Genomic DNA, 144179 nt, shown 5'->3' with positions numbered 1-144179 from the left:
AACTGACTAGAAGCCCAGAAACATAATGCTGTTGCAAAACTGGAAAATGTCAATCCGAAACATATTTTTTAAAGTGTCGTGCAAAAGACATGGGAGGTAAGTTTTTACTCTCCTGGCAATGAAGAGACTCGGCTGAAATAGTCTATTCAGTTGAGTCATTTCTCCTTGAGAAAGGCAGAGAAATTGCTGAGAACCTTGAGGGAAACTTTAAGACTGACAAGATGTTCCACAAACATGATCTGAGAAGGAAGGTTACAGGAACTGCATTTGTTTAGTAAAAAGAAAAGGAGATTAAGCAGGAGGAATGTCTTAAAAACAGACTTCCAATTTGTAAAACCTGTTATAAAGCAGGCAATAAATAATTTCCCTCCATAGCTGCCAAGAGAGAGAATAAGAAATTAGTCAATTATTTCTCAGTAAGTAGGACTTCAATTTAATACTACAGGAGAAGTTTCTTACTCTAAATATACAGGCAAAGTGAGAGCCCGTGTTGTTGTTTTTGCTAGAAGGGGAAATTGTCAGAAGGAAAAAGAACACATACCAATGCTAATATTGCAAGCTTATGTAGTTAAACACATGAAGAATGGTAGTCCTGGAGTCTCTTTGCAGATTTTCAAATAAAAAAAAGTTTTTCACGAACCTAGTTTTTCCGGGGAAATTGTTTCAGAAGAGTTTCAGTGAGGAATCCGTTGGAATGGAGTCAGCCTGCCTGCAAAAACTCTGACATGAAAAAGAAACGCTTTTTTTCCTGACATAGAAATGGTAACTTTTTGAGAACAAAATACTGCTCTTGTTGCTGTGATGGGAGTGGGGGAAGGTCAACATCAAAGAACAGCAAAGAAAAATACCGCCTCAAAAATCCAGATCTTCAGAGGTCCCTTTCAAACACTATTTATAAAACAAAAACAGCTAACAAAACACAAGTATACAATACACTTGGAAAAAAAGCTGTCAGTCTGCCAAGTGACACATGAGATCCTTTTGGTAACAGGATAAATCAGTGACAAATACAGTTTAATAGTTCAAGAACAACCACATATTTTCTTTTTAAAGGTACAATACAGTGAAATTATATTACATAATGAAATTGCTGGTTTCTGCTTTTGAAAGGAAATCTTAACTGTTCCCGAATAACTGCATGGCCATACCTGTATACCCACCACTACCCATCTTTCCTCCTGAAAAAAAAAAAATAAGGAAGGAAAAATAAATCAAAATTAGGGAGAAGACACATTGTGCAAGTACTTGCTACCAAGCCCATGTTTTATACCACAGAAACAAATAAATACAGAAATAAATGTTTTTTAAAACAGAAATAGTTGCCTTTCCTCTAAATAGGTGATTCAGTATCAGAAATATAATACAAGCATGTGCTGGGGTTTTTTTTTGGTTTTTAAGAACATTTTGGGGGTTTGAGATCACACATGGAAGAGTGGTTCTTGGCATGTGGCTGGAGATAGATGATGAGGGGTAAATGAACATGCTGGGAGAGGGGATGGAGGTACATCTCCTTCAAAGGCACCTGTGCTTACCTAAGACAAGTACGCTGCTCCTGCTGCTGACACCTGTCATCACTGGCACTGATACTGGTGGTGTCCAAAGAAAGAAACTCTTGATTCTCTTTAATAGATTTCATTCTCCCTTTAGATATATTTCCTTGGAGTTAATAATAATTTCCAGTGTGGAAAAAATAATGACAAGTAGGATTTTTCATTTTTAAATTCCTTTTTAAAAAGGGGATTGCATATCCCTGTTCTACCCATCATGCATAGACCTAGAAAAAGCAAGAGGTGAAATTTTTGTCTTGGGAGCATTTAACAGAAAACAACTGGGTTTTCAACTTCAACAAGGATCTCAAGCACAGAGGAAGGCACAGATAAAGGATATTACATGTTCTGATACAATTTGTTTCTCTAGCCTATGGTGGCTACAGCAGTGCCGCTAGCTGAAAATGTACATAATTTCTAAATGAACGGAAAGGCCTTTAAGTCTGCAAAAAGGTGACTAATACATGTTTCTCCTAGAAGCATCAGTGACATTTAAAATACTGAATAAGCATCTAATAGAGACTTTTTTGGTTGTTCTGGGTTGGAAAGGGGGAGGCTGGGATCAAGGCTTGGCTTGTTGTTTGTTATTTTTAATTCCTAGTCCTACAGTCAGTTTAAATAATTATAAGAGAACCAACAATTAGAATCTCTTACAAGATGTGCCTCTCTATTCTATGTTAAAATAGACTTTGAAGACTATTTTAATGATGCCATACATCTGGCAAATTTCAGTGACACTATAAGTACCAGTAAGAAGCTCTCTAAAGCCACCATTTCACCATTTAATAACCAAATAAATGACTGGGTAGCAGGGTTTGATATGGACAGTTGCAGATTATTAATGCTTCAGTTCCAGGCTTGAATGAAAATGAAATATTACAATGGCCTCACTCTGATTTCCCAAATCAATGGACAAATCATTTGAAGCTTCCCTGAGCATAAAGAATTTAGAGAGGTTTTTTGGGGGGTTGGGGTTTTTTGTTTGTTTGTTTGTTTTTTCCAGGGAAAGTTTTTTGTTTTCTTGGGTTTTGCTTGCAGTTTTTCCCTTCAAAAAATGCCCACAAATGAATTTTGTTTTGAATTTTCCAAAAGAATTTGCAGTCTAAACACAGATGGATGTGGTAAATCAAACTGCAATCCAAACAACAGCTCTGTAAAATACCTTCAAGTAATGCAAGTTAAATGAAAACTAATCAGTTTTAATACTCCATACAAATTAATAGGAAAAAACAAAACAAAACAAAACCAACAAAAAAACCCCCAATAAACCAACCAAACAAAACCCCCCGATTTATTAGTGAAAAGATGCCACCATTAATCCGGTTAATCTGATAGTGTCTTTGTAAGCTGTTCATGTAAGACCTCTGGTTAAAAGGCAGCCGATGATGGATGAAACAGGTCTAATTATATGTCTCTTTGTAGGTTTGTCAAATGCATAAATATTATACTAAGAAAATGGCTGTGTGACAAATTATAGCAAATTACTATAATAAAGAAGTTTACTTTTGTTTTAGATAATCAGCAAATTAATTGTATTTGTTGCCAATTTAAAATGTATAATTAGTACCACATCTGTGTCATTTAAATCAGCTAAGCAATTCTCATTGTATCATTACTGGAGGAATTTGAAGTGTACTTAATGTATTAATGATTCAGAATGGGGAAGAATTCTCATTAGTGGAAACTTTTGCACAGTCAATAACCAAGAAAATTAGTAAATAAATGAAAGAGTTCTCCACCAACATATGAAGTCCATGTAGGCAAATAAATACTTGGTATGAGGGTAAACCACTCAACAAAATAAATCAGGTTAACATGACGGGTGGCTGTTTGCGAAAGCCACACACAGTTTTGAGCATTTAATGGAAAAATTGAAAAATGAAATAGACAATGCTTATATCTTCACTATTTTGTACCAGGCAGAATCCAAAGTTTTACTGTCCTTGCTACCAAATCACTCATGTATTCCAATCTGGTTGAATACTATAGAAATTACCAAAATTTCAAGCCATTCAAGCTATTCACAATATTCTGCTTATGAAATAATACAAGAGGAAAGAACGAGAAGTAAAGCACATAAATGCAATATTACAGTGTATTGAGATACCCTTACCAGCAAATCTCAGCAAGCATATGACTGGGACAAGACTGCTCAGTAAGGGATGCAGGTAGCAGCTATAGACTACCTTATATATATTTGGTCAGCACTGCTTTCTTGCTCCTATGTAAAATAGGTAAATTCATGCACGTGGCAATGAGCATGTGTTTTCACCTTCTCTGCAAGGAGAGGTCAGAAGATGGAATGGGTTCAAAGCCTACTTGAGTATGGGCCTAATCATCATCAATATACCTTTAATGAAGAAATGAATCAACTTCTCTAATGTTTTTTAGCTGCTACACTGTTAACCTGGTCCCAATTACCTTTCTGCATTAGTTATTCCAGGTCCTTTTTGGGAGTATAAAGTCCAGGTACAAACTGGAGAAAGTGCAACCAAATGGAGATATTAGTCTCTGCACCCCTGTAAGACAAGATTCACGTTCATTTGGGTTTGCAACTTTTGAACTAAGACCAAGTGTAAGACTAAGATCTCTTAGGAAGATCTAGAATTTTATTAATTCCTCTTCAGGTAGGATACTGTTTATTTCCAAACAACATTCCTGTCAAATTGGAAAATATTTCATAGAATTTCTGGCTTTGAGCAATAACTACCCTGATATTTAAATACACATATCTTCAGCAAGCCAAGAGAATAATTACAATAAAGCTGACTTGTCTAACCAGCCAAAAATCTAGGTGCTTGGCTTATAAAAACTGGAAAAAATAAGTTAAGTTTAATGGTTGGTTGGTTTTGCTTTGGGTTTTTTTTTTGTGTGTTTCTGTTTTTTGTTTGTTTGGGGTTTTTTCCAAAATTTCTGAATCTCCTTAGAAGCTAGCAGAGCTGGAAAGAGACTATATGAGTGAAAACATTAAAAAAAGAAATCCACCCACTGCATTTAACTACTAATCATTTTAATTTACAAAAGGTGAGAAGTGTGATAGTAGTCTGCATAAGCCTTTTTCTCATGAATTATTCTTGGTAAATAGTAAAGATTTTACTTTTCCTCACAAATTAGTTAAGATTCATTCAGGGCACTGAAATCAACACAAAAAATTAAATAATTGTACACACATGAAAAGACAACTTACTCTGTGACTAAAACCACTACAAATTATGACCTTAATTCTCTAATTCACTTCATGAGGAAAGCCAGAGATTGAAGCAAATGTCTGTGGAACCAATTGCATCGTCAGAGCCTAAAAATAGGTTGCAAAAAATAAAAACAGGAGTGGTCTATTCTTTCAGGCTAGAAAGAGAACTGAACTGTTCTTCCACTTCCCTCAAAAACTGAAGGAGGAAATTTCCAGAGAAACTGGATAACCTTTTTCACCTCATGCCCATTTCAATGCCCAAGCACCAAGTTAGCAGGGATGTTCCGAGGTACATCCTTGTTTGATTTGCGGTCAAACTCTTCTCTTACTGCAGAATGATGAAGGTTTCCACTTAGAGCAAGAAGGATCAGGCTCCCAGTTTGAAAGAAGCCAGGACCACCTCTGGAGCCCTCATACGAGTGCTGGTTGGTTGGTTTGTTTGAAACACTGTTTGGCTGTCTATGTATATGCGGTAAGATGATTTCTGTTGGTTAAAAGGAATAAAAGTGAAAACAATTTTGAACTCTCTCTCAGCTCTGCTATATACAAAAAGAAAAAAATCTTTCAAGCCACCACTGAGACATTTAATTGTAAAAATTAACAAAAATGCTAACAATACAAAGTCTGTGTTTTGAAAGAGCCCACTCTTTCCCCCTGGCATACCATGCAATTCCTATTAGAAATCAAGTGTAATGCTTTTCTCAAGGGCCTTTTGAGTGGATTATTTATTGCTGTTTCCTTTTCAAGTTTTTATGGACAGGTCAAGTGCCAGAGTGTTGTTCTGCTCTGTCTGCCAAGAATGATAAAAGCTGGACTACAGTTTGACAACAGGACCAAATCTAAGTATTAAAGCAAGCAGTGTATGGATTGCAGAGGGGTCTTCCCACCAACCCACTCACCATTGATTTTACTAATTTAACAGGTTACATCTTCATGGCAAGGTATATGACAAGAGGGACAGTTATGTTTATTTATATGGTATTCTTTTCAAATATCATTTTTAAAGTTTCCTTTTTCTTTGCTTTTTCAAAAAGTAAATAAATTAAAAAAAATGTATTCTCACTTCTTCCAATTTAAGTACACAGTGCCAACAGGGACTAAAGATCTCTTTCACAGCCATGACTAGTTACAGTCCCCCATGCTGTGCTGTCAGGGACCTCAGAGGTGACCTGAAGTAATGGTTATATTTCTTTTTTTCGTTAAGAGTAACAGCTTCTGTATTCTAGGCATTAGTTCTGCACTTCTAGTACTGAACAGAGACCAATCATTATACCAGTGAGCATTTGTTACATTTCTTTCACAGTCAGATTTTCAACTCAAGTTCATTTGAAAATGTACACAATACATGTACAGCACATGATTTACTTAAAGTGTTAATGGCAGCAGGGGTAAATTTAGTTTCCTTGAGCACTGCCGTAAAGTGGACTGCTTGCTTCCCTTTGTAATCAGTCCCACAATTTGGAGACTTCTGAAGAGGTTCTCTTACTAAATAAGTGCTTTCTGGAAGAACAACAACTATTCCAGGCAACAGCCAGCCAGTCCCAAATTATCTAATGAAAACTGCCATACACATTTACATTTGCAGTGAATAAAAATATATATAAAAAAATAATACAAATAAATAGGAAGCCAGAGAAAAAATTAACAAGACTTGAGTCCGAAAATTTTGTTAATATTGGGTTGGTTTTTTTTTTCACTTCTGGGCTTTTAATCTTTCTATGCTTCTTGAAGAAGTTCAGAAGTAAGCTCAAAATGTATACGGTGTAAAATATGTAATACTTAAAGTAGCATGAAAGCAAGTAGACCTTCTGTGGATGTGCATGTTAATGAAGATGTAATTGGGAGGCAGGTGCACATAAATATGGAGCATATGGAATAGGGCAACAGTAAACACAGTAGGACAGAGCTCAACACTGATTTAAACAACAGAATTTAATCTTTTTTGTACTCATAAGATTTTCTGAAAAAATGTACTCACATATACATTTAAAATTCAGACATAGCTTATATTTGTGCTCCAAACCATGATCTGAGAATAGTGATCAGTACTATATTTTTGTTACAAAATGGTGACACTTACTTACAACTTTCTGGTTATCAAATAGTTGATGTATTAAATGAAATAAAGTAAAAAACAGGCTGCAACAGACTAAAGTTTCATGTATTAACTTCAGTATTTCAGAAACAGTAAAAACCTATCTTTATAAATACTTCACTGGATGTTTTTTGGATATCAGAGGTCAAAAGGTGAGCACTTCATGGTTCTTACATCTAAGAGGTCATATCCCACATTACAGGTAAGAAATAGGGGCAAAAAGGAGAACAGGATAGGAGCTGAGCCTGTTCCGTTGGTGCTCTATGGCATTTTCAATTTAAATTTTGAACAAAAAACTACTACTAATAAGAATGTAAAGTTTCTTACCTCTCTGCAAAGGAATCAGCAAAATTGAAGTAAGCCTGCAATGAATATTAAATAAATCAGATCTTTGCATTTAAATTGAAAGCCAAACAGTGCTGAGTTACTGCTCAGCAATAACAATAATAACTATAATTATGGTAGGCCTTTTCCTCAGGACAGCACATTTCTAAAACCCTTCCCTGGAGAACAGGTACTTTATGTATTGCAGAAATAAGTGGATATCTTTTTCCAGAATGAAGTAGCAGTCTTTTACAAATATTTTTGTGCTTTACTTCTTTAATATCTGCTCTATCAATAGTGTTAACTTTGTGCTTTGACCAGTAGGCAGACATATGCTGACTTCACCCTTTTTACACATTCCAAACAACAAACTAGAATGAACTGTTTTCCACCTAATAGCATAAAAGGACTAAAAAGCCCCACAAACGATGACAAAAAAATACCAACTCTCCAACCTTGCTCATTGTTTTTTGACAAAGTAGATATAATACATATAATAGGACTCAAGAAGAGAGAAAAGTTTGACAGGCAAGATTAGAGTCTGGCAAAATTGAAACGGATACCCTTCCTCCTCACTAGTGTGGTAGGTGCTGCAGAAATGTATATGGTAACAGTTAAAACGGAAAATGTTTTTATTTGGAGTATTATAAGAGATCAAGATCTTCCACTGGTGAAGCTTGGGTGATAGGTTTATAGTTAGACAAAAGGCTAGGTACTCTAGCATAGCTAAAGGCAGCTATTCAGAAAAATGAATGCAAGGAGGACTCGAGTATCAGTACCCAGTTTGATACAGTACCAGTAACCATCATCATTGCCTTCCTCAGAACCAGCTGGGGCTGGGGCTAGGGCTAGGCAGGAAGAAGTGCCATTGGACAAAGCTGTCAGAAAGTCTGCCACTTATGAGAAAGACAAGTTAAAGTTAGGCCAATGACAGAAAACGGCTACCAGAAGCAGCAAGGGAGTGATGGGACTGTCTTCAGGGAGGCCGTTGCAGGAACACATCTTGCTTAAGTCAAACAGAATAAAAGCTGGCAGAATCTCAGCACACTTTGTATTCCTACACTGGAAGGGAGAGACACACAAGAACTGAAAAGGGACCAGGTTAAAACCACCAAAGATCTCTCAGATAAAACGCTTTATAAATCCCAAGTAATCCAAATGCCACTTCACTGTCTACAAATAACGTGTGGAAGACAACTTCCTTCTGCAAGTAATAGAGGAGCCGACAAGGAGAAGTGCCATGCTTGACCTCGTGCTCACCAACAGGGAAGGGCTCATTGGAAATGTAATGCTACAGGGCAGCCTTGGATGCAGAGACCACGAGATGGTTGAGTTCAAGATCCTCAGGACAGTGAGAAGAGCGCGCAGCAAGCTCACTGCCCTGGACTTCAAGAGAGCAGACTTTGGCCTCTTCAGGAACCTGCTTAGCAAGGTTCCATGGGATACAGCCCTAGAGGGCAGGGGGGCCCAAGACTGTTGGTTGATATTCAAGGGTCATCTACTACAAGCTCAGGAGTGTTGCATCCCGACTAGAAGGAAATGCAGCAGGAGGGCCAGGAGACCTCCTGAATGGATAAGGATGGATGAATAAGGAGGTGCTGGGGAAAGTTAGAGGGAAAAACAATGCTTATAAAAGGTGGAAGCAAGGACAGGCGGCCTGGGAAGAATAAAAGGATGGTGTCTGGGAAGCTAGGGACCAGGTTAGGAAAGCTACGGCCCAGTTAGATTTAAACTTGGCTAGGGATGTGAAAGGTAACAGGAAGGGCTCCTATAGGTACATTGAAAATAAAAAACAGAATAGGGACAACGTGGGCCCTCTCCTGAAGCTATCAGGAGAAATGGCTACCCTGGATTTGGAGAAGGCTGAGGTTCTTAATGACTTCTTTGCCTCAGTCTTCACTGGAAAATGCTCTGACCGCACCACCCACGCCTTGGAAGGCAAACGCAGGGACTGTAAGAATGAAGACCTTAGGCCCACTGTAGGAGAGGATCTGGTTCAAGACCATCTTAAGAACCTGAACCTGCACAAGTCCATGGGACCTGATGAAATCCATCTGCGGGTCCTGAAGGAGCTGGCGAATGAAGTTGCTAAGCCACTGGCCATCATATTTGAAAACTCAAGGCAGTCAGGTGAAGTTCCTGATGACTGGAAAAAGGGAAACATAACCCCCATTTTCAAGAAGGGGAAAATGGAAGATCCAGGGAATTACAGACCAGTCAGTCTCACCTCTGTGCCTGGCAAAATCTTGGAGCAGATTCTCCTGGAAGGCACACTAAGGCACATGAAAAACAAGGAGGTGGTTGGTTACAGCCAGCATGGCCTCACTAAGGAGAAATCCTGCCTAACCAATTTGGTGGCCTTCTACGATGGGGCTATGGAACTGATGGAGAGGAGTAGAGCAGTTCATGTCACCTACCTGCACTTGTGCAAAGTGTTCAACACTGTCCCACTTAACATCCTCATCTCTAAATTGGAGAGACATCAATTTGATGGGTGGACCACTCGGTGGATAAAGAACTGGTTGGATGGCCACATGCAAAGAGTTGTGCTCAATGGTTCAATGTCCAGCTGGAGACCGGCAACGAGTGGTGTCCCTCAGGGATCGGTGTTGGGACCGGTCTTGTTCAACATCTTTGTCGGTGACATGGACAGTGGGATTGAGTGCACCCTCAGCAAGTTTGCTGATGACACCAAGCTGTGTGGTTCGGTTGATACGCTGGAGGGAAGGGATGCCATCCAGAGGGACCTTGACATGCTTGTGAGGTGGGCTGATGCCAACCTGATGAAGTTTAACCATGACAAGTGCAAGGTCCTACACCCATGTCAGAGCAATCCCAGGCACGGCTACAGGTTGGGCAGAGAAGAGATTCAGAGCAGCCCTGCAGAGAAGGACTTGGGGGTGTTGGTCGATGAGAAAATGAACATGAGCCAGCTTCAGTGTGCGCTCGCAGCCCAGAAAGCCAACCGTATCCTGGGCTGCATCAAGAGGAGTGTGACCAGCAGGTCAAAGGAGGTGATCCTGCCCCTCTACTCTGCTCTCGTGAGACCTCACTTGGAGTATTGTGTGCAGTTCTGGTGTCCTCAACATAAAAAGGACATGGAACTGTTGGAACAAGTCCAGAGGAGGGCCACGAGGATGATCAGGGGACTGGAGCACCTCCTGTATGAAGAGAGGCTGAGAGAGTTGGGGCTGTTCAGCCTGGAGAAGAGAAGGCTGTGTGGAGACCTCATAGCAGCCTTCCAGTATCTGAAGGGGGTCTATAAGTATTCTGGGGATTGACTCTTCATTAGGGACTGTAGTGATAGGACAAGGGGTAACGGCTTTGTCCTGGGTTCAGCAGTAGCAGTCAGTTTTTCTCCTTCTTAGTAGCCATTGCAGCACTGTGTTTCTGACTTTTAGCCTGGGAACAGCTGATAACACTGATGTTTAGACTGACCAAGGACTTTGTGAGTCTCATGCTCTGCCAAGGAGGAGGAGGGGCCGGGAGGAAGCAGGGACAGGACACCTGACCCAAACTAGCCAAAGAGGTATTCCATACCACAGCACGTAATGCCCAGGGATGTAACTGGGAGCTACCAGGAAGGGCACGTCCTCTTTTCGGTCGGGCTCTTTTCCGGCGAGTGGTATCATATTTTCTTCCTTTGTTATTTCTCTTATCATTATTATTATTGGTGGCAGCAGTAGTGATTTGTGTTATACCTGAGTTACTGGACTGTTTTTATCTCAACCCATGGGAGTTACATTCTTTCGATTCTCCACCCCATCCCTCTGGGGAGTGTGGGGGAGAAGTAGACTGCGTGGTTCTAATTTACAGCCGGGGCTTAAACCACGACAGGCTTCAAACTTAAACAGGGGAAGCTTAGATTGGATATAAGGAAGAAATTCTTTACTGTAAGAGTGGTGAGGCACTGGATTGGGCTGCCCAATGAAGTTGTGAATCATAGAATAGTTAGGGTTGGAAAGGACCTTAAAATCATCTAGTTCCAACCCCCTGCCATGGGCAGGGACACCCCACACTAAACCATGTCACCCAAGGCCATATCCAACCTGGCCTTGAACACCGCCAAGGATGGAGCATTCACAACCTCCCTGGGCAACCCATTCCAGTGCCTCACCACCCTCTCAGTAAAGAATTTCTTCCTTGTATCCAATCTAAACTTCCCCTGTTGAAGTTTGAACCCGTTACCCCTTGTCCTATCACTACAGTCCCTAATGAAGAGTCCCTCTCCAGCATCCATTTAGGCCCCCTTCAGATACTGGAAGGCTGCTATGAGGTCTCCACGCAGCCTTCTCTTCTCCAGGCTGAACAGCCCCAACTTTCTCAGCCTATCTTCATACAGGAGGTGCTCCAGCCCCCTGATCATCCTCATGGCCCTCCTCTGGACTGCTTCATCCCTGGTGGTGCTCAAGGCCAGGTTGGACAGAGCCTTGGGTGACACAGTTTAGTGTGAGGTGTCCCTGCCCATGGCAGGGGGGTTGGAACTAGAAGATCTTAAGGTCCTTTCCAACTCTAACTATTCTATGATTCTAATAACCCTTCTCTTAAAAATGCATTGAAGTGAAAAATAAAGTAAGCTCATCATGTGCCTCTACTAAAGAATTACCTTTTTAATGGTTGATTAGTGAAGATGAGCCTGAGTTTCAAGCACCCACGCAGTTCTCAGTTCAGAAGAAGGTGCTTGATCCTACTGGGTTGAACACAGAATCAACTAGGTTGGAAAAGACCTTTAAGATCAACATCCCATGACTGCCAAATCCATCACTAAACCATATCATTACAGATCTTGTCTACACGGACACTGCCAGAGACAGTGATTCCACCACTGCCCTGGGCAGCCTGTTGCAATGCCTGACTACCCTTTCAGTGAAGAAATTTTTTTCCTAATATCCAGTCTAAACCTCCCCTGGCACAGCTTGAGGCAGTTTCCTCTTGTTCTATCACTTATTATTTGGGAGAATCAGCCATCTCCTCACTCCATCCTCCTTTCAGGTAGTTGTAAGGAGCCTTCCTTTCTCCAGACTGAACAACCCCAGTTCCTTCAGCCATTCCTCGTAAGACTCATGCTCTAGGCCATTCACCAGCTTAATTGCCCATGAGTTTGATAAAATACTACCCTTCTTTACCCAATAATTGTATTTCATGCCCAGTGTATCAACGGACTTCTCTCAGGATTTCTGTGCAAATAAGAATGTATTCATTGCCTAGTTAGGTAGACTTCTTAAATGATAAGAATCACTATGAGGAAAGAGACCCCATTTTTGGTAAGAAAACCTAACCTCCTAAAATGCAAGGTGACCTTGTCATTTGTAAACTATCTTTGCCTTATATAATACATTATGGAGCACATAATGTGACACAGTATTGCTTTATTTCATTTGCAGCCATCTTGGTCCAGAACCACTTGATTTCATATTATCCTTTTTTCCAATAAAAAGATGAAATATCTATGTGGATGTAAAATAATTCCTAAAACAAGAGAGACAAAGCATGATATTTAATTTTATTTTGTCACAATAAGTAGATCAAAAAAGGCCAACTGACCTACCTCATATGTCCCACTGAACTTTTTGATTCATTCCCTATAAGCATCCAAAGTGTTTTTTCCAGACTAGCTATTTATGTCACTGACAATATGAACTTGTACCACTTCCCCTTGGAAAGCATGCCACGGTCTGATAAAACCTTTATTGTCAAGATAATTTAGAACAGACATCAGGAAAAGCAGATTTTGTTTCATTTTCTTATTGCACCTCAACCTCAGTTATTTATCGGCCTCCACAATGTTTTACATATTCAGAAATGGTGAACATCATCTCCTCCTCTTAGGTAACCGAGTTGCATTTTGGGGCCTGAATGTTACAAGCATTTTGTAGTTGGCTCGTACTTCAAGTAGAGTAAACCATTTTGTAGCTAGTCTAAAAGGCAGTAAAAAACCAGGCTGCTACAGCTCTTTTTGAACAGAGATGCTGAAGTACCTCTGAATACTATGATGACATGAGTGTGCCAGGAGTTGATGCCCACTGAAAACCTGGTTGCACGAGTTGGGTCATACACACATCCAGAGAAGACCACCATACATTTGCTGCAAAAGAGCTTTGTGTGTACATACATGTAAATTGCTGATGTGCCACTAATGGGTGTGCCAGTAAGAATACGGAGCACGAACACCACAGTTTTGTAATGGCAAGAAGGCATGCAGTACACCACAGATAAATTCCTGTGCAGCATGTGTGCACAAGCACTTGTGGGGGTATATTTGAGATCTTAGTGCAAGGCAAGCCTGAAAATAGAAACGCATACTCCAATGTCAGCTACCAGTGGACTATGCAAAATTAAGTAAACTATTCTGTAATCTGCCTGCGTATATGCATGAACAAACCCACAGTGTTAGGTGAGAGCACGAGCACACATGTACTTTGGGGTTCTGCATTACAGAGTCTGTCACAAAATCTACCCTGGTCAAATATGTTGCAGAGTCTAAAAGATGATTCAATTTTTAAAAATATATAATGTGTTCCTTAGCTCTTTTCAGTCCTCAACACAGCTTAGGTAGCCATGATTCCCCCAAGCAGCTCAGTGCATTGTGTTGTTATGTTTATTTGCATGGTTATGCTGCAAAACTGATCAAATAACTGGCATGGCTGAAAACAATGTATTTTTTTCCCCCCTGCTTCCACAGGGTGGCTTTTTCAGCCAGATCTGTTCTTTTACTTAAGCCAAGACACAGCAGCTACAATGACAAAGCAGAAATGAGTGGCCAAAGCAAAGGCTGCTTAAGTATTGCTGCTGTGTAGGTGAAGCACAGTCTTAGATAAAAGTACATGCATTCTTATGTATATATTTATGTCTGTGTATGTGTGTGATATGCATACATATATACATACATATACATGTATGTATACACTTGCATACACACACTTGGTATAAAGAATGAAAACAATTCTAAACCAATTTCCCAGGCCCTCTAGTCCTAACATTTGCACTTTAACAGACCTTTACCTCAATAGCAGTGTTAATTCTTCAGGGTCATATCTTTCCCACTGTTTTTCCTCTATTCCCAACCTTCACATTTTCTCAAGAGACTGGACACGTTTGTCATCAAACTTTACAAAGTTGCTGATGCAATCCAGGGGAAACAAAAATAATTATACAATGCTTTATCTTCATATTAAAAATTACAACAAACAAAACCCACCCAAACGTTTTGTCTGTGAGAATAAGGAGTGTTGGAAGGTTCTTACTCAGGTCAACACGTTTACAAAATATCTGATAATGTCATCCTGACCTCTACTGGAAGCCCTAAGTATTTGCAGGATGAAACCGTGGAACATCACTAAACCCAGAGCAACACATAATTTAGTGAAATATAACGAGTATTTCCCCAGCATCTTTTCAATATTAATTACAGCTACTACAGGAAATAGTAGTTGAGAGTTGCAATGCTATCAGCAACTAAAGAGGATATAGAAAAAAATATTTTGCAGTGTTACAATATGCTTACTTCTCTAGCTATATATAGGGTCATGTCTTCCATGACTATATATAGCGTCCAGTAGATGCACTCACTTCTAATCTGATATTTTATCCGCACTAGTTTTTACATGCCCATTAAAGTAATGGAACTATTAGGGATTAGGAGTTAAATTCACAATAGGTACATTTACATCATATCGTGAGCTCCTAAAGCCCTTAGTATTTAGCAGATTAATCTGAAATGCAGAAAAAGGCAAGAAAATTATCTTATGCTGAAATAATCGGGTACTTATAAAGGAATATAACTTATATAACCCTTCCAGGTTCATACCAGAAACCACAAATGCTGCACAATTCAGCTATGACAAATCCTGGTTAGAAAACTTGCAGTCTGTAAACTGCACTTGAAATTTGCAGTTCTGCATTTCAAAACAATTATATCATTTACTAACACATTAAAAGTGACATCAAAACTCCTGGAGAGCTTGTATTTAGGCTCACTACTTTTCTCAGTACGTAAAAGTTATATAATAAGCCTGTGAGAGGCCTATGTTTTGAGCAATTCTGGTGTTTGCTAGTGCAATTGCTAAAGATGAGTCAAATTTAGAATTGTTCTACTCTGCTTGTATCAGATATCTGGAAAGCCAGAGCTCTCCATCCCAGCCAGGACTTCTCTTGCAAAATCAGTATATGCTAGGCAAGATCTCAGCTGGTGCAAACCACCGTAACTCCAGGGACATGTATGAGAAGACATACACTCTTTATGTCTAGCTATTACAGTTTTGCTTTAAGCAACCATCTTTGTCTCTTCTGAATTCACATAGCTTTTTTGGATAAGATGATAAGGAACTTTATTTAGTAAGTATTGCTTAAGATATTACTCTTATCGGGACTCCTTACAGTGGCCTCCTAGACAATACCCTCCTTTAAATCTTTGCCCTGAACACAGACAAAATCAAGATAGACAAACGTGAAGAACAGCAAAGGGAAGATTCAGCAGGACTGAAACACATACTGAGCAGCTGAAACCAGTGTCCCAGACTACACAGAGAAGTCTGCATTCCACATACTATTAATCATAGATAACTGAAGCCATCTTGACTATGCAACAAAACAAAGTCTTCCTATAGTGAAGCACATAGGGTTGTCAAAAAACCTAGAATTTGGCCTGCTGCAGTGTAACTGAAGAAACTGAAGCTTCGGCAGAGAGCAAGAACTTTTCTGACCAGGGGCATTTGGCAAGAATACCATTCAAAACAGCATTATTTTAATAGAAAGGAATGACTGGATGTAACAAAATATTGAAATGGCACGTGTTTGGAAGAGCTCATCTCAGAGCATACTGAAATGCTGCATATTTGTCCAAAGGCAAATCTAGCTCTATGAAGTCTGAACCAGGAGTGGGGGGGATAGCCATCCTGCCATTACAAGTTACGGAGCATCTCACATGGCCAATTCCTTCTTATATACCATAAGGTGATAAACCTGCTTGACATAAATCAGTTGTGGAAGAACACAAGCTTACTAAACGCATCTTTAAATCAAGAGCAGAATTCTCTCTCAGTACTAGATCAAAAGCTCAAGTTATATTTAAGCTCTAATGAGAAGCAGCCTTATTTATTGGTGGTTGGGGCATAGGGCCAAGAAAGCTTCTGGGTTCCAACTCTAGCATGCCAAACACTTCACAGTTTTGGACAAGTCTGTGACTCCAGTTCTCCATCACATAACCAGGGATTATAGTATTTGGTTACCTCATAATGGCCTTAGGAGAATATATATAGCCCTTCTGTGTTGTATTTAATAAACTCATACCCTACAGGATCTGTAATCTAAAAGGTGTCAGATCTAATTGAAAAGAAATCATGGGAAAAGATGTGAAATAGAAAAATAAAGCTGTAATTATTACATTAGAATAATATAATGCCAGATCTGACAGGTTATTATAAAAAACATCAGTAGGGAGGGTCAAAGAGAACCCTGTTTCTCTAACATGTTGTTTAGCAGTGAGATAAAACTAAACAACCCCCTCAAATGATAAGCAACCAGAAAATATTAGTCACCCTTGATTCTTTCTGTATCTGTCAGTTTCATCCACAGCAGCTATTTCTTACAAGCAAGTTATACCTTCAGCAACCCATATACAGCCTAATGCCACTGAGGATATGGCTTGGTCAGCATGCCTCTCCTCCTCATCCTGAAAAGTGAGCAATTTCTGTAGGAACCCCTGGGAAACAACAACAAAGCCAAGTATTTGCCTGTGAGGGAAGCAGCAGGGGTACTGTGGCACAGTTCTCCGTAGAGCCACAAGCCACTCCAGAGGCTCAATGAACAGTAAGAGCCACTTCAAAGGGCACAATGAACAGGTGTTACTGCCAAGATGAGGAGAATACATCTGGGAGTAGCTCTGCATAGTGCAGCACAGGCTCAAGTGTCAGACCCCTGATGTACAGCTCATATACATCCACAGACCACCAGCCGGACCCCCTGAGGTGTATATGTACACACACTGCCTCTGCCCTCAAAAGCTATAAAGCCTCGAGGGAAAACCACAAGCTCAATCTCACGCTTCTCTCAACCCTCTGCCGATCCAGGTGAGCAGAAGCTTTTCACCCTATGGTAAATACAAGGTGACCAGGAGCAAAGCGTGACTTTCTCCAAGGACTCGCATGGTGATGTGCTAAGGAGGCATGTGGCAGCTGGAGAGGCGGCAGATCAGGGAGGCATGTACAGTGTGAGCTGACCACACAAGTTATGCTCAGGCACAAGATTTTTAATGGAGTATAAGCATGTGTTAAATCCTTATGCTTTTAATAATGAGCATGTTTACAGTGATGCCTTTCGCACTTTATTACTTGAAACCTATCCAAGCACCCCCATGACTGACATCCCAGTATCATCATAGAGGGACCACCTCTTACGGCAAAGTCCTCGAGTACCTCTGCAGGCATTATGAGTTGAAGAATCTCAAGAATCTACCCACAGTAAAATTTTACTCTTTCTTAACAGACAGCCGCTAGATACGAAGGAAATTATGTAAGGCATATAAGAAATCAGAATGTTTTGACAGTGGAAACTTATAAATTGTTTCAGTCTCAGTACAAAAGATGAATAATTCCTAACTGGTTGCAGCATATATGCTAGAGACAAAAGTGTTCTCTATGCATTTAACTGTATTTTTGAGGGGAACAAAGGCTTTCTAAATATGGCTATATGTTCTTTCAGAAGAATCATGAATTAACAATGAATATTCTATTACTTGGCATTTGGGACTTGATGACAAAAGGCTACATGTCAATGACTATGTTGTTGACCCTAGAAAAAAAAAACAGTCCCCGAGTTTGCACAGTATTACTTGGCCAAAGGATCTACATGAGCAAACACAGATCTCCAGTCTGGTAACACAGCCTGAAATGCTGTGAGGCTTTCAAAACCATTGGCTTTGCAAGCTTTTGTAGCTCTAATTTAAACACTCAAGGTCAATAAGTTCAATCATGAAATCAGTGTGAACTTCAGTATAGATCACAGGACAGAGCATATAATTAGCTCTAAGGACATTCAAGGTGAGAACAAGATGGTTCTAAGAGCAAATCTGTGGACAACTTAGGGCTGGCAATACTTACAGTCTGAAGTGGACAGACTTGCCATATATTTTCTATATAATGTTATTATACACATAATAGCCATGCTTTCCTGATGTAGTAGATTTACATGTGTGCTATTTTACTTAGAACATCTGTTTCCTCCTCAGGAGATGTTCTAATTGTAGAACTTGATTAAAGAAAAATCATCCAACCTTTCTAAACTTTCCATAAAAATAATATTAATTAAAAAATAATTTTAAAATATTATTATTCCATTAAAATAATAATAATTAAAAAAATTTAAAAACCCTGTCTGAATCAGTCATACCTTACCCCAAATTATGCAACTATAACCCTCCCGTCAAAACAAAACCCCAAACCAAAACAGAAAACAAACCAACATCATCAGGTCAATATTACTAGGTGGGTTTTTTTTCCTGTTTTGAGTTTGGCTTGGTTTGTTTTCCTTAAAGCTGTATCTCCTTCTCAGAACTTCCCACATGAATCTCATAAAAGCAGTGGATTCATTTTTGCTTCATTGTCATCATTCTTCCTTTTGCTCTCCTACAGTAGCTTTAATCAAGGAAATATCAATCAAGATACCACCTTTCAAAATATATTTCCATGTCTGAATTTGCATGTCCTGTAATATTCAAGAAGCAGAGATCTGCCAAAAATGAATCCTTAATATGTACACATAATTTCAAGCAGTGAAACTATCGTCAAATCTGAAATTGCAAGCAAGCTCTAGAAGAAAGCAATCTTTCCCAGGTTTTTTTGAACACTCAGATGCATCAATTCACTGACCATTCTCATCATCTTCTAGAAGTTCAGCATACTTCAACTCACAAGTGTTATCAAGTAGGACCTTAAGGCATTTTCAATGGGGTTGAAAGTACACGGGAAGCAAACAGATCAGAGAGCAGTGTACAGAGAATGTTAAGAGGGTGAATTGCATTCCTGTCACAAAGCATTTTCACATTTTCAAAGAATCTAAGCTGTAGGCATTTGCTGTCACTAAAATACCAGACTTTTTCCTGAACTTCGAATTTGAAGAACACAATGTTATAAAAGCACATTAAAAACAGTATCAGCAGCGACTACAATTTTTTTTTCAAATCTGAAGGAAAGGAGTAAGAGTATATATTACTGATCACATACAGTATATGAAAAAAACCCATATCACCAGATGGAGAGTTCATTCAATAAAATACACATGTACATGCTCAGATAAGTCTTATTTAAATTGTGTGGAGCTGCAGAAGCAAGGCTAGGTTTGATAAATTAAAGTTGGATCTCACCGCTCTGCAGCTTGTGCTAGTCCCTCCTTTCTCACTTGCCCCTTCAAGTCCCTGGACAACAGAATTAACTCATCTTATTTAAAGTATAAATTGTCCTCCTACTGAGAAGGACAACATTGCACCTTTCAGCAGAGCAAGTTGAATACATTATTTATAGTCCAATTTTAATTATTTAATTCTTCATAACCCACTGAGAAAAAAATTAAGCAACTTAATTGTCCCAATTTTTCCTTCTGCACACTCAGGAGGGAAATTCCCTGGGGTTTACAGTCTCAGGAACAGAAATCTAATGCTATCCCGAAACACAAGAGCATGTGTGGAGGCTATCTTGAGAGTATGATATATACTATATTCCTACAGTACACAGGCTGCTTCTCAATCCTATCTGAATTGTTAATGAAAAAATAAAACTCGTTTCACCCAGGTAGCTCTGAAATACACGCACATACTTTTTAAACAGAGGATAATTTGTTGTTACAGAGGCAGAGTTATGAAATCAGCTCTCCTGTGGAGAGCCACCTTCTACATAACTCAATCAAACCCTCAGTCAGTTGTCCACAAAAAGAAACTAAGATCTCTTTTCAAATTTCTAGAAGTAGCATTTTCATTTTCTTTGTTTGGTCTTGGGGTTTTTGGGGGTTTGTTTGGTTTTTGTCTTTTGTTTTCTTTTTGCAATAGGCTACAGTGTCTTTTTCTGTGGAAAAAAAAAAGAGTAATACTAACCTTGTTTTACTTGTAATACAAAACAAACCTATTGAAGCTTGCACCAAAATTCTTGTCTTTGTAAAATAGTAATTTAAAATAGTAAGATCCAAATCCTGCTGAACAACACTTCAGGGAGCAAGGAAATGGCAGGGAATCTTCCAGAAAGTGATGCAAGAATCAAACAATTAACCAGTTTGTCTAAACTTAAATAGGAATAACCTTCCCTTTCTTATATGTCTCTGCCTCAGTTATAGCCCTAGTTTTAAAACCAGATTTTAAAAGGAGGATTTTAAACGACACTAAAACACACCTGATTTATGAAACATTGTTTAAACTACATCATCTTGAACAGGCCAGCATTTAAAGATCTAATGGCGACTGGTTCATGTCATTTACATTTTCCCCTCTGAGGGGAACAAAGATTTACAGGCCTTCATTTGAGTATGAACTTTGAATACAGAAACAAAGTGGTGTAAAAGTATGTTACTCTGAATGGATGAAAACTGAAATCCTTTCAACACAAAAGTGCTAGTCACAAAGGCTTGCAGTATATACAACATTTACAATTGCTAATGAGTAATTACCTACTAATTAAACATAAGTGGTATTGCACCCTAACTAATGACTGTATTGGGATAGCACAACATTTCTTTATTCTAAATGGTAATTACTGCAAAGCACAACATCAAGCTAGATCTACAAACACCACATGAAATTCAGATCTGTTTGTGAGGAAACAAGACTTTCTCACCAGAGTGAGGCACTTTAGTATGATACAAACCAATCACTTTACAATGGAGGCAAATTGAAATATTGGCATGTAATTATTTAGAGCTAGGTAATAGGAAATGCTGAGAAAGAAAAAGAAAACCAACTCTCCAGTCTTATGCCTCTCCTGGATATTGGACATATTAATCAGAATTGCGTCTGTATGCACTGGGGATCCTTTGGCTTAAGACTTTCTGGCTAATTGGTCCTTGAGATAACTAGTCTCTAATCACATGCTTTTTACCTTCTAATGAGTTTTTAAATGTTCATAAAAGTTTCACTCACGACAAGTAACACCAGAGAGGGGGTTGTGTTTCACAGTAAAGAGAAAAGTGGTTTTGAAAATGCAAGGGAAGTTGTTAGAAGCTTTGGCACATGTTTACTGTGAAATTTGAAATATCTCCCAAAATATTTTGGTTTATTATTTATCAGGTATAAACTGAGCTCTTCATAGGCACGCTATGTTTCTCTTTCCTAAAAACAGCACACTGAAGGCAGACATTTAGGAAAAGGGCTCAGACACCTCTGCAGCCTTCCTACATCACAACCCAGCACAGGAATACTGTGATCACAGAGGTATGGGATGGGTGGAGACCCCATCCAAGCAGGAAGCTTGGACACAAGAGCCAAAACAAAAAATAACTAAGAATGGTAAATAAGCTTGTTGGAGCTTGTATAAAAGTTGAAGGATTTAATTAGAGACTGCCAAGTGAAATAACTATTTTAATAATTGTCTTCCTGTGTGGTTCCTATAGTAGTGAACAAAAAAAGCAAAAAAATCTTCTGATTTCAAAGAAAAAACATTTTATTTCCATGGCATGAAATCCTGAGCTTTGATCTACTGTTCTCATAACTGGAGAATTACTCTCAGAAGAGGAGAGTTCTGTCCAAAGTATTAGCTGGAGCTATTCAGCTTTCTTACCTCTTCCCTTATCTAGTCTTCCTCATATGAACTGTGAAAAGATCTCTTGCCCATATTAAAAACTTCATGCTTTGATGGAGTTTGGAAGCAATTTCTTATTTCTTCTAGGTAAGGGCAAATCACTTTAAAATAAGTATTCTTTGGCCCAATTACATTAAAGCACAACATAGTCAACTGTTTCTCACCTACATGATGGAAATATCTACAAGAAAAGGCAGGAGAGAATGAAATGAGATAAAAGAAAGGTGTGAAGAGCCCTTAAAGAAGGCAAAGCTATAGTTTCCTAGGGGCACAAGAAAAGTAAGTGTGTGTGTGTAAATAGCAGAAACTATACAGGGAAAAGGGAATGCAAGAAAGAGAAAGGAGTAGGCTTGTTTCGCTTCTAAAATACACATTGACTGTTTTCTTCCTGGAATGATACTCTGGGCTCACCACTAACTCTGATAGGTTTACATGCTGCTTTTTTTTATTTCAGAATGCAAAACTGTTAAAATGCCAGAGTAGTCTCAATTTAGTCTGATATGCCAAAACCTTGCCAGTAGTCAGTACAGAGAATTTCTCTGTAGCATATAAAAATAAATATTTATGTCTTTTTGTACAAGATCTGGTTTATGTCATGCTGTACTTTAACTATTGGCATGACTCAGAGGATTAATGCAAAAGCAAGTTTCCAAACTTACAAAATATCCTGTATTTTACACTGGGGTTACACAAAACCCCTCTTCTAAAACAGATACTGACAGAGACTAATGGTAGAAGCTGTAACTTAATCTCAGAACCCCAATTATGTCAAACCTCCTGAGCATCGTATACAGTTTATGGTGCAGTATTATCACAATCCTTCAATGGAATTCGAGTTTTGTAACTAATCTCTCTCTATCTGTTACACTACACAGAAAATGTGAAGCCCAAATACAAAGAGACCATAGGTGTGAATGATTGCACTTGAGTCTTTTCTGCCAACCGTATTTCTAAGCCTGAGAGTGATAAACGGTCCACCAGTTATAAATGGGCAATAGGGTCAGTGCAACTAAAAGCTGAGAGTTCAGAGAAAAGTCACAATTCTTAGGAGTTCAGGAAAAGGCCAGAGACTGATGTTGCAACTCTTACTGATAAATGGCCAGGGTTGTTATACCCCAATTAGAAAGATAGGTGATTGGCAAATAACCATGGCAATGTGAATGCTACAGCCTCAGACCATCCAAATCACCTACTAGTCTGTAAGTGCTGTAGTTTTCCCATACCAACCTAAAATTTTTCCTTGACAGAAATGGAAGAGCCATAAGTACAATATCCACAGGAAGTTATTTCAATAAGGAAATTAATCACATGAATAAAAAATAAATCAGTCAGATCTATGCTAGTCCACATGATGACACCAAAGTCTGACAGGAGAAGGACTTTGTCATTATGTCTCTGAACATGATTTATCATAGCAGACTGAAGGCCAAATCTACTGAAAATTTAGGTACCTAAAGTGGGAAAAAAATAAATTACTAGAATTTAGGCACACAAGTTCAAAGGCTGATGCAGGAACAAATCCACTGAATCTCAACCTGTGCAACTTGGAGAAGTGGAAGCTGACAGCGCTTTCTTCTGTGAAATGGATATAATGGTTAGACCATTTTCTCAGGCATTGAAAGAAATTGGGCTCTAGACCTGCCTGCTATTCTCACAAGCCAGGTGAACAGCCTGCACATCAGGAGCACTTTCTATCCTGCACTAGAGTACAATCAGGAGATGAAAACTGGTGGATCTGGAAGGAGCATCAGCAGGAGGGAGCTTAAGGACCCGGACTTTTGCCAGAAAAAGATAAGATGATTCCTCATTTCATCTTCAATATTACTTCTACTTTCTAGACAACAGACTAATGTAAAAACAGCCATCATGGTGAGGCCTGGAATGAATCTCCTTCCTGCTAGACAAGAACCAGATTCTAGTTAAGCTAAGTTAGAAAAATCTCCAGACAAATTTCCAGAAAAAATTTCCCAAACAGACTTCCCAAGGCTGTTTTTCCATGGTTTGTTCAGAGCTGAAGGCACCAGATTCCCAGAATCTTATGTCATGATCTTCTATGGCTGAATTTGCAGGAGCAGGGTCTAAAACTGGATTTCAAAAGTGATCATGTTCTGTAAAATACAGGAAGATTTGCCTCAGCGATTCAATTACCTGTATTTTCTAAATCCTCCTCCCCAAAATAAATCTTTGCTTATTGCTTTTTATTGCATCTCTGCAATAACAACAAAAACCAATTTTATGTCGAATATTTTTAAATAAATGTTTGAACAGTAATGAACTAAAAATAGGTATATATTTGCCAGAAGATTCTTAGAGACAGAACATAAGGAAATTTTACAGGGAACAGCTGCTCACACTACCTGAAAATATTCTCCAGAGATGTATGTCAGTGCCTACAACGAAATTACATAAAATGGAAATAATTGGCCATCCTCACTTTCATATTATAGACTTACATGATGGATTAAATGTCCTAGTAATGCTAAAATAATTCACATATAAAATGAACGACAAAGCCACAACATTTAAAAGAACTTGCTTGCCTTTAAAGACTAGAGTTGCAATGGGAATAAAAAACTCTTTTCACAACATTTAGAATGTTGCTTAATGTTATTTTAAATCACAGAATCACAGAATGGTTTGGGTTGGAAGAGACCTTAAAGATCATTTAGTTGATTTCCCCTGTCAAATCACTTCTTACCATGGGGCTTTCCCCTTATTTTCAGAACATAACTAAAAAATAGTATAAACATTCTTAAGTGAAACATTCATAAGGCAGGAAATGGGGAAATTATTTCCCCATCTCACTCATATTTACAAACTGAACACAGAGTCTTTATGTGCTCATGTAACATTTGCTAAATGAGCGTTCACTCCCTCATTACAAATACTAAATGGGTAACTATTCGGTTTTTCACTGCAAAGAAACTACCCTTAGTTCATAAAGTTCCTGAACTACAAATTGCTGGAGGTTAGGAAAATATTCTTGGGAAGTATCACTGCATGCTGATACATTACACGTCCGTCTTTAAGGATCCACTACTGGCATCTGTAAGAGACGTAATACTAGGCTATATGGAGTTGTGTTACAACCCCACAGGGCCACACTAATAATACTGGGACTGGTTACAGTCTTGGTGTCACAAACACTACACATGCAGCTGACACTGCTTCCTTTTATTCTCATATGTCAGAGAATTGTATTCACTGTGTCAGGTTTTTTCCCAATGTTCTTTGGAAGACACGCTCATCTGAGCATATATTTTGACATCTCACACTATTTAGAGGTAACTCTTCCAAATGAGCCTATCAAGCCTAGCAAGCAAGCAAGCAAGCCTGACTAGTGTAAAATCTGTGTAATTTAAAATGCAATTATTTCATTTAATTTTGTTCCAGTCACTGGCTCATCTTCTGAAGCATGACTGAAAAATCACCTGGGCACCGTATGGGGAAATCTTGTTTAGTCTGATTCCCCACTGTGTCACAGCTAGCAGCATGGGCAGGATGGACAACAAGGCATGGAGCAGGTGTCAGATAAGAGGCCTGTGGTGGACAGCAAGGGAATAAAGCAGGGAGGCAGCAATGACGACAGACAAGAACAAGGCTGAAGTTACAAGATACAAGAATGTCTCCAAACAAAATGATCTAGAACAGGACAGTGGTTCCTATTCATTATGGGAATGAAAACCACTGAAATAAGAATTAGTTCACAGAAATCCACTATTTGGCAGTTATCTTCTCCTCAGCTAACCATTTTGTAGCTCATTTAGTGTGGACTATACTCATTTTGTAGAGGAATGTATTTTTAATTCACTGTACATGGGTATCATTTAACTTGTCTGCAATTCATTGTCTTCTTTCGCACTTGCCTCCTTTTCCAGTTCCCTCATTATCTACATACCTTCCACAGCAAAGCAAAGATCTCACGGAGAGCCTAACTTACTACACAAGCCTGATTCACTCCTCACAGGTGATCTGAGCAAAGTACGGCATTTAGCAAGTAATCTGCAAGTGACAGAAGGTAACAGAGGTTGGTACTGTTATATGCCCATTTGATGCTGTCAATAATACCCACATGGTATTATTACAGACTGCCCTACAAGCTGACAGAAAAATCCCATGGAAGATCAAGATTTGAATAACAACAAAAGTCATATCAAGACAGAAAATGAGAGCTTTCAAAGTCTGCCATTCATTCACAGTTATGGACCCAGATTCACTTCAGAATATCCTGGCTCTCAGGGCACATCTCCTAGCCATCCGAGACAAAGACTCACGCATCTGATTTGCTTGAAGTGGGATTTTATGTGACAAAGAAACCTTTGTGTCCAAGTTGTTCCAAAATTGAATTCTTGGTGAAACAGAAAAAGCATTTGAACATTGGTCCCCAAGATCCCAAAGCTGTAACTTGATCATCAGCTATTTTGGAGAAAGGCTCTCCAGCTCTGCTAGAGCTATTCCACTTTGTATAAATAGTGTGAGGAGATCCTGCCTGGACAGCTGGTGGCTGGGGGACACCCTCTAGTCATGCGGGAGAGACAGCAATCTAGCCTGAACCTCAGCTTCCTGGTAGGAGCTTTTATGACACTGTAACTTGCTATTTGATGGCATAACCCTTCATCTTCTCTTCCACTCACCTATAGGGTGGTCAGGAATATTTCTTATGAATCAGAATTAGATCAGATTTCATTAACTGGAAAATTTCCAATCAGTTCCACTCATACAAGGCAGACATGGGGCAAATGAAAAGCTGTGCAGGCATCCTGACAATTCCCACCTAGAAGCAGTCTGTTGAAACGAAAACCAGAATTCTGCTTTAGGAAAGTGTAGTTTCAACCTGACAAATTCAATTTCTGAGACAAAATGAGCAATTTTGAGAGCAAAGATCAAACTCACTTCAGAGCTTAGACAGCAGAAGCTGGCAATTGTTGCAAGGCAAGCACTGAACTTTGCAGTCCTTCACTTTCATTTAGAATAGCAAAAGTCCTTATCACTCACACTTAAAACACAGCGACTTTCTCCAAAGTGCAGATTGCATTGAAGCTCTCTTGCAAAAGACTCGGAGCTTTCTCTTCCATTTTGAGAATAGTGCTTGAAAAAAAACCACAATTTGCCACTTCAAAAGAGACATTTGACTTGTCCTTGTCTCAAATGATTGCCCCTTATAGCCCTAGAGCAACTGCAGTTTTGAGAGCATTTCAAAGAGAAATGCGCTGTGTTCATTTAGTATCAGAGAAAGCAGTTAGTCTGAACTACTGTAATTCCCATCACCATCTTCTTTGCAAGTGTACTACTGCTTGGCAAGACACACAGCTTAATTTTCTGTCTTGCTTTTAAGCTTTGGTACCTAACATGGCTGATGGTCAAGATGCAGAAAAAGCGTTTCAATACATTTCATCAAATCTGAAGAAAGTAATAGCTGCAGCCATTTGGGGTCATAAAAGCTGAAAAACATCACTAAGTTCTTAAAGCTTGTGTTAAATCTGATCTAATTTAATTTCAATGAAATATAATGTCTGTTTACGCACATACATATGTATGTGAAAGTACACAGACACAGATTTGGGTTTTTTTTAATTGAAGTGACAGCATGTGGAAACAAACACACTTTGGTGTATATAGACTAAGGCTTTAAAATCGTTTGCCATATTTGAAAGAAAAAAATAAAAATTAAAAAGAAAACAAAACAAAAAAAACCCACCAAACCAAAAACCTGAAACTCAGAATTACCAATATTTTTTCTGTATTTCATTTGCAACACTTGATTATACATACTGCTTTCTATTAGGTTCTCAAATACTCTCTATCTGATTTAAAACCTTATAGCACAGTTACCAAGAGGAACAGAATCAGGTCAGCACATTAAACTAGATTTTTCTTTTGCATCGGCTCCCAGGCAAGTCCTCAGACTCTCCGTGTTATTTACAAGGCCATTAAGAAGGTCTTGTGCTTTCTACCTCAGTGATATATTCTTCCCATACGCAGATGTGGTAATTCTTTGGAAGTTGGTAAATTATATGTTCTAGCAATAACAGTAGGATCCTAACAGAATAACTTTGACTTACCAACCTTACAAAAAGTCTGCCCTTACCTTTCAGAATCTGATTTTACCATGGGAAGTGTTAAATTAGAGTAATAATTCTTAAAATAAGTTAGCTTAAAAAGTCAGTGTCTAACACCCCAAGATACTGCTGCAAATACAGTAAATGCCTTTATATAAGTATTTGACAATTTTTTTAAGAATATTTACAAAAAAAATTCATATCAGAAGTATCAAAATTTAAGCTATTATTAGCAGTGACTTAGTGATAAGAGATGCTCTTACACACCTACTAGTTTTGTCAAATACAATTTGCGTAGCTGCACTATACACTCACACAAAGTTTTGTTAAGAGATGAAGGAAAACAAGATCTTTATTCAGTTTGGCTAGATTTATTTTTTCTTCAACTAGTATGCATTTTGCATTCAAAATACAAATATATTTTTTTTCTAAACAATGCTAAACTTAGCCTCAACTATGAGGATTCAGTATTAGGGTGCAAATGGCAAATTTTGGAGGTACTTCTATTCAGAAGTTTTACACTTGGACTGCATGGGCTCTACTGATAACCTTGATTTGACTCAAACCACAGAACATCTGGAACCACATGTGTTTTGCTGACTTGTTTTATGCTGTATTTAAGTATTTTAGGGGTCACTGGTCACCTCGGCTGTTCACTGTCAGAGTCGCAGCCTGGTGGTCAAAGCTCTGTCAAGTTCTTTCTCCTGATCAGAAAATAGCGGAGCATCTTCTGCCCTACCTTTCCCTTTGCAGAAGCTTGCACAAAGTTACCCATTTGTTCTGACTTAGAAGACTGCGTGTAGATCACACAATTCACAGACTAAGGCATCAAGCCAACAAACACACCTGTGCTTAACACACTGCACAAGGGTAGCCACAAGGAGTTCAGTCACATCATAAATGCAGATAACAGGACCAGTACACAGCATGGGATAACACATTTTTACCACTAGAAAAATGATCAGAAACCATCTCCTGCATCCTGCCTGCCCGTTCCAGTATTCTTCCCCACATCCTCTGCTGCAAAAGATTTTGGTTCACTCAGACTATGAAATGTTTGATGCAATGTTATTGGTGTGAACGAGATGATTTCCCTCTTGCAGAAAGCTGTAGGTTGTTTGTAAGAAAGTTTTCAATAATTATTCTTTTGTGCGTGTATATCAAAAATAACTGATAGATCTGCAGTATTACCAAGACTTAACCAGTTTATTGCTAGAGGCAATCATGATACAGCTTTAGGTAGCAAATTCTGCTTACAAAAGGTTTTAGAAGTATCCCTGTAGAAAGGATCTGAGTAATACCAGGTTTACATGAGATGAAGGGCAAGTGGCAAATACACCCGTGTTATCTGAAAGGTATCTAGGTAAAACCAGAGGCATCTTCATCACACGGCTGTTTCCTCAGAGTGTGCTATTTCTGCATGCACATATTCAATTAGGCCAAATGAAAATTCAAAACCTTGTCTAAACTGTAACAGCATATACAATTAACAATATGTTCTATAGCAAAGATGCTAATGTTAGTTTGCTTAAATGCCAATTAGAAAGTTATATATTTTCACATTAGGAAATGTCACACCTGTACTCAGTCATACATATAGTCAGTTGTCATGTATCAGCTTTATCATCATAATGGTTATAAACAGAGTGTGAGTAAGAGGGTCCTACAAAATAATGACAACAAATAAATCCCGTCAGTCTTGCTACTACCCAAACATATTCAGCAGCGTGCATGACTGGACACTAACCATAGGACCAAACTGGAACACATTCTTCCCCAGGCTGCTTTTGATCACATTTAGGGAAAAAAGCTCTCTTTACTTATTTGAAGTTACATAGCTCAACAAAAAATATTTAATATTCTCCCTATAGAACCTGATAGCACATTTATATCAAAGATACTGTTAGCGTGGCTGGAAAATCCCTCAGGAAAAGTCTTACCTTATGTGGAGGAGACAAATGAAACCCAAGTTTGCAGCTTGAGACTTTTTTTTTATTCTAAGGATGAATTTATCTCTTTTCAGTTCAGTACCTCTGTGCTCTCTTCTGACCTAATTTTATCTGTGATAAATGCCAGAGTTTCAGTGGAGTCACTTGAGCTCCTGTAAGAAAAGAACTGAAGTAAAAAATGAACACACTCAACATTCCTGCTCTGACAGATTGCTTGTCAGAACACTAAAAGCCTTGCAAGGCTATAGGTGAGGTAAAGCCCCAGAACTGCCATTCTTTAGGAAAATTGCATTTTGGTTTTCTACTAATTATTATTAATGAAGTCAAACCTCATTCAGACTAAGCAGATCTACCATTTGTACAGGCCTCATACAGGCTGTTTCATAGGATTCATTCCCAGGAGTACTGCATGGCTAGAGGACATTCAAATTTAATTTCAGCCTTGGTTTAGACAGAAGAAAGACAACAAACGCCTTCTACTGAGAAGCACTGCAAAGCACAGCTGGCCAAGGAAGTTTCTCAATTTAACTACTTCCTATCCTTTACCTACCCAAGCACCTTACTGGGAATGTTTTTCACTTGATGATAGAGCATCAGCAAATAGCATGAAAGACTGAAAACAGCTGCATCTGCTCTTGCAGAAATGGGCAGAAAATGACCACAGAAGGTGTCTGATCCCAACCCTCCCAGGTGGATCCCGAGGTGCAGCAGGGGACCCACCGCGAAAGCTCGCCTTGCAGGGTGAAGCAGGCAGGAAACCTCAGATGTGTCAGGTAACAAGAACATAAAAAGGGCTGTACTGGCCAGGGTCAAAAGCTCTTCCAGCACTGCATCCTGCCCCTAATGTTATCCCGTGATGAGTCCTAGGGAAAACACTGCGGCAAGCACATGTGATCTCTCCTCCAATATAATACTGAGGTCTCAGTTTGCTAAACAGATAAATGTGTTATTAGTTAGGAGCAAGAAATGAATGCCAGTTCCATCTCTTATTAGCAAAAAAACCCCATCAGATATCTTACCTGAAGCCATAAGAACAAACGTTGGCTGTTTATGTTGTTAACAAACACTCATTTCATACGAGATAAGCAAGAAAATATCTCCATCAAAAGTGCAAGTTATTCTCCATTAGAATAGTTCCATTATTCCTAGTGTTCCCTCAATCCTCTGAAGATATAAAAATAAATAAAAAGATAAGTTTTTTAATGAATAGGATTATTAGATTTTTTTAACTACTAGTAAAACGCAATATTGTTGATGCATTAAGAGTGCGGTGTTACCCAAGCCTATATGATAAAATTCCTCAATGACTTAAAAGATTGACAAGAGGCTATGAAAAGTCAATATCTAATAATACATTTCAAGTCTGGTTTTCAGTTGCCCAAGTGAACAGTTTGGGGTTTTCTTTAATCAGTACTTAAAACAGTACAGCTACAGCTCCTCTTCATTATTGCTAGAAAGACAGGTAAATTCACATGACTACCGCAAAGTGGCACACGCACATTGCTTAAGTATTACCAAAGCTTGCTTTCACAAATGTATTTCTCTTACACAGGACTGTATTTATAGTTCACATTCTTGGTTTTGAAGGAAGAGTAGACAGAGTTCATATATCCTATTGCTTAAACACTTCTTCATGTGCTAGAAAGTATCTGGACTTTCAAAGGTTTAAGTAAATTAAGTGTTGTCCCCCAGTGTTAATGACACTAAGGCGTTTACCGTAAGTAGTGTCTCTTAAAAGCTCACCATAAATTAAAAAGAAAATATATAGGTTAATACATAAATGTATTAATCATTAGTATGCTCCCCTTCACCATCTTTCCCCATTTTTTTCACAGTACTTAAATACCTAAGCCAAAAAAAAGGCACCCTGATCGTGTGGAACTTCATAAGAGACAATCAGCTAACAGCAATGAGATTTAAAAACCTCAGTGCTTTATTCACTTCTGACATCAGAATAGTACCTATTTTCTAGTGCTGTTTTCTTAAAATAAATTATACTATTACACTTACAACCTACAACCGGTATCTGAATACCAGTTAGGAAGACACAGCAGCAATATATTCAAAGCTTCATATTGCTGCTGTTACATGTCTGGACACTCCTCTTATAAACACTTTCAAACTTGTACTTGGATTATTCTGGCCCTTAAAACTTGTCCTCAAAATGCTGAAAAGGATATTAGAAAAAGCAGTTGGGATTGACGTAGAGAAAGGAAAAGAAACATTTTATGTATGTGTCTAATGTTGCTCTCTACCTTCCATGATTATAGAGATAAAAAGATTTCCAAAACTGGGATTCAAAATTGCGTGTTTCCTCCACTTTGAAATCAAGAAGGGCATTTACCTCTAAGGACTCTGAGTAAATTCAGCACTGTTTTGTAAAGCAAAATAATAACAACTTCTCTGTCCATATAATTTCAAAAAGAGCACCAGAAGCACTTGGCATCAGAAACTAACAGGGCTAAAGATATCTAAGCCTCCACTTCCTTAGGCGGCAGTCCCACAGCAGGAGTCCTGGTAAGGCAACGGGCTTAGGGTGCTACTTAGCAATTCCATAGCCCACTGCCAAAAATTTTTGCAGGGAAGCATCAGCTGTAAGAACTCCTGTGCTCCGGTCTGCTTTCTGCGGCACCATCAGCACGGCAGCACTGACTCTAGATTCTGTTCTCTCTCTCTTAAACCTTTTAGATATCACAGAGAAGGAGGAGTTGTCTCAGCATATATTCCACCTACTCCCAGGAAGAGTTTGCACAGAGGTTTGATTGACTATGACACAGAGGACTGGAAAGCAGCTAATTTTGACACGAGTGATGACAGCAAAGCTTTGCTTTTTCTCCCGTCTCCTTCAGGAGGACAGAAGTACAACTAAATAAGGAATAAAAGCAGGATACTAGAACCACTTGCCACTAAATGGTCATTTCAACAAGGCTGTTTTGCATTAGTATCCAAGTTGCTGCTGCTGTTTATGCAAACAGTGATCCATGGTAGCAATGCAAAAAGCCATGCACAAAACACTTTCGGAATCTTACAGTTCACTTGGGGCACAAAGGATTTAATGGAGGGAAAAAAGGTACAAACTAGAAGCTGTAAATGACAGTTTAAGTCCACTTTTATCTTCAGTATATTTTTTTTTTTAAAAAAAAAGCTTGATTGAAATCCCATTTAGCACAGAAACAGCTAATAGCTGAATAATTCCCTGTGGTGCGCATGCTCCAACACTTTCAATATTGGCATAATAAAACTGAATTTTAATTGACTTCAACATTATAGTTATTCTAAAATGGGTGTTATTCTGCTTTCAACTATATCGTAAATAACATTTTCTTCCATATTACCTATAAAATGACAATGGTATTCAAGAGAAGAAACACAAATTTGACCTGGAGCATAAATATATAAGACACCAAAGGCTAACGTTCTGAAAAGTGTGTTCCAGGTACCATTCTACAACCTGTATATTTGTATTTGACCTATTATCTCTATAGATCTTTCACCATTTCTTTTATACTTTTCATATGTTTCATTACTTTCAAAAGTGATTTTTAAAGTAACTAAATTTTGAAAAATAAGCCCAAAATAAAATCTTTAAATCATTTTTAGGGTTGCATATCTGCAGGGGTCTGAGTAGCTTCCAACAAAAATACTGATTATCAGCTTTCAAGATGGAGCCACAGAGGTCTTGCATAGGAATCTGCTTGCATGGAAACCCTACAGCCATCCACGAACATGTTAAAATGATAGTCTAAAGGTTTCTGTCTTTTTCTGAACATACACTATATTCCATTTTCTCCACTGTGGAGAAAGAATCAGAATACACACACAAACACACACACACTCACTTGTGCCAATCCCAGACTATAGCCAGCAACTGTTCTGTCTGATCTGTAGGAGGAACAGATGAAGACTGGCTTGACAGCACACAATCAAAACTTGTTTTTAACATATTTTAGGCTTTCTTGAGTGGGAAAGGGGAATCATTCAACCAGCTTCTCTGGAAGCTCATGGTTCTAGAAGTGAGATTCAGTATTCCAACCAGAAATACAGGCCACAAGCATGCAGCCTAACCTTATTTTTCATTTATTTCTGCTCAGCTTCCTTTCCATACACTGGGAAGGACATACCTTTCTCCACTCTGTCTCTTAAAATTAGATGTTCAAGACAGGTATTTACTCTTACTGCTCACTATTTTAGTACACTAACAGCAGAGTTTTTCTCTCACCTGAGGTTTCAGCAGTATACTTAAACACAAACCAGATTGTGATGATGAGACTACACATTTCCAAGTTTTGCATTCCTCCCTGCCTCAAGTGAAGTGTCAGGTCTTGTTTCTGAAGCACTGTATTTGCTCAGGGATACCTGCTTATAAACCACAACAGACAATACCTGGCTTTCCAAAATTGAAAGCACGTTTCCAAGCAGTGTACAATCAATCATTCAAAGGAGGAATAGTGCAGGAACCTTTGTTCCATACTTTTATAACCCCTCATTACAACATATCACATTAAGATTTTTCCAAGTCTGCTTCATTTCAGACTGTGCAGCTTACAACTACATATTCCCACTGCACACTTCCATTACAGCATAAACTTTGCTGAATGAACCACGCAGAGGACTTACAAGCCTTGATACATGAGGAGTGGAGAGTGCTGGACTATGTCAGTTTGAACATGCTGGATAGTGAATCAGTTCAGAAACCTCCCAATAGATTTTAGAAAGAGCTTAACAGTAAGAACAAAGTCTATAATGACAAAACCCCCTCTAATTTATTGCACTTTCATTCCACAAGAAGGCACATGTATAGCTGGTAATAATGTGAGGGCAGGTAAAGTACTGTTTGTTTGGAGGTTGGCTTTTTTTTCTTCTAAATTGCTGTTTTTATTTTACTTCTAACACTGTAGCTACTCCATTAAGAGAAACTCTGTGTCTCAGTCTGGCATTTCATACCTACAGGTTGCTCACTCCAAGCTGAACCCAGCAAATTAACATATAGAGAACAAAGATCTGTGTGATAAAAGAACTGAGTGTTACTCTACATACACTAACTCCATCCTTGACTTCTGGCAAACCTTCTCTTTGAATATTTTGTAATGAGTATGATTAAAAAGGAAAGCAACTGAAGAAAGTTACTGGCTACTATTCAGCAAAGCATTTGGAAATGGACCTGCAGAAAAAGCTCAGCATCAGAAACATATTTCTTTCTATACAGGACTTTGATAGAACAGGCTGGCAGCTGAGGACTGCTGTCAGCCCTTGAGCTTTCCATTTGCAAAGTGACACAAGCCCATCATCACCAAACTGACAGCCGTATGATGTGCTACCAGCAGTCCACCATGTGACACTGCTGGGACAGTAAGGCTGAGCTCCATGTAGCAGGTAGACAGTCATCTTTGGTCAAGAAAGCAGGAAGGAAAGCAGCAGAGCAACTGCCGCATTAATAAAATCCATCAGACAGAGCTCTTAAGTATAGCCACCACAAATGGCCTAGTGCCGTCCTCTGTTCCTCAGTTCCTGCAGCATGCTATATCTTACAAGCAATGGAACAGTATTTATGAAGGCAAGAAAGAAAAATGCAATGGGTCTTGAGAGTTGGGGGATTTAAACTTCTTACTGATATATGAAAACTGAGTATCAGAGGTTACGTGCTGTAAATTTGGATTCTACTTAAAAGGGCAAGCTTGAGTAAATAAACGTGTATCTTCTTTCATACCCATGTGACTTCATGTACTGTTAGGTTGTTAAAGGGAGAGAGAAAATGTCCAAAAAAGCACATTGGGTACTTTTTGGGAAAAGTCCAAAAGCACATTGGGTGAGGAGAAATAATTGCAGAGAAGCTCTTGCAGATATACTATAGCAGACCCAAATTCCACCCATCTTTATGGTTTTGATCATATCTATCTCACGTTACCTCTGACATTTTCATATAGTGTTATTTTGGCCTTACACACTCAGGACTGAGTAACACAGAGAAGCAAACATTAAGCACTACTTAATCCATCAAAAATGAAAAAAGTTATCAACAATTCTGGTCCAAAAATTGTAAAGGAGAAATCATACCATCCAATATGTCCAGCAAATAGCATTATGTTGCTCTGTAGCTTTTGTCCCCACCACAATTTTGGCCAGTCATTTTAGGCACTGTGTAACGTGCATCTTGTGGGTTTGTGTAGGAGGAACTCCTTACTGTCTGTGGGATGAAGAAATGCAATATGTGCCATATAAAAAGCAAAACCAAAGGCAAGACAATGTCAACGGACAGAAAAAACTCTTTTTGATAAGAGTTTTCTCTCTTTGTTCAGCATCCTGGTACAATCCCAGCTAGCTTTGTGAGTGGTCAGTGATGCAGAAGGCAGAAAGCTAGGTGGGCACGTACCCAGCCAAGTGTTACACACTGAGAAGCTGCACGTTTGCACTCACTGCCAGAGCACCACCTTCCCCTCCTGCACGCTGGCCACAGCAGAGCAGGGCCCCAGACATTTCCCGGCCCTCCCTTCACCAAAGAGCAACCCTTGCCTGCCCTCCACTTGTCAGCCTTGCAAGTGGAACCAATAGTTTTCTGCAAATTAGCTCAGCACATACTGACATACCACTCTGAAGAGCCTATTTAAAAGGTTAATAACATTTTAAATCCAATTAGAGAGCCTAATTAGCTAAAGTAATCTCTGCTCTGCCTACTAAATCTCAAAATAGGTGAATGCAATAAAGATTATTCTCCTCTTAATTTTTTTTTGCCGGCACTGAAAAGGACGTTGCAGGCCCCAGTCACTCAGCTGTCAGGTGGGCACCGTGATCATCCCTTCCTCAGAGCAAGTTTAAATACAGCCATTTCACCGACCCGCTCCCCCGGCTCCCCCTGCCTCGCCTCACGGACGGACGGTGACCGGCAGGTGTCGCCCTAGCCCCGCAGATGGCGGCCCCAGACCTGGGAGAGGGGTTTGGGCTTCTCCGCCCCGGAAAACGCGAGTGCCGCCGGCGGGAGCTGCCGCCAGCCACAGGGTTGAGGCGGCCTGCGCCTTCCCCCGGCATCGTGACCTGCCCCGGGCGGTGGGAATTCGGCCTCAGTTAAAGAACCTCAAGAAGTTCAACAAGGCCAAGTGCAAGGTCCCACACCCGGGGCAATCCCAAGCACAAACAGGCTGGGAAGAGACTGGACTGAGAGCAGCCCTGAGAAGATGGACTCGGGGTGTTGTTTGATGAGAAACTTAACATGACCCAGCAGTGTGCACCTGCAGCCATAAGGCCAACTGTACTCTGGGCTGCATCAAAAGGAGTGTGATCAGCAGGCTGAAGGAGGCAATTCTCCCCCTCTACTCTGCTCTCATGAGACCCCAACTGTATTACTGCATTCAGCCACGGGGCACACAGCTCAAGAAGAACTTGGACCTGCTTGACCGAGTGCAGAGGAGGCCACAAAGATGATTCAAGGGCTGGAGCACCCCTTTTGTGAAGACAGGCTGAGAGAGTTCAGCTTATTCAGACTGGAGAAGAGAAGGCTCAGAGGAGACCTTAGAGCAGCTTCCAGTGCCTGAAGGGGACCTACAAGAAACCTGTAGAGGGATTTTTTACAAGAGCATGTAGTGATACAAGAGGGAATGGCTTTGAAGTAAAAGAGGGCAGATTTAGATTAGACATTAGGAAGAAATTCTATGAATGTGACACTGGAACACATTGCCCAAAGAAGTTGTGGCTGCCCCATCCCTGGCGGTGTTCAAGGCCAGGCTGGACGGGGCTTTGAGCAACCTGCTCTAGTGGAAGGTGTCCCTGCCCATGGCAAAGGGTTGGAACCGGATGAGCTTTAAGGTCCCTTCCAACTCAAACCAATCTATGATTCTATGAACCCAGCCTCAGGGTGCAGGAAAGGAGATCCCCGCCCACCTCCAGCTGGAAACCTGCTGCTACAGGCCGACAGCATCCCTGGGCCTTCCAGAAGTACTCCCCAGTGCAGGCAGGGTCCTCCCATTGTCGTTGTGCAGTTCCTCATCACCCATCGCCAGACTTTGATACTTTCAATAAACCTATATAGACAGATTTCAAACGTTTCAGAACCCTTTTCCTCTGAAGATTAAACCCCCACATCACTGTCCCCATCGCTGAGGGAAGCCTTCATGCTTTAACGGTGCACAGCAGTGATACACTTCAGGCCATAGCCGACCGTGTTCCCCAAGATAGTCATATCAGAGTCTCTGAAGTGATCACTTACACTATGCAGCTCTCCAGAAAACAGAAAAAGCATCACAGGCATAACAACAAACCAAACCTGGTCCAGGCAAAGCCCACAGAGACTGTAAAATCTGTAATACAAAAGCATTGTCAAGAATACATGCGGGGTTTTTTTTATATGCTTAGAGAAGAAAGGCTGTCCAAATTTATGCATTCATTTTAAATTATTTCCTATGTAGGTCAACTGATAAGATCAACAGAAAAATAAACCAAAAATAAATAAAGTGTAATGAAGCACTCCAGTGAAAAGTTCCGTATTTCCAGTTTTGGGAGATGGACCATTTAAGATAAGAAATAAAAACTCTTAAACTATTGTTTTACAGTATGTAACAGCTTGGTCAGAATTGAACAGAAAACTTCAAGTACATTTGCTGTATTCCTCACTATTAGGCTGCCACCTCATCGGATTTTTCAGAAAGCAAAGGTTTACCTTTCAGCATACCTGTGTTCATCTGCAGTCTGCCTGATGTCTTTTCAACCCGAGTATCTATCTTTCCCTGGTATAGATGGCCTACTGCTAATGCTGAAGTTTGTAACTCGGGGACTTAACATCTAGAAGTAGCTTCCCACATGCATCCTGATAATCTCCTATACAACCCTGATGTACAACCTCTCGGGATATTTGCTGTTATGCTGGCGAACCATGATGCTGGTGTAACAGCAAGTCTAGTGCCAAATCTAACTGTACGAAGTGGTACAGGGAGCTCCAGCGTTGCCTGCGGGGAGAGCCCACAGACCCCTGGACGAGGTATCCCATCACAGAAGGTAATTAACTCCATCAATTTTGCATTTCAGTTAAATAATTTCACAGAGCACAAAGCACTACACAATCTCTTCATAAGTCCAGATAACACAGAGATGTCATTTCCACTGTATTCAGTGAAAACAAATGGCAGCAAACAAAATCTGTACTGCTTTACTTGCCCAGCGCAAGGCATTTGAATAGCAGAATTAAACTGGACCATTAAAAAGGGTAATGGGAGTCATTTGTTAAAGTACACCAGTATAAATCTTCATATGTAAAGTATTGAGGAATCCATCTGATGGATGGATACAGAAGTGAGAAACCACCTGTTCAAGTACCTTGCAACAACCACGTAACTAAAATCACCATCAGCTGACAGTGGAACAAGTGCCTGTGCTAAATACAATGACAGGTCTTAATCTCATCATCAAAGAAATTGGAGATAAATTTCCTTCAGAAATCCAAACTTAAATTGTACATATTCCAAAATTGAATATACTTGTTTAAAATAATGTGAGCATGGAAGGGAGGAGATAAGAAGTCTTTTGAGCATCCAAACTCAATTGGACTTCTCAGAACAGTATTATCTCCCTCAAGGAGTGGGGGTTCTGTTATTTGATTTTGTGGGGAGGGGTATTTTGGCTGTTGGGTTTGTTTGTTTGTTTTTTAAATTTGCTTTATGAGAGGCAAACTTAAAGAATCTTTCCAAACAAACGACCTTCATAAGATTATAGGAATGTATTACCTTGAGCTATTAAAAGTTACAAGATTTTCAGTGCCACAGATCAAGATTTGTGTCAAAAGCCTAACACTCCAACCTCTTCCCTAAGAAGGCATAAAGTTTTCTTCAAATTGCATTACCTCACACTGACTTCTTTTGCATAGCATGAGAAAATGTTTGGGTTTTTTTCTAATCCATGTAAAAGTCTACTATGTTTACTTTACAGGAACTATTGCTCTCTCCCTGTTGCGGGCATGTCCACGAAAAACAAATGGGGTCATAGAACTTTCACACAGACAATGAAGAAGATACAGTCCTGCAAAGTAATAGGAAATACCTAGGCACAGAACGCAGATATGGGTATAGACTGCTTAGATACTAACTTAAACCAGCACAGCAAGATTTTTGCCAAAATTTACATCTGGCTGCAATTTTAATATGCAAAACAAAGCATGAGGATCAGGGTATACTGAAGATTATTCAACATCAGGAACAACCTCTACAGCCTTCATAAACTTGGATAGATAGTGCCAAGATACAATACGTAAGACACCCCTCATGCTTCCAAAGTGCCTGGTTCAGAGAGTGCGCTGTTGAATTAGTCTCCAACAAATTACTTATTTCTTTTTTGATGTGCCAAGAGACTGAACAGAAAAAGTCAGCAGCCTGAACTAGCCATAACTTTCCTATTTCAGGCTCTCAATGCTGAATTGCCAGACAGCATATGTGGACGGTGTCATCTGACCCACAGATCCCGCACAGGCATACACACCAGAGCAGTGCCAAGAAAAGCACTCAGGAGCCTGCAGAGGTGAAAACTGAAGCCTACACTAATCAGATGGAAGCAGAAGAATCCTGGTTCTGTATCACCACCGTGCCTTTCCTACCAGTTTAGAACAGCTGGTGGTGAAGCAAAAACTAAATAAACTATTAAGCCTGGAAAGCAGATACTTAAGTGACTTCAATGGGGAACAACAGGGCAGGAGGGAAATGAAAAATAAAAAGGGTGAAATAACAAATCATAGAGCCCAAGCCTTTATTTGAGCTCCTTCAGTTAAGATATCAAAGGAGAGATGAAGGATGACTGTGTCCTTAACATTCATGATGAATCCATCCAGTGAACACATTCTGAAAAGAAGCCTTTCTCACTATACATTTCCCAGCCTGTGAGAAGAGATTTGGGTTGATCCTAACAGGAAAAAAAGGAAAACAAACAAACAAACAAACAAGTTAAGTTGCTCTTTCAAATTGCTGCCTCACGGAGCTGTCTGTGAGAAGCATGGATCTCTTCTTGCTACTTACAGTGAAGAGCTGAAATTCCTTATAACGAAAAGTTTGTAGCCAAGTCAATGAAGTTACAGCACATATGTATGCAGTGGCGATGGCTGGAGCTACAAGAAAAGGAGGTGTCTGCAAAAGTTCTGTGGCTTTGCTCCCTTAAGGATCAAAACTGAAACAGAAGTCCTGAGCCAAGCAGGAGGATTCTGCTGAGGGAAACCCAACTAGGGGAATACCGATACCATTACCTACAAAGAAAGATGCTCCTTAAGAGTGCTTTCAGTTAATAGTTTATCCACCAAGCCCAGGATTTCAAAAGATCTTCTATAGGACACAATATGTAAAGAAAAACTGGGTATTAATCATCTGAAAAAGAATCTGTTCCACATGAAAGACTCATTCCTCTGTTGAATTTGACCTACCTCATTTTGCTAAAAGACCTCTCTGGCTAAGAGATTTTTTATTATATCTGTACTAATATTCTCTCCAGAAGCAGGTAACACAACCTTTCCATTACTTTCTCACCATTTGTCTTGCATCCTTCTAGACACAAATCCAGAATATATTTTTTAAAAAATTAATGTTATGTATTTATGTTGGAAAATGCTACATAGATGAGGTTGTATCAACATTCTTGTGTTTATGTAAGGCCTCCCACAGACATTTGGACTCACTGGACTTTGAGAAACAGCACAAAATGAAGAATATAAACAACCACCATTCTCTTTTAGCTTTTAGGACTTTTATGTATTTTGGGCAGTATCAGACTGCTTCTTGTATGCTACTGTTTATGTTTGGTACCTTTTTGAAGCTGCAGTCTTTACAGCACCTGGAGTAACCTAAAATAATCTGAAAGATACTGGATACAGACATTATCAGATTTTGTTGGGTTTTAATACTTGAACCCAAAGCACATCTTTTGACTAAGCTCATGCTTAGGTTTTCTAGAGCAAATCTCTTCACTGCATCAGCTATTCACTGCAGCTAAAGTACAGATTGTCCACAAAGCAATAGTGACTCAGTAACACAAGTCTAGTCTACCCCCTTGTGCCTGGTATGATCTCAAATATCACATCAAAGAAGTACGAGTTAACTCCATCAATCCACTTCATTTGTGCTGATTAATTCTGCTCATGGTCTTCTGCTAGGCTGGAACTAATAGACCTGCTATGGCAGCTTTAACTGGAATCACAGAATCACAGGATGGCTGGGGTTGGAAGGGACCTCTGGAGTTCATCTAGACCACCCTCCTGCTAAAGCAGGTTCTCCTAGAGCAGGTCACATAGGATTGTGCCCAGGCAGGTTTTGAATATCTTCAGAGGAGGACACTCCACAGCCTCCCTAGGCAGCAAACAACAGGTATTTAATATTACCAAAGTATCAGTTAAAGTGCAGGAATATTACAGGTCAGCTAAAAAGAAGATACTTGGTGGGGGGGTACACATAACTGTAAGACTGCAGTGCCTTCAGGGTTCCCCCATGGTATGAAGACACACCTGGAAAAAACAACCAACCCTCACAATTACTAGATGCTGCAGGTGACTTGGTCAATGAATTGCAGGTGACTTGGTAGATGAATTGCAAGTGACTTGGTAAATGAATTTGGGTTAAGTTCCCTTTTTGTGCTCTGTAAACTGAAAAAGCAGCCTGATAAAAATCTTGTAATTCCCATACTGAAGAAAAATATCTACTTATGTAATTTAGTCACAGATTATTAAGCCAAATGGACTGTATGCTTTACTACCTTACAGTTACTTGTGTAGGTTTTGTGCTAGGCATTGTGAATCCAAGCTATCAGCTATCTTATTGCAGTGAAAAAAGCAAGGTTTTTAAAACAAAACAGTACCTTAAGAATTTAGTGAGGATTTAAACTCATACAAGATACTTAAAAGACAATAAAATAGTAAAATACATATTTATTTCTGCTCTACCAGACAGACCTTTTCAACTCAAAAATTCAAGTCATTGCAAATAAATATGTATTTATCTTCAGTACTATGAACTATGATGGATTACTGTCACACTTTAAAAAGATGAAAAAACCTGAAACAAAAAGAAGAAAACATCTCATCCTTGCTTGCTTCCTTTTGATTTGAATATTTTAGATATTCTTCCCAAATGAGATACTTTCTTCCTCTTTTTACCTTAGAAAGAGTGCCTTCTCCCCTGTGTTTGTCACGGATGAGGGTAACTGGCTCCTGTGGGGCTAGAGGGGAGCTTTCCTTAAAAGTTTTCACAAACATTTGTATTCAAAACCTGTTAGTAATAAAGAAATAAAATTGCTCTTTCACTTTTGTTTTTACCATTACTGAAAAAGGCAAATGAGAAAGCCTTAAAAGCACACAGTGCTAAGTAGGCATATTCTTGAGTTTCAAATTAAAGTGCAACAGATATAAAATGTGAAATCTTTTAAAATGTATCTTCACTCATTTCACAATATGCACATCTTTTTCCTTTAAAACTAGTATTTCACCCATCAATAGTTTCAGATCTAAAAAAGGCTCCTGAGTAGTATTGCACTTGTAAAGAGTTCAATATTCTTTTTTAAACAAAATTTTGATAAATGAATACTCTGACAAAGTATGAAGCACTCCAATACTGAAAACAGGAGAGGGAAACGTTCCTACAAAGGTTTTGAATTGAAGGCCACATTCTATTCACTGTATATTGCAATCCAGTATCTCTCAAAAGTAACTTTGAAGACCAACACGTACTAAGATTGAGCTCTGCCTCTTCTTGCATAAGAGATGCCTACGTTTCTGCTCACTGTATTTCTAGGTGGTCTGAACTTGACCACTCCTTCCCCTCTGTGTTCTTTTATTAGTAGGTAAGTTGAATAAATGCCACTTGAAAGCCTGTAATGAAAAGTTAAGTGCCGCTCCAATGAAAACATACAAACAAACATTTACATATTTTACTGTTCTAACACAAAATGTTCTCTATAAAGAGTAGAAATCAAAATAGTGTCAAGTAACAGGATTACCTAAGAATGCATTAAATTTCTTTTTCCACAAAATAATTAGGTTTCTTCATTAAAACCAGAGGTATTTCAGTTCAACCAAACAAGCCCTATGGATCTTTTCTTCCAGTTCCAACAGAAATTTAATTAGGACAAATAAAAGATTTGTGAGATATTTTGTTGCAACAGTAGCAACCCATTCAAGTAAGGAATTAATGTAAAGTTTTATTTCTGGTCACTTACATGACTAAAATACCAATTGAAAAATTGATTAATTCTTAAGCTTCACAAATTCCACTTTTTTAAAATCTTTATTTCCTCTACTTAAATCAATGTCTAAAAATGTTTCTCAAAGGATGTAATACATTTCCACTGAAAATAGTTTTAATTCTTTTTCCAAACTTTTTTATAAGAATTGAAGGAAGGTTGCATCTTCCTTCAATGTCCTATTGTTTTGCTTAAGAAGCCAGTCCCTACTATCAGAAAGGACCTGGCATGGCCATATACACACACGTGCTCAGGTGCAGTATCATACAGATCAGTAAATAATATACAAAAAAAAACCCCATAGTGTATAATACTGTGACAGTTTTTCAGTATATTCACAGACAGTAATCTCTGATTACCTGTAACTAAACTGGCCATAAATCCTGAAGGACCTTGTCTATAAAATTGAGTAACCCATCAATATACTCTATTTCTTCTAAAAATACCCATATTTTACACTAATATACACGGCATCTGCTTGCAAACACAGACGTAGCCATAAATAAAACTTTATTCTTTCATTTCATTTACAAGCTACCAAGTACCATGTATTTACACAGCACTGGACACTTAAAGTAGTTGCAGTCACAAAATGATCCAGACAGCTGTTGATAAAGTAAAGGATCTTAAGATAAAAGCAAAGTAATACTGTAACAGATAAGTGGCAAAAAAAAAGCAGTTTTGCCATAATGATCAGACTTGCATGTTGCATCAATTCTGGTTGAAACAACTGAGCGCCATGCAATTCTCAGCTTTAACTGTTTGCAGTCTGGCTAAAGTTTGCACAGTCATTTCTCCTTTGCAGTTATTAAAATAAAAAAGTTAAAAACTATAGCAGCAACAAGCAAACCCTGTGACAGGAAGGCAAGGTTTAAGAACTAAAAAAGTTTATACAATGTGCTTAGGAAGGTTGCAGAATTTATCTTCCATCGGCTGGAGTTCGACTGAGTGACAACATGATTCGGGCGTATCTTTCACACAGTTCGTGTGTGGAGTAGGAGGGTAACTTTGGCGGATCATTGAAACCTTTAATCTCTGTAGAGCAATCTAGCAGTTTTGGCAGGAAATCTGTCAGCTTTTCTTGCAAGTTGGCTGCAAATAAAACAATAAAACCGAGCATAAGCATGTATTTCTGTTGGATGTGGAATTTTCCTTTTTCTGCCCAATTTTTATTTAATGTTGGGTGGGAGCAGGTGGACTTTCACTTGGAATAATCCACTTCCTTTAAGTCTGCCAGTGATAACTAGGACATACCATTCCTAGGAAGATGTTAATATAAATGCCCCTAAGAAGGTCTTAAGAAAAACAAATCTTTTTCCATTCAAAAAGCATGTTTCCTTTAAGGCCTAATAACCCAGTGCAATATATGGAAAAATTGGATTACTCAAAAGTCAAGGTACCTCAAAATACATTACCAACGCAGAGAAGATACAGGTTCAGTTCAAAACACTGAAAATATCACATTTATAAAAAAGGGCCTTTTACCTGAATGAATAAATGACTTACGTTCCATTTCTTGTCCAAGATAGGAACACCAACGGTTTCTCATATCTTCCACAGCAACAATATCTTTTTCTTCCATTTCATCCACCAGTAGTAATGGCAAACATGGGACAATAAGCTCATTCATAATGATCAGGCCGTTATTTACTTCCTGATCATCTCCTGATTCAAACAGTGCTGCAGCATGTTCATTTAGTTTCTTCATAAGCCACCACAAAAAAGGAAAGCCTTTAAGTATACAGCATTTCACGTTCTACCACGCATCAGTTTCTGTTTAAAGCACAGTCTTCCTACAAAGCTACCTAGCAATTTGTATTAACCACAGTTACACTTTATTGTTTACAGTGAAGATCATATACTCTATTAAACCACTTGATCTTGTGCTATTCCTCAAACCACTTCATTTGATACCTGCCAACTCAACCTGTGCAGCTGAAGACCAAGATCCTGTCACCTGCTTTGATTTCCTCACTTTTGCTAAAAGTGACATAATCAAGGAAAAACAACATCCTTGTTTCCTGCTGATACCTTTCCCAGTATTCATCTCCCCATCAGACTGTGGCAACAGGGTCAGTCGGTGAGTCTGCTCACCAACACTGTGAACTGTTGTTCCTACCTAACCCTTCAGAAGCTTTTCTTTCAGATCGTACTGAGCATACTATTTACATTCATAAAGAACATGACTGATTATTCCCCCCCAAATGGCAATAATTTCTTTATTACTTCTACTATTTTTTCCTATACAAATTTAAGTATTAACTTGTAAATGAAATGAAAATGCAACACTTTTCTACTAATTAATTTTGTTAAAGCTATGCAGCACATTCAACTCTGAAACATACTTCACCCTTCACTTACTAGCAAACATTCTCGTCTGTAGTGAGATATCAGCTCTTCATCATGCCCTCTGTATGGGCCTTTCGACAAGAGTTCTTTGTTATTCTGGTAAGCATAGATAAGGTAGAGCAAGGCTTCCATGTAGCTGAAGTAAAGAAATAAAAACATTAGCTGCAACATCTAGGTACCATCTGTTTCAAGGTAACTACTACACTTTTTAAAGGATAGGTAACTTCACTTGCTTGTTTGACTGTAAGTCCACCCCTCCCCAACAATCTCTTCATAATGTTTTTTCTACCACACAATTTCATCTTTTATGTGCATTTAAACAATTTATTTTATTATCAGGTTACATCACTTGCACATAAAGTCTGACCCAGAGCTCTCTGAAAACAATGGATATCATTTTACTCACTTAAAAAATAGCTATGGTTTAGCCTTGAGTATACATGAAAACTTTTTTTTTTCTGCGTGCATTCATGTCATATTAGGTTTGATCTTCTGTTGCCATCTATACCTTGATAGCATTCTACACCTTAGAAAATAAAATTGAAAGCTGTCACCTTATTTCTAAAACGTAAATTGGGAATTTTTAGCCTCACTAACTGGAAGCACATTCAAACTGTTTAAGTCTAAATTGATGGAAGAATCCACATCATTTCAAAACCAGAAGTGCTGCTAAACCATTGATTTTTCTGTCTTTAGTCTAAATGCAGAACATAAATACAAGCCTAATTGGTAATGGATGAGTAACAGAGAACCAAGGAACCTAGTTAATAATCAGAGATCCCTTTACACAACAGGTTCACAATCTTCCCTCACCTTGCTGTATACCATTTCCAGAAAACACCTTAAACTGTTAATTCTCTGACTTACAGAAACCCATGCCTATGAAGCCTAAGCCAAAATCACTAAAACTGCTCACAGAATTATGGAGTTCATTGGGCCAAGGCTTGGAAAAGATGCAGAAAGCACAGGATGACTAAATTTTAGACTACTCTGAAAAAGGCCAAACCCAGGATCGCCTTTCAGTCAAAACTGAAACACTGCATTGGCTTTCCAAGAAACTTTAAAAGGCAACTGCTGAAATCTATGGTTTGTTCACTTTTCATTTACTACCACAAGAGTGAGCTGCAGGTAAAACTCCTGCTGAGGTTTGTTAGCTGGCTTCATTTATGTCACGCATTATGGGTTCCACACTACAGTACAGTCAGAGGACATATGACTGAAAGACCCTTTAATTCGCCACCTGCAGTGGAAAGAGGGCCTTGTCAACCACCGTTAAGAGATCATAAGTGAATACTGAAAGTAGGCAAGAAAAAGATATGCCAAACTACTTTAATGTTCATTTTGTGTTTGCTCATCACAGTACAATTATTTAAGGAATTCAGAGCCCACCTGGATAAAGGCAGATTTTTGGCTCCAGGAACAGACTGAGTGTTGCTAGGTATCAGCTACTGTTATTATATCTAAGAGAAATTGCTCAGCTGAAGGGGATGGGTTTCTGAAGCAAAGCCTCAAAACAGTCCTGCTAATGAAGATTGTATTTTAGTTATGAAAGTCTGTGTTTTCATAAATACTTTTAAAGTTACATTTTTATTATGTCAGTGTTAATAAGGCAAGTAAAAAGTTCATCAATTTAGTCTTGCTTTCAGAAAAAGGACTGCCCTCTACAATGTACAACATAAGAACGTCAGTAAATATCTCCTTTGGGAACCTGTAGCTGAAACACTGGTTCATAATTGCAATAGATGTCTTTAGATCAGTTCAGTGGATACCCACATCCTCACCCATCATCTAAGCATGCTCCAGAAACTCATAACTCTAGTCTTATTGTCTTTCTATTGAATACCTCTTGAAGCATTTATGAAATTGCATTTCTTGCCAGAGTCTGATAATTTTTTCTGGTAACTTCATTTCTGACAAATATCAGAGTCTTAAGACTGGTCATTATGGGCTTGTTTTGTAAGTTATAAAGATGTTTGGTAACAAATGCCTCACCATAATTCTGCAAATTGATGTAAATAATGTAAAACTACAACAAAAACACTGTTCAGCACAGAGGAGAAACGTGTGCTTCCCTCCCTCCCTTGGCATAATCAGGATATATTATGGCAAGAAACAGATTGCTGAAAACACTGCTATTTACAGCTGAAGGTGCCATGCTGGAGTCCCAGTGCCAAGCAACTTGAAGGTCTTACTGTTCCTGCCTGCGTGCTCTGAGTGTGCATGAAGTCCGGGGGTAACAAGGAGGTTTCCTACATACCATATCGATGCCAGAGACATTTTCTACTGCTAAGGGATCAGGCAAGGGCAGTGTTTATTTTTAAAATAAGCCAGGCAATCTTCTGACTTTGTACATAATATTCTGTTTAAGACTGACAAAATAGCCTATTGCAATTTAGATTATTAATGAATGTTCTAATAATGACATACTAGCAAGGAGAAGACAAACCAAAACTATGGGTTCATTGTGTTAGTCACTATACAAAGACATAGCTTGTCACAAAGACAAGGCAGTGTCTTTTGTAATTGATTTTCCCATTTTGTTTGGGGCCTTTCTTTTTGGGAAGCACCTAACACAAGAAAGAGAAATACGAAGCAATTTATTACACAACATATAGACAAAAAATTAAATTTTGTTCCTGCTACAGTTTCCCTATCTACTGTGTTATATACAAGAAATCAGCTAAAAATTGACTACAGAATTGTTTTCACAATCAAATATCTGTATCATGCAATAGCTTGCAATTTTCATACCACAGATGTCAGCCACTGGATATTCTGCAGCTCATCATTTCATTCCTTTGGCTGGGCATGGAAGAAAGACGCAATTCTGTTTTAAAGACTCTTCTGCAGAATATTTTGAGGCTTTTATACTGTAATTACCATCCTCTTTGCATTTGTAGATCAGAGAATAAATTTTAGGTTTAGTACATTAAGTACATAAATGTCACCAATTTTATATAGCCATAATTTCTGTCTCGGTTCAAAAAGAGCAGGGAATAAATCACCATTGCCTCATGGAGCTAAGAAGAATCAGCTACAACTATGACAGTTATGGATGATAGTTTTCCTCATATGTGTTCTTTCTTCCTGACCTTCAAAACCCTTCATGGGTGGAATTTTGGCTCAGATAAATGCAGAAGGAAAAACTTGGCTTCTGTGGGAAGACCCATTAAAAAAAAACAAACCCAAAAGGGAGGTCTGGTTTAACTTGTCTAATTGTGACTGCTGATGAAAACAGATGAATGTATGTGCACATGTGGTTCCAGAGAGGAAAGATTCTTATGGCTGAGGGATACCCAGAGCACTTAGGGATACCCAGAGCACTTAAAAGTAGGAGAGAAAGAGGAATATGGGTGCATGTGGAGGGTGCTCTGAAAAGAGTCCATGGCTTGTAAGAGATTGGAAATGGAGATGAAGAATAGGAAGTTGCGAGAAATTTTGAGGAAGATGCAAGACTGAAGACATTAATGGACCAAATAAATACTTAATTAAAATGAAGAACATGTTAAACAATTCTTAATTTAAAAAAGAGCTTTACTTATCAGTGTTACATTTTGCCTTCAAATCGCTCTACTACATTTGGGTTCTATACTAACACTTACCTCTTTTTTTGGAAAAACTCCAATCCTACCATGAGAAACATGGTTGTTTCCCTGAAGTTTCTATAGTCTTGATGCCATCTCTGCATATAAGAAAGGGTATATAGAACTTCATTCATAAACATGAAATATTTTTTTCTTTTCTTTTACACACACACGCGCACTTTACTTAGTGCTGAATACTCACAGTAAGTGCTAAGGACCCCATAGGAGGCCTGCACGTGTAAAGCCTGCCTAAATCTGCCCTGCCTCAATTAAAAGAAAATATTTAAATTTCTAAACTGTTTCTAGATAATTTCTACAGAATCTATTACCGTTTGAAAGGAACACAAAGCATCTTTGAAGAACCACAGTCAGAATTTGAAGAGATCCCTTTCTTCTCAAAAACAGCTGAGAAGCTAAGAGCCTTTTTCTTCTTTCTTACATTACACTCAGTTATTTACTCAGAAAGTGTTAGAAAGCTTCTGTAAGTGGTTAGAAAGCATTCTAAGTGGTGCACAGGAATCTGCCTAGGACATAAGTATCCACTGTTAAGAGTCCTTAATGAACAATATTATGCAGAGTTGAAAGTGACACTGTAAAATCAGCTACAAACTTAGTTTTAAATGAGAGATTAATTATTTTCATTAGTCACAAGTATTTAATGTCTGAGATTTGCTCTTGTTTTCTCTTTCTGAATTTTTTTAATGGCAGAGGAATTAAAATTAAATGCATAAACTGGTTATGTATGTTCTCGGCAAACAAAATCTGTTGCTCATCAGAAAAAGGGAATGGCTGCAGAGACAGCTGGAGGAAAACCGCAAATGTGACTGTGCTGTGACCCAGTGTTCAATATGCATAAGGCTGGGCTTAGACCACCCTCACTCCTTCGTTGCTGTTTCTAACTAGAGAAAGCCGGTTGGCTCATATGGTGATAAATGACAAAAATACATTATACTTATTTAGGCTCAAGTCATTGGAATTAGATGTGGGGGGAAAAAAAAAATACAGCTTTAGACCAATTGATAAAAGCAGTCTTCCCACAAATAAATGGTCGTTCAATAACCAGTTTTAACTTCTCAATGTAAGACAAGAAGAAATTTGTGAAGATAAAATTCAGCTTTCTGATAGCTATTTCACATTACAATTTAAATTAAAGCATAAAAAATACTGACCTCGTATTCCTCCATATTTACTTCATCTGGTTTTATCATTTCAAGTTTAGCTTGAGCAACCTTCATTATGTTACGGCACCTTACAAAAAGCAACAAGAAGTCATGGAGTATTACTGGAAATTCTCAAAGAATATTATCCATACACACAACAGCCTCAAAAAGTGTAAGCTACAGCCTTATGCAAACCAGTATGAAAACATTGTGAAAAATGTGCTCTCAGCAGGAGAGGGCATATTTCTGAAATACATGTGATGGAGACCTGTACTATCTAAGAATTACATCTTGTTTTATTCTGCTAAATTGCAACACTGCCCAATTTTTAATTTAAAATTCAGAAGGCTTTAGATTTCCAAATATTCACTTTTAAAAGTAACATTAGAAGGTTATTCTAATAACACTACACAGAAATTATGTTCTCTACCTTTCTATTTATTTATTTATTTAAAAAAAAAAAAAGATAGAATTTCTAGTGGAAAAGAGACACTCTCTTACTTTCAGGTAAGTTACCCATCTAGCTTGTAATGCTTTGCTGTCTACTGCCGGCTTTCAGGGCAGCAAGGAAATGCAAATTACACAGCCTTGCACAGTGCTTTGAAAGAAAGTACAGAAATCTTTGTGCAAAATTATGAACCACACTGAGTACTTCTCCTTATTTCATACCAATAGAAGCCCAACTTATTCCTTACTTTTTTTATAGAGATTTTTATAAAGATGCTATTTTTTAAAAAAAAATCTACTTGCAAGCCATTAACTGGAAGAGAAAGCCAAACAAGCACACTAGCAAACACACACTGGCTGAATATGCAGGGGCTTCTCCACACATCAGAGAACATTCATGAGCACAGGAAATGAGACATACAAATCTTATTACCTTTCATCAAAGCTAAGATTGTGATCTCCAAACTGTTCCAATAATGTTCTCTCAATTATCTTCTTTGGTGCCTGGTTTTGGATGAAGTACACAATTGCATGACGCAAGCGATAATCACATTCAGGTGGTGGATCTTCCTGGGCTAATTTTAGCAAGCGTGTGTATTCCAATTTAATTGCCTAAATAATTTCAAAAATATGCATTATTCATTTTGGCTTTTAAATCTTAAGCATCGTAAACACTAATAGGATAATAGCCTCTTGCCTAAAAAAATAATTTTTTAGCAGTTCCATAGATCACACTTCTAACAAATCTGAACTACGTTAAAAAAACCCAAGCAAAAAAACCAGAAAAACAAATGGTAAACCTGTTCCTGTCTCTCCCCAACTAAGCCTGCCAAAATCCCAGGTAGACCTTTACTTCAAAAACAGTCCCTGAGCAAAGGTTTATCCAATCCCTAGAGAGGCTTCTGTAAGTCTTTACAGTCCAGAAAGAGTGTAAGATTTCATACACTTTACAAATCTCATGAGGTTAAAAAAAAAGTACCTCTAATACATGGTTAAAATGCAAATACATGAATGAAAAATTCTACAGAAAGTTTGAGGAACATGTATGATTTTGGAAACACTAAGTGAGAAAGATCTTTCAAAAAATCAAACTGTAGGATTTCTAAAGAAAATAATACTTTAATACGAATAGTACTGATCTTCTATAGGGCAGGACAGAGTCCTTACTGAATATTGACTTAGGTCATCAGAAGCATTTACTTTTCCAGCTTCACCAGCACACTAGATTTTAATGAACATCTGCTGTTATAGCAATTAGATTTGATTCACTGAAACTACACAGCATTAAACAAGAACAACAAGAAAAATAATTGGAAATATGGTAACAAATGTTAATATGTTCCATAATTTATCTCTCAAAACAGGGAGGTGATTGGATTGTTTGCAAACACTAAATGCCAACTTGAAACAAATAACTTAGCACAGTAGCTTCACACATTAGCGAAGTTCAATGCAATGTAAGTATAAACTAAAGCATGCAAAATACCCTCTGAATATTTCAAATTCCATTATGTTAAAATACCTGGCAGTAGCAGGTAACTTCTTGACTTCTAACTATGAGAAATTTAGGCTCCCATCACTAGTACATGTTTTGTTTCAGGACTAAACACATGGGTAGGATGCTATTCATACAGGCTTAAATACAGAGCATGGGGAGAACTTTAAAACCAAAGAGAATGTTCTGCATCAATATTTTTAAATATTACTCATATGCATTACCATTAAAAAGGAAGTCTGTGAGAACCCATTATAAATATCAAAAGCCACAGACAAGGTTTCTGTTATCTTACATCAGAAGATGTTCTACCATTAGAAAACCAACATGGACAACTATGCAACTAAACCCTGTTTATTGGGGTAGGTCAGAAACAAAAAGACAATTGCTATTAGGCATTTTTCAGATAATTACTTAGAAGCAGGAAAAAAAGCAACACGAGCCCTATATTTTATATACATATGTAAACAAAAGATGTTTTACTACAGATTCAGAAATCCTATGTACAATTAAAAAAGTAACACTATTTCTTTACACAGCATATAGGAAAAACGGATGACAGAAAAAATATCACATGCTTTCATTTTCTCACTGAGAATGTTATGTAAAAATTTTAAGGCAAACATTCTGCAAGGAACTGTCTATAAAGTTTAAAAAAGGATGATTGGAAGAGGTCACTGATGAAGAAGCATCTTAATGGGTTTGTATTAGTCACATCTCAAGCTTTTCACTCTAAAGGGGGAATGAAACTTTAGCAGTAACAATGACCCACATCAAATGGGCTTTATCTAAGTTACACTAAAATAAAGGCATCAGAGAAAAGAACCCACAATTTTCTGTAAAAACTCACTTTATAAAAATCAAATACATGAAGAGACCAGAGTATAACAGTATTAAAAAAATATTGTAGAAGCTTCTACAACAGGTTTATGGACTAACGTGAGATTTCATCTGACGCATTTCAAAACACAAATTTTGTTACAAAGTAGGACAATTTCATCTGCATATATTCATACTGTGTTCCTCAAAAATGAAGCACGTTCCACCCCTTATGAGTTACTGAAAACACGAATCAGCAGAAAATGAGTGAGGAAACTTTTCTACTCTCCAACAATTTTGTGTCAGAACATTTTCCCACTTAAAGACAAAATACCATCCCCATGAAGTGAAAATCTTTAAGCACTTTTAAAGACCAAAGAACATATCAAAACAGGGCTCAGTTGACAAGTCTGAAGCAGTAAAAAGAAACTTCTTTTGAACTGCATTTCTGTTTTAAAATTATAAAAACACTCTTCATATTAAATAAAATAATTAGCTGCAAAGAAACTTTCTGGTAAGGAGTTTCATTTGACCAAATAAGCAGGGTTTTTTTCAACTTAACAGAAACAACAACAACAACAACAAAAGACATTTTCATTAAGTAATAAATTTGGAGGGAAAAACACAAAATCAATTTAAAGCAAAAAACCCATGACTGAATCCAAAACAAAACCTATTTCACTAAACAGAGGCTATGGCAGGTGTCTCTCCATTCCCTGAGGGCTGGCACAGGGTTAGGTTATGGTCCATTACAGGTATCCATTACAAGAACCCACACAAACAGACGAACAAACCAACCCATGAGATTTCGATTTTCTTACCAAGGCATTTGAAAATCTTGTGGTGGTGATTTTCACTTGGGTTTTGTTTGTTTGTTGCTTGGGTTTTTTTTTTTGTTTGTTTCTTTTGGTTTTTACGATTTCTTCTAATGCAACTACATCATTAAGATTAAGAACAAACCAGACTGCTACTTAACGACAAGCAAGAAACTTCTTTTCCTGCTCCAGATCACATGAGAGGATTTTACATCATGTCAAAGTAATTCCCTTTCTAATACCCTGAAAATTCGACAGAACCATGAGCAAAAAATGCTCAGAAGTTTACATATTTAAGAAGACTAACACATTTGAAAATCTGGTATCATTGTGAAAGCAGCAACCACAAAAAGCCTTATGTCTAATTCCTGGTAATAAAACACTGCATAAATAAATACTATTAACATACATGCAGTTACACAAAGGAAAGTGATTTTCATGTACTGAAAATCTTTTCAGGAGTATAAAACAAGAACATCTCTGAAATAAATAACAAATGACTAAACACCAACATCTCTGGGTGAAAAAAAAACCCTGATGTCTCAAACAGTCTAGCAAAGGCATGGGTTTTATTACTAGCAGGGGAAAACAATGCATATTCTTATTGAATACATATCTAAATTTCATGCTACTATGATTAGAAAGCTAAAATGCAGAAAGGTATATAAGGTACTAATATCAAGGCAGTGTACTGCCGAATTGACAGGAAGATAGCCTGTTTTTCAATGGGAGAAGTATCTAAATGGAGGACTGATATCAGAGTATGTATAAATGCTGGAACTGCCCTAATATGCATTAAAGGGTGAAGGGAGAAGCTTATCTAACAACAAAAGTCAGAGAAGAAAAAGTTGAAAATGTTAGTTGTACCTTAAAAAACCCTGCTTCTGGCCCACACCTGTCATAAACATTCCTGGCTTTACCTATAGCCATGATAATACCTTGCATGTTCGGGGTCAGCATGACCTGCCACAAGGGATTTAAGGTAAAAGGTTTGAATGATTAATATTTTAATGACCAAATTCAATATACTTTTAGTCTCATGCAAGACAAAATGCAACTTAATGCATGCATACATTGAAATGGCACATTTCAATACAGATCTGGTGTACACATTCTGCAAGTCAGTCATGGCATGTGTATATATTTTTACTGTAACGACATATAATTACAGGAAGCTTACAAAAACAAAACAAACAAACAAAAAAAACAACCCACAAGAAAACCCCAACAGAACTATGTCAAAAGCAATTTGAAAGTTACACAGTCAAAACTTCCCAGGAAAGGAACATGCATCCTTCAGCATTAGTATCCATCAGAAAGTACCTATTGATAAGTGCTACCAGTCACCAGTTTCAAGTAGAAAAAAAATCAACCGAACACACTTTTTGTACACTATTATATATATTATACTAAAAACATAACAAACTACACCACCGTATTTTATGCATATTTCAGTATCAAAATAAGAAACCCCATTGCTGAAAATACAATTGGTCCCTGAAGCATTTGCAGACAAATTCTTACATTTAACAAACACAAAGCCAAACATAAAACATATCTTACAGCTATTCATACCAGTTGCATACAAACAATTTGATACATCTAGTTTACTCAGGAAGGCCTTTCTTCTTTGTTATCTGTAAGAAAAACTCCCTCTCTCCCTGCCTAAGGTATAACTGGCACAGCAACTAGCAGAGCAACTAAAGATAAAAAACCCTGAACCTTCTGGAAGGGTTTCCCACACAAGAACAACATTAAAAAAAACAAGTGAATACACTTACAAACAAAACACAGAAATAGGGAAGAAAGTCACCATCCTCTAGAAAGAGAAAAGTATGGGAACAACAGTGGGGAAAACAACAAGCCAAACTCAGTGTGAAGATGTCAATTAAATAATTTTATTCCCCACCCAATACTTCTAGTTACAACTGATCCCAGTTACAGGGCAGAATGACCTGAAGTACCCATTTGCCTACGGAAGCAAAAGCTCCCCATAGTCCACCCAAGAACACATGCTTAGACAAATGAGAATATGAGCTGCAACGACACTATCCCCAACCAAACCAAACATGGAGTAAACTGTGCCAAGGCAGGACAGTTTGTTGATCTGTTAAGGTTGGTTTCTCAGCATAACATGGGCAGATGATATCTGTTCCTCAAGTAGTAACAGGTACACACACCATCCTGGGTTTGATTTTAGGGGGAGGGCAAGAACTTTACAGTTTTGTTTCTTAAGCTTTGGAAGAGTCAGCTCCACCAGCCATATCAGTTCCAGGTTATTTCCATGGATTATAGAACCATAGAATAGTTAGGGTTGGAAAGGACCTTAAGATCGTCTGGTTCCAACCCCCCTGCCATGGGCAGGGACACCTTCCACTAAACCATGGGTAACTTGATCCTTTAAATTTGAAAAGCTTAACCTTGGCATTGGCAAATAAGGTATCAAACTTGAATTGTAGCTTTATTGGACTGACAAGAAAGCACAAACATTAAGATCACTCGGCATCCTGTCATTTTTTAAATCACACAGTAGTCCACAATCTAGGACCAGCATTTCAATTGCTATTTGGCCTAACACAAACACTCAACTTCCACAGCTAAAAAGACATATACACCTCCAGTGTAAATGGTACCATGCAAAGCGTGCCCAATTAGAGTAGCTAGTGCTTTCCTTTCTCATTTCATTACAAACTAAGACATTGTTAAGGTAACAAATCACTAAGCATTTAGTTTCACAGAATCTGTTAGGTGCCATGATGTGCAAACATGCCAAAAATTCTCATCAGGCAGGCAGCACAAAAAAGCACCGAAAAGGAGCGGTGCACAAAACTGCAATCAAATGTACCTCATCGTCATAACCCCCCTCCTCTGACTCAATCACAAAAGTCCCTACATCAGGAATCGCCACTTCTACAACTCGCTGGTTAGCAGCTGGTTGAGCTGGGGCATTATCAGCTGTCTGCAGAAAAAAACCATCATCAGTACATGAGTGGAAGGAAAAAAATTAAATAATCAGAAAACAAGAGAAAATGATAGAAAGGCACAAACTGACGCTGATCAAGTCAAATCATGTGCACTGCTGAAATTCTGAGAAAAATTATATATATCACTTATATACTCTAATTACTTACAGTTTCTTAATTTTTAATAAGTACATTTTAAAATTAAGCCATTAATTATTAAAAAAAAGCAACCAACTTCATTTGTTCTTTATTCACCCATCTAGAGGTTACTATGCCAGTATTGCAACTTTAACATCCACTACCAATTCCAGGCAGTTGTTAAACCATGTGAACCCACCACTTCTTTTCATACATTTCACCAAAAAGATAATACATATATCTGAAGTACCTGATGAATTCATAGAAGGGGATAGCAACAAGCCAAAGGCTAACATTCCCTGATACTTCAGGAGAAAAAAGCCTCTTGCAATCAAGGTATTACAAAATATATTTAAAGGCACATTACATTCAACTGGTTTATTTTTTTAGAAGAACAACTACACAGAAAAACAGGGGAAAACTATGCTAGTCACCAAAATTCTTGCAATGTTAAGTGAGTTTTAAATAACGGAGACAAATCACAGTTCCTATGGTCTATCATTGTATAATAGCCAGTTTACAACATTTGCAGTTCTTAAACATTAAGTCTAATCTGAGTGCCATGCTACTTGTTCTGCAACTATTACAATAGTCTCATTTTTAACAAAGATTCTAGAAACACACAGAGTATCTATTTACATCCAGCACCATATAAATACAAAAGAAGATTGTGCAGTCAAAGGGCAGAGAAAAAGGACAAAAGGGCAGAAAATGGACACAAATGATCATGGGGTGGCTAACCTACAATCCTGTTTGTTGCATGGTCTGATGTTGGCTTTCCTTCTTTTAAAGCAGACAAACAGAAAGTGGAGGAAAGGAATATATGTCTGCATGTCAGAATGCATATGGAAACAGATTAAAGATCATGCTGATAAACTGAGAAGGAACCACAATTCTGCCTAAGTGAAACTTGGGTATACAGAGAGCAGCTTTTACTAGCAGAGTAGCCTCAAATTAGCTACAAACTAGCTTTAGATTCTAATAGCTAAAATATATTTGTTTCTAAATAAAAGAGTTTGCATGGTTTGGGGTTTGTTTTGGGTTTGTTTGTTTGTTTGCTTTATTTTTAAAGAGCCATCCACCTTGTTGCAGAACACTGCAGTGGAAATATTGGAGTAAGACAACCTGCACCTGCTTCTTAATGCCTATCATGATGCTCCCCATGTGGTTTCTCAACCACAATCTTGTAAAGTTCTAAGGCTGATCACTGTGCAGTGTCACTAGCCTGAACTAAAACACTTGATCTGTAGAATTAATTCTGTAAGATTCTTCCCCAATCCACTGGGATAGATGCCCACAGACCCTAGAACGAGGATAGCACCATGCAAAACATTTTATCATGAGTTTGGCATCTTCACAACTACCGCTTCAACTGGAGGTAACTCCTATTAAACAGACTCCCCGTAAGCTGTTATGTACTCCAAAAACTCAAAACAGTCAGATATGCAGCAGCCTAAAACATTAGTGGTAGAGCGCCTCTTCATCCAGGGTTGGAATAGTTTCCCTGTTGCCCTTGATTTCAGTTTAGCAGAGAAAGCGCACTCCTCTTTCCTGACACCACAGGAGAAAGGACTGGAAAACACATCCCATGTAAGAGTCAAGCTGCCACCTTGCTTTCAAAGGTTTTAAGTGGACTTTCCTGTTGGCTTCAAAGACATCTGGGGCTAGACTGCTTTTGTTTAATGAGGACCTGAACTTCAGAAGCATGCTTCAAATTTTGCACAGACCTAAGTTGTACATATCTCCAGTATATGCTGTACTCTTGACAAGTACTTAAATCACTTAGAGGACATTTAAATATTTTTCTTCTACTACACCCCTTACTGTAGTACACTCTTTCTGAATGGACTTTAGTGTTGGGCAGTCTCTGAAGAAACAGCAATTTTCAGCTCAAAGTTTCTACACACACCCCGTTTAAGTAGCTACTGGACCATTTCTACTTGCAAAATAAAAGCAAAAGTATTTCAAGCTTCAAAATATCCTCACCGTATCCATTATAGCTTCTGGACCTCTATCTTCTTGTTCAGCTAAAGCTTTATTGATCGCTTGCACAGAATCTTCTTTTAAGTGCTTTGAAATATCAGTTCTTGATGGCTGCTCTAAATATTCTGGTTCTCCTGCTTGAACTTCGTGAACAGAAATAAGACGAAAATTTTGTGTGTTAACGTAAGCATAAATTTTGAATTGATTAGTTGTATTTGGATCACTGTCTCATAGACAGATAACCCACACAGAAAATGAAGGGTAGGTCACACTAGTCACAAATTAAACTTTACACCAGTCTTAGTCTCAGGTAATTTTGCACACTTACATATAAAAAGGGACCCATGGTTTTATATTAAGAACAACAGACCCATCCTGCCTATAGACCCAGTAAGGCTCTTGAGTGGTAGGTGCTCATCAACCATATGGGGGAATACTGGGAACAAAGATAAGATTCTACTTGGACATTCCAATATATGGAATGACCTACAGCCACTTGCGTGCCAGATTTTTAGTTTGCAAAATTAACAATACATTATATTCTTCTGTCTAAGAGAAATCTCAAAGTTTCCCCCACTTAAGGACAATAAAATTGATCAGCATAAATAGCGTCTTATATTGAGAAAGTAAAATGCAAACGAATCCCCAGGCTAAACTTCAAGTACAGTTACCTTACCAAGAAAACAGCTGTCATTAAAGATGACACAAATTCACTTTTTCTTAAACAGATACAAAAGCCAGTGATTTTTTAATTATTTTTTTTTTTGTTCTACTCCTTTTATAAACAAGTAGAAGAAGCTAACCTGGAGCAGGTGAGGGTGCTGGTGCCCTGGGTATCTGAGACAACAACTTCTCTTGCTGTGCTTTCTGAGCAAGTTCTGCATCCCATTCTTCAAGTTCTTTTTCAAACCGTTTATTGTCTTCCTTGACATAATCCCTTAGATCAGAAGGTAGTGTGTCCATTCCAACAAGGATCTGTCCCGTTTCTTTGTTAAACTCCTCTGTACCAACATGAAATAGAAATTTCAGGAAAAGAAAGAACAGGGGAAAAGGAAGGATGTTCAACAAATTTCCTCAACTGAACTACTGAAAACATACAGTACAGCATCAAAAAACTGTATTACTTTTAACTGGTTTTACTATCTGTCAGTCACTTCTCTGCTACTGAGATGCATGACTACTGCTCTTGTGGTCTTTGGATTGTATGTTCTGAGGCACCACTGCCATTTTGAAAGATGAGTCTCTTGGGCCATGAGCACCCTATAACTGTTAAGATCCAGTAAAAGAAAACCTCACAAAACCACACTACAGCTAGACTACTGCCACACAGAGCTGGACACAACATGACTTGCCAGGAGGAGAAGGGAAGGAGAGTAGGCCAACAGGGATTTGGAAGGTCAACTGCTAAAAACACCAGCTACATCGAGTAACCTTCCTTTTTGCTTTGAAAATGGTCTCTGCAAGAGAACCCCAGATGCTACGGAATAAATCGCCTGCAATTGTCCTGCAGCAAGCAGGCCTCAAACTTAATTAAGAGTGGTACGGCCACTCAACAGGGCCCATAAACCTAGCTGCCATTATCAGGCCCCACAAAACTCATGCTAAGGGATCTTTGCCCCCGCCTCCAAAAACTTCCATACAAGCCTTATAGTTACATGTTACTACATGACCTGAAAAAATTTCCCAATTCACATACTACTTTTGTTAACATGTGGCTGGTAAGGCCACGGTTTTCACATTTCAATGAGAAATTGCTGAATGTTTATAAATTAGCAAACATAGTTTATTTTACTGTCTTAATAATCCTGAAATACTGGCATTTATTAATCTAGAAGTTGAAGAGCAATTGTTCGACACACAGAAAACAATGTGACTAACAGTAATGAGCAGAAATAGAACCTTAGCAATTATTAAACCCTTTTAAAAAATCTGGAAATCCATCCAAAAGAAGCTCCATTTATCAATACATTCAGCATATTCAGCTATTCTTTATCATGCAGAAAACATATCCATAACATTACCTTGTATCAAGTATTGCTCCTTATCATTTATATACATTAAGCAATATGCACTGGCATTCCTGTAACCACCAAAAGAGTCCCGTTCCAACTCTTCCCAAGTGGACTTTGTCACAGAAATATCATTGTATTTCATCCACCTGTTTTGGTGATGATCATAAATATATGCCCAGTAGTGTCCTGCATTAGCTTGACCTTCGTGAACAAGCACAGCATGCAACCTGTAAGGAACCTTAAAAAAAAACCCAAAATGAACCACAAAAATGTCAAACTCTTCTTACAAGCATTTAGTTCCTACTACTTGTCAGAGATAATAGCTACATTAAATAAAAGTAACAAAAATAAGATGAAATAGGATCAAAAGACAACACAAAGGAAATCCAAAACCGTAAAACTACCAACCCACTAAGAATAAGGACTTTGAACTATTTTACTTACTGCTACTCATTACAAGAGATCTTAAAAACACTAGTGAGCATAAATGCCTACTCTGCTGCCTTCACTGCCAGGCATTCTCTTAATTCCTTAGTATTCCCACTTTCTTTGTATCTACAGAAACCCTCAAATATGTCAGCCTTGAGTGTCCATGATTTGTGCCAGTTCTGACCTTACAAACTTGTCCTGAAGTCTGGAAAGACATATGCAAATTCAAGGTAAACAACTCTGTGCTTTCTATGTGCCAGCAAGAGTTTATTTTAAGAAATATCTGGGAGTTGAATACTTCCATTATCCAAATGTAAAATTTTTACAGTAGAATAGGAATACAACTGTTTTCCAGTATTTTAACCATATCAGTGAAAGCATTGCTGAGAGAAGCATGGAACACACGAAGGGGACCTCCCTCCTTCGGAAGGAAAGAAGAAAGATACCAGTTTCTAGGGTCAACCTAAAAAGTATCCCATGTGTTCATTACCAAGCAAGAAGAATGGGCAACTTTGTTTCTATGCAAGTAGTTAGAAATCTGAGGGAAAGAGAAGCAGAATGTATCAGTGCTTCCTTACTTAATAAGCACATGCTGCTCATTTTAACTTGCTAAAACTGCATACACAACATAAAAGAGAAAATTGATCTTTCCTGCTATGCACAGTATGCCTGAATGACAACAGCTCAGCTAGGATGAAGACCCTGAAACCATCTTCTACTGGTGTCACAGTCTGGAATGTAGATAAATGGTCTACTTTACACAAGGTCCACTAAATATTTGTTGCAAATATCTCAGCACCACAATAATTAGTAACTGTAAATAAACATCTAACTATGACTTCATCAACTCCCTGAAGTTATTTTTAGCCTGATCATTCTTTTCCAGGCTATATGCAAGTGCTGGAGATTTTGCAACCTTCCTTGAACTATAAAGCTGACTGAAAGCACAGCAGCTGGAATCAAAGAGTCTGTCATCCCAGAGACCAAAACGCACAGTAAAATCTCCCAAGCACAAGACGCACACACAGAAGAAATTTTAGCAAGTCCTTAAATCTGAATGGTCTGGGGTTTTTAGCATCTCTTACCATAGCAGTGTGAAAGCCTTCTTAAAAATGACTGTGAGCCCATGCATATGCACATAAATATATACAGATCCTGATTAATACATAAATAAATAAATAAAAGGTAAGTGAAGTCTCTTCAGACTTTGGCAATAACATTTCCTCACTACAAAATAGGGCATTAAAATCCCAGCTGAATTTATATTGTTTAACTTAAAACCATGCTAACAGCGTCAGCTTGAGGTCCCCTACCCTTTCCTCCAGCTCTGGAGAATCAGCTGTCAGTCATCCATGCTGAGCTTACAAGAAGGTTCTCCAGAGAGGCCTGTGACTGGCGGACAGGCGAGTCCAGTGCCAACAGGCATCTCTTGCGATAAGCCATTATATCAACAGTAATTAACAGTACAGGGCAACACATCAAGTAAATAGTTGGTGTTAAACTTCTTAGCTTACACTTACTACTCATGAAACAGAAATGGAGCTTCACCAACCTCTTCACATGTAGCTACAGAACAGATATATCAAAGCTGATATATCAAATGAATTCCCATAGGAAAAACATGTGTGTCTCTTTAAGGAGGGAAATAATCAAATAAACAGCTGATGAAATTTATTCATTCCGGAGGACAAGGCAAAATAAGAATTTTGGGAATATATTTCATATGACAATTTGACAGCAGTTTTATGAGCAACTATAATATCCTTAGAATCAAAAAGTACACAAGGAGAAGAAAAGCTTCTTAAGTAATTCATAAGAACACTAGGAAGTACCCCACAAATGTAATATGCTTTCCTTAAAAAGTCTAGTTTTATGTGCCCAGACCTTATTGACTCACAATAGAAAAGCTTTCAGCGCTACAATAGCGTCATCCAGAGAAAAACATCGATGTGAAACTGCTCCCATAGAATGGGGCAATACTGAGCTATCCAACTGCCCTTTGCAGAGTCAGGCAAGGAAAAGTAGACAGCTGTATGCACCTGCCTCTTTCTGATTGTGCCAAAACAGGCTGAGCTGCAGAAGGCCAGCCTTCACTGCCACCCTGAAATTTCAAATGGATTCAGTACCTACTTGTTCCCTAACTATCACTTAAAACACCTCACTACTTTCAGGCACAGCCTCTACAAATCTATATACTGTTTCCATCCTCCTTTTTCTGGAATTCTGTTTCAAAACCAAAAACATCTAGTCTATATTATACTGCACTAGGACAAGGTGCTTTCCTAAGTAATCTCCTTTTTCCATTGTAATGATTGCTGACATATCTTCGCCATGCAGAGGTATTTCCTGCTGTAACACCTAAGCCAATACAGGTAGGCTGTTTGGATGCGAAATTAGCAAATTACATCATTTTACTGTTAGACGATATGTAGCCTGTAGCCTTCCGGTTACAGTACGAACATTCCAGTAAAGAAAATGCCTGCCAGTAGCAAGCCTAAAGAAAGCCATCTAGGCAAGTCTGCCTGAAACCCTTAACATCACAGTTCAGAGTTGCCAGGAACTATTACAAGCCATGTACAAAACAAAGATACACCTCAAGGAAAACTGTAAGCTAAACACATCTTACATGGAAAGAAAATAGCTCTTTTTCCTAACAAAGTAACAGAGGAAGTAATTTTTAAGCTTAAAATCTGTCAAAGTGAGTGAATGTAAATATGTGAACATAAGAAATACCAGAGGAGCCATGACTTCATAGCAAAGCATTTTAAAAATGCTGTTCAGATTACGCAGCATGAGAATCTCCCTAAAAGGCAGTTTAGACTAATAGTCAAGGTTTTGATTGATACTAAATCTAGACAGAGGGTTTGAGGGGTTTTTTTAATAGAAAAAACCAAAACAAAACCAAACTAACAACAAGCCCACTGGCATTATTAACTATAAATTTAAATCAGGAGCCTTGAATTCCTAAGTATTAGTATGTAAGTTACAATACAGAAAGGCAATAAGCATTTGAGTATAAAAATAATCATTTCCTATGTCTAATGCTTTGCCACCTTAAAGCCATAAGATTACCTAGCAATACTGTCAGATCAGGATGAGAAAATTTTATTGTTATACAAAACCTAAATTTCTGCATTCAAGTCAAGAAAGTGGAACAGACATAGAACATATTTGGGCTTTTCATCACAAAGCTGTTTAAACTCAAGTACGCCACCTGTAAAACATTGTAATGTTCCCTTTCATCTGACTGTGCTTAATTAAAAGGTTCGCAAAACTCATTATGACTTTCTAATGAAATTTCACAAACTACTATATATAATTGTTGTATACCTGCTTTATTTTCAAGCATCAAAGAACCTTCATTAAAGTGACAAAAAGGATTTGTTTTGATTTATTTCATGCAGAAATTGTACTTACTTGGACCATTGTTTTGTCAGAGTACATCAGTTCAATTGTCCGATGTATTCTAGATATACTTTCCTGTAAATCTGAAAGAGAAATAAAAAAGAAGCTCTCTTTCATGAGGCTGCATAACTGCACGTGGCTTCATATTTATTTTATCTCATTAAAAGCCAAACAAGGGTACATTTCACACTTGGTGCATCTGTTTTTCTATCTACATGCCAAACACTAAACCTTCTCAGATGATAAAAAAGTGACAGTGATTCATAATGTGCTGCTGCTAGCTTCCTAGAGCTCAACCAAGCCCACCCCTGCTGGAACAATAATTCCCTTTGTTTTCCTCAGAGCAACAGAACAGACTGTAAGCTCTACCCACTCCAAAAAGCCCTGGCTTAGAAATTTGCTGAAATTTACCATATGGAAAGGGTCACTCTATCCTAAACTCCCCTGCAGCACCAAGTCAAAGCATGGGCCCAGCCAGTACCACACTGACAGCTCAGACACGACTGCAGAGACTTTCTTTGGCATGGACCACACTTTTATTTCACTCTACTCCCCCCAGTACAATGCACACTGAAACATTGTGTATGCCTCACTCAACACCCAGTATGCATCTTCAGTTCACACACCTTCAGTCTATTACAATCTCTAACTTCCCTTCCTATTTGCTAGAGGCAAGTTTAGAAGTACAAAACAAGCAACTCAACACACACATGTACATTAAGGTGATTTCTCCCACTTCCACAACTTCTTTCCAATGGCAAATGCACTCCTCAGCTTGTGGCATTACCTCTAGTATCATTCTCTACTTCAGTCCTCCAGCGATGTAAACAGCCTTCTAGGACAGACAGCTCTTCCTCAGTGATGTGCCTCGGTGCCGGATGCATTGGCAGATCAGGAGGAATTCGTGATTGTGTGAATGGTTTATGTATTACTGATCTTTGTACAGGAGATGTGCTTGGAACATCTGATGATGAAGGTCCCTGCTGCTCTATTGTGCTATGTTCATTCAAAACATGAAATTAAAAAAAAATAAATTTAATCACCATGTATACAAACTAAAAGCTACACTGTAAAAATAAGCTTTTCATCTGAAAACAGAAATTTTAAAGGTAATAATTTCCTACAGTGCAATCCAGGGAAGACACCTACAATATCAACATGGCATTAGTATGTAAGTTCTGGAAACCTGGTGGTGTGGTACACATTAGCACAACAATAACTGGCTGCCGTTCCCAAAAATAAAGGAATTGGAGTTGGATAGGTCAAGCTATAGTTTGCTTTACTTGAAATGCTACTCAACACTTTCAAATAACATCATACAAATAATCACTATGGTTTGAAACATTCATTGAGAAACTGGAAACTGAAAAATCAGAGCAGCTTGTCTTATGGCCCAGTGACGATAAAATCCTAAAAATCCATAAAATCACCTACCTACCATTAACGTTAACTGAACGGCAACAACAAAAGGACCTCTGATATTTACGGCACACTAGAAATCTAGCATCAAGCCATCTAAACTTGCTCCAAACACAGCCGCTAACTCAAATGGCAAAGCAGTCAGGAAAACTAGGAAAATTCTACAAGGGCAGCAGAATATTAAAAATGACAACCTGTTACAGATTTTTTCTCTTCCTATCAGTGAGACCACCCATATGTAATCGTACACTAACAAAAACCTGAAGACCTTTCTAGCATTTTACTTTGTGTACAACATCACGATACAGGCCAAGGAACCTGGACTCTTCAGTAGGTTAAAAAGTTCTGAGAACATCAAGAGCTGACAGTGTCACTTCATATAACACGCTGTTGTGTTTCTACAGATTGACAAAAGTATTAATACTTGACATTTTTTACAGAACAAACTTCTTTTATAGGAGTTTGAGCAAAGTATATCACTTTTCATCCTGTATTTCATGCAAACAACAGTAGCTTTTAATAGTTTGGCTTCTCTTAAATTCAAGATTTCTACATTATATCAGTAAGACATCTGAAATCTTTCAAAGGCTTTTTAGATTCATTTACTTCACTTGTCTGAACTACAAAGTTAACCATCTTGACTGGACCAGAACCTAGAACTCTACTTTCCAAATACAATATAAAAAGCTGTGTTATAAACTGCCAGTGTCCACCTAACCAAGTCTGACCCTAAGTTATAATCCTAACTGTTAGTCATAGTTACTAGCTTCAATAATGAGAAAAATGACATTACTGTAGCTTTATCTCCCTCATACTTCAGCTACTCTGTTTTGAAAAAGTCGGACCGTTAGGTTCCTGACAAACTCTGTGAGACGTGTGAGCTGCAAAGCAGAAAAGGAGCTTAACTCTGAGGCTAAATCAACAGATTAATAGTACACCAGAAACCCTGAAGCTCTGCAGCACACACACACTGACCAAATTAAGATTATTAAACAATGCTATTAGGAAGCAGTGACTTCTGCAGATACTATCTCTATTTGGAATTTTAGGTGGAATTGTGCCTTATTTGAAAATAATAATTCTCCACCTAAAGGCATTTTTATAAGGACATGAGACAAACCCAGATTATTAACATTTTGTTTTATTTAAGTCATCTGTTGTGCTGAAAAATACTTCTAGGAAGAGAGCAGAAACTTTACGCCTTAGAATATGCCTAGCTGCATTAAACCGGTGAGCATGGCAGGTAAGCTTCCCCCCCGTCTCTCAGTGGCTGGGTTTGCACCAAGGGGATGACTGGCCTCTTGCCTTGGGAGAGCAGGAGGAGGCAGCTCTTACCTGGGTGGGGTCTGGGCTGGCAGCGTGCTGCTGGCAGGGGCACTAGCACCCAGGTCATCAACCGGAGACGTGCACACTGGTTTGCTGGAGGCAAACTCCAAGGCGTACTGCAGGACATCTACCAAGGGGAATCGTTTAGGACCAGAACCATAGCTTAAATATCTGTTAACCATAAAACGTATTAATGCCATGACTCACATACACAAACAATAAATCAAAAATTAAAAAAAAAAAAAAAAAAAAAAAATTCTGGTTGACTGCAATTAAAGAAAGAAACCCTTTCCGAACATGTTTCATGCATCAGAATTACTGCCCTTAGACACAGTTTCCAAAGAAAATAGTAAAAGAAAAGAGATGCAGAAAGGAAATCTAGAGCAAAAAACTACATACAAAGTATATAGCTGCAAGGACTGATTCTATGTAGCCCATAATATTATTTTCATTTACAGTTATCTACAGTACCGTTCTAATCTCTGTTGTAAAACTGTGAGGTACTCTTTCAGTCTCTTGATTTCATCCCTTTTAATTCTTGTTATTTCTCTGTTTTTGTGCATATACCTGTAAAACATGAAATTTAGAAAGAGGTGTCAGCCCACAGTATCCAAGCAGTAAAATTGAGGTCTGTACCCATCAGCTATGCCACTTAGTGCTAATAAAAACCTCACACTCTCTAGAACCTACAATACACTAAGCAGTAAAGCAGAACTGAGAAGAAACCTTCCCTTCCACAACTTTCTGAAGATGCCTTTTCCCCCCAGTGTCAAAAGTTCATACTATGGATAACAAACATGTATTAGAAAACTTCTAAACTAAATAGTTTAGGAGGCAATCACATAGCAATACTCCTATTTCATTGATTAGGCTCACAAATAAATACTCAGCATCTAACTGAAAGGCATCACGGTATCTCACCTCAACATGCAAACTGCATGCACTGATGCTGAGAATCCTCTTCAAACCATGCAGTCTATGTAGTACACTATGAAATAGATGACTTCTCACCCTCCTTCCCAATTGGACTCATAAACAGTGTGATTATTCAAAGTATTTTTCCTGAGTACTCCACTATCTAGCAATAAATTAAAGACTGAAGTGCAAGAATGTTTTGGCACAATGTAGCAGTATGTCTTAAATTGATATCTATGTGTATTTTCTGAAACAGATGAAACCCATGGAAATTTTAACTTGTCTAGCTAAAAAAGAAATTTACTGTGATTTAAGCAAGGACAAGATGCACCAGCAACTTTACCAAACTCATGAGATGTAATTTATATTCATACTAGGACTCTGTTGATAATATTATACTGTACCTGTCCAGATACAAAATTGGAGGAAACTCTAACTTGTTGTGTATCTTCTCTGGTCTCCCCAAAGCCTGATTAAACTCAAATCTTGAGAGCTCAAAAGTTAAGACAGGAGGAAGCTCAGTGAACCAGTGCTGAACAAAAGAAAAAACAGAACACCCCACAATGAATGCCTTCCAATAGCAGAACATTATTAATAATGGTACAACACCTGCAGACTGACACAGGTATAAGAGAAACTGGTTTTAGAGGGTGGATCAGCATAAGCTTTACAAGTTCCCATCTTTCCCCTTCACTGTAAACAGAGACCATTTGTCATCCATGCTGCATCAGAGCTTTCCAACTCATCTATCACTATCTGTGTTAAAGCAGAGCAAGCATAAAGGCTTCTTCCTTTCACATTTGTCTTGTTCAGACTAAAAGTGGCCTACACTTGAACCCACCTGCCTTGCCAACTGTCCTGTCCTCTTTTAACTATCCCATGCCACTGAAAGGGTTGTTTACATTGTATCAAGTGCTCTTCCAGCTAGCTCCCTCAGGCTCAGGTTTCTGACCCTTTCATTCACCAGGTATCACTCGGTTTCCAGTGAACTCTGAAGCAGGACCAGTGAGTACTCTGGCCTGTGTGAGACCAGCTCTCTTGGCTCTGTAGAAGTCATACTTTTTCTTTAAATCTCCTCCATACTAACAACCTCTTCTGAAGTTTCTGCTCATGCCACTAACCACTGTCAATCCGTCCATGGATGAACCCATGTTATCATCACCTTATCCCACTTTTCTTTGAGTATCCAGTAGAGGTCTAACTTTAGTCCTTATTTCTTTCCCTACATACTTGGTTTCTTCAGGTATAAGATGAATTCAGTCTTAGCAACAACTGAAACATCAGCGTGTTATCAGCATTATTAGACTAAAGCCAAAATACAGCCCTGCACCAGCTACTAGGAAGAAAATTAACTCTATCCCAGCTGAAACCAGGACACTAAACATCCACTCAAGCTTCCCTGATTGTCGCAGACACCATTGCCACATACTTCTGACACCACTGTCCATAACTCACATGTGGTATTTGACTTGGGGCTTGCTTCAAGTTCTCCTATCCAGCCAAATGTCTTGAATAGTCTTTCCATCCAATACCTCCAAGAGAGCCTTTTCCTTCTGTGCTCATGGCTAAAATTCATGTCTAGGTTCTTATCGTTCCACATGTCAGTGCAATGTTTCCTCTCTTCTCCTCTTGCCTGGCCTTAGTGCAGAGAGCCTTGTCACACTAACAGATTTCCAGGATGTTGTTGAACTTTCCTTGTTTGTTGTCTTCAGCATCACTCCTCTCATCTGCTTACATGCAAAGTAAGCTGCCTTCCATTTTTTTGCCTGTATTAGCCTCCACTAATCACCTTTTCAGTTTTAAAGGAGATCATAACATTTCTCTCGCAGCAACTTCATGCAGCACTAGATTTCAATGCTAAAGTCAGCAAAGCCACACCAAAACCCCTCCCCCTTAAACTCTTTCATTGCAAGGCCCCCAAACTCATTAATGATGACTAAGTTGCTGATGCCCTGAAGTTTATCAACCATGATGCTGAAAAACATTCTCTCATTTTCCCTATCTTCTAACTCCAAGTATGTGCAATCAATCTCCATCTTCTCTTGAATTTGGATTTAAGTTCCTTGTGACAGAGAATGTCTCTTTTTTTGTTGTTGTTGTTTGTTTGTACATTAGCTAGCTTGCTGACACCAAACTCCATGGCTGAGGCTTTTAGGCATCATGATAATAATAGTTAATAATAGCAGCAACAATAATGATAATAAACAAGCTAAATACCCCATTCAAGGCAATGGTGAGGAAAAAAAGTAGAATGTTACTTTCAGGATCTTTCCATACATGCGACCACCACGTTAATATTATTTTCTATAAGCTTTGATATCTACCATCTCGGATGAATGCCACTTGAAGTCTCTGTTCAGCAGAGTCAGACTCTGATAAAACTAGAAGAAATTCATCTTCCTTCAGTACTTCCAAACTTTTCAGTGCCCTGTAACCCCTTTGAGGCATTATGTTTAAACATAACTACAAACAGCAGCAACCACTATAAATAAATGACTTCGGTTCAGGGAAATGTAATCAATTTACTTGGCACTGGTAATAATGCAGTAATGTTTTTCTAAATTTGGACTTAACACATTACCTTTCTTGTTTTGCCAATGTTGTCAATCTGTCATATGACTATTTTACTTCCATTTCCACATGCTAAGAAGCCAAGCTGATTAAAACCCTGACAGATTCACAAAATACAAATCTTAACACTCTAGACACTGAAATTACAGGTGAAAAAAACCCCTCAAAATCAGAACAAAGCAATAAAAATAGTCTGACATGTCTAGTCAAGCATTTATAACTGAACTGACATTTTATGCATGACTGCACGCAGGTTTTAACTGCAAGACATTCTTCAGTCCGTAAGATGAACAACTGTACTCCTGTATTAGGTACATACAAGATTTCAACTTGCATAAAGGAACTGAGCTTTGTATCTTACCAAGATATTTAAGAGATTTTTTTTTTTCCTTTCAGTTATATTTCAGGAAACATGCTCACTGTAATAAGACATTTCTACAAGTGCTGGAATAAAAAAAAGCCACCATAAAATAAAATGGAAACATCATGCTAAAGAAGAACACATCCAGTAAGATGTGTAAATACATTTGAAAATGCTTGTTGACATCCACTTTGGTTGATCAATATTCAATCAGCAATAGCTGACCAGAAAAAGGAACTGCAAAAGGGACACTATAAAACTTCTGTTGATAACACAAAATCGGAAATAGAAATTTAGACTGGAGGATGATTTCAGGGTACGTCACTAGGCTTAGTAATAAAACCCTTTGCGTATGTTGATATGACTAAAGAAAGCAAAATTTCATCACTGCAAAAGACTGACATCAAGGAAGAAACTATACCTGAACCTTTTACTTAAGTAAAAGAAATCCCCTAAGATTTCACATCTTTAGAATAACTGTGATGAAACATGAACAACTGCCTAAAGAAAAAGCAGCTTAGCTTCCATAGGCAATGGGAATTTCTGTATTTCAACATCAATAATGTACATGTTGTTAGAGAGAGCTCTGCCAGAGAAAAATGTGGGGCATATACATACATGCCAGCAATAAGAAGAGACATTTCAGAGCATACCCTCCCTCTTCATTCTACAGTCACCAATGATCCAACTACCTCTTTTCTGTAAATCTGTGACTTCTCTTGTTTATCATCTCACCCCAACACTACACACTACACATCCCACTTCTTAATGGGGCTTCATGTGAATCCATCCACTCACGCTTTCAGCATGCTTTGACATTTGGCAGCCCCTCTGAGCAAGCTCTCTGAGGAAAAAGAGCAGCCCACAGAACAAGAATTACCTGTCCACTGCTGCAAGGGGGGTAAGGGGCAAAGGGAAGGATGCTGGGAAACATCAGAAAAAGGGGAAGAAGGCTAGGGTGCTGAGGAGTTACAAGACAGGCAAAGAGGAATAACAACAATGCTCTGAAGCAATGGTCAAATACACAGCTCATGGTTCTCTTTACAGCATAGCACAGGGCAGCAAGTCAGTCAGCAGTAGTCAGCTACCACAGGACATTACACTCATGACCCCTCTGGCGATCAAATATCAGCAACAGGTGGGAATCAGCCTGTTCCAAATTACCACTGTAAGCACTTGATTGTGCCAGCTTTTAATAAGCATGAACTTTGTGTCTTATGACAAATCTAAAAAGACGATACTCTGGATACTCAGAGAGATACAAACCCCTCGGATTAACAACCCAGTTCTGTCAGGCATCTGAACCTAACACAGCAGCAGGTCATGTAAACAGCCACAAATCCCAGTGAAAATTAAAGAGCACTGCAGCACCCCCCAAGAGAAGCCCACAGGAGAACTTAACTCACCTCCTGACCAGACTTCGCAGAATTTTCTGAATGGAGAGATTCAATTTCCCCTTCAATCATTGCAGCTTCTAGGCACTCATGCAGATCTTTAAAGCCATTAACCTGGAGTGGATACTGGCCAAACATCTCTGTGTTTTCAAACTTTTTACCTTCACATAAGAAATTAAACAGTTAAGGTTTTAGGAACAAAATTTTGCCTTTAAAAAAAGCCTAACACTCATAGGTCATCTTGCCTAGTCTACTGAACAATACCCACATTTTGTTATTGAGCAATTCAATTATATGTATGAAAAAAAGTTACTAGAGAAAGTCACTTGAATCTAATATTGAAAATTACTATATTTTCCTCTTCAGCCCGTATTTTTTATATTTTTTTTGCATCTCTTGGTAACAAGCAAAACTCAAGATGACTTGACACCACAAATGTATGGGAAATTTTACACATATAAATCAAAGTCCTTCTCCTGCAAATAGCAGCTCAGTAATACAACTCTACATTGTATCAGCAAAGTCAGTGGAATTGCTGGCATGAAACAGCCCTTTGTATAAGTACTTTTTGCAAAAATAAAGCACGAAAGAGAACACTCATGATTTCTGTCCTGAAAATAAGATCATGATTTGGTAACAGTGCATAAAGATGCAAGTTCAAACATGAGGAGAAATGCGGGTGACAAGCTTTCAATCTACAACTTACATTTATTTCATCATAAAGTCAGTAACAAGTCTTCTTACATCAGCTAGTTCTTTCCATTGGTTTGGATTTTACGTATCTCCTCAGTTAAGATGAGAACATAAGAGATGAAAGTAGCTGAATGCAAAGAAGCAGGAATGCTAGCTAGTAGCAAGAAATTTGCAGAATGTTTAAGTCCGAAGACAAATCATTAGATACAGTGTTTCAGGTAGAGCAACAACCTGGAATTCACTTCAAAGATCATAGCTGCTTCATTCACATGCATCTCAGGAGTCATTCCCTCTTGGGATGGGGGGCAGAATCACCAACATTAGAATATTTTCACAAGTGCTGTCCTCCTGGAAACACAGAACACTGCAATTCTGCAGATCTACTAATTATATGCAGATAAGATAAAGGGAAGCTTGTACAGTCTCTTCCTCTTCAGTACTCTGACACTGCCCTTGCACAGGGTTCCACTGACTTGTTTTCAACTGACTGTACTTTTAAGAGGGTGACTTATCCATACCAGGAATTGTGCAGAAGAAAATGCAATAACTGAAATGTTAAATTGCATTAAATAAAGCAGAAATAGTGAGAGAGACTAGCTCAACAAAATAACTTGCCTTCCACATAGCATTAGTAAGCAGCAAAAGGTGCTCTAATGATAATTTCTTGCAAGCATTTTCTGTCAGCATCTCACCCTAACTTCTGCACTTAAACTGCTCAGCTCCTGAAGGTTATTGAAAAAAATCTTTCTGGACCATTGCAGCTCGGTTTAACTTCAGTCTCATATTCTCATGACAGTTTGTGACAAACCTTTGGTCACAGACTGAACATGTAGTCTCCAAGTACACTTCTGCAAAAGTAGCTAAAATGCTACAAACTTAGACAAGCACTAAGAAGACATGAGCAAAGAAGTCCAAGTAAGTTCAGATGCTTACCTTCAAGTACACCTACTGCTAGAAATCGTCCATAAAACAACTCCACCATTGGGTTCTTTGATTTCTCTCCCTCCCTGAAAACAGAAAGCATGTTAGTGCAAGAAATCAAACACAGCACTCTAAACTTTCACAAAACTATGAGTAGAATATTCTGAATTCATTATGAAAATGCTATTTTACTCAGATACTCTTCATTTGGTTTTGCACTTTAATGACAATAATAATGATTCATATATTTACAGTAAGTTTCAGAGGTGCTTAATTCTAGGAAAAATTATGTAAATCAGATTCAGCTCCTGAGTGGTTAAACTGTACAAAATCCATATAAAAATTATTTCCTGCTACACTCTAGAAACAATGATATATTCAAAAATACAGTGCACAGACATACAAACAATGAGTATTTACCTCTGAGAAGAGAAATGAGCAAAGTTTGAAGTACAAAAGCTACACGATTGAAAAGAAAAGCTGCTTTCAAATAAAAAGAAGCAAACAAATAAAAAAAAAAAAAGCCTAATTGGTTATGTACAAAACACATCTCTACTCTTTATATACTTCGGACTTCATTCAGCAAGGTTTCTAACATGAAATAAGATGAAAATGGACAATTCATGGAAAAAGAAAGGTATATTGAACTAAAATAAGCTACAGCATTGGATCTTTTTCTGCCATATAACAAGATGTGGATTTTTGATTGCTCAGTTTGCTTTTTCTCATTAAAACGTTCGACATATGGAACTAAATAAAATAAAAAAATAAAATAAAATAAAAAAAAACCCACAACAAATCAAAACCTTACCTCTCTTCTTCAGCTTTAATTTGGAAGGCATCTTCTAGCCAATCCAATAATTTGTGTGTAAATTCACTAACATCTTGCTGTTGAAAAAATAGAAAGTGATCAGTATCTGTTCACATATGTAACAGAACACAATAAAGTGTCACCTTACAAGATCAGTATAGCTTTATTGCTCTTAACAGCAGCTCCAAAATCACACTATATCCAAGACTATGCCATGAATTTTTTTTTTTACAGGTGGCTCTTAAGGCATACTAAGGCTCTGGTGTTCCTCAGCCATTACACTGTCTCGTGATCTTTATTACTTGGGCTCAGCTTTCATACCATGCTAGTCCAAAGGCATCTTATGAATCCCATCGTTCAAAACCTTTGGTATCTAACAAGTGGTGACTAATATTATTTTAATCGAGCACTAAATTCTGCAATGCTGTTGTAGTTAAATACCTTCACCACATAACCTCATGTGGAAAAAAATGAAGAAACCAAGTGTTTCTCAGAAAACTAAAATATACCTATTATGATTTAGGCAAGAATCCTGAATACAAGTATTAGGATCCTCCAAACTAGTATCTACAGAGACAAATAGGACTGTACCAGAACTGGAAGCATTGCTAGAGCACAAGAATAAAGCTCTTTAAAAAACCACAGGCTTAGAAACAAAACCCAAAAAGCAAGAATGTGAAACTATTGGTTACTTTCTAAAATAATAGCAAGAAAGTGTACTGAATAAAATAGGCACTCTGACCAGCTTTTATTTAATTTATAAAAGTGACCAGAGATCACATAAAATTTGAGAAAAAGCTCAAAAACTGATAATTAGAAGTTTCTTTTCTGTGGACATTTTGAATTTTTCTTCTGCATTTAAAGTATTTCTTATTGCAAGATAACCATATGAAAGTATGCATAAACTTGAATGAAAATACATAGAAATTACCTGTTGGGAATCATTTGATTTAAAAGCATCTTTAAGAATTTCAACTGCTCTTGATGGGTCAACATATTTTCTCTTCGAACCAACTAGAAGTGCAAACAGGTACCTTAATTCACGCATGAAAGGAAGATTCCTATGTTCCTGTATTTGAAGAAGAATTAAAAATATTTAACAAAGTGGTAACAAAAATCTGCTTTACAGAAGTGTTACCCAGTGAACTAAGGGTATATCCAGCTAATCACCATAATAATATATAAGCTTACTTGTAGTACTAGTAAGGTAGTGTTGCATGCCTTTTACTTGTCACTTTTAGTAAAATAATGTAGTTCTCTGGGAATAAAATTACATTTCAGAACTGAAAGCTCCCTGAAATCACATCTAGATGTGGCTGTTTGAGTTGAAATAGGGACAAATGGACAAGCTGAGTTGCATTTAAGACAGAACTGTTGCTCCTGAGACTCACAATGCCTTAAGTACATACACTGCAGCAATAGGCATTCATTTTACTGAAATCAGTATTCCTATATATTAGTATTCCTATACCTCTAGGAGAATTTCTTGTAAACCTACACACTGCCTATTACCTTTTATTTTATACTGAAGACTAAATTTAAACTGTGTACACAAATCATTATTATTTATCTTGACAGCAATAAGAGAGATGGCCTGCTCTCCTTTCTACCTAACTTTTTAAATATAATTCATGGGCAAGATGGAGTTCTTCTTCTGGCTTCCAGGAATGAAGCAGAAGAAATACTTTCTGCCTGTATAATGAAAAGTAAGTAAACTGAAACACAAATCATAGAATCATAGAATAGTTAGGGTTGGAAAGGACCTCAAGATCATCGACTTCCAACCCCCCCTGCCATGGGCAGGGACACCCCACACTAGACCATGTCACCCAAGGCCTCATCCAACCTGGCCTTGAACACCGCCAAGGATGGAGCACTCACAACCTCCCTGGGCAACCCATTCCAGTGCCTCACCACCCTCGCAGTAAAGAATTTCTTCCTTATATCCAATCTAAACTTCCCCTGTTGAAGTTTGAACCCGTTACCCCTTGTCCTGTCACTACAGTCCCTGATGAAGAGTCAATCCCCAGCATCCTTGTAGGCCCCCTTCAGACACTGGAAGGCTGCTATGAGGTCTCCACACAGCCTTCTCTTCTCCAGGCTGAACAGCCCCAACTTTCTCAGCCTATCTTCATACGGGAGGTGCTCCAGTCCCCTGATCATCCTCGTGGCCCTCCTCTGGACTTGTTCCAACAGTTCCATGTCCTTTTTATGTTGAGGACACAAGAACTGCACACAATACTCCAAGTGAGGTCTCACGAGAGCAGAGTAGAGGGGCAGGATCACCTCCTTTGACCTGCTGGTCACGCTCCTCTTGATGCAGCCCAGGATACGGTTGGCTTTCTGGGCTGTTAGCACACACTGAAGCCGGCTCATGTTCATTTTCTCATCAACCAACACCCCCAAGTCCTTCTCTGCAGGGCTGCTCTGAATCTCTTCTTTGCCCAACCTGTAGCCATGCCTGGGATTGCTCCGACCCAGGTGGAGGATCTTGCACTTGTCATGGTTAAACTTCATCAGGTTGGCATCAGCCCACCTTACAAGCGTGTCAAGGTCCCTCTGGATGGCATTTCTTCCCTCCAGCATATCAACCGAACCACACAGCTTGGTGTCATTGGAAACTTGCTGAGGGTGCACTCAATCCCACTGTCCATGTCACCGACAAAGATGTTGAACAAGACCAGTCCCAACACCGATCCCTGAGGGACACCACTCATTACTGGTCTCCAGCTGGACATAGAGCCATTGACCATAACTCTTTGCATGTGGCCATCCAGCCAGTTCTTTAACCACCGAGTGGTCCACCTATCAAATTGATGTCTCTCCAATTTAGAGATGAGGATGTCGTGTGGGACAGTGTTGAACACTTTGCACAAGTGCAGGTAGGTGACATGAACTGCTCTACTCCTGTCCATCAGTTCCATAGCCCCATCGTAGAAGGCCACCAAATTGGTTAGGCAGGATTTCCCCTTAGTGAGGCCATGCTGGCTGTAACCAACCACCTCCTTGTTTTTCATGTGCCTTAGTGTGCCTTCCAGGAGAATCTGCTCCAAGATTTTGCCAGGCACAGAGGTGACACTGACTGGTCTGCAGTTCCCTGGATCTTCCATTTTCCCCTTCTTGAAAATGGGGGTTATACTTCCCTTTGCCAGTCGTTGAGAACTTCACCTGACTGCCTTGAGTTTTCAAATATGATGGCCAGTGGCTTAGCAACTTCATTCGCCAGCTCCTTCAGGACCCATGGATGGATTTCGTCAGGTCCCATGGGCTTGTGTACGTTTAGATTTTTAAGATGGTCTTGAACCAGATCCTCTCCTACAGTGGGCCTAGGGTCTTCATTCTCACAGCCCCTGCGTCCGCCTTCCAAGGCTTGGGTGGTGCAGTCAGAGCCTTTGCCAGTGAAGACCGAGGCAAAGAAGTCATTAAGAACCTCAGCCTTCTCCAAATCCCGGCTAGCCAGTTCTCCCGATACCTTCCGGAGGCAGCCTACATTGTCCCTAGTCTGTCTTTTATTTGCTACATACTTATAGAATCCCTTCCTGCTATCCTTAACATCCCTAGCCAAGTTTACTTCTAATGGGCCTTAGCCTTCCTCACCTGGTCCCTAGCTTCCCAGACAACATCCCTGTATTCTTCCCAGGCTGCCTGTCCCTGCTTCCACCTTCTATAAGCCTCTTTTTTCCTTTGAATTTTCCTGAGCAGCTCCTTATCCATCCAAGGAGGTCTCCTGGCCCTCCTGATGCACTTCCTTCTAGTTGGGATGCAACACTCCTGAGCTTGGAGCAGGTGATCCTTGAATAACAACCAACAGTCTTGGGCCCCCCTGCCCTCTAGGGCTGTATCCCATGGAACCTTACTAAGCAGGTTCCTGAAGAGGCCAAAGTCTGCTCTCTTGAAGTCCAGGGCACTGAGCTTGCTGCACGCTCTTCTCACTGTCCTGAGGATCTCGAATTTGACCATCTCGTGGTCTCTGCAACCAAGGCTGCCCTGGAGCATCACATTTCCAACCAGCCCTTCCCTGTTGGTGAGCACAAACTCAAGCATGGCACCTCTCCTTGTTGGCTCCTCTGTTACTTGCAGAAGGAAGTTGTCTTCCACACTATTGAGGAACCTCCTGCATTGCTTCTGCTAGGCCATACCGTCCCTCCAACAGATGTCAGGGTGGTTGAAGTCCCCCATGAGAACAAGGGCCTGCAAGAGTGAGGCTGTTCCTATCTGCCTATAGAGCACTTCATCCACAGAGTCCTCTTGATCAGGCGGTCTGTAACAGATCCCCACAGTAATGTCCCCCATCGCTGCTCTCCCTTTAACCCTGACCCACACACTCTCTGTCAACTGCTCACCCATCCCCAGACAGAGTTCCATACTCTCCAGCCTATCCCTAACATAAACAGCAACTCCTCCCTCCCCGCCTGCCAGGCCTGTCTTTTCTAAAGAGCCTGTGACCTTCCATTCCAACACTCCAGTCGTAGGAGCCATCCCACCATGTTTCTGTGATGCCTACTATATCATACTCCCGTAGTCGTGCACACATCTCTAATTCCTCTTGTTTGTTCCCCATGCTACGGGCGTTTGTATAGAGGCATCTGAGCTGAGCTCCAAATGAAGCCGGCTCATTGGCTGGAGCGGCTGGAACATCTCTGCATTGCTCTGAGCATTTATTATAGGTGCTGGCAACTGACTGGGAGTGTTGGGATGGAATGATGCCTCCCTCCCCCAACACATCTAGTTTAAAGCTTTCTCGGCCAGCCTGGCAAGCCTCCTACCAAAACCACTTTTCCCCTCCACTGTCAGACCAGTTCCACCAGCCTCCAGTAGACCTGGCCTACTAACTTGGGTCCCATGTTCTAGATACCCAAACCCCTGACTATGGCACCAGTGTTTTAACCATTTATTAACCTGGCAAATCCACCTAGCCTTTTTAAGGTCCTCCTCTTTATCCTGAAGAATTGATGAAAAGACAATCTGAGCTGCAGAGGCCCTAACCACCTCTCCCAGGGCTCTGTAGTCCTTCTTTATGTTCTCCAGCCTACTGCTATCAACGTCACTAGCACCCACATGGATCACTAGAAGTGGGTAATAGTCCATGGGACTTACTAGAGCAGGCAGCCTCTCTGCAACATCCCTGATCCGTGCGCCAGGTAGGCAACACACCTCCCTCGAAATCCATCATTCCATTGATTAAACCACAGGTTACAAATGCTATGGAGAAATCACTCACAGTCCTAAGTAGATGGTTGAAAAATACTTGTGAAATTAAAACCCATGTAATATCCACTTGTATTCAGAACAGTAGTTCTAAATACAGATACTTTGAATGTAAGTATCATTCAAAGGCAGCACAGATGTCAGATGCTGGTCAAACCAGAATTACTTCATGACAAAACATTTCACATGCTCAAACGGCAGACTTGTTTAGTCACTCCTATGTCAATCCAGTATGCATAAGGCTTTCGTGCATAAAGTCTGGTTTATTTTAGCTTTAAAACCTATGTGTGATGAATTGGAATATGTTCTGCATAATATCTAAAAGAATACTTCTAGTCACATAAACTCCCAGGTTTTACTTGTTCATCTAGTCCACCTTGCAAAACACCAGCCAATTATGAACAATGCTCACAGAAAAGGCTGAAGACCTCATCAAATGAACCTGATTCAGCTTTAAATCATCATAATTTAAGAATGAAATCTGTCTTCTATTTATATATTTAAAGCACTTTTTAACAACAAAACAGGGAAACAAATTGTGAAAGTGATTTTTTCTTAGAATTTTCATAAAGTAATCTATTAAAAATATCAATAGATTTTCACATTTTAGATACAGACATATTTTATCAAGATGACTGAATACCAGCGATTCATATGCATAATACAGAGAATTGACCACAGAGTACTCTACACCTCACCTTCCTTTTGATAAATCTGAAGTAGGTAGGCAGTGAGTAGTGTTGCATTACTTATCCAAATTTACACTACTAATTTGGCTGAGTTTTAAGCATTTTGTATCTTTATGTTCAACGACTAGTTACGGATGTCATTAGGATTACTCAGAACAAATATCTCTGTAAAGCCTATAAAAGTTCTCTAAAACCAGAAAAATCCTTGCTGGGTTTGGTTTTTGTTTTGTTTTTTTTTTTTTTTTTTTGTTTGGTTTTTTTTTGTTTGTTTGTTTGTTTTGAGAAAGCTCTATTTAATGCATTAGGCATGATCCTTGACCAGATTATGTGAGCATTACCACAACAAACAGTGATTCTCATGAAACAAAGCCAAAAATCTTCAAGAGGCTGTGAGCCAGTCCCCAAGACAAGGTATATACAGCTGCACAAAGGACTTGCACATTAAGACTGAAGAACTAATAAGGTGATCACAATAGAGCACACAGCTGTCAATTTTAAAGCATTCTGTAGGTGCACCAACACCTACAAAATACAAAAAAATTAAAAGCAATTTTGAAATAAAAACTGTATGGAAAGTTCATAATCTAAAAGATTCTCTATTTTATCACCTATCCTACCTGCATAAATAATTTTTTAATAATTCCTTATGTTGGAACAATTTATGATTAGAAATGCCTCTAAACAATTTACATGCTTAATACATAGCAAACATTCATCATCGCCAGGACACTGACATAATGATGATGTTGAAACAGGGGGAAGAATGCGCTAAACTCTAACACAGTATTCACTTCCTCTGATAATAACACATTTCCTGAAGATATCATTGAGGCTAAATATTTAGCTGGCCTCACTGCATACAACAAAAAAAATCTATTTGATATGACAGTAAGAGAACTGGGAGAGCAAAGAAGCTGTAGTAATCTCAGAGACCGATATCTGTTCTACAGAAGGAAGCCAAGGACCATACCATGTTTAAATGAAGAAGTATAAAACCAGATCAGATGTATGAGCAAGTTTAAAACCCAGAAAAACAAATTCCAATTAGCTGAGGCAAACAGGGTGGAGTTGTTGTTTGGTTTGGGGTTTTTTAAAGTAAAAAAATTATAGCAATGACTTCCGGATTAAAAATTTTAGCTGCTGAATTATTAATAGCATTTGGATTTAATATTTCAATAGAAAAGAAAAAAACACTTTGCTATGTAATATTCCCTGAAGTACAACCACATGTTTCAATTCTAAATCAAGAGATTGTCATGACCCTACCACTAAACTCTACTTTCCACCAACTGGAAAAAAAGCAGGATGTAAACCAAAGTCTTGAAAATCTGGGATTCTTAAAACTTGATCTTTTTTAGCAAGGAAATGTGATCCTAGGGAATGACAGTCACATACAGTACTTAATACTAGGTTAAAAATAACTAAAACAAAACCAAGTCAAGATAGTTTTAAAGCAAGTAAGCACAAAGAAGTAATTTCCATGGCTTTCTTTTTTTTTTTTTTTTTTTGTGAACCAATGGCTTACACTAGAACTCTACACCAATTTGCCTCTGCTTGACTTCATCTTATAAAGAAATAAAATCACCCTATTTGGGGGTATGAATGCTTATTTCTATTTGCCTAAGTTCTTTTCCTAAATTCTCCCCAAAACGTATTTCAACGTTAATACAATCCTTTTTCAGCTGTAGGTAAGACAGAGGAGTACATCAAACAAGGTTATTGGATATAAGGAAGAAATTCTTTACTGAGAGGGTGGTGAGGCACTGGAATGGGTTGCCCAGGGAGGCTGTGAATGCTCCATTCCTGGCGGTGTTCAAGGCCAGGTTGGATGAGGCCTTGGGTGACATGGTTTAGTGTGAGATGTCCCTGCCCATGGCAGGGGGGTTGGAACTAGATGATCTTAAGGTCCTTTCCAACCCTAACTATTCTATGATTCTATGATTTCATTGTGGAATTTAAGTGAATAGAAATTACTGCCAGAAAATTTTACTAGCAGGCTTGCAGAATGCAAGATATTTTGCACGAATCCATACACTTGCCTGGTGTCACACCATTTCACAAAGCCTTAATATTGTCTGTTATGGTCAGAATGTCCACGAAATAGCACTGTGGAACTGCTAAAGGCTGACAGTATCAATGCTTGGGCAAGATGTTTTTCAAAGACAACAGCTTGTTATTATCTATTTCATATCTCCTTTTAGATGCCAACTGCTTTTTACGCCCTGAAAAAATGAATGTAAAGAACTTTTACTACTGGAGGATATTACTAAAACAAATTATATGATGAATAATGAAATACCAGGCAGAAAGTCAATAGAAAAATTTATAAATAAAAAATTTCAGTACAAGTCTTTGGGAGACGAGGCAGCAGGAGAGACTTAATACAGTTCTGACTGAACATTCAACTTCCCTTTTACAGTACATACCTAGAAGTTTAGCAAATGGACACTGCCTCCTCTGTGCAAAAATTCACTGTTCTGTAAGCCCTTGCTAAAAGTCAGGTGATCTAATGCCTTCATGTTTTAAACAGACATTTCCTCTTTCAATTTATTCCTTTCTATTTCACAACATAGAAACCAAAATGCCCCCGTGTATCTCTCCTCAAAGGGAATACATGAAGAAAGAGAAACTGGTTTGTTTTGTCCCTCAGCCTATGATCGTCTCCTCTCACTAGTCTGTGGTCACAAGAAACCTGAGCCAAGGCCCCCTCTTCCCAATCCCATATAAGTACTACGACAAACATGGATAAATTTATGTTTACAACCACCTCATGAAAAGGCCAAAAGAGACAAGCTAATAACCAAAAGTTTAATCTCAGATCATGAGTTACAAGTAATTAGCATCCCCAAAATAAACAATGAAGTCGCCAGGCCAATACTGCCGGCAAAGCTACACAGATCAAAACCATATGGGTAACCAAAAAGCATGCCTGTAGCTGTACAGTGTAAGGGAACTAGAATAAAATACAGTTGATAACACAAGCTACATTTGCATTAGAAATGCTCATGCACTGGCAGCAGTGCTGCTACAGCTGTAACAGCAACGCCCTTCCACTGAATCTGGTTAAGCAGCAGTACTTTGAGCAAACTCTGCCTCACTCAGCACCCTGCCTCATACCATACGGTGAGGCCAACATAATGTATGCAAGATCCATAATGGGAAGCTCAGAAATGTTAATAAGCACCTATAAAATCCATGTTAATTTGAGGTAGAGAACAGTGCAAAATTCAGTTACAAGGGAGAAATGCCCTTATCAACCACCAGGCTAATTTCTAAGTTTACCTTTTGGTTTCGGGGCAAGTCTTGAGCGTTTGCAGGAGGACTGAAATTCAAAACTAGTCTTCGAAACTCCAGTAGGTTAAATAATGACTGAAAAGAAAAAAAGTTTTAGGAAGTTTAAAATTTTAAGCACTTCTACAAACAATACAAAATTCTTCCAAATGTGCCTTCATGAAATAAATGAGATGTTAAAAATATGCAATGCTAAGGTTTCATTTCAGAAGTTAGACCATTTCACTTCACTTTGCTAAATGTATTTCCACCAAAAAAACAGCTTAAGCAAAAAACCTCATTTATATTTATCCTGTAGATGGAACAATAATTTTAGATTATAGGTAAATTACTTTTTACAACAAAAATTGTATTACTTGTATAACTGTCAGTTTTCAATTTGAAATTAAAGCCTGCTTAACCACATAAAATTCACCTTATAGCCCCCTCTATCATCTACCACCTCAGTGCAGAAGGAATACATCTCTGCATATGCTGTTTAAATACACTTGCAATTATCTGTACTAACTGCATTCTGTCCACTCCCCCATTATTATAGGATCTAAATGATGTACATTAGAGCGAGGAAACTGGGTTATAATCTTTTCAGGTAAGGAACTGGTAACGTTCTCATTTTATGGTCAATAAGACATGAAAATGGGTGTCTGACACCCACAAATAACCCCACAGTGTAACACAGAGCCTGGAGCCAAGAGAGTACAAGAACAAGATAACTCTGGGTTGCAAAAATAAAAGTCCAAAGCAATGGCTGAGAACTGAAGTCCTCAGCATTTGTGTAACTGCATCATTGTTTTTCTGTACAGACAGAAAGCACTTCAACTGATGTTCACTTCATTACCACACACTAGCATTTTGATGAAGAAAGAGTAGCAGAAAAGGTCTGAAGTATTTTAAACATGCCCATGAGAAAAGCGCAGAAAAGATTTGCCCTCCTATGCATACCCTTTGCTTTCACAACCTATAATTGACTTTTTTTTCCTCCCCTTGATCACATATTAGCTATTTATTTTTGAAAGGCAGAGCTTGCCTACCCCAGCAGTAGCCTTCGATCCCACAACTTGCTCTACACAGTTAAAGATTTAAGTAATAGACCACAGCAGGTTTAATAGAATTTTAACCCCACAGTGAAACTCAAACTGTGTAGAGGCACTGCAGTTATTGTAGTAATTTTGAACATGTTGAAAGAAAAAAAAAACAGATGAGTTTGTGAAAAGTTGCAACACTCATGACTCTCCTGTGAGTCTGTACCAAGTTTAACCTCTTCCACACTGTGCAGTACACAGCACCTCCAGCAAAATGAAAAGGCAGAAACAGTCTTCCCTAACATTCTTAATTTAAAAATAAAATAATTAGAAATAAATAAATAAATAACAGCAACCAAAACCAGATCTTTCCGACCTTGCCAAACCAACACAGACAACTGAGTAGTCAAGCTTTTAATTTTTTTCTGTTTTGCTGTTGAAGATACAGGTTCCCCTTTTATCCGTCCTTGCAGAGAAGGGAGATTAAAACACACAGTCCTTTGTTTACTTACTCAAAGCATAGAAAATGTTAACATTTAATTCAAGTGTCATTCTAGAAGCTGATATTAATTGAAGTTACATTTAATGATGTAACAGCATTCCACTGGTGGGCTCTTCATCGAGCAAAACATAGCAATGTCTTACATACAAAACAAACCAGCTGCTGAAATATAACATCCAAAGACTGACTTCTCTCCATGACTAATCCAAATGCCATCGAAGTTCCAAGCAGCTGAGCTGGCCAATTTCATACTACACATCCATAAATTAAGTACAGAAAATTGTACTAAAGTTGAGAATTTTTGCCTGGCATTCAATTCACAAGTTTTCACAAAAACTCTGTTTCTTTAATCCAGAACTCTTAAGATCTGAACATGTAACTCCACACTTCACTAAGCTGAACGAACCTATTTCTGCAAGCTGCAGAGAATAATTAAGAGGATTGTTCGATATGCTCTTTTCTGCTTCGGCTTTGTTGTATTCAAAATTTCTTATGCAATATATTCTTATATTCTTATGCAACAAAAACTTTTCTCCAGAACAGCTTATGCTGTGTGTAGCTGCCCTGAGGCACAGCTTACAGTTAATCTACTGCCAACACCATTAGTGCTAACAGAACAGTACCAGTGTAAGTATACACAAATATACAATGTGTGCCTAAGACCAACCAATTTTTGTGCCCAAAGTACCTCAAGGATGAACCTACCATTCTTCCTGAGGTAAAGAGATATAAATGAGCTCACCTAAGCCTTGCATTGCAACATAGGGCTCCCATGGCCAACCACACCAGTACTTCAAGAAGGGGCTAGGCAAAACAACTCCCCATTTGCTGTGCTATCTGTTGACTGGACTTCCTACACCCAGGGTAGGTGACACCACGGAGCAGAGAAATGCAGCAGAGACTATCCCTGACCCAAGTACTACCCGCTGGCCCCAGGCCAAAGCGCTGGGCTTCCAAACACATTGCATGGGGCAGAACTTACCACTTGGCTTCAGCTACAAAAGGTTTCAGGAGCAGTGCAGGAAAACAGGTTGAATCTGAAAGGTAGATACTTCCTATCTACTGGTCTTGGTCAAATAGGTTTAAAATTTACCAGTGTAAAGTATGCAAAACTCATGCATGCAAGAAAAATTCTCTAAAAGGTGGGTGCATTTTTTCAGTGTATTTAAACCTATTTTAAAAGCTATCATCCAGAAATTCGACCAAGCTAAGGCTCAGATAAGTTATATCAATTGAAATTGCCATGAAAATCAATAGATTTTTAGAATACTTGTCCCTTATTTTGTCAGTTTGGGGGCTGAACAAGATGGTAAAAGCAAATAAGAATAAACAGTGACAACAAAAATCCCATGTCAGTTTGGGACATTCAAATTAACCGTGCTGAATGACAACAGATATACTGTGGCTTTCCCCTGCTATAGGTGGTGACAATGTAGACGGGTTTTCTGTCGTATCAGAGAGAACTAGGCAGAGTTGTAGCTTCGAAACTACAGTAAGTAGTCTTCAGTAAGATACTAAACCCAGTCACTTTTCTGAGTAATGTCTACCCACGCTATATATCCAAATATATGTGTCCAAACACAATTTCAGAATATTAGCTTGCTTGGTTTCACCTAAAACACCCTGTTTATCCCTTTCACCCCCTTAATGTCTAGGATTATCAAACATAAGGACTTTGGCAGAATATAGGTTGCCCAAGTAAGGGATTAATTCTTAACATTCAAGAACTGCATTAACATTGCAAGAATATAAATCAGTCAGCATATTAAATCCATAAAAGCCTGGCATGTAACTGATCATTAAGAGCCACCAGCAGAGTCCTAAAATAGTAAAGTTACTGTCATCAACAATACTTGCAGAGTTTTCAGACTACTAATTCTAAACCAGTTTGCAAGATGCCAAAAGCATTCTCATTTGGCAGAAAATCATCTATAGGATTCTTAAGTAGAATGAACACATTTAACCAGTGCTGTAACAGCCGCAGAAAACAAACCTCTCCTACGGTAAGTAAGAAAAGCAAGTAATTAAAAAAAAAATGAAAACAAACCCATCATGGTTACTAATGAAGTTTAGCAAACAAAACAGGACATAGCACATACCTACTGTGCACAGCTGGAACACCACCAGCATATTGTGAAATGTGGTCATCATTCAGGTTTCTCTTAGAACAGCTCCAAGAAAAGCTGTGCAAGAATAGAAGGCTCCTTTTTACCAAAGTGAAGCAAATTAACAACAGGTAAGGATGCCATGACTAGTACACAGTGACACCTACATGTCAGCAGGAAATACTGGCTAGGAATTCATCAAAGTTAGTGCCCAGGCTTGAGATTTACCAGTAGAAAAATGCAAAGACTAACTTAAACTTCGGCAAACATAATTTAGGAAGGACTTAATGTGGCTAGTAACCAAGAACTAAAAATATCTTAGTACAGCTTGAAAAGCAGCTCTTCAGCAGCGGGAAAGTATGCTCCTTCAGAGCTCTTATATGGACTGCTTCAGGTACTGATACTTAGCTAAAACATGATCTTGTGCAAGTTAAAAGATTCTATATGCATTAACATACAGCTATTTGCCTCAGTTTGTCATTTGTATGCATTTCCAGTTTCACATTTATTCAGATTTTAAAGCCACAAAGCGAGGCCGTATCTACCTTCATTTTGTGTAGCAAGCAGAAAGCAATTTTAAAGAATGAGTATGTTATTATTGCTCTAAATATAAAAAGCAAATATAGAGCTCCGACTATATCATTAAGTATATTATTAGTAATAGTTTGCCTCTGTCAACATGAAAAAATAGACTTATGTTTTCACTTCATTTTATAAACAATTTTGGTGGTTTACTGTGCCTAGAACTAGGCTTAGTGAGGTAGATCAGCCATATTAGGGTTAACTTTTTATTCATACCAGTAATCTAAATCAAAGAAAATGCAGAACTCTATGCTGTGTATGCTCCCACCAGCACGCATTACCATATGTTCCTTCCAGTAAAATTAAGAACTTTACTTGTTAACAATATCTGAAGTGCTAAGGGTTCAAAATAAAAGTACTCCTAAACACTGCACTTAGGCTTATTAGTGACTTAACACTCCTGCACTCCTTAGACTATTAGTGTTGAAAGCTCCATACTGCAAAAACATAAGCAATTTCACTGGCAGGCAGGTCTACTTCTCTCCAACTTTCAAGTCTTTTGGATTCTATAACACTAATTCGAGAGAATCAATTCTCCCTCCTCTTTAAGACCTTCCCCACTTTTTCTATTAATTGATCTATTTCACAATTTTGCCTTGTTTCATATTCTTGCACCTGCTTTTCTCACAATTAATAAGTCCATGGGGTGGCTGTTCATTGCCACTGCACTGGCCCGCACTATGCTCATTTCTACCCAGCACACCCCTGTAACTCACACTGGGGCTGCCTTTTACTCCACTTGCGCATGTGTTATTCGTGTTAAGTGCTAAATCCTGTTTTCACAATACAGACATATGACACGCATTAAACGTGGTCATCAGGCCTATATTTGAGCCTATGCATGCGCTACATAGCTATAAAAGTCAGCAAGCATATATACAATAATAATTCTTCCTATAATGCTTAAACCAAAAAGAAACTGACTGCTATATGTATGTACAAATTAGTTTAAACATATTTTAATCAATGTAGAAAAAAGGGAAGGGGAGAGATGAAAACAGCTTCAAAGCTGGGACTTGAGCAGGTTCCTGTTCAAACTTCATTGTAAAAGTATAGGAACAGGAGTTTTTTCTCTCTCTCTCTCTCCAAAACAAAGCTCCTACAGACAGATAAGACCATGTCATGGCTGAGCGTCAGCAGAAGAACCCCACTTGTACCGTGCGAGAAGTCAGGATAACATGTATTTTCAAAGTCACACAGAGATTTCAATCTCAAATCTTAAGAGCTTTGAAAAGTATCTCAAAAAGGACATTTTTACTTATAAACAACCAATCAATCAGCATTCCAAACAGCTCAAAACCAAAGCATAAAATGCAGTTTTAAGCTGTCATATTTTGGTTTTACAAAAAGCTGAGGTGCAATATGAAAAAAGATAGAAAACAGCTTTCATATTGTTTGACTTAAAAAGTCAAACTAACTTAGGACCTCTAGCAGACAACATTTTAAACAAACAGCTCACCATGGTATTACCAGCCTGCACTCAGAGAACATTTACTTGTTTATAGCAACAAACTCAGAGCATGACTGCAATTCAGAAGACAGATATGTGTCCAGAAGAATTCACTTTACGCTTGTGTCTTGGCAAAAAATGCCATTCAACCACTCCTCTATGACATGCTCAAAGCAAGATTAAAAAAAAAAAAAAATCTGTTAAGGCATAAAATAACAGCCAACATTTCCTTACATGGTTACAGTTTCCAACTTCTTGCCTAAATGCACAACATGAAATAAGTTTGTGGCATAACTTCATTTTTTAATGCAGTTCTATGTTGACATATTTTCTTGAGGACTTAATTTTAAATGCAAGTTATTATCAAGTCAAAAGTTTTCAACAGTAGGACAGATTTTCAGAAGCTATACTGTGAAAAAATATTACCTGTTCATTTTAATGATGGTGAATGTAACTGTTGAAAGCAAAACTTTGTTTTGGAGCTATCTGAAGAAAGACTCTCCTCTACAAAAGAGGATGACTTCTGCATGTACATCTCTCTTAATGCACAAATAAATACAGATTAAAAGGTGGTATTTCTAGCAATGTTTGAATCTGTTAGCATTTGCTGTCACTCACTGCAAACATATCTTAAGTAATTTCATGCTCTCAGTGTCAATACAACAGACCCTTGATGACTGCATTTGACTAAGTCAGCAAATTGGTAGCTGTCAAAACCAACAAACATTGCATAACAAAACCGTCAAAATGCCAAAAGCTTTATTTTTCCTTAATAAGCACCCCTTAAATAGAAGGAAGAATATTTTTCTTACTTTGCAATTTAGTTTTAGATTACATTACACAATATATCATTGTGACTGACAGTAGTTAACATTTAGATATTGTTGACCTATGTGATGTGTCAGGTTTCAAAAGTCTCCTAAAGAAACCTTGAAAATACTTTTACATAGTCAATGCAACCTAAGGAGTCAATCTGCCCTGTGGATAGATAAATAAATATGGTATTAGCTAATGCTCTAAGTTAACATGCATTAAATTTCCTGAGATGCTTGTTTGAAACACAAGTCTTCCTGCCTGGCAGACAAAATTAATAACCCAAATTTTCAACCAAGTTATAAATCTTTCAATAGTTTACTTGAATTACACTCTATAGACCTAAGTACAGAAGTTTAACTATCTTTTAGGATCAAACCTTTATAATTCCAAGTGCCATAGATTTTCACATAATATGGGTGGTGACCATAAGAACTAGCCAGCCCTCTTTATAATCTGTTTTCAAGGTATAAAGTTGCACATTGGGTATAAATAACATGAGATCATAGGTCTAGCGTAGGTTTTAACATTCTCTAGCCTCTGTTTTCATCTCTGTTATTAATGAATTAAAATTCATGTTTCCTTGAAAATATTTAATTTATACGCAGGAAACTGCAAATGTTTCAGAGAAGTGCACATACCCATAAAATCAGTCACCTTGAGATCCTGGGACTACCACGGTACGTAAAAAGTAATTCTATGACAGAGAAGGTAAAACACTACGTCACATTAAATCCACGAAGAGCTTTACGGAAATTAAAAGTTTCTCTATATTAGCACCAAGACAGTGTTTCTGCCACTGGAAAAAGAGATATGCATAAAGAATAAGGTAAGGAAGACAGATTAACAAGGAAAACAAAGACCTCAGAAAACAGATAATTCAATCACCTGATCGATTACTAGATGCTGAAAGGAAAAAGGCCTAAGAACATAAAGTGTGTGAAGTGTGATGGGAGGTGGTAGAACAAATTTAAGAAGTCCTTTCATTTCATTATCTACACCATTACTTCAGGATTACCTGCAGGTAAGTAAATCCTGCCCATAAGAAAACAAACAAACAAAAAACCCCAACCAAATAAAAACCCTGAAATGAAAACAAAACAACAAAAACCTCACCCAACACCAAGAAGTCAAAAAAACCATGGGTAACAGCAAACCAATTTATGTATTTATTAGGATTTCAGAGTAATTTGTGAAGAAAACATTGAAGGAAAGCTTTTAACTAAGCAGTGATGAGGTAAAGATGGAAGGCACAGACAAATAGACAATCAAAAACAAAAAAGGCATGAGCAACGCATTTGTTCCAGCCTAAAGGGAAGTTATTGCAAATTCACTAAGTCTGTGCTGGAAAACAAAATTCAGAAGAGATCTAAAAGAGAGAGCAAGTGGCAAGATGACCAAGTTTGCTCAGTACACAGATACACAATGTAGTAAAAACAAGAGCTGGCAAATACCAACTGACAGAAGGATCATATGGGACTGAGTGACTGAGTAAGAGAGATGAATTCAACAGAGATAAGTGTGCAGTGACAGACACAGTGGAAAGCAAACCTAAAATCTACAGAAAATGAGGGGCACCAAATGATTACTATTCAAAACTTTGAATTTACAATAGATAGTTCCATGAAAGTATCATTCTACGCATGAAGTACTTAAAAGCAGGATAAAATAATTAAGAAAGGAGAACAGAATAAAACTGAAAATATTACTATAGAATTACAGGGTAATTCAGCTCAGAAGGGACTGATGGAAATCTCTTGTCAAACCTCCTGCTCAGGTCAGGCTGCTCAGAGCTTTTTCCTGGCATGTCTTAAAAGCCTTCAAGGTTTGACAGAGCCTGCACAGCCGCTCCAAGCAACCTCCACTGCCTCCCTGTTCTCATGCGGAAAAAAATGCTTCTCTGAATCTCTCTGAACTTACTCTCATTGCCTTTTATCCTCCTAATATCCACTGCTGTGAAAAGCCTGGCTCCATCTTCTCAGTGGTTAGGTAACACAGATCAGCCCATAACTTCCCAGGTTGACTTTGGCCAATCTGCAGTTAATCAGAAACCTTTCAAACATGATAGAAAGTGGCCTTGCTAAGACTTTCCCCCATTCTCCCCATCCACTGGATGCAGCTCAGTGGGTCCTGTGGACTAATATAGGTGAAGTTTCCTCAAGTAATCTCTGACTCAATCCTTAACCATATTCAGAGTTCCTCTCCACCAACTAAGCGCAGTGGTCTTGGGAGACCTCATCAGTGAAGATTGAGGCAAAGCAAGGCACTGAGTACCTTAGCTTCTTAAACCGTGCTGTCACCTGCTCTATTCAGTAACAGAACTGTGTTCCCCTTGTTCAGACTTTTTTGACTAGTGTAGCATCAAAACTTCTTCTACCCTAGACACCCCTTGAGGTATCAACTCTGGGTTAGCTTTCACTTTCCTAACACCACTGCTCCATGCCTGGGCAACGTCTCCAAACTCCTCCTCAGTAGCCCATCTCTGCTTCCAGATCCTGCACAGTGCCTGCTTGTATTGGAGCTTGGCCATGAGTTCCCTGAGGAGCATAATGGACCTTTTCTGTAATGAGAGGATGCTAGCAGTTTTCCTGAGCTCCTCCACCCTTCAGAACTGCCTCCTATGGGATCCCAAATACCAACTCCCTGAAGAATGCAAAGCCTTCTCTCCTGAAGTCTACACCTTACTACTCCTTCCTCACTTGCATCAGGATGTTGAACTCCACCATTTCATGGTCACTGAAGTTAAGAGTACCCAAATTACTACATCTCCAACCAGTTCTTCCTTTTTAGGGAATGGCAGACCCAGATGTGCATCACCCCCAGTTGGCCCATTAGCATTTCTATCAAGAAGCTGTCTCTGATATTCTCCAAAAATCTGTTTTGCTGTGTCCTGCTGTGTTGGACTTCCAGCAGGTGTGAGGATGTTTATTAACGTTTCCCATAGGAACCACAGACTGTGATCCAGAGACTTTCTTGCCTTTAGAGAAAGCTTTGTCCACACCATCATCCTGAGGTGGGTGGTCTGTAACAGCCTAATCATGGTGGCAACCTTTACCAGCTTCTCTGTTTGTGACCCACAAACTTTCATGTTAAACTGTCATCTTGTCCCACACAAGTGCCACATATATTTGAGCTTCTTAAAGAAGGCAACACCCTTCCTTGTCATCCCTACTTGTCTGTCCTGAAGAGCTTGTATCTGTCCACCATACCATCATAGCTCACTCAAACCCTGCAAACTTTCCTGGTCCCCTAACTAAAATGCTACCAGAGCTAGAAAAGATCTGTTGCTCAAGAACAGCAACAAAGCGGATCAGAAGTTAGAACAGATTCCATATAGGCAGCTACTCAGCAACCACCTTGGAAAAAAGAGACCACAGACCTGTTGAGAGAAATTATCACAGCAGCCCACAAAACTGTAACAGCAATGAATTTTTAACTGCCTTGACACCAGGAGACATGAAGGCCACCAAACAAAGCTAGTGGGAGCCAGGTCAAAAGAGCAAACAAAAACGAGGCAGCTCTTTATGCAACAGGGAGCACAACTATGGAATTCCTATTCAAAGGACCCTATTGGTGCAAGACGTTTGTTAAGGTTCAAGGGAGACAAGTACATAAAAGAGAGGTTCGCTAGGGATTAGCAATTTAAACTGCGAAAGATTAAGAAAATCTCACAAGATGAAAGCAGTTGGAGGCTTGGCAATGCTTTAACAGAGCAGTATCACGTCTAGTGTCTGTACTCATCTGTGAATATCCATTTGCTGAAATTGCTAGGCAGAACATCAATCTGAAAGGACTCAGTCTGAAGTACAACAACCATCAGCATGAAAGTAACTCTATTAGTTTGTATGAAGTGCTTCAGCTTGACAGCAACGTGTTAAAAATTGGTATTAAATATCTTGTTTGCTTCCTCTTAAAATGTCAGACTTTGAAAAGTTACAATATGCTGAATTTGCCTCTTGTAGACTAAAGAGAAATTTATCTCTCTTGTATTACACTCTCAACCATAGTTTTCTGTAGTTTCAGATGCTTTTCAATGTGTCTACAGATTATTTACAGAATCATATTTAGCAATCACTTCTTTAAAAAAAAAAAATCACTTAAAAGATAGATTCAAAGTTTACGTGTAAATAAATTACTGATATTAAACCCATCCAAAATAGACACAACTGCATCCATATCGGACCTTATTCATATCAGATCTTCACTTTACTCCTTCTGAAGTTTCCTTTTCTATCAATTAATCCCTCTTTTACCCCACTCACCTATTACAAGCTATTCTAGTAAGCACTCCACAATTGAGGGTGTCTCATTTCCTCTACCTACCTCCATTCTCAGCCACCCCCTTTCAGTCACTTGCATGCACTCCTTTAAATATAAAAGGTCTGTTCCTCATCTGTAATCCAATTTTCCAGTTTTTAGGCATCCATAATTGTTACTGATGTCAGCATGAGCTGCAGACACCCAGGATCTTCAGAGACTCAACTCCTGGTCTTCAACAGCTTTTTAATAAGAAACATTTTGAAGTTTCACTTAGTTATGCTATAGTACTTTCTCCACTTCAATCAGACTAATGGATGAACATGTTAAGAGATACAATAAATAAGTAATGCTCAAAACCATCTCATGCAGTGGCCTAAAATCCCCAGTTATCCACTTCAAATAAGGTAATTCACCTCACAACAAATACAATGAAGAGTACAGTTTGCTAACTGAAGAGGGTGCTTACCTGAATGACAGCACTAAACCAGCATGTGTTGCCAACATTCTTTAATCCTACTGGACAGTTGTCTTGCCGCTTTCGATCATAAGGATTTGGAGAGTCACTCCATACTTCTGGATGTGTCCTCTTTAAACTTGCTTTATTTTCTGCAATACTGGCTTCTAGAACTCTTTGGGAACAGAAGGGAGGGAAAAATGTAAAGACAAAAAAAAAAAACAAACCAGGCATAGTAAAACACCTTCAGTTACTAATACAGACATCATTATTACATCATTCACTAACTTGTTGCTGAGCTTGGTTTTACATTTACGTGCAATAATATATCTTGAAAAGTAAGATGCTGTATTACTTTCAGGTATATTACAGTAGTTCCATTACTTTTTGCAAAACGGTATTAGTGAGTGAGTGAATTTCCTATGAGAGCTCTCGATACAAGAGCTATGTCTGTAAGTCATCAGTTGTTTAAGAACCAGATTGAAATCAGGTGGGCAACAAGAAATTTTAGGGAGCACTATTAGTGCAGTACTTTCATCTACGAATGCTTTTATTGGAATGCAAAGCATAAAGTCACCAATACTTATTCTACTGATAGGAAATCAAAGCTAGCTGGGCAACTTTCAAAAACAGAATAAGCCTTTTTAGTTTTCATGCTTGCAACTTATGCAATTGTATTAATCAGTTTACATAGCAAGTAATTACTTTATGAGCCATGGACAGGCATCTCCCCACAATTTTTCAAACGTCACCCAGCAAGTTAATTGCATGGTTCAGTGACCACACTCTTTGCAGGAAACTGTTCCCACATGACTTATGCTGAATGTACATATTTCACATGACAGTAAGATCTTGTATGTATTACACTCCCAAGTTCAAGCTTCATTCAACACAGTATTTCTATATTGGCACACATCCTTAGACTGGTGACAAAACACCTTGAAGGTAATTTGTGGTAGCCTCATATTGTAAATAGAAAGACGGAGTGGATACATTCAGATCATTTAACTCATAAGCAAAGTTGCCTAGTGTGTGCACTATTGACAGAGTAGTCATTACCCCCAGCCATCTAGTCTGACTATCATACAAAAGGCTGAGCTGCTATTGAAATACTACATTCACCAAGCACAGGATTTCAGAAGCTGCATGACAAGCATCTAAGCTGTCTGAGCAACATGAAGGGTTGCCCCCTTCAGTTCTAGACTCACTAAACATCAAGAAATGGCAGGTTTAGGCAGGTCCATAAACTGAGTTCCTAAAGGACAAAGTTTGAACACCTTAGAAAAAACAAAGGAGCATGAGGGAGAATACACACACGACATAGTCACTCAGTTTCCTAACTGTAAATTTTTATTTCAAGCTATGCTCCTGACAAAGTAAGAAAAGCCATCTTAGAAAATATACAAGAACTATGAAGCATTATATGAATTTACTGTAGATAACTGCTTTGGGGAACATACTAACTTGTTATTTCTACTTATTTGGGGGGAAAGAAATAGAAGCATTCAGAATTTGAGGCACCATTTGATATAAATACCACTTTTGCATCAATGAATCTCAGGAAGAACCTAAAATTGGTAACTTCCTAAGGAGTAACCAATTTCTGACATTTAGGTTTTGACAGACAACCTTGTACACAGCACTGAAAGGACAGGCATGTAATCCTCTAAGACTTTCTGCTCTAAACAAATCTTCAAACAATGCACAGGGATGGAACCTGACTCTTCAATAGTTGCTAGCTACGAGAGTCTTTCACAATAAAGTTCTCTCTTAAGCAACCCCCAAAATTTAAAGAAATATCAAATTAATTTCCCTTCTCACTGATACAATCCTCAAAAGTGACGACCTGTATATCTCTGCTGTGAGAGTAAAAGTTACTTGATGGGGACATTAAAAATTAGTTCAAAACAAATGTCATGTGTATTTCAAGTGGTTTTTCATTCAGGTAGAATTACTTAAAAATTCTTTTAACTAAGTCAAATGGACATTTAAAACAGATGGGAAGACTGAAAGACTGGAAAGATATTGTAACAGGACTACAGTACCTACACCATAGCCCTTTTGTTTCAGGGAAACAAACTTTTTTTTCCCCAAGCTCAAGAACATTTCAAGATATTTCAAAATGCAAGCTCAAAAAACTATATATTCTCAATCTGAAACAGTTCCCTAACCCCAAGAGTTTTACCATTTATCAACTTAATTACCTACTAAAGTTTCTTCCTTGTATTTTGTATTTCTTTAGCAGGTAAGAGACTTACTCTAGCTCCACTTCTAATCTGTTCCTGTGTCTTAATAGTGTTTGATTCTCAAAGCTTCATGGTATTTTTCCTCACTTTTACTTGTACCATTATCTGTCCTCAGCACGTGTAATAGCTGCACATCCTATGTGTCAAATTCATTTTTAGCCATGATAGCTGTGATGCAAATCAAAGTGAGCTCAGTAAAGAGAAACCTAATGATCAGCTCAAAAGTTGCATAGTGAGTATACCTCTTACACTATAATGTTCACTACATTATATTCATACAGCCCTGACTTTGGAGATCACCTTGACAAAAAATCTTACTCACACATTGCTCTCAACAAAACGAGCATCCTTACAGAAAGTTACTACAAGGCTTTAGCAATTCTGATTATGCAGCCAAAACACCCTCTTTGTGATCCTTGTAGGCTACGGCAGCAGAGCCATAAACTGCATGCAGGGTATGGCATTTCCGTCGCCTCACAAGACCAAAGGCTTCCCCACCTCCAGCTGTTGGAATCTTGTTAGGAGTAAGGGTTAGTTAACGTCACGCTTAGCATGGGTCTTGAAAGCAGTGTTTTATTTGTTTCTGGAACAAGCTGGGCATAGCCAAGAAGCTTTGCAAAGCTGCGTGCATGGAGCTAGCCAGACAATGCAATAAGCCTTGGGCAAAGTGAGTTCACATCTCAAAAGTTCAGCCAAACTATTCTGAAGAAGCCCACTAAACATGCTGCAGAAAAGCCCACTCTGGCATGTTACTCAGCTAAAAGAACAAGGAAACGTCCTTATCCTGTGACTCTCTTACAGCTGGACACGCAGGATTATCCCAAACCCTTCATCCCTCCCCAGTTCCACCTTTGTTCTGTACACATAATGCTTAACCACAGTGCAGAGACCCCAGGAGTTTCATTGACCATGATTAAAAAAAAAAAAAAAAAAAAAAAAGTGCCTAGGGGTTGTGCACATCCTTCTAAATGTATATATATATATACACACACAGGCTTATATATGTATAATATAAACTTATAGTATGGGCTTCATTTTAACGTAGCTACCACACTAGGCACAACACAAGGCAGCTAACTTCTCCTTTCAGTCATAGCCTAGTAGCTTTCCTCAGTGAAGCCCTATCTGGCCAGCCTCATCCTCCATGAAAATCCATGAAAAGTAATATAAACAGAAGAAACTTTTTCAAATTAGGAAGTACACTGATCATGCACATTTCACTAGGAGACTTAAAAAGGGAACAGTAAGATAACTTTAAACATGCCATGTACAAGATGTTCAGCTTGGACACTTGGACATTTCAGCTGCACTCCTCTCAACACCTACACAGTAATCAGATCTGTCCTCATTAAGTAGCACAAGGCAATTACATTCAGGAAGACAAATTCTATGTGCATTAAAACATTAATTACACAAGTCAAGAAATTCCATTAATGCTCCCTTGGAAACCTTAACAAAATCAGTGCAAATTAGCTTCCAAGCCACTATGAATACCTTTAAAAAAAAAATTACTTCCACAGAAAAGCCTATCTAAAATTGCACACATATTATATTATTTAAAATGTAAGATTTCCATAGTTTAAATTGCTTATTATTGACTTCTTATTTGATTTCTGCCTCTTACTTAACCTAGAAAAACAAAAGCAAATGGCTGCAGCTTGACTTGTTTACAAACGACAGTGTTCTACTTTTTGTTTTTGAGAAGTCCTGCACAGATATTGTGCTTTCTATTGGAATGCCAACATTCTTCTGTGGGGTGTTAACTAGAAAATGATTCTTTTTTATTTTTTTTAAATAACAGTCTGAAATCCTCTCCTTAAGGAAACTGACTGAACAATTCAGATCGAGAATTCAGTACTGAGCTTCCTGTATTTGTACAGCTCGGACATAATTTGCCATCAACTCAGGCTGAACTGTATGTAACTGAGTTGATCTAATACCTCAGTGCTGCCAAAACTACCCAGATTCTCACTCTTCCCTGCCTCCATTCACAAGCAAAGTCCCATTACCTTTGTTAGGTCATAATACACTCTGGATCTTTCAGTGAACATTTCTGTATGGCATACACTATTGTGCATAACTTTTCCATCAAATATACATCCAAAAGACCAGCATTTTCTCAGTATATAACTGAACAGATTGTCTGTATGCCTTCATATATACAGCAAAAAAGAATGGCACACTTTATTTTCTGCAACCACAAATATACCATCATTTAAATTGAATGTGTTTATTATATCGAGTTATTGGCTAAGCAGATAAGACCAAGAGAGACTTTTTAGTTTGAGAAGTTGAAAAACAAAGTCTACAGGAAACATTCTAAAGCTTCAAGGCTCTCAAGAAGTGAGCACAGCAAAAGCAGTCAAGGCTTGGGGAAGGTTAAAAAAGGCAAAAGATTTTCATATCCAGAAACAAGTCCATCTTTCTGAGTGCCTGACTAAACCACAACTCTGGTAACTATGACAATTCTGTTCTTCAAAAAGTAAGATGCAAGAGCTGAACTTCTGAATCAGAACTAGACAGAACTTCCACCATAATCTCGTATACATGCACATACTGAGGTCTTAGGGGTTAAAAAAAAAAAAACAACACATCACTTTAAATATTCTTCCAATTATTAACAAGAATAAAATCCCTTTCATCCCACCTTTCTCTCCTGAAATATGTTATCTGAAATTCATAAAACAAGATGGCTTTTATCACACATGAGGGGAAGGGAGGCATATGCTCATTCTCACAATTAGTCCATTTGTTTTTCAAAGGGAAAAAGGAAATGACTGTGGATAAAGTAATACCTTCTCAGAGACAGACTTTTCTGGTAAAAATTTTAGTCTGTCAGATACAGTGAACTGAGGAAAAGAATCATTGAGGTGAATCTCCCCCATCATTATATTTTTTTATAAAATTAGTCTTTGCAAGGAGGCAGTACTTAACCTTCTAACACAATGATCAAATCATTGCCCTTTCCTCCTAGAAAAAGGCCAGCCACAAATCAGAAAACAAACATCCTTCTCCCAAGGTCAGACACAGATGAAAACCACCAACATCCCTATACCCACGCTTAGTTCAAGTCCCAAATATTTCATAATTAAATCTATATTTATATGTAAACACACATATTCAAAAAAATATTGTACAAAATCTGATCAAAGGGTAACTTATACACTATTATCATGGCCAAGTCAATAAAATTACGTTCATAAAACTTTAACACAAAAAGTTAACTTCACTCAAAGCTTATAAATCCTATTTGTTAAACAGGTTAATAACATACTTTATCAGCTAAAATACAGCAGCTGCTTTTAGTATACTCAAGTCATAGCATTACTACCCCCTCCCTCAATCTCAGCCTTAGCACAGAGGTAAGAAAGTGTTACTGTAAAATGAACACTGCAAAAACAGGACAAATAATTTATTAACTTTTTAATTATAGTTTGGTTTTTTTGCTTTTTACCTGATACACAAAAGTTGTAGGTCCTACATAAATATGACTGTATACCCTCTATCTCCAACTACTTCCTCAATATTAAAACAAATACACCAACATGAAACATACTATTAAATCCTAGCCCACCCACATAATAGACTATTTTCTGGTGTAGAGCATACAATACATTAAAGCAACATCCTGAAGCCAGGCATATCAGTAGCACAAGTGAAAGTAAACAAGTTATTTTTTGTTAAATTAAAAGTTAAAAAAAAGCAATACAGGCCAATCTCCAACTCTTTAATTTAATTTCTGCTTTATATAAGTTGTTTGTTTACCTGCTAATGGCTTGTTCCTCATCTGTTATTCCAGTCTCCCTGAATGCCCTGTTTGATTCCTCCAAACTCAAGGCAATTGCCCTCTGAAGATCATCTTTATCATCTCCAGTGAGATCAATCACATCTGAAAAGCAAAACTATCTTTCTCAAAATTAAAAGTGAAACAGAATGAAAGGCAAGTCTTACTGTAGAGGAGAGAGAGCCCAAGTGGGTTGCTGAGTGCCATTCCAGTCCATCCCTCCTTCGTCCTGAACTTTTCCAACTACTAACCCTGCTAATGTCTCCCTTCCACCTCCAAGTCAGATAAAAGCCTCAGCAGCTTGCTCTTGTTAAGATATGACAGGCAATATCCTCCCATCCTCCTAATGTTCTTAAATTTCGCAAAGCTATCGGACAAATTTAGGAATCCATGGTTTCTGAAAGCCCTCTTAAAGCAATACACTTAAATGTATCACTTTAGCTACCATAATTCATTGCTTCCAGGGAACAGATGATGAAAATAACCTTCTCTTAAAAAGAATACCTTAACTGAGCATAGTTGGTTTACGCTCCTAACAGAGGAACATGTGCAGAGTTTTCCCAATATAGCACCAAATTCTACATGTATTTCTGTGCACTGGTGAACCAAATATTTTCACACAGTTTCATAACATGTGGGAGAGTTCCTTACTTAACCCAATTATTTTCTATCCTGTTTCTGTATTCCTTTTCTGAACGCATTTACACCAAATTTCTGTCTAGTGGAAGTACCCCATCTCAACAGAATTAAGAAAACAAATACTGAAGTTAAAATGAGAATCCATACTTGGACATATGGGGAATGCTGAATGGGCTACTGACTGTTTAAAGGAAGATGAAAACAGCCCTACTTCTGCCTTCCTCTCTAATCCCATTATTTAAAGAATCAGATGCCAACATCCCCAGAAAATCTCCTTGTTTGCTGACAGCACAGCCCCTCCTAAGGAGGGATTTTCCTACCCACATCACACAGCAACACAAACCATCTCCCTGTTCAGCACAGCCATGCTTTCAGAGCAGTCAGGGCCAACAGGAATGTCCCTCAACTGCACAAGATTTTCAGAAAAGCCAAGATCATCGGTTATCATGATTTCAAGGTCAAAAGTCTCATTTTGCAAATTCATCCACACAGAAAGAGAGGAGAAAGTGCAAAAGAGACTTTTATGTGCAGTATTAGACAGACACACATGGAGTGCTGGCTGATTTCAGTCTCCCTCCTCCAAGGCCAAAGCTTGCCTCAACAGCTGTGAAAGGGACTAATCTCCAGACAGCAATATGGATATTAGAAGCTAAAAAACTGGGAGAAAGAGATACAGATTTGAAACTGATGATTGCTCACAAAAACAGATGATCAGCTTGTCTGCATTTCTCCTTCCCCAAGCCAGCTCTATTACTCATACCCAAATAGCTTCTCCATCTAGCTCCTGACTTTTCTCCTGGATGGGCTGACTTGCTGTCAAGACAGCTTTCCCTATTTCCGTGAGCCTACTTGTCTGTGACATTTCTCACTGGATTGAAAAAAAACACTGAACTTATGATACAAAAATCACTGCTATAGCTACCTATGAATAGAAAATGGGATAAAGTGTCCTCACAGAAAGCCGAAACTGAATAGAAGTCATAAAAGAAACATTTCTCTTAACACCAGCATCCTCAAGAGCTAGCTTTAAACTTTGCCCTGCTTTCCCCAGTGAAGATGGTTGAATTTCTATTTTATTTAGTGAGCCTTTTAAGGAAGCATTCTTACCTGCAAAGTAAACTGGGCAATCTGTTATCTAGAAGTATGGGAAAGTGCTACGGCCACAAAAGCAACACTTCACAGTTTTCTTATGTCTTTTATAGTCAGCTCAGATCTTTCAACATATCAGGATAGTTCAACTCAAATGCCTGAAATTGTCCTTCAGAATTTCCTTCTCCTCCTAAAGAATTACAACAATCACCAGCAGAAGTCTCACCCAGCAAAATTTTGATAGATGAGATGAGAACAAGGTAATTCGGGGCTAAATACTAACTCAACCAGGGTTACATGCAAGCATGGCTCTGTTCTACAGGGGAAAGGCTAGAAAGGTCATCAGAGATGACAGGATGGCATGACCACACACTACCTATTACACTCTAAAATGTAGTGCTCATGTTGTATTTTCTACCCATTTGCATGTATTCACACACAAACACCTCATCTTACTGGAGACAAGCTGTTTTTCTGAAAGTAGTAATAGTTGTCACAACTGAAGATGGAATGAGCCTTAATCCAGCAGTCACACATGCTGATGGAGAAGTATAGGATTACTCTGATCACTTACAGAGAGAAATATCCCTTCCTTTCCCAGTCTCTAGTCAGGTCAGAGTGGTGAAATTCTTTTACAACAATAAATAAGAAATTCAGACTAAGAAGTAAACTCCTTTATATGAGGAGTGTTATCCAGAAAAGAACTTATAGCCCAGCTGAAAATTCTGTGGTTAACAAAAGTTCCCATATTGCTATACAAAAATCTATCAAGATCAACTGCAACTCATATTTTCATTAAATTGTTCCACTTCTTTGTACCTCCCTAGTTCCTTAATCTTTCTTAATCCATACCACCCCCCTATGTGTTCAGAAGTTCACCACTATTAATATTACCAGTGATTGCATCACTTTAATATCAAAATCCCAAACCCTTGACTTCCACTTGCTTTCAGAAAGTGGATCGACACAACAGTTTTCTCTGGCATGCAAAAGTTTTGGAGCAGACAATACAGGATTCTCTTTAGAAATGCTGTTTTCACATATACATTGCTCCAAATCTGCATGAAGAGAGTCAATACAGTGAAGACCTGCTCCCAGACACTACCACCGCATGCGAGTGTTGCAACTGACTCATGTCACAGAGGGCTTAACTAGCATAACTTATACCAGAAAAATACAGTTCTGAATATTAGCCCATTCATGGTAACCTACTCCACACAAGCTTTTAGTTTGCGGCAAATGTTAAATAAAAATGTTCTGGAGATTTAAGCTCATGTATTTTAGCTCATGTTCGCTGTACTTGGAGTAAGTTCAAGGCCTTCTTCAGCATTTCAGCTGATAGAGTAACTCACTAAGCTGCAACAGCTCATGTATGACTTGAATCCTAAACCATAGGATTATAAAGAGGAGATCTCAATAGGAGCCATAACAGAAGGGGAACAGAGACTAAACTCTTAAAAAATATATACATATATATATCAGCTTGTCTGCACAGTTTGCATTCCTGTTGGTTATAAATTATATAAATGTACATACATTACATCAAATGCATGCAGTGGTATTTTTTTGTTTGTTTAAAAATATTTTCATGTTTTGTAAATTCTTACATGTTCTGGTTTTGGGGTTTTCTTTAGGGGGCTTATTTTTGGAGTTTTATTTTGTGAAACTGTCAAATTTTGAAGCAGTTATTCTACAAGTATGATCACTTTGTCTTTTCTAACAATCCTAACAAAGATTAACCTATTTTTAAAATAGTTATTTCTCTTCAATTTTATAGTGTTAATGCGAACCTATGACTCCCTATTTTATAGCAATTACTACTGGAATTCAATCATGAAACTGACCTACTGAAGTTTCCTATGTGACCTGCTGATTTCTGCGTTCAAGATCCGAGTTTGAAAGGAGAGGGCATGGAGCAAAAGCTGACTTTTACACAAAGTATTTATCAGACACGAGTTTCCTGTGACAGGCTGAAGGATGCATTTCATTAAGGTTTAAGAATGCCACCTCTCCAAATTTGTAGTCACCTGACTTTAATTTACATATGCCAATTTTGTAATACTCCTCTCATTTAGGCCACAGAACATTTTAAGACAATACACTTGCTTACGCTCATAAAGGTACTTCATTCTGTGTATCGCACAGCCTTAGAAAATGCAAACATCCTTAACTAAGCCATGACTACTAAACAAACAAAAAAGTTGGCTTCTGAAAAAAAATTCTCTATGAATAAAGAAACTGCTCATCAAAAGTCTGCCTTAGTGCATTCCTGAGCTTTATTCAGCTAAAATTAACATGCAGAATTAATCAACTGCTTTACTAAGAAATGTATTTTTGGTTTACAACGTTGTTATTATATAATGATGAGTGGTGCTGGTACATCAGATCGAGAGAATTTAACGTCGCTTGTAATTCTATAAAGCAATTCTAAGTTGTAAATTGAAATTTGTGACAAATATACCAGTGTATACGTAGTAAATTCACACACTATTATCTATCCCCATATATCTTCTTTTCTAAAAAACAAAGTTCTTATCAATCAGTTTGCTCAGGAAGTTTCTATCATCACTTAAATAAATGGTTCTTACTTGGTAACAGCCTAGGTCATTAAAACAATTACTGTGTTATTTACTCGTTACTTATACCAGGAGGAGGCAGAGAGTAGGAACTTCAAACTTGAGTAGGCTGGGAAACTGCATGAGAGACAGATCTGAAGTAGCAATTGAACCCAGGGACAGGTAATAAACAATGACAGTGATGCAACTGCTGGCACAGGGAGAGGAAAATGAAGTGGCAGGCCTGATGGGTTCAAAGGACAGGTGCTAAGTATGGAAATACAGCAGCAAGACTCCAATTTCAACACAGCAACAATATAAAAAGAAAAAAAATTGAAGTTGAGACTACATCAGTTTTGTTTATTACAAGCAGAGCTAAGCAAGATCCTAAATTCTACCATCTATTCTGTCATGTTAAACATCATGAATGTCTTGGGCTCCTACATAAAGATTTAAAGGAATTTAATTGGCTATATATGCCAATTTTGGTTAAAAATGGATGAGGAAAGGGTACGCAGCACCCCGGCAGCTACTCAGCCAACTCAAACAGCTCTGTCGATGAAAGAGCTAGCAAATGTTAGCCACCACTATCTTATAGGAACTTTCTCATCTCAGCTGCATTTACACTATCCTAGGATGGTAACACCTTAAACTGATGATTCACACTGAGAGCAATAGGAAGGATAGGCAGGACGGAACAAAGGAACAACTGAATCTGTAAGATGTAAGGAGGACCTCAAGGTACAAGACTCCTGACATTTTGAAGCAGGGACCCTGCCATACCAAACTAGAGACACGCCCAGAAACGTGGATAGAGATGACACATTATCCTTGAAATAGAAGGAAATGTCAGAGAGCAATATCTGAATTGGGTAAGGTGACAGAAGAAACTAGCATCAAATTCTACTCACAGAAACAATAAAATGCACAGCTGTAAAACGAGGAGTGACTAGAACTTGTGCCAAGAAGGATCTAGGAGCTACACAGCGCTGATTCATGTTCAACCTGCAACTCACATCATCACAGCACTTGAAAAATACAAAGTGTTACACTTAGGTATGTTGTCAGAGTACTACAATGGGCATTTATAGCAATTCACCCATTTCTCTTAAGAGCTCAACTGAAGTCTTGTTTATTGTTTTGAGTGTCACAATTCATAAAAAAGGCACAACTATTACAGAAGGTCTAGAAGAGAGAAAAAAAAAATTACAATAGGTACAGGAATAACTTTCAAAGCCTTGGAAAGAATTTGAGCTCTCTAGTTTAGCTATGAGAAAAGTCTGAGGTGATATTATGATACACATTTGAGCACAAAACACTACATCTGAGACAAAAGGAATAAAGTGTATTACGATCTCCACATGAGATAGCACAAGGAATAAAAAGACTTCACCTGAAGACAGAGGGATTAAGACAAGACATTAAGATTCTACAATAAGGTCAGTGAAGTACCAAAACAAATCATAAACTTTTCAGAACCTACAGAACAGAATGTTTTTTAAGAAATGTTATATAAACAACCCTTTGGGAGGTTTTAGATCTGCCTCCTTGGAAAGGGTTGACCTTTGAAACCTATGTAAAGACTCAGGCTCTAGGAAGAGGAAGAGATAAAAAGCCAGGTCCCAGAAGCAATGAAATCTACAACCCTCAAGTTGGTGTGCATGACACTTTATAGTGACATTGTACTATGTCTTTATAAAACGGCTTGATATCTTCTGTTTCAGCTGTGGAATGTACAATTGTGAAGATTAATAATTCAAGTTTTGTGGAAAAGAATTTCGAGTTTTCAAGAGAAGGGAGGGAGAGAATTTGTCTTGACAGCACTTTCATAAGAAGACAATACAACTTCTAAAATAGATGTTTTCATTTTGCTGCTTCCTTTACCCATGGGTTCTGGAAGTTTCTCAACTAATAAGAAGGAAATGGATAGATGCTTAGAAATGCAACAGTTCTATTGTACAGCCACGGATGAAAATACATGGAATTACTTCAAATGGAGAAAAAGAAAAGAAAAGGTTTCTAGAGAAATCAATTCAGTGAAAATACTGGAAAGTACTACTAAACACCTTTTGCTTTGCTTGAAGTGCAGTGCCGAGGATTTATGCTACGAAAAAGAACATTAAAATGATCTTAGATTAAAAGGTGTGTTCATTTGTATACTGCAACCCTAATGTACCTTCTGCTCACCAGCAGACTGCAGAAAGGAAAAAAAAAAAAGGCAAAAAACCCAAACAATTCCAAAAGAGTAATACAACCTTTGCACAGGTATCAGAAAGCATGCATCACTCTTGACATGGAAAAGCTACGCTTGCAGGTGCTCGCACATGCCATTTTTGAACAGGCAAAAAGGCAAGCATAATGAATAACACTGATTGTGCAAGTCAGCCTTTGCTTTTAAAGATGGAGTAAATTTTATGCAAACTAATTAATATTTTTGCAGCTGATGAAATGTTGCATTTGCTAATAAGAGAAATCAGCTTTTCTTATACCTCCTCACATACAAAATACAACACGCAAACAGTTGAATGACCCACTGTCACTTTTGCAAGAGCCAGTGCACAATCCAGGCTATTGAAGATTGTTACACATCCATTTATTTACTCATACATATACATTTTTATTTTATCCCTGTCCTGGTTTAGCAGTAGCAGTCATTTTTTCTGGTGCAGTGCTGTGTTTTGACTTTCAACCTGGGAATAATACTGATAAAGCTGATGTTTTCAGTTGTGGGTCAGAATGTTTACCCTGACCAAGGACTTTGTGAGTCTCATGCTCTGCCAGGGAGGAAGAGAAGCCAGGAGGAAGCAGGAACAGGACGCCTGACCCAAACTAGCCAAAGAGGTATTCCATACCACAGCACGTCATGCCCAGGAGGTAGAACAGAGAGTGGCCCGGAAGGGCTGGATGATGGCAGGGTGGGGGTGAGGTACCGGTTGGTGAGCGGTTGTATTCTCTTGCTTGTTATTTCCTTTATCATTATTACTATTAGTGGTAGCAGTAGTGATTTGTGTTATACCTTAGTTATTAAACTGTTCTTATCTCAACCTGTGGGAGTTGCATTCTTTTGATTCTCCTCCCCGTCCCTCCAGGAGCGGAGGGAAGAAAAGTGGGGGGGGGGGGGAGTGGACTTCGTGGTTCTGATTTACAGCCTGGGCTTAAACCACGACAGTTCTTTTTTGGCGCCCAACGTGGGGCACGAAGGGTTGAGATAACAACAGATCTGACCAAGGCACAATGCTGATTTATGGGCTCTCAAAGTTGTTCTTTTTGATACCACAGTTTCTGTATGTCGTAGATTGCCGGTATTTGCTGTGTTAGTGTTTATCAAGTGTGGGCCTTGGCCTAAGGTTCTTGTTTCACTGTACTTTATGGTAATGGCTTGCGATACGGGGGGGCTCCGGCAGCAAGGCGGGATGGACGTGGCCATGGACTTGTACCTGGCCGTCCCGCTGCTCTTCACTGTCCTGGCCCTCGTCCTCGCCTCCGTCTTTGTGAGGCTGCGGGGAGCTGAGGGGGAGCGGCCCCGGGAGCCGGCGGCGGCCGAAGCGGCCCGGGAGAGCGGCCCCGGGGACCAAGCGGCGGCGGGAGCGGGGCCGGAGGCCGGGAAGGAGGCAGCAGCTGAGCAGCGGGAGGAGGCGGCGGAGGAGCCGAGCCCCACGGCCGAGCCCAGCCCCGCGGCGGCCGAGAGCATCCCCCAGCAGCCGTCTGCCGAGCTTCATGAGCCCGAGCCGCAGGAGGATGCAGGAGACCCCGCAGCACTTTCCAGCAAGGCAGAGGAGGAAGATCTGGACTCGGAAAAAGAGAAGCTGGTGGTGAGAAAGCCTTCAAGCACAACAGCTATACTAGCACCAGTGACAAGTACAGCAGCAGCATTTGAGAGTTTTGAAGGTTTTGAATGGCCTTTGGGTACCCTTGGGACCTGCCTGCTGATTGTGATGGGGATCACCATGTTGGCACACACACAGAGTGTGTTCTACCCACGACCATTTTGTCTGATCCCGAGAGTTAAGCAGAGTCAGGTTTGGGTCTTGTCTGGGTTTAGACAATACAGGGGGACCGAGAGGTTTTCCCCAAGGCTGGACAGTCATGAGTGTTACGGTGTGTGGGACAGCATGGGCGAGTATCTAATCCACTGGGCCCCTCCAGTGCTTTGGAAGCGTCGGAGATGGAAGGCAGCTGTGTGGAGTCCCCGACGACAAGTTGCAGAGACTGCTGCAGGGGAGGGTGAATTATTTTGAGCCTGATGGGCCCATGGCACTTCAGGCTATCAGGGCAGTGATGCAACATAGAGATGGACTCATGATCGAGGGGTGGACTTTGCAATGGGCCTCTCCTGCTCTGAAAGACTGTTACAAGGGATGGAGCCCACCATCATGGACCAAATGGACTCAGCAGCTTTATAGGGATTGGTCTGTGCATGAGGATAAGAGTGCACTGAGATGAGAGTGAGGGTATATTGAAAATGTGGGATCTGAGCATGACGTGAATGGTATGGAATAAGGGGTGGATACTGTCCTGGTTTAGCAGTAGCAGTCATTTTTTCTGGTGCAGTGCTGTGTTTTGACTTTCAACCTGGGAATAATACTGATAAAGCTGATGTTTTCAGTTGTGGGTCAGAATGTTTACCCTGACCAAGGACTTTGTGAGTCTCATGCTCTGCCAGGGAGGAGGAGAAGCCAGGAGGAAGCAGGAACAGGACGCCTGACCCAAACTAGCCAAAGAGGTATTCCATACCACAGCACGTCATGCCCAGGAGGTAGAACAGAGAGTGGCCCGGAAGGGCTGGATGATGGCAGGGTGGGGGTGAGGTACCGGTTGGTGAGCGGTTGTATTCTCTTGCTTGTTATTTCCTTTATCATTATTACTATTAGTGGTAGCAGTAGTGATTTGTGTTATACCTTAGTTATTAAACTGTTCTTATCTCAACCTGTGGGAGTTGCATTCTTTTGATTCTCCTCCCCGTCCCTCCAGGAGCGGAGGGAAGAAAAGTTGGGGGGGGGGAGTGGACTTCGTGGTTCTGATTTACAGCCTGGGCTTAAACCACGACAATCCCTTAACTAAGTAACCATTTCAAAGAAATGTAGCCAGTCAAGTTCCCAGAATACATTTGATATACCTTAATGCAAGGCATATGTTCAAAAGCCTTTGTAAGCAGTTGAAGATTTTCTGTGGCACAAAACAGTTCTGATATTTATCTGTAACTCGCTTTCATCCCAAGTTTGGATGACTTAACTTTGTGGGACTGTGAAGCTCAGTGACTCATAACATTCTAAGCTCCAAACACACAGAGGTAGTTAAGCAGTAAGGAACAGTAAGGGTGAGTTATAATTATCTTCATGCAATTATACCTACGTGGGATAGTAAAAGGGAGTCAAATTTGAAAGGCAAGATACTGTCAGCAACTCAGCATAGCTACTGAGAACTGCTAATAGTGTTCTTTGCAGAAGGGAGTGATAATAGTTGCAGATGTTTTTCATTTATGCCCACCCTTCCATTCTCTTCTCCCAAGCCATCTGCTGTCTTTCGTGTTACTCCCTTACATGACAGTACTTATTAATATAGGGCCCTGAAACTTGTACATTTTAAGCATAGTGCATTTTTTAAATTCATAATCAAAATCATGACATGCAGACAGATCGCAAGAGAACTGCAGGTTTCTGCAAGAAGCTTTCACTAGATCTCTACAGGGAGAGCTCTATGATCAGACTGGTTTAGACTTTTCTTGTGTTGTAGGTGTTTAGTTCTTACCCTGTAAGTCCTCCAATGTGAAGAAAAGGCCAAGATGCCTTCATATCATAGCATGCTTTCAATCTAACTAAAACTGTGAAGGCTGGCAAAGGACTCTCATCTTTGTTGCCAGTGAGGACCTGACCAGACACTAAAGATGTAAACACTTTCCTCCTTTCTCTCCCCACCCCCACCCCCCCCCAAAAAAAAAAAAGAAAACCAACACAACAATAAAAAACCTGTTTTTTCCACAGCTTCTTGATTAGTGACCTGTAGCGCTACATAACTGTAAGGAATCTGGGTCTGCTTTCAGCCCTCCAGAAAAGAGAATCCTGAAAATCAGCTTGGAATGCGCAACTCAAGACTTACTCTTTTTAGTTTGACCATCAGTTGTGGGTAATGTGGACTCTGCAGGCTTGACTCTTCTCTCTTCTATCCCTTGTCACCTCGTATGTTAAGTAAGGTTGCATAGCACAGTAAGTGACAACAAAACTAAACACTTCTATTAATGGATTACTAATAAATCTAATTAAACATGGACTGCAAGAGAATCCAGCTTACCATTTCACTGTTATAGCAGGTCTTCAGTATGGGAGACTGTGACAATAACTGACAACAGGTAAGTTTGTTGAAAATAGTCTCCATTTCCCCTATGTCCATTTTCTGACATTGAAAATTAAATACATATGGGGCCTTGTGTGTGTTTTCTTTCAAGGGAGAGGAAACTTAAACCACTCCCCACAATTTACTGAGAGGATAATACAGCTACCTATAATGCACTGAGTGCATTTCATACAGGGTTACTAGTAACACCAAGGATTTAAATGCAGTTTTCAGATCAGAGATGTTGAGAATAAACTCATTTCTAATTAAAAAAAAAAAAAAAAAAAAAACAATTGTGCAGCTGACAAGACCTAACTAAATTTCTCTACAATGGTGCCACTGCAGCCACCTCCGTATTAGTGAAACGAAAGAGAAAAAACCCTACTGAGGGTGAAGCTAAATAATTCTATTCATTTTAAAAGCAACATAGATGTACTGCATACATGGTAGAAGGCTCAATATATAACTGAAATATTCTACATCTGTATTTAGAATGTTGGAATGTAAATACAGTATCAAGAAACTCAGATTTACAGAAGTAATTCCCACTACAGAACTTCCTCTGACTTATTCTTTCATGTTCTTTCCTATATTTATTTGCAGAACACATTTAATATGCTTAACACATTTCCGCTCCCCATAAAAATGACTATGCTCTTAAGCAAAGGAATAGAACTTGCATGGCTCAAAGAAACAGAGGTTGAGGGACCTCCTGTATCAACTAAATAAAAACCTTTAAAACTAAGTATATTTTATATTGATTTCACATATAAAATGCCTACTCTTTTACTACAAAATTACACTTAACCGCTCACTTCTTTCTTTAGGAAAGTCATCCCAGTCAGGGAGAAGCAACTCTTAATATGCTAAAGCTTAATAAACTTAAGATAGACATTCACATATTCTATTTTATTTTGATAGAAGACTACCCAACTTTTGTCTTTACTTATTTACTGCATCACCCCCAAATAAATCCTATCATAGGGAAAACCATGAAAAAAGATTGAAAAACCTGTTGTTCACCCTCTGATCAGTACCATACATCAGTATCAGGTAAAGATAGCTCAAATAAAAATAAAAAAAAACCAAACCCAAACACCACTTAAAGAAAGAAAAAATACATAATAATAAAAAAATTGCTAAGTAAGAACTACCAGCATATTAAGAGCCATCTCACAGGCAAGTTTTTAGTCTCCTTGCCTTTATACTAAACTTATAAAAAGAAAAAATACCTACTGGTGTCTGCCTGGCTGCCCACGCTGATGTATCTGTCATTTCCAGGAAGGGCTGTTTGGTAGTAAGTTGCCTCCTCTAGCTGGGGAACTTTGGCATTCTTTGCGGTAAGGAAAGCCACAGCCAACTCCAGATTACCGTTGCTGTCCTTTAAGCATCAACAAAACAAGATATGAGAGTCCCCTCACCCTTTTTTAGTTTTCCTCAACAGCAAGTGCTCGGAAGATCAATAATATATTGTATTGTCAGGTGAAATACTGATTAGAAAATGAGGTTTCCAAACTTAACATATTTTTAATCAAAACAAAGCCAAACATCTTGTAAAATTTACTTTGGTATAATTCCACTTATTTCAGAAAAAAAAATAAAAGGTCTTGTAGAGCAGGTTAACCCCTCAACACGCATAAACGGTACACACTCACAGACTTCAACACCATTCAGCTGAATTCTTCTGAAAATCCACCATTTCATTTTTAAAGCCAGAAATATTGGCTTTTGAGGGGCAGGTGCATACATGATTTATGCTGGATCTGAACTACTATATATGATGTAAATTCACTAAATCCTTATTTACCGTGTATAAATGCCCCAAAAACCTCTGCTTGAGAGAGATTTTATTTATAGATATATATTGGAGGAAACAGAACACACAGAGACCTGCCATTCCTTACTTGCATCAAAGAATTCTTCGGGGCTGTGAAAGAATTTACAGTGGTTAATAAAAAAAAAAAAAAAAAAAAAAGAAAAAGAAATAATAGCAAATTAGCAAAGGATGGCAAGTTCAAAAAGAGCTCTTCGTTCTACACCTTGATGAGAAAACAACGCTTGACCAGCTGTAGTAGCACCGAAGTTTCTCAAAATGGCTTAGCCAAAGGTTAAAGACAAGTCATATCATTCCCATCTTTTCATTTTTTAATACTAGATTAATTTATATTAACATTTATGCATTAATACTAATTTTTTAAAAAAAATTATTCATTTTTCCTACCAAAACAGATCAAGATTCCTTCTAAAGTGAACAAGCCATCATTATTAGGTTTTTCTTTCCCTCCCCAAAATAAATGTAAAAAAAGTATTTAAAAACTGAGAATGTAAGGCAAAAGTAAGAAAGGGTGGGGGTTAGTGTTTTCACAGGCAGTTATAAGATGTTTACGTTCAGCTACAAGTCAGACATCCATCTTACCTTCAGTGCCTGTTGTAAAACCTGGACGTCATTGATCCCAGTGATCTCCCGCAGCTGATTCAAGAATGTTTGCTGGTGCTAAAAAAAAAAAAAAAAAAAAAAAAAAAAGGGAAAAAAAACCCCATGAAAATAAGAGCCAAATAACAGCAAAAACAATTACTTACAAGAGCATCCTTCTCTACAAACTTTAAAAGTATCTCCCTATGAGCTTTACACATCACAGTGGGGTAGTCTTCATTATTCAAGTTTGTCTTAGTTTCTGCAACTTGGGCCCTTTTAGTTCCCAAATGTAATGGGTTTCTTTGGTGGGGTTTACTGCTTTGGCTTTTATTTTGTAAAACAAAAAGAATTATAATGAGTGAGCCTATGCAACATGGGTTTAAGGACCTACATAAAGCCACAGTTGCCTCTCCTGAACAAATAAAACTTGGTCTTCAAAGGCAGTAGGGGAAATAGTTGACTGAACTCCCACCAAAACCAGTTTTTTCAACTCCCAATTATTCTCAACCACAGTATTTCCTTAACATACATATTGCCCAGCCATTCCAACCTCAAAAGTAAGAAATTTTTCTCTGCTGATCATTTCTGTTTTAAGAGAAATGCTGTAAAAATGACCACACAAAACAGACAAAAGCAAAACCTGAAAAATTTATCTCAACCACCTTCCTCGACCAGCTAAATCCAACTCTCCCAAATCACATCAGTCAACATCCATGACCGAGTTTAAAGTAACACATGGAGATGGAATAAAAGAGGTTCTATGTCTCTTCAATATTCACTCCATAAGAATTTTTGGCCTTTTTTTTTTTTTTTTTAATGAATAATCTGGTCCCATTCCTGCTTAGAGCCAACAGCTGATTCCCTCTGCCCATGCTCAGGTATCACACCACAGAAGCAAAAAGCAGGCACTAGTGTGGAAGAATCCCTGAACTCCAGTTAACCATTAAAACCATCTCAAATATTAAACCCATGAAAACAAAGAGGACTGACCACTGTTCCATTCTAAGAAATTCCATTCTTCCTTTGGCAAATGGGAATAGGAGAAAAGCTCAGTGGTATTTGCAAGTGGTTTTTCTTTTTTATTGTTTGCCCACCACATCCTGAACTCAAAACAACAATTTAATCTATAAAAGAGAAGATTTTGTAAAGTACAGAGATTTGTTTGCTAGACAAAAAGCATATTTCCTATCAGTGACAAATAAATGCTCTCATGTTACTCTCCATATTCATTAAAAAAGAACAAGCCACCAACTACAATTGGCTAGCGGCTATTTCTAAAATGCTTCTCTTTAAAACTAATTATTTGGAATCAAATATTCAAATACCCTTATTCTCTCCTTATCACAGCTTTGTACAGAGGAGGAAATTAAGAACTGCATGAATGCTGAATTCCCCAGTGTGAAATTAACCTGGCAGGAGCTACTTCATGCCCTAATAAGTTGAAATAGAAGGCGTATAGTTCAGGATGTTTATGAATTACGTACACAATCTTCTGTTCATTTATGATCCTAAGGGACATTACTAACAACCCAATTTGCCCTCTATTTTTTGTCTTTGCTTTTTAAAAACCCTGCTACTGGCACAAGAAAAGTGAACTGATGCAGGAAAACAAACTCCCACTCTATCCCCATCCCTCACCCCCTCATTTGTTTACTCTGTGCATTTCATAGCACTGTACAAAGGCAGGGCTTGTTTCCTCTATAAAGTTGCTTTCCTGCCCCTAGGTCTGACAAGAAGCAAAGGAAAGAAATAAAGAGTATTTGGGAAAAGTAATTACAACAGCATTAAAACTGGCAGGAGCAATTCAAGGGCAGTGCATGGCAGCAAACTGGATTTATTTTTGTATTTGCTACCAACATGATGGTTAATAAAATGGAAAACAGTTTCACTATAAATTATCATAACAAGTTATAACAGATTTCTCTATCTTCAACTATATATACAACACTTGGAAATGCTCACTGAAGTATATTCATTGTTTACAAAAACTGGGAAAAGAGAGAAGAGACACAGTTTACCAACAAACAATCTCTTAGCAGTTCAAAATACTGGCTGTCAATTTATGAGCACAGCTGTGACTTAAAAACCTAGACATCTGTAGTTTATATCCTAATTTCAGTATTCTGGTGTAAAGCTGTGGTTCAAGGCCCCCTTCCCAAGGACATACACATTTAACAGACCAGAACCAGGCCCAGAGATGTTCGTTTCTCATAAAGCGATGATTTAAGTACCTAAACATACTTTCTTCAGATCAAGATTTTAAGGCACTCAGCTCCAAAATTCTGAACTGGTAGTTAAGTGAAGAATACAGAGAATCCATAAGCATCCCAGTTACAAATGACATAAATTAAGAGGAAAAAAAACCAGTTATCCCGAGTATCTCAAATGGAGCTGAACTGCTTTGGAGCCACAAACACCTGGTTCAGACATTACTGACTTTTCAGGTAAATGTGGAGAAGCTGCCACTAATCTCTCATTGAGTTATTTCAAATCACATAGGAATTACAGTGATGATACACCTCCTTACAAAAAGGAGGAAGAAAAAGATAAAAACAAAGCAACGAAAGAGTATGATTTAAATAGTTTCCACCTGACTGTGTTCTCTTAACACGTGCCAACAACGAGGTCTTCAGAAATTCTGAAACTGCCTAAGGCAGCTAAAAAACTCCTTAACACACCATTCCATTGGCAGCCTCCTTTTCCATGCATTAACCATCTTCCCCTTATTCCCTCAAATATGCATCATCTTCACTGTGTACAGACCTTTTCTGAAGCTGCACGTTTAACTTTGCCATTATTCTCCTTTACCACTATATTGATGATATGTTATCACCCACAAAATTGTGTTAACAAAGGCAACTCTATTTCTTTTCATTACAAGTGACAGTGCAAGTAACCACTACCAAACCTTTTTCCCCACTCATTGATTAGCGGTTGAGATCCAATTTTCTTTTTGCTTTTCTTTTCACTTAGGAAATTTATGAAACACAATTGTACCCATATTCAGAGAGCTGTTATTACTTAATTCTTGATGCAACTTTAATTTACTGCATCTGTACTAGACTGCTAAAGTCAAAATGGATTAAGTTTATTTGTTTTGAATTATATTCCTTTAGTACAGCCTATTGTGTGGCGCATAGGATGACTTAAAAATAATACAAAACTTTTACCGTTATCCATGACTGAAGCTTGGAGATCAATTTCTAATGCAACTGCTAAATGATTAAGTCTCTTCTGTACCATAACTAATATTTAATACAATACTTAGGACAGACTTCTACATATGAAGCAAGCCACCTTCCTTACTCCTATTAATGCTCCTTCTGATTACCTCTAGCCTAGAAGCTTTACTCTTCCTGGAGCTTGGGCTAACTTGAGTTGAAATGACTGAAGCATACTGACCCTCAAACATCCATGAACACTAAAGCATACAAATGTAGATCCTAAAAGACTATTCCAGGTGCAAGTACAGGTGCTAAGAAATCCACTTCAATTATTTTGAATCCTATCTGCCTGTATCCACTTCTTTCTTCATATTTACATGACAGATTCCATAGTTTATCTATATAGCACAGATTCTCCAACCAAGTGAGTCAAGACTCCACATGTATCTGCAGTGCTGCACCGAATGTGGTACATTATATACGCGCATATATATGTACCACATATACTCCATGTAGTTTGAATTGGATTTGACTCATCTCTAAAAAGGCTCCAGGACCTGGCCTACACTTAGCTGGTACAGCTGCTATATGGTAACCTAAATCCTTAGCCAGAAAAAGGAGACAGTCTCCTGATGCTATCACTGCCCTGAGATCCAGCTGCTCACACTCCTTGGTCCCACCACAGGACACAGCAATCAGTTCCCCAGGGCTTTCATGCATGTACCATTCCCAGCCTTCCCCCTTCCTCTGGCTCTCCGAGGTATGCAGTATGTATCTCCAGGCTTTCAGCTCTTGGAAGATTTCAACTAACAGGAAATTCTCACCCTTTTCCTGGATGGAAGCCAAATTTGTATATTAGGAATGCATGCCCTTATTTCCAATTCTTTCCTTTTTCAGTCATCTTCCTTTCCTCTCAGGAAATGCCCAATTAAGATTATCTGGTTTATAACCTCACACAATAGCATACTCAGTAGCTGTGCCAGCGCTAGTGAAGCAGAAAAGGATTTACACTATTGTCTACTTAGGAAGATACTGTGCCCAAATTAGTTCTGTGACAGTACTGTAAGCTCTGATAACTTATCAAAATCAGAGCAAAAAGCTAAATTATACTAATGAAGTTTTGGACACAGTAAATCTCATAAAATGACTAATTCTGAATTGTACTGCAGATAAATTTTAGGGGACAAAAATAACTACCTTTTGATCTGCTTATTTTCTCACCTCTGCAGCTTCTAAAGAGGTACATGTAATCTTTTGCTTTATTCATGGCAATATCCAAATATCTGTATTTGCAACACAAGCACTTTGCACCTTAGAAGATAAACCAGCCTTTTTCAGCTTCCAAGCACAGAAAACATTGTATGTTTAGTAATAAACGAGATGATCCAAGCACTATCAAAAGAAAACAGGGCCTACTGCCTCACTATGCAGTTCATTTAAATAGCACATAATTAAATTGAACTATGAGAATCACTTCCTTCCCAAGGGCTGAATACTTGTACCAGAGACAAAAAGAAAGAGGATGGGGGAAATGCAAATGCTGAGAACAGCATCTTGACTCAGTTCCTCCATACGAAACCCACTTACTTTACTTTCCAGTGCAACACCAGTTTGTAAGAGCTATTTGTTGGAGGAAAATCTAAATTACATTGCATAAAATATTTTATATTAAGGACAATTTTAATGTAACCTGCTAATGGTACCACCTGGAGACAAGCAGCTAGTAAGCTGGTTTCTTTATATGATTTTGCTCTCATGAGAAGATCACAGAGATTAGAACAAGGTAATCCTCTATAAATAAAATCTTTACGCTTCTGCTACAAACAAACCAACATACAAAGGACAGGCAGGCTAAAGAACCTCAATTACTACTGTAAATGTCATTTTCTGCCACATTAATCATATCTCTCAGGAAGAGTTAAAAAGCCCACATACACTGTTGAGCATTATGGCTTCCAGCAACACAGACACATTAGCCATCTTCTAGATAAACTGTTGGTCAAGTTCCAAATACGCAAATAAAAACTAACTCCTTCCATGAAGATACTAAGTAGAAATACAGAGAAAACAGTAAACTCCAGAAGGCTTTTAGCATCTCTGCCCTCAAGATTTTTCTCGCTGGTGTGCAGAATAAACATATATGTATATAAATATGTAAATGAAAAACTGGGTATATGTATACATATATTTTTAAAAGCAGTATTCTGCTACCGCAAAGACCAAGACAAATCTCTGCACTGGCTTTAAGGCACCTGCTGCAGAGGAAGATCAAGTTCCAGACGGTGTCAGGAACCTGACAGTGCATGAGTCCATGGGACCTGATGAGATGCATCCGCAGGTCCTGAGGGAACTGGCAGATGAAGTGGGCAACTATCAATCATATTTGAGAAGTCTTGGCAGTCTGGTGAAGTTCCCACTTCACGGAAAAGGGGAAACATAACCCCCATTTTAAAAAAGGGAAAACAGGAAGACCTGGGGAACTACAGACCAGTCAGTCTCACCTCAGTTCCCAGAAAGACCACGGAGCAGATCCTTCAGGAAACTATAAGACACATAGACAATAAAAGGGTGATTGGTGACAGCCAACATGGCTGCACTAAGGGCAAATTGTGCCTGACAAATTTGGTGGCTTTCTATGATGGGGCTATGGCACTGGTGGACTAGGGAAGAGCAACAGATGTCATCCACCTGGACTTACGCAAGGCATTTGACCCTGTCCCACACGACATCCTTTCTCTCTAAATTGGAGAGACATAGATTTGACAGATGGACTACTCAGTGGATAAGGAATTGTCTGGATAGTCAGACTCTGTGGCTCAAAGTCCAAGTAGAAATTGGTGACAAATGCTGTTTCTCAGGAGCCAGTACTGGGACTGGTGCTGTTCAACATGTTTGTTGGCGACATGGACAGTGGCATTGAGTGCACCCTCAGCAAGCTTACCAACAACACTAAGCTGTATGGTGCAGCCAACACACTGGAGAGAAAGGATGCCATCCAGAAGGACCTGGACAGGCTCAAGAGCTAGGACAGTGCAAACCTCATGAACTTCAACAAGGCCAAGCGCAAGGTTCTGCACCTGGATCAGAGCAATCCCAAGCACAAATACAGGCTGGGCAGAGAATGGATTGAGAGCAGTCCCATGGAGAACAACTTGGGAGTGTTGGCTGATGAGAAACTGAGCATGACCCAGCAGTGTGCACTTGCAGCCATAAAGCCAACCATATCTCTGGCTGCATCAAAAAGAGCATGACCAGCAGATCAAGGAAGGTGATCCTGTCCCTCTACTCTGCTCTCATGAGACCCCACCTGCAATACTGTGCTCAGCTCTGGGGCCACCAAAACAACAGGGACATGGACCTACTCAAGCGAGCCCAGAGAAGAGCCACACAGATGATCTGAGGGCTGGAGCACCTCTCCTGTGAAGACAGGCTGAGAGAGTTCTGGTTGTTCCGCCTGGAGAAAGAGAAGGCTCCAGGAAGACCTTAAAGCAGCCTTGCAGTACCTAGAGGGGCCTATAAGAAATCTGGAGAGGGACTTTTTACAAGGGCACGTAGTGACAGGACAAGGTGGAAACAGCTTTAAACTAAAAGAGGGTAGATTTAGATTAGGCATTAGGAAGAAATTCTTAAATGTGAGGGAGGTGAGGCACTGGCACAGGTTACCCAGAAAAGCTGTGGACGCCCCATCCTGGAAATGTTCAAGGTCAGACTGCATGTGGCTTTGAGCAACCTTGTCTAGTGGAAGGTGCCCCTGCCCATGGCAGCAAGGATGGAACTAGATGGTCATTAATGTCCCTTCCAACCCAAACCATTCTATGATTATTGCAGTACCTCTTAAAGCACAGCAGAATTAGGTTCCCTTGCCTGTCATGTGCTAACTAGGTTTTCTTTTGCTCTGTCATGGAAAGGGAAATCTCTTGCATGACATCATATTCTCTAAGAAAGTAGGTAAAGAAGGCTTTTTATACACATACAAATGCAAAATGCATCTCAGCTTGGACAAAATTCACCTGTGGAGAGAGAGGACATGCACCAAGACCACAGATTTTCAGCCCATGACTGCTCTGCACAGACTTCCCAAACCTGCCAATTACAGCAGCAGCTTGTGCAAGGGGATAATTACCTATCTGCAACTGGACTGAGAGCAAACTTCCTTCAAGGAAGCAAAAGGACACAGCGTATGGCAGTAACCTTCAGCCAACCACAGCCTGGACCAAATAAAATGCAGAAAAGGCTGGAATGCATTACTCGTGCGCATACAGTCCTCCCTGAAAAATTAACGGATCCTACTTAATCAGAGTCTTATATAACGGTATTAATCATAAAACAACACTCAGAATACTCTCACTATATTTCTACGGTTTCTGTGAACAATAACAAAGCTGTACTGTTTCAACTGAAAATGCTTTAACAAGTGACTTCTCAATGAATTTCAAGTTTTAATATTAAGGATTCTACACAACAAGAGAGCATGCATTCATGTAAACACTCACTATTCTTGAGCCTCCTATGCAGCTAAGAAGAGTCTCATTTACTCTCAACATATAGCACATTTATTTTAATTCAAGCTAATTTTACACTTTTTGAAATTGTAAAGAGAGATTTGAGATTGCAAAGAGAGGTCTGAGGAGTCTGGTGTGTAGTTACTGACAGTAAATATAAGGCAAACCCCACATAAACAACACAAAGAAAGAATGAGACACTGAAGCCAGATTTCTTACACAGCTCAGGGTGGGAGGGGGTGGGAAGAATAAAGTAAGAGGGAAGCATCACCTTATTGTATGGATCTTCCTAGGCAAATTTTGGGGTGCTAAAGATTTGGGGTGCTAAAGCTGGAAAAGGCACCACTGAGTACATACATATAATAATATGGAGAACATTCAGAAAGCAACAGAAACACACTTCCTTGAACTCATTCAGTGGATTTTGTCTCATTTTCCCTCCGGCCACAGAAGGAGTGAAACTCAGCTCTGTACTCCAACTCAACTGCCTTGCAGGTCTGTTACATGGAGTACAACCAACCATGCTCAGTTTACAGTACCAAGAGATTTAGTTTTCCCCAGTGGAGAAAAGAAAAAAACCAACAACAACACACCAACAACAACAAAAGAAGAAAACAGTAGCTGAAGGCAAGATGAGTAGCCCTTATAAAGACGAAGCAAGAACAAACACTAACGAAGCAGTAAAGCCATTTAAACTAACTTACAAGAATAATAAATGGTGTGATCTATGACAAAGAAGCATGAACTGGATCAAAAATCTTGTCATTTCCCTCAAAGCAACGTGGTTTAAAACCAGTCCTCCAAACCAAAAGAGGAACAAACAACATAAAAGTAACTGAAGCTCTATCTTAAAAGTAGTCCATGAACTGATTCATGAACAGTGTTGCTTGAGTGAAGGAGCAGGTAAAAAATTGCTTAGTTTCACATTTCCAGCTCTTACTGACAACTACTCTTAAACGAGCTTCAGTGACAGGCTGACAGTCAAGAAAGGACAGCAGCCTTTGTACTTAGTGAAAACATAAGAGGTGTCAGAAATGTAAAATTATTGAGACTTCTGAGGTCTGTGTGTTTTAAACTACGGTCATGGTTTCTTACACCCTGCTCAGCACAACAGCGAAGTTCCCAACAGTAATGACAGCAGCTCTAAAAATTAATTAACTACAGTAAAGCCAATGAGATCTTTAGTTTCATTTAACTAGATGTAAGTTAAGCTTCAGGTTATATACACTTGAACAGCCACAAGAAAATTTGCTTCACCAAAAATCACTTTCAATTCACGCACACTCCAACAACTGTGACAGTAATTAGCTTAAAAATCTCTCTGCTCTGATCCAAAGCTGATGGGTGACCGGTTATTGGTGGCAGCGAGGGGGGTCTTTCAAAGCACCAGCACACATTATCTGTAAACTACACTTAAAATTCTGAAGGATTCCTCCAAGAGCCCACCTGCAGACACCAGCTGGGCAGTGCCACATAGCAGTGGCATGCACCAGCCTCAGTCCACAACCTAGTCCCACCTCAACACACTCAGACTCCAGTGTCCAGAGAGCTGCCAACATTATGCACAAGCCACAGCAAATTAAAGTCAGTGGACATCAGGAAAAACTTCTTTACTGTGAGAGTGACAGAGCACTGGAACAGGTTGCCCAGGGGGGTTGTGGAGTCTCCTACATTGGAGATATTCAAGGCCCGGCTGGACAAGTTCCTGTGTGATGTACTCTAGGTTACCCTGCTCTTGCAGGGGGGTTGGACTAGATGATTTTTGAGGTCTCTTCCAACCCTTGGGATTCTGTGATTCTGTGACTTAACGATAGGTGACATGATACAAATAGAAAGGAGAAGGAGGCTCGAGGACAAGAGACAGACAGCTAACTGTGTGTGTACACAAACATAAATATACACACATATATACACACACATACTTTCCAATCACTCTTGGCTACTTTGTTTTTTCTTCTGTTTTTATACATTTACCATCATGCTTAAATACTGTATTTTACAGTGTCTACCCAAGTAGTTTCACCAAGGCACAAGCTTTATCCTCACAGGAAAGTCTATTGCCCAGGGTATCATTATTTTACTGTAGCAGCTATTAAAAATGTTCTTTTGAATGTCTTTCATGAGATCTTGTCTTTCTGAAGCCTAAAACAATACTGCAAAGATCCACATTTTAGCTTCCCACTAAGATTTTTTTCTTTTGCATCCCAACCAGTTTAACTCATCACACCAAACAAAAGCTGTTCTCCCTCAAGTTTGAGGCTCTTCACAGTCCTTTCATCATCCATTTATTATTTGCCACTGAAAGGCTAAGACCTACCTGTCAAATTGAGACGGCAGCCCTGCTAGCCCATTCAAGTGTTTATTTATTTATTGGGGGGGTATTTATTTATTTAGGGTTTTGTTTTTTTCCAAATAGCCATCATGATAGTCTCACCCTGCTCTGCATAATACAGAAGAACTCCTAAACCAAAACAAACAACATCAAGCTAGCCCCTTCATTCTTTTCACTCTTGTCATTATAACAAGAACTCTATGAACAAGCAGACCAACTCTGTAAGCTGCAAGTGTCCTCAGATTGGTAGGATCCCAGCCTCTGCAATGTCTGCGAACCATAAAGTTCAAAGGGGCTGTCAGACCACAAGCTGCTTCTGACCAGTCAGCTGTCCTTCCCCAGCTGTAGCTCCTGCCAGAGCTGACCAGCCTAGAGGCTGGTATTGCCACATAAGGCCTGCTCTGGCCACAAGCCACTCCTCCCTTCGAGCCAGCACTGTCACTTACATGAACCCCTGGCAAGCCAGCCCAGGCTCCCAATAAACCATCAGAAAGATGCTCTCTGGTTTTAATTAATTTCCTGCTGACTTTGCAAGAGCCAGGGGTGGGACAAGGGAGAGGACAAGACCAAGGCTGCACCTAATTCCACTATATTAAACTGTTGTGGAGCTGCAGCCTCCTGAGAGTGAATTGTTTCACTGCCTTTATTTTAATCCTGGTTTTACCGCATGAAAGAAACTGAAAGGGGAAAAGCCTCCTGCAGTCCTTGACCTACTTAGGCACTACTGCAGAAAACTTACTCCAAAAGAAGATTAATATAAAATTCATACAGTAATGGATCTGATGCTCCTGGTTGTTTCTTGTTTGTCAAAGCTGCACACCATACAAATGAATGCACACTCATACAAAGCTGCGCACCATCAAATGAGTGCCCACACCTGCAAAAGCTGAAATCCCATAAGCTCTTCTTTACTCCCTGGTTTAGGTATTCACAACCAGAAAGATTTCATTTACTGCAACTGTTAATGGCACAGGTATCAGAGATGCCAGCTCATGTTGAACAACCCCGCCATGCGCCCTAGGTAAGCAATAACCAGGTTGGATTTCATAAACAATTTTTCCACGCAAAGTTCAGAATAGTACAGCAATCCTATAAAAAAGAAATCCTAAATAAAAGTTAAATTGCAAATCTCTATTATGAAGAGTATTCAGTAGCAGTGACACATTTGGGTAAAGAACTCACCTGTCTACTTTGAATAGTAAGGAGGAAAAAAATATAGTAACAGAAAGCCTTTCAATAAAGTCTTTTCCATTTAGTCAGATTGAAAAAAATAATTACTAACCCGATTTCCTAAGGAAACGGGCCTTGTGATCAGAGTATGCATGTATGCCAGCCCTCCTGTCTCTCATGCAACAGCCCTAACAACACGAGGCCACCAACCCCAGGGCCCCCCAACACCCTCAGCAGCACCCCGGCTCTCCACCTGGCCAGCACACAGCTCCCAGTGCTGCTGCCTGCTGCTGCTCACTCCATGGACCAGAAGAAATTAGGCTGAAATAACATAGGTGGCTGGGGAACAGCAGCGCAGAAGAGCACCTCTACCCCACTGCAGTGAGGTCTTACAGTGGTGAACTCAGCCCCACCCCAACTTTTAATCCAAGGTGCATTACAAGAGGAAATTCCATCAGAAAAGTTACACACCATTATTTGTAGCATGCAGTAAAACTATTTAACAGCTTATATTAATCATTTAGAAATAAGTCCTATGAAGAAACACACATTGCTAGTTCTCTGCACAAGAACAAGCCTACAGATAACATCAGTCAGCTAAGATTTGGGGCAGTATTAACAGGTTGCCTGCAAGGTGACAGGTTTCTGACAGCAGTTCCCGCCTTTTCTGGATGAAACGGCAGGAAGCCAGTGTGGCACGTGCTACATCCCGGCAGAAAGGCTGCTGCAACACCACAGGCTGCTGGCCTGTGAAGGTCAGCGAGCAGCTTTCATGTGCATTAAGTAATAACCTGAATGGATGCAGATGACACTAGAATTAAAATGAACCTCAAACACAACAGTGACATTATATTATTTAAAGACGTGTTGTGATTTATACCAATCATCAGCATATAATTTTACTACCTCACAACCGAAGAAATTCAATTATAAATTCAGCAGTGCACTCCACAAAGGGCAACTGACATTTTCTAGGCTGCTTTCTTTCAAGGAGAAAGAAAAAACATAACATTGAGAATCTCTGTTTGCTGTGTTTTGTTAGTTTGGGTTGTTTGTTTCAAGTTTGTTTGTTTGGGTTTTGGGGGGTTTTTTGTTTGTTTTGTTTTTTTTTTAATGAATTTTTAATTACTTTACACTGAAACACACATTTGCCTCAGCTCCCACGGAAAACTAAATGTGTTATATTCTAATATGTTAGGACATGGTCTCAAGAAACTTACGACAACTTTAGTTTATGACCTCAACTTGTGATAATTCAGCCCTGTCTTCCCTGTCTCATTGGTGGTGTTGTAATATCACCACTGGTAACTTTCCACCATCCTTCACTAGCTGAAACTCCATAGGCTGACCTGAGTAAAAGGGGTATGAAAGACTCCTCTAAGCAGTTTACATTTTTAAAAATAATTTGAAACAAAAATTTTAAATTCTGTGCTGCTTTCCTAGCAGTAGTATTATGCCCACACATTCCCCATCCAATAGAGATAATAAACTCCAATAGCAAAATCTTCAACCCTTTTTTCTCCATAAGGTCACAAAGCAACAGAGTCTTTGGCATCTTTGTTGGGGACAGCAGGCAGCTGCAAACTCCTTCCCTGGTCTGTATTAAAGCACCAGAGTCTGTACGCTGCATACATACCTCCACTGAACACTGGGAAGTAGGTGGCACATTTACCAGTCATCTTTAAATCACCCACAGAAAAAGCTTCGAGGCAACATACCAAGTTAGTAAGAGCTGGAACTGGTGATGATGCAGAAATCTGCTTATCTTTACCAGTGGACCAGAAGACTACACCCAAAGAAACAGCCCAGTGAGCTTCAGACGAGGTGACAATTACCACAGAATAGTTTGGGTTGGAAGGGACCTTTAACGATCATTTAGTCCAAAACTCCTGCAATGAGCAGGGACATCTTCAACTAGATCAGGTTGCCCAGAACCACATTCAGCCTGGCCTTGAACATCTCCAGGATGGTGTATCTATAACCTCTCTGGGTCCAGCCAGGACTGTCACAAGAGATGCTCTGTGGCTTTCAGCACCAAGTCCCGCAAAACACATGCGGGACTAGAAGGAACTTTTAAAAGCTGCCAGTAAGACGTTGGTTATTTTTTAATTTCCAAACAAGTAAAGGAATACAATGAGAAAGAGAAGACTTAATTCTAGTACCTCATTAAAAAAAAAAAAAAAAAAGCACCAGACTTGAGAGACTTATAAGCTTAGGTGCCTGAATTAAAATCTTGCCAGTTACTACCACCGAATAATTAAAAGGCTCTAATGTAAGGAAACAAAACAGTAGTGGGAAAGTCTCTAAATGAAAATGGCATGGTCCTCAAACAGGTGAGAGGTTATATGAGAGACACAAGCAGAATTAGAAGAAAAGCAGCTGACAAATGGGCAAGTAGGTAACATTACCAAGAGATGAAACAACTTTGCAAGCTGCCCAAAAGCCATTTAGTTTTAGAAGAAACTAAAAACTAAAAAAAAAAATAAAAAAACACATTTACAAGCTTAAAAGCTTTCTCTTACATATTTCCCCACGATTCTGTACCAAAACAAAGCAAAAGTTAAAATCTGCAAAACACAGGAATGCTTTCTCAGTCATAACCTAAGATTTCTGGGATACAACGAAGTACACAGTATTCAGCCCTCTAACCAGGCCATTCACACCTATGCACTTTGGAAAGTGATTTTATTCAATAAAAAAAAAAAAAAAAAAGGTACATTTCCAACACTCACAGTCCCAGGAGAAATTTCTGTTTCGAAGCAGTTAACTTTCAGAGGCATAAAATGAAACCAAACAGAACAGGGAAGTGGAGTAGGAGTCTGCTCTCACCATCGCCTCCTCTTCTGAAGAGGATTAAGAATGCCACGTGCCTGTGTATACCCAGCCTTTCCTAGCTATTTACTTTAAAGCACCCTCAAAGTGTTCACCTGGATGCATTTTTTTTTTTCTGGCTTAATCCCAGTAAAAACACGACTAAAATCAATTTATTTTTTTTTTTTAACTGAAATTCTACTGAAATTCAGAAAGAGCGATTTTTTGTCTAAGAATAAGAAGAGGAGTTTTCAGCACAGGTATCTGGCTTTTCTTGAAGTCATACAACTGTGAGAACAGCTATCACAAACTTTAAACTTACAAACTCAAGCCTAGCATTTACTATTCACCAGAAGTAATAGATGGCATTAAATATAACTACAAAACTTTTGTATCTTGGACTTAGACCCTAATGTCAAGCGAACACCCTGTTTTTATTAAAAGGAGCCCTCTGGAATATGGGGTACAACCGGAGTGAAATGATGACACATCAGCTGGTAGCAAGGAACCACAGAGGCATAATGCCATTATGCCATGTGCATTAATTTCAATGAATTCTGCCTAGACCAAGGTAAGATATGTGCCAACTAAATTTACATAGCTATGGATCATGCCTTGAAAACACTAATGCCTCCCTGAAAAGTTTTTATTAAATACTATGATTATTCTGTCTACATATGCTTACTGTAAAGCTTAAAAATATGCTTTCACCTGATGGCTAAAAATGCTTTAGTCAAGGATATTCTAAGCACAATTTGCATTTGCTTGACACCTAAACTTTGATAAGCTTGACTGTTGCCAATTAGCTGATAGCAGAAACATTTTAACAGAAATGCTGCGCAGGGCATAATTTTTTCCAGCAAGAATTCACCAGTTGAAGTAATTCAGAAACCTACCATAAAGAAAAACATCAAGTCAAAGCTGTGCTTCTGAGAATAAAAACTATTAGAATTTGCATACCAGTATTTCTGATGCCTTAAAAAAAAAAAAAAAAAAAGTGGTTTACATACATAAATCTGTGTCAGGCAATGTTGCCAAAGTTAACCTACTTGCACTCCAGCCTTCAGGCTACTCCACATCATCTGTTCTCTGGATTCCACCTCTCCAATATCCTGGCTTCAGAGAGTTACATTAAAACCTTGGGCACTCAGTGTTGCCACCTCTCACAACAGCGCTGTTTCTGTTAAAGACCCATCATCAGGTAACATCAGGTTTTAGGAAAACTCTCTTGCTCATTGCTTTCAACATGCTCCTGAATTTCATCCATTATGACAAAGAAAAGCAAAAGCACATAGACAAAAACATTTTCAAAAGAATGAAAACTGTAAAACCTAAGTGGAAAATAAATAAATCAGTGCCTTCTTAAAACACAAGAGTCTAAACAGATTAAATAATTTCATTGTGATTTTCAAATGCTTGAAACTGATGATGTTATTAAATACATGCAAAACCAGTCTATAATTAAACAGGCGAGACCTCACAAAGCCTACATCGGACCACTTAAGTTATCACAATGTCCTACTCAGGACATTTTGAATCAATCTGTCCTTGACACCATCTTAGGATCCAATTATTCCTTCACAGCACTTCATCAGAATCTCAACATTGACTCAAAACATTGCTTAACATCTCATTCACGTTTAAGCCTAAACCCACAGATTCTGCACCACATTCACCAGGAAAACCACTATGTTGTTCAGTATGTTAAAACTACCCCTCTACCAGAAGGCACAGCCCTGCAGCTATCAGCAGAAGGCAGCACACCACCACATCTACTCCAGTGCACAGACCAGCATACTTGCCTGGAATATCCATCCAGTGAGGTGTAACCCACTGCAGCAATGAGACAGGCTTATATTCCCTTTACTCACTTCTGAAAACTGGGATGGTAACATAGAATTGAAAGGTGGTATGGACAAGATTACTCTAAAAGAAGTTTGCGAAATGTTCTGTTAATGGCCCGTAGAACTCTTAGTTTATTCCAAGTTCTGAAGTCCTAAAGAAACCTCATGGTAAAGAGATCTAAAGCCTGCAGTACAATGAGAGTGCACATATTTTAATGCTGTAAAAATGCAACATTTTAGATGGTGACTAAGAGCCACTACAGCTGCTCTCCATTCTACCTGCAAGCTTGGCTGAGGTATGCTGGCACAATACAGCTTCTGACAACATTCATATTCAGCACAGCATTAATGTAAGTAAACATTCAAAAATCTGACAAGCCACTGTTCAGATGGCTGTGTTGCCAAATTATGTTACAAGTGTTCACAAAAACCAGCAAGAGATGCCATTTGCCAACCCGATGCCGGAAACAGGAAAAAGTATTTCCTTTTACTCAGCATGAAGCCCTGAGTTTGTACCATCATGCAGGTCATGATCCCACTATCCTGTTCAGCAGTAAAGCATCTCATCACCTCATCTTCACTTCAGCCTCACAGCTTTATACTACTTTGTCACTGTATTTTCTCCCCCTCCTTTTTTTTTTCAATAATAAAAAAGATGAAGAATTCATCGGAAGTTTCAACTTTACATAGTTTTACACGCAACTATTGTGACTCGCAGTACTAGCTTTTCCCTCTTAATTATACTTGACCACCCATAAACCAAAACTTGGCACATCTCACAGCCTCCAGTGAACAGGAGGAGTTACCACCCCACCTACTGCACACTTTGCTCTCTGGCGGAAGTTATATGCGAGTTACATTAGTTTCACCTAGCTGGTGAAACTGACCTGACATTCACTCCAGTGAAATATTTTCTACTCTTGCAGATGTTGACTTCTTTAACAGCACCCCGACTGCTGAAGTGCAATCGCCAGCAAACAGAAGTGGTCTTTATTTCCTAATGTGGGGAAAAATAGACTGAAGTCTACCCTGAACCCATAAAATCATTCAGAAATACACTGTCACAACAGCCTCTCCTTCATTACTCTGGCTTGCTATTTGGATTATGGTGCTACACTGCTACCACACACACAAGTCAACAGTCCCCTGCTGAGAAGCTGAAATTACAAGTGCCTATCTGCTGCTAAAGACCAAAATATCATTACATTGGTAATACACACAGCGCAAACCTTCACTGAGAACCAACACAATCTTCCCCACTCTTACGTAATCACACTGGTGACAAAAGAATTAGAAAGTGAAAGCACTCAGGATACTTTCATTTCCCAGGAAAGCTGCTCCCACATATGTGGCTTTCCTAATCAGTGAAAGCAGAAAAGACTTTCCTGTCTCAGTCCAGGTCCTGGCAATGCACACAGAGAATTTTAAGAGCTCTGTTCCATAAGAAGTACAAGTCGTCAGTAATAAAGAAAACCAAACAAACAAAACCAGAAAGTCAGACCTTTAAAGGAATTCATTCCTACGTGAAAACATGTAAGTGAAGACACAGCTCTTAAGCTTTTTGTTTACCTTTTATGCTAAGGACTATCAGGAATGTCAAATTTGACTCTTAGCTTTTGCCAGATGACCAGCTGGGAATTGCAAATCAGCAGTTTCACTACAGCAAGCGAAGAGCAATAAAACATTAAGGAACCCTACAAGCAGCTGTGGGCACCTCAATAATCCCCCCATAACTGGCACTGCCAGCAACAGCTGGGATGGGGTGACTGCTGCAGTACCCCAAACAATTCCTGGCACAGATGATGTATGAGGATTAGAAACCTCCCAGACACCTCTGCAAAGATCTCAGCCCAGCCTGAAAAGGCAGCCTCTAAGTAGGCCCCGGCAAGGGGCCAAATTGATAATCTGGCTGCTGCATCCCACCCGCATCCAGGACTTCCCTCAACCCAACCACTCACAGCATTGAAGTTATGGAGCCAGCTCCTTGCTGACTGAATAATCAGACTGTTGACACATGGGGAGATTCTTCAGCCAGATAGAAAAGAAGATTTAACCAAAAGCAGAACAGAAATCACATCTTTCATTCTATCATTCCCCTTCAGTTAGAAAAGTCCATGAACACCAACCAAATTCACAGGACTACTGATGCTGCTTCCTGCCTTCACCTATCTTTTCAGGCGTAAGAGTGCAAGAAAAGCAACCATTCAATTATCTTCCCACTTGTCTTTACAAAGCATTTCTAAAAATGTGGAATATTTTTCTATTTTGAGACATGGTTTTGACCTTTTCAAGGAAGCTGATGGGTTTTGTCATCTTCTGTGGCTGCTGCTGCAGATACAGGGTTATCCTAAAAAATTGCTTTTTCTTAGGAAGTAGTAAAGATATTTTTAAATAATATTACAAAGGGTTAACAGGAAAATGTATAAACTTTACATTTTCACATTCTGAAGCGGTATTTTTCTTTTAAGGCGTGAACCAAAAGATACTTGAATACATTATTTCAGACAGATGCTCGTGGTTGTACTACAGTTGTCAACTCCTGCTACCTCAATCGAAATAATTAGTGAAGTTTTTTGAAAGGTTTACTAGAATGTAACAGGTTTTAAACTGCTATTAAAGGTCTCAGAAAGGCGCATATTCATATCATACCAATAAAAAAATCCACAATTCAGCAGGACTGCATATTGAAACAGCCCCTCCCCCCCAAAAAAAAAACCACCTACCACCAAACCTAACCCCACCCTCCCAGCAAAACCCATCAAACCACTCACAAAACCAGAAGCATTCAGCATACCAGTCTGATAAGGGCTTTCAAAATTACTCTGAATCCCTGACCTTTGCAACTTGCTCTACCTTTCAGAAAACAGAGACAAGAATCTATGTAGAAAGCGTAACTAGAAGTAACACGGACTTCTCTTATGAACTCTTTTGGGTTTTTTTTTAAATACAAGATGTGTATATCTAAATAACTCCACAGCACTTCAAATAATCTTGCAAATTACTCAGTGGCTGGTGCAAACACTTTCAGTAAACCAGTCTGGTTGTTCTGCCCATCCTGGACAAAAGACTTAATAAAGCTTTCAATAACCATACCAGCAGAACCAGGTAGAACGCCCCATATTCAAGCTCACCTGCCTGCCATACATTTCAAACACAGACAGCCCGTTCATAGGGAGATATGTAACCCATCCTCATTAGAGGAACCAGAGTGCACTTCTCAGGTACAGGACGACACCTGCATGCTGCTCACAGGCAAGAGAGGCTCTGGCTATGCAATGAGAGCAGGAGCCTGGAGCCTCCTGATTCCACCAGGCAAATGGTCAGTCAGTCAGTCAGGCAACCTTGAATTCAACTGACTGAAACACAAAGATTTCAAAGGCTGCACCCTTAGAAGGTTGCCACCTATTGAGATTAAAAAAATAATAAAAATGAGCACAACTCCTAAAATATCTTCCTTGCATACCAAGTCCTCATAGGTATCCTTTGTGATCACCTCCTGCCATTCAGGACTGCATCAACTTCCCTATTTCTACTGTTGGAGACATATGACTATCACACTTTGTATGAACAACTACTGCAGTATTAAGCAGCAGCTATTGCTTTCAGGCAAGAAAAGCAGTAAGTACCACATTAGCTATATCTTTCAGTACTAAAACACCTCAGACACATGGTATGAGCAGAGCAGAAACACACATGAGCTAGTAAAATTTTCTCCTTACTACCCCCAAAAAGAGCAAGGGAGAAGAAGTAAGCAGTGCTTAATACCTTAAAGCAAGTAATACCTTGCTTTAAGGCAGGCATTATTTCAAGTGGTAAATATTTGTAAAGGTTTGTGCTGCTTTAAACAAAACAAAAAGAAAAAAAAAAAAAAAAGCAAGCTGAGCTGACACACCTAACTTTATTCTACGATTCCTGTGATTACACTGCCAATATGCTGCTGAATCACAGGTCTGCAATAACAGTGGGTGTGGGAAATCAAGACAGATAAACCAGACTTTAAATCCATGCATCAACCAACTCTTGGCTTGTCTCTTTCCAAAAGCAGCAGAACTTGGTAATACACACTGCTGAGAGGCCAGTTAAGCATCACCCTTTAGAACCCAGCTTCTTCAATCTGCTGCTCCAAGATGACCATCATGGTAATTATTAGAGCTGAGACATTGCCAAAACATGCATGACCTCTCTCCATCACTTCTTCCAATTACTAACAAAATCAGCATCCACTCCAGCCCATGCTGTCGAACCCACCAAGTAAGGGACATGGGCCAAGGGAAGGGTCTGCGCAGTACAAGGGGCAGCCTGGGACAGTTTTCCTCTGGGAGGAAGATTGACATACGTGTGCACGAGCGCAAGCTGCCCCCAAGGAACCCTGCAACACACATGCGTTAGGTCTTCAGCAGCAAAATGCCTGACAAAAAGGGTTTTACTGGACAGAAATACAGACAGGACAAAATAAGAAACTATTCTGTTTTTTTAACTTCCCAGGACATTTACTTTTAGTCACATGCTTTAATCTTAATACGAACATCACGGATAACCTAGAGACACCTAATGACATTAGAGCAGCACACAAGAGCTGTGAGCAATGAGAGAAACATGATTAATTATTTGCTCCAGGAGATAAATGACAAGTTTTATCTAGGAGTCAAGATGACCAGTAAACATAAAAGAAAAAGCATCTGGTTCGGGTCAAAAGATATTTTAACTACACAATGAACTAAAGATAGCTTCAGTGGGAAATGGGCTGTTTGTAGTTAGAGCATTTATTAATACAAACCTACATCTCCAAGTACTGCTGAAGTTTGACACATACTTCCTGTATGACAGTAAGAAAACATCTGATGAACAATGTTGGGAACCGCAGTTCTGCATAAGGTATGCTGATGACTCAAGCATCTCTTGGAAATCCAATATATTTCTGCTTGTATGTGGTTTCTTCACACTAACAGAAAACAATCATAACAAACTTTGAGGTCTCCAGAACAAACTCATTATTTGTGGAGCATGGGATTTTCTCCTTTTGAGGGAAGATGACAGGATGGTAACCTCTCCACCTTTCAACCATGCATCAGCCACTCTACCCTGATAATTTTTCTTCTTACATGCAAATAAGCCAAACAATGTTAAGTTTGTCATCTAGTTAGCTATTCATTAGTCTCACTAGGCAATGAGATACTCGCTTTGGAGTAAGATAATATTTTGTTCTGCAAAACATTCTCAAGATTGGTCTCCCTTCCTCTCTCACCTTCCCCTACCCCTCCTCCGCCCCCAAACGCAACTATGGATAAAATAGGCAACAAGGAGTTTCAGATATCATAATAAGATGATTCAACAGAAGAAATAAAAAATAAAATCCCTTCATTGAAAAAAGCTTTGTTGTTTTATACAGTTTCTCTAGATACACATAACCATCATCCACAGATGCTGATCACAAGTTTAGAGTTTTTGCTAATTTCCTTTTTCACTGCAGTGTGAATTACTAGGTGACCTAGCACAATCTCCAACCACCCTTCAGGTTTATCCTCAGTTTGAAACTAAAGTAATGCTGAACTACTGACCTGCAAGCAGCAGTTTAGCTAAAATGGTAACATTTCCTCTTCGAGATTATTGACAGTGCAACAGGCAGTTCTGACCAGCGTCTACCAAGTATTAAATAACAGAGTATCTGATGTGATCATTAAGGGATGTTTAAATAAATCATCAACAACAGGTTTTGTAAAAGGTAACACTGCTTACTAAAGCTGACAGGTGCACAGCAGCAACAAATGAAGTTGTTAAACACAGAAGACACACACATAGCATGGGACTTGGCAAAAAAACTCTGCTACTCCACCCTGTTAGCACACCCCAACCGAAAACACTGACTGAGGAACCAGGGGACAAAATTAGCGTGTTCAACCACTGCCTTCCTGCTGAAGAGGCCACAATCAGTGCTAACTACTTCAAACTATGATAGCAGCTTGGCAAGACATGATTCTTCCTCCAAATGAGCTTCTTGAACATAAGTTGTACCACTTTAATCAATTATACCTTAATCATTGCATTCCCACTGTCCGCACTTACAGCTGGAGCCATTTAGCTTCAGCACTGACTATACCAAAGCACATTTACTTTTATCCTCTTGTAAAAGCATCACAGGTCATATATATATATATAGGGAAGAAGAAGCAGTCATATTACTAACCAGAACAGTTACATTAATCAGCAACGGCTACCTTTAAAAAATAAAAGATAACTTTAAAAGTGCTGTGATTTAACTTTAGGTTTCTTTTTCTTTTGCCAGTTCAGTTCATTTAAAGTAAAAAAGAGCATTAGAAGGTGTCCTAAAAAAAAGGACGGAGAAACATTTTCCAGCAACTCCTGGTGCTCAGAGGAAGATTCACACACGCTACCATTCGCTGAACCCCATTTCACGACCCCAGTTAATACGAGTCCCTAAACCCAGCACTCCTTCACCCCAGCAGGAGAGCGTGGTGGCGAGCCGTGTGTCACTCGCTAGAAATAGCGTTCACCTTTCGCAGGCACGGATGCCGGCGCACCAGGGTCACGCCGTGCATGTGCAGCACCTACCTCCCGGCCCACACCGCGCCTGGAGGCTCAGGCACTACACCCACCACCCCCATCCTGCTGCCCTACCTGCCAGCTCTCTAAGTGCAACAGGCCTGACCGGGGCCCTAGCGTCGTCCCAGCCCGGGGCTGCCCGCCCGCCCGGGGAGCAGCAGGACACAGAAGAGGAGAAGACCAAGCCCAGTTCAGAGCTGACCCGACCCGGGGCCGGGGTGGCGGAGGCCCCCGCTACCCGGCCGCGCCCCCGCGGTGGCTTCGAGGTCACCCCGGCCCCAGCCCGGGTCTGAGGCGGCGGGTACCGGGAGAGGCCATGGCGCGGTGAAGGCCGCCCCCCCCATACCCCCGGCCGACAGAAGCTTCCCGCAGGGCGGAGAGGTTGCGGGGGATGGGGAGGCTGCACCCCCGCTGCAAGGGGGGAAAAGTTGCCGGCGGGGCGGGGACCGGGTGCTGGGGCCGCGTAAAAAAAAAGCGGCCCCAGCTCTGGGAGAGGGCAGGGGCCAGGCCCGGCGGGGCCGGCTGGCTGGGACGCGGCGAGGGGCGAGCAGTCGGTTCTCAGGCCGGGCCCTGGCGCAGCGGGCGGGTAGCGCAGGGCCGTGGCGGTGTCTCACCTTGGCGGCGCCGCCGGGCTGCAGCACGTTCTGCTCCACCGTCATGGCCCCTACACGGCTTCCAGCTGCGCCCCGGGCTCGGCGGACGGCGGCGGCGCCGTGCAGCAGCGGCTGGGCCGGGCCCGGGCTGGGCGAGCAGAGCGGGAGGCGGTGGAGGAGGAGGGGCAGGAGGGGGAGCCCGAGTCACCACCAGGCGGGCGGGCGGCCGGCATGGGGCAGCGCGACTCCGTTCAGGCCCCGCTGTCACTCCCAGCGCGGCCGCCCCTGCCACCGCCCAGCGTGCCCGGAGCGCAGAGCTTGTCGCCAGCCCCGCCCTCGGCTCGGCCACCGCCACCGCCCGGCAGCGGTTCCCCGGCGGCGCCTCCCCGCGCACCTGCCCCGGGCGGAGCCCCCCCGCCACAGCCGCCCCCCTCTCCCGGAGGCCGCAGGTCTACCCCTGCCCATTCCCGCCGTATTTGCACCGGCCGCCTCCATCTTGGCGGGATAGCCCCGGCCTGGCTATGGCCCAATGGGGAGCAGCCCGGGCCCTTGGGCCGCGCCCCGCCGCCGAGAAGTACCCCGCGTCCTCTGTGGGGTACAAGTGTCCCTCCGCCCCTCGAAGGGGCAGCTCTTCGCGCTGCGTCCCGCGGGAAAGCGGAGTTTCCACCGCTTTGCAGCGGCCGCCCGGGGAAGCCACGGCCTGGCTGGGGGAGCGGCGAAACCCAGAGCGCCTCGGTACCGCTGGGGGCCGGCTGCGGGCTTTTCCCCTGCCGTGCCGGCGAGGGTGTCCCGCCCTGCGGTCTGACAGCCACCGGCGTGCCTTGGCGGCAAGAACCCGGCGCTTCCCGGGGGTCTGCAGGAAACTGTTGAGCAATTCCAGCGCTGGCTGCTCGTGTCGGCCATAAACCTCGGCACCAAACGGCGCCTGAAGTTGTGGATCTTCCCCTTCCCATTTAGGTTTAGCTGGGTGAGCCGGGAGGTGATGGCGTTTGGCATTCAGCTTAAACGGGAACGTCCTTAACTGTTTCACTGCTGATTAAAGTGTAGGGAGGGTTTCAGGTCTCGGCAAGCCACACTGAATTTTGGCATCGCAGGTAAAGGGTATGAGGAAAGCAACTGCCACTCCATTACTCCGTTCTGTGGAGTCAAGGGCAGGGAAGGGAAGGACTCGGCTTTGGGCATCGGCATAGGCAGGGGAAAGCCAGCCTGGCAGAGCCCCGGGAGCGCTGGGCCGCCCAGAATGAGTTAGGACAAAAGGAGGTGAACGGCAGCCGAGGAGCCCGCCCCACCTTTTGAGTGCGTGCACGGTACGCGGGAACTGCACCTCAGTTACATGTCTCCAACCACTGAAGCTTGATGTGTAGGGAGAGCTGAAGAGAGCTGCGGATTCTGATAGGGCCAAGTACCTAAAAACCGTGCCCTGGGAGCCTAATGCAACCAAATGAACAGTGACTACTGCTCGTCGGTCACACAGAGCCTGAGCATTTACGGCCCTGTAATTCAGTTCCCCCCTCGACCCCACAGTAGAGTATGAATCTTTTTAAACCTGAGATTATCAAGTAATAACATCACGGGAAGAATTTGGGCTTAAAGTACAACACGAGCACAGTTTGTAGGAACCTACAAACACTGCCTTATTCCACTGCAGCTTCTGTGCAGTTTGATCAATATTTGCCCTTCCCGTGTTTGTTGCTCGTAGATTGTATCAGTTTTAATGTTTTTTGCCTTCTATGCTGCAGTATACAAAGCGGATTTTAAAATTAATGTTCCCAAAGAATTTATCATGCTAAAGACAAGAAACTATTCAGATAATATAGTGAGATCAGAAATGGCTTGCAAATTACTGAGAATAAGAGCAGAAATTATCTCTGCTCAGACTGATGGTTACGTGTAAGAAAGGTAACAGGAGCAGTTTGGGGGATTTTAAAGAAAACTTTTTTGTAGGGCTGCTGTGCTGGAGTGCTAGGCCATTTCTTCTTGTCCTTTTCCAATACAGAGTCATGCTCTTTCTCATACAATTTTACAGCTTCTACACTGTGTTCTTGACATATGCTGCACTATTTGTGTGCAGATAATTTTCATCAAAGCTACTCATTGTTCACATGGTTTGATAATATTTGCTTCAATGCAGCATTTAAAAAACCATACATTCATCTTGCAGTTATTTTTTCAAGTCCTCTCTGTTTCATTTAACTCGATAAAATTGTTTCCCTGACTAATAGTGTCCAAAAAGGTGTTGGAAAGAAATTTTACTCTTTGTCCAATTCCTTTCAAATCAGGCTGGGATGACAAAGTATTATCTTGCATTAAATTCTGTTCCTTCTCCACCTCCCCCCCCCCAAAAAAAAAACAAAACAAAACAAAACCAAACAAACAAACCAAAAAAAAAACCCTTTTAAGGGCTTCTTCACTTCCCGTTCCTCACTTTCTTTAGAATAAAAAAAAGCTGAGCAATCCATTCCCAAGACAGGGATTCATCATTGAAATCCTGACATAATCTGAACCATAGCCATGCAAATTAGGATTCTGCCATACATATGGTGTTGCTAGAAACCAGACGGAACAGCGTTTCATGTTCCGTTTGCAGCACAAGCTCTATATGAAGTACACTGAGCACAAGACTGGAATTTGTACCTCATCAGAAACCATGATTTTGTCAGGTCTACAATTTAGACAGAGCTCTTAACTTGGTTGTATTAGTATTCTTTAGTGTCTGTAATACTGTAAGAAACTACTGTTTCAGGAGAAATTGCTTGGTTTCACCCTTCTTTCCTTTTATGCCTTCAACTCCCGTTGACTGGAGCCCAGATGAGTTTTGTTCGAACCTAGCAAAGAATTCAGCATGACAACTCAAATCTAAAAGCTGTCACACCTGCACTGGTACAGCACAAAAAGAACCATATAGGAGACTTGCTTTTTTTCCACTTCTGTCGTATCATTTAAACTCTTACAGAGCAGTACCTGCAAGTATTATTTCTGAGACGTGCTTCCTTAACAAAGAGCCCACAGGCTTAGATTTCCAATCTCCTGTTGCCAGTGATCCTCTGGCTGTCACACTTCCAGAGCTGCAGCTATCTTCCTTCTAGTCTTCTTGATGGTACTAGTGCACAGAAAGGGAAGTGGTCAGAGGCTGCATGATGACATTTGCTTACAAGTCTCAAGAGCTGAAATTTATTTCTCTTTTCTTTAATATATATATCTTACTGTTGCTTTCATGGTTGGTTACAAGTTGGGCAATGTACCTTAATGTACTTTTAATATCTTAAATAGCATAAGGCATAGCTATACATATTTTTCGAGAAGTCTATCATATTTCCCCTTAGTTGCTCCTCACCTTTTAATGATATTGCAGGGTTTGGGTGTTAAACATTTGGCAATGCATTGCACAACCTCTGCCTTCAGATGCTTGGTCCTCTCAGCAAGGTTACCCCTGTTTGCATGGTCTCCTCCCCAGCAGGGCTGGGGCAGAGATCCACCTGAACTACACCCTGAACTCCTCCCCCCTAAAGATGTTGTTTTCTTTTGCCAGATCAGTTCCCCAAAATGGTTCACTGACTGGTTGTGTGAACAGCTGTGCAGGCTCAAAAGGGAGGGTGACACAGGCTCAGTGATGGTCCCTGCTGAGCTCTGTTTCACCTATTTCTTAAATCAGCAAGTGATGGTGTCTTTCCAAGCTGCAGCCTGCCCCCTGTTCCTGCTCACTACGCTCCTTGTCTTCCCATTTTTGTAAGGAACAAATAAAACGCCAGCCAATCACAAAGCACTTTAGCACGTTTTATTGTATACAGAGATCATGTACAACAAGAAATAGCTCATCATTTCCCTCCGCTTTCAATAGGCTTGTTTTTGTCTTTAATTAAGTACATCATTTATTTAGGGCTTTAGTTATATATACTGTGACTGCATTTGTTACAGCTGAGGAAGTACAAGTCAGGACTTCTTGGTCTTCTTTCCCAAATGTGTAACCTGCTGTGTTTGCCATGAAAAGCACTGCTTTAAAAACTGCTGTAAATGGTACACATGCACAGCTTCTGAGAAGAGTTTCTCTAGACTTGCATTCCTAACACCCATTTTGGAGAACTTTCACTTAGACCTTTTTGCTTTGCAGTAAATAGTTCAGCCACCTGAAACAAACCAACTGCCACTCAAGAAGCTTTCTAAGCATGACACCTTTTAAATAATAATTTGGCAATTACTCTCTATGTCATTGGTAACCATTCAAACATTGCTTCCTCACTTGCAAAATCTTAGGTTGGTTGTTCCCCAAGGGAACCAAACCAAAAACTAACTGAAGTTGTAACTTAGGAAAGAGAACAGTCAATATCTGAAAGCCTTTTGAAAATCTTAAAGTAAAACTAAAATGATGTTTTTGTTGCTGTACAAAACACAGCTTCATATTCCATCATTTATATTGTTAAATTGAAGGTCCCTCACCTTCCAGTTGCTGCCTGACAGCAGATGCCTATTCATACACCTTCTAAAATTTGGGGGCTACATGCAAAATAAAAATTCTGAGATTTAGAGTACTGAGTGATGTAACCACAGCAGAATTCCACAGAAATTATGGGTTCTCTGAGAGCCAGGTTCATGTGCCTTACGTTTAACCTTAGCCATCTTCACATTTTATTCACTTTCTTGACCACACTTGTGCCTTGATCATATATATATTTCATACAGCTTTTCTGAGAGGAAAAAGAATTTTCCCTATGTGGCTGAAGGTAATTTAGAGCTTCAACAATGAATACACGTCTTTTCAATAGCCATTACCCACCATTTATCAAGCAGTAGAAAGCTTCAGAACTTTTCCCCAGAATACTTTATTCTGTCACTGAAAAAGGTAACTCATTTAAAGGAGCATGTTTCACAACAAATCACTAGCTCCACTGAATTTTGTTTTAGGTAAAATAACCATTGGCACTCCCTCTGTTTTAGACTCCACCTAGCGATTATTTACAATGTTTATTTTTAAATTATTTCAGCTCAAACATTTACCATTTTTAGCATCACAAGTGTGTAACACTCAGATATTCAACATCTAAACAATTTATTTTGGATTACAAAACAATGAAGCCAGTTCTGCAAAAATTTTATTGGAATTTTTTTTTTCATCTTTACTTTGAATATTTTTTTTCTTTCAAATGGGAGAACTTCCTGCAAAGTAAAAAGTCATGTTCTTGTCTTCCATTCGTCTGCTCAGTCTTTTCTTGCTTTCTGTTTAAGCAGATGGTCATTGACGATGATGATAGTCGATCATACCTCCTGGACAAGTTTCCCATACATGCAGTCATGTCCATGCATGCACTATTCCTTAATTAAATAATGACAGACAATTGCTTTGTTAGCCAATGATCTCACATCTAATGGTCTATGGGGATAAACAAGGTTACTCTCCAATTAGTATCCTGTAATCCACAGATAGAAGGCAAAGCTAATGGGACTAGTACAAACTTTTTTGCTTCTGTCATTTCTTTATGCCTGTCTAGTCACCCATAAACTGCTACTCAGAGAAATGAAAGGACGCAGACCACTGAAGTGCATTATTTCATTTAGGCTTCAGGTACTGAGTTCTTAGGGTAATACCAAACCACTTCAGCAGGTTTACCTAAGCTCCCTGCCCTAGGTGTGGAAGGGA

At 39.3% G+C, this 144179-nt stretch overlaps 1 protein-coding gene across 3 annotated transcripts; it reads right to left on the bottom strand.

Moving 5' to 3' along the window:
- Window positions 1-44900: 44900 nt before the first annotated feature.
- On the bottom strand, window positions 44901-138613 carry USP25 (ubiquitin specific peptidase 25; the record flags this gene model as incomplete). Of its 3 annotated transcripts, XM_080613035.1 has the most annotated exons (26): window positions 44901-45217; window positions 45632-45827; window positions 46487-46610; window positions 50077-50156; window positions 51228-51306; window positions 52099-52277; window positions 55662-55757; window positions 57640-57753; window positions 59882-60021; window positions 60682-60879; window positions 61900-62128; window positions 65737-65807; window positions 66512-66720; window positions 68479-68640; window positions 68941-69036; window positions 69789-69916; window positions 73723-73871; window positions 75337-75410; window positions 76136-76212; window positions 77067-77204; window positions 85315-85401; window positions 96524-96686; window positions 102523-102646; window positions 114391-114535; window positions 115571-115648; window positions 138569-138613. In XM_080613035.1, 26 exons carry the CDS (start codon window positions 138611-138613, stop codon window positions 45045-45047), a joined length of 3354 nt encoding a protein of 1117 aa, XP_080469161.1. In that variant the 3' UTR covers window positions 44901-45044. The 3 variants fall into 3 exon arrangements, with proteins under 3 accessions (XP_080469161.1, XP_080469162.1, XP_080469163.1); XM_080613036.1 differs by lacking the exon at window positions 57640-57753; XM_080613037.1 differs by lacking the exons at window positions 55662-55757; window positions 57640-57753.
- Between the last annotated feature and the right edge of the window lie 5566 nt (window positions 138614-144179).

The sequence above is a fragment of the Psittacula echo genome (assembly GCF_963264785.1).
Source record: "Psittacula echo genome assembly, chromosome: 3".
Classification (NCBI taxonomy): Eukaryota; Metazoa; Chordata; class Aves; order Psittaciformes; family Psittacidae; genus Psittacula; species Psittacula echo.
The sequence above is the reverse complement of the archived record's forward strand: the minus strand, read 5'-3'. Positions and strand labels throughout refer to the sequence as shown.